Here is a 144,179-nt window from a genome sequence, read left to right as displayed (position 1 = left end):
ATATTTTGGTGGACACATATTCCACGCCCGTGCTGTTGCTAGTTACCAAGAAGACAATTTTGAGACACTTTTGAGGTGTAACATCATGCTGCAAAAAAACTGGCTCTTCAGCCTGCTTCTGAAAATCACCATGAATATTCTGCCTCTTGGGGCAGCTGGTAATAAAGCCAGAAACACAAATGACTCTATTTCAGGGAAACTCTTCTTATCAACACTTATCCCTAAAGCGTCATCTTAAAACATTTGGATTTCTTCTCTCCTCACAACCCAGACGGTCTGGGAATCTGATCTTAAATCAGACCAATTAAAATTTTTTAGACTGTCATAAGCATATTAAGTACTGCCAAATTCACATCAGTTAAAATATAATTTATTTAAGAACTGAATTTTTATTATTCCCTATATCTCTCTCGCACACACTCATGCAAATGCTTTTCACTGTATTTTAACTAGATGAGAGGTCACTTGTAAACATTTCAACACAGTTTATATGAAACATTTGTCTATACCCTTAAAAGAGTATTTAAATATTCAACAAGTCTCTGGCTGATACAGCATTTTAAATCATTGACACATTTTCCTACTTCCAAAGTTTGCACAGTGTTGTTTCACCCTGTATCTCTAGAGACTCAAACAGTAATGAATTTTTAAATGTTTTAAAGCAGTTTTTAGAGTCTGGAAGGAAACATGAAGAGAAGGTTAATTAGCATTAAAAACTGTAAGTCATACAACACTTTATTTGTTTAGGTAGGCAAGCAGAGTTACGTGATAGGGTGGAGGCAGGATATCCTAATCATCATAAATTTTTCCTCTATAATTATGAACCCAAATCAACATTGTGTGCACTTTCTTTTTCCTTTGTGCAAACAACCACCTAAGCTGTTGGCACTCTTTATGTAGTCTAAAATCCTCTAGTTTGCCTTTATTGTAAAGGCCTAGCTAGACTGAAGAGGAGCACCTGAATTCATGTACATAGATTTAGGAATTTGAATCATGATGAAATGGAAAAGGCTTTCTATGTTGTTTTTTTTTTTCCAACTCTTGTTCTAATTGGTCCTAACTTCACACAGAAATCCAGAAGCCTTGGCTATCTGCTCACAAACATGTATTATAGCTGTGCTACTCTTTTAGTGATCTCAACTCAAATATATTTCCAGCATACCTGGTGGCTGCTGGTGACATTAAATCCTTATTTATGGGATAGAGGGTTTAGAATCCCTCCTTGATTTCTGTGGTCATGAAGGAGAAAGCTGGCTGAAATTACCTGGAGCCTTCTCTCAGTTGCGAAGCACAGTCCAGAGAATGGCAAAAAGTGCTCAGAAATCACTATGGGGTTTAAGATCTCACCACTCCCCAGACCAGCATAGTAGAGACATTCAGAGTCTGTGTCCTGTTGCCTGGACACTGTGTAGTTGGCAGTGCCTCAGCCACAAAGCAGACTTGTTCCAATAGAGAGCAATGCCTGCCTGCATGAATAATTATTTGTTACTCTAGGTATCCTTTTCAGAGAGGTTAGAAATTGTATTGTATTGCCATTGTCTTCTGTTGCCCAGCTGCAGGCAGTATCTGCATTTGGACAGGGCAGTATAAATTGTGAATGGAGCAGAGCAGAGAATTGCTCACAAACAGAGATGGAGATGAATGATCCTGAATGCAGGAGTCCAAAACCAATACATGTGGGGTTGAAGTTTCCAAACTGGAAAAATATAGTTCTGTGCTAATAGCAGAATGAATTAGCAGTAATTTAACAATCTTTCTTATCCTAGTGGCCTTTCAAAACAAGATAAATTAGCTGAGCTAGTAAGCTAATTAAGTTAGCTAAACTTAAGAAAGGTCTTGAGTATCCCAAAAAGAGGCATGGAGGTAATTGTTAATATACTGCATTCTCAGAACAGAGAGAGAATTTTTCTTTCCAAAAGCAGTGAAGCAGTGACTGAATAGAGGTCAGACATAGCTCTTAAAGCAAACTTGTGAAGACAGTTCTAAATTTTTATGCTAGTTTTTCATATGTACCTGACAAATACTTGTCACCTACAAGAGCAATCAAACACTGCTTCCTTGGTAGCTTAGGTATCTATTTAGATATCGAGCTTTTATTTTATTTGGACTCGATGCTGAGATCCTTAGCAGTGCTTAAGAATAATATTATGAAACTGAACATAACTGAACTTGTCAAAGGACTTGGACTGAGTTATTTTTTGGAGATGTTTTGTCTCAATCCATTAGCACTGGTGTTTCCTCTCATTCTCTTTTGAAGACTGCAGTCTTTTTCTTCATGCAATGTGTTGAGGGGTTTTAGCTCTGTTTTTTTTTTTTCCATATTGCCCCTTACCCAAGCTCATCTTTAGCATTGTTGCTAAAGTTCTGAGTAAACTGGAAATTACTAAAGATTTACTTTGTAAAATTACATTCAGCAACTGTCATGCCATCAACAGCAAGGTACTAGCGGCAGCATCTGAAAGGGAGACCAGGCCGAGTTCATCTGCCTGTTCTAGGAAGTTTCCAGCAGCAGTTTGAATAATTTTGTGGCTTATATTTGTAGTAGAGAAACCTCATTTTATTTGAGAGCACTGCTGGCACTTCTCAGTTGGCAGAGTAGATTACTGTGGGTTTATCTTGTGGCTCTCTATAGAAGGGAGACTTTCTTATTCAGTCACTTCTTTTAGTAAAGAAGCAGCAAAAGCATAGAGTTGGCAGAAGTAAAAATTATGTTTTAATGTTCAGATGTATCTTTCCAGATGTTTTCATATATTAATGATTTTTTAACTTTTATTATTTTTCACTTAATTTCTATAGAAATTAAGATTTTTAAAAAATAATCTTTGTGACAGACTATTAATTTTCATAGAAATTTAAGATTTGTATTAAAAAATACCCTCACGCAAAACCCCATCCCTAGTGCTTTTTATAAGACATATATATTTTGTCTTGATTTTTCTGTTTTGCAACCAGCTGTGAGTTGGCATTTATCAAGGCTGAATTTATTACATAAAATATGAAAACAATAAGTTTCTATAAAGTTTCAGTATGAATCAGGTTTATTTTTAAGGAATCATTTAATCAAAACCCTCTGTGTCTTCTAATGTCTTATCAGGCAGACTAATAGATGAAAGCTAAAACCTGAATATAATCAAATATGAATGCACAGAAAAATCAAACATTTTAGAAGAGAGCATGCATGCTTGCAATATGTCAGATTACAGTAAAACTCAGTCTTCAGCATTTTTTCTAGAGAAAATAAATATTTCATCAGTTAACAGCTCTAAAATGCCATGTAATTTGTTGTTTTTCTAGGTCAACAAAGAACAGTAGTTAATTGTTGTCTTGGTTTAGTTTTTTGTTTCCTGGCCAACGCACCAAAAATGTTATGGTTTGAGTTTGCCAATTGTAATATGTTTACCTTTTGTTGCGAAATAGAATTAGGAGTAAAAGTAAAGGAGGCCTAAGACTTTAAAAGGGAATAAAGAAAAACTTTATTAACAACATAAAGAAAAATAATAATAAATTCAGATCTTCAGACCACTCCCTCTTTCCCCTTTGTCACAGCTTAACAACATACAGACACTTCAGTCAATTCCTTACTTAAATAATCTTTTTCAGTTCACTTTAGGGAGAGGAGTTTCTTCTTGTTCAGCTATAAGGATCTTTTTCAAGAGAGGGAATAACCAGTTCTCTCCTGACTCCACTTTCTCCATGAATAACAACTGCCTGGGATCTGCAATCATGAAACTCCTCCCACCCTCACAGCCTTCCCAGAGCTGTGCCTGTGGGCCATGTCAAAGTCATGGGCTGTTACTTTTGAGGGTGAGCTACTCAAAGGCACAAAGTTCTCTTCAGCTCACTTCTCTCTGTTCATACTTCATTCCCAGGAACAGAGATCTCCCTTTCCCTCGGGTCAAAGGATCTTCCAAACACTTTACACCTCACCCCATCCCCCCGTGTTTTTTCTCTATGGTTTAAAGGATTTTTTTGTGTAGTACAGTCCACCCCTATAACTTACAAAAAGATATTTCAGCCAACCTTCATGGCATCTCCTCATTCTCCTTCCATTTAGAAACTTAGCTTTTGCTTCATTGACTTTGGTGTATCCTTTCCGTTCTTCTCCCTCTCACCCAAGGAAGGATGGAAAGTCTGTAAGTCTTATCTGAGCATTGGAAAAGTTACAATCTCCCACAGAAGTTGCAGGGGCTGTGCCAGGCCATGCCGGAGCTGTGTCAGGATCTCAGGGTGCCCGGGCCACGCTGGAGGGGCAGGACGAGAACTGCAAAGCGCACGCAGAGGAGAAATGGGTGCCAAGGCCGTGTGTCCATGGCTTTCCCCCGGCGCTGCCCGCCCCCAGCTCCAGCCGCAGCCCGGGGGTTCTCCCTCTGCCCTGCCCAGCACACAAAGCCCTGGGGGCTCTCCCGAACCGGGCCCGGCTGCCTCCCCCCAGCCCGTGAGGGCGGCCGGGCGGGCTCGGCCACCCCAGGGCTGCTCCGAGCCGGGGCAGGGCAGGGCAGGGCCCCCCGAGCCACGGACACACCGGGAAAAGGGCCAGGATCCCAGCAATGGGCTCGGCTTCTTTTGGTTATCGGGGCTCCTGGTTGGAAACGGGGCCCGGCAGCTCCCGAGCCCAGCCCTGCCCGCATGAGAGGGGCCCGGGCCGGGTCGGTGTTACCTTGGGAGAGGATGGAAATGCAAGAGGAGCTTTCCCGGCGTTTACTTGCTTCAAAACTGTGATTCAGGGAGCGAACCGACTTTTCCAATTGGTTTCTCAGGCTGTCAGCAACTAAAGCAGCCTCCAATTGATCCCATCAATTCACAAAGAAAGTTCTCATGGAGAAAAACTTCCTAGTGTGTGCCTTCCCCTCAGGTGCCCTTGAAGTACGACCAGCACAATTGTATATAAATGAAAATAAAAGAAAAGCATACCAAAAAAAAATATGACAGAGAACAAGGAAAAGCAAAAGAAAAATCTGGAAATTGCGCAGAACAGAAATACCTATATGTAATGTTGCCCAAGTGCTGATTTAGACTTCACTTGTTTGTTCAACAGAAATGAAGTTTGAGTTCAGATTGGTGCATTATAGTCTTCCTAACTTAATTTTGCTCTAGAAAAGTTGGGCTTTTTATTAATTAGTGGACCCTTATCGACACTTGCTCTCTACTGTGTTTGTGCACCCTTTCTGAAATTGTTCTGTTATACACAGACTATATAAAAAAATTTTGTATGTTCAACGCATATTGTGTACTTTGGCTCATATGTATATTTATATGGTGTTAAAGCTGACAATTTTCTACTTTTTCTGCTAATATTTTCTTACCTTGTAGGTTTTCACGAAGAATGCAGTAGCCAGTGAAGTGATGTTAAGTACATTAACTAATTTCTAATTTCAGTTCAGATTCACCTTGGTCTCCTTTATTTCATTAGGGTTTTTCACTGTAACACCTTCAATATACAAAAGTAATTGATAATGTTTGACATCTCTAGTTACTTTGGTATTGCACATGTAAAGGCAAAACAAATGTTATTAAAATAATGAAATTTCATTGAAGTGAATGTACTTATGTAAGTATGTGCATATAATAAATGTGTGTATAATGCATATTACTATATGTACTTTAACATATGTGTAAATATTTCTTTACGTGTATTCTGTGTATTCTACAATATTTTTTAACTCATCTCAAATATACTTGAACTCTGCTGTTCTAGTATCTGTGATTCATTTGATAGACAAATTCTTAGTCATGTTTTGAACTGTTTTGGGGTGTTTTGGTATTTTTTTTTAAATCTTCTTGTATTATTATCATCATCCAAAAAAACCCCATACCCAAAATACTATCGCTGCAGAACATGTTGGTATAATTGGAAATCATTGACTACACTTGACTGGCTTATGATCTTTTCTTGAAGTGCATAGAAGTCTAACTCACATGCCAAGTGTTCTTTCATTAGTATGTGTGCAGTTAACTAAATGCCCTTCACTGTGGGTTTTTACAATAATTTATTGAACAGTTTATATTTTTCCTGATAATTTTTTGTTGCCTTTTCCCCACTGAGCAATATTGGAGCAGCAAAAGTCACTCGTTGCTGAAGTTAGATAAACTAATCTGGGAATATGATAGCTCCTGAAGCAGTGAGAAAGTAAGAGTTTTGTGGGATGTGGGGTCGGTTGGTTTTGGATGGGTTGTTTGGTTTTTGTTTTTGTTTGGTTGGGTGTTTTGTGTGTTGTTGGGGGGGGGGGTGCAGAGGAGGGTTCTGAGAGGGTTTTTTCAAGGCTGTGTTTCTAAATGAGACAGTTCCATAGAATACTGCACTAATTAACTGATGCTATTAAGAATGATTCTAAGGAAAACTAAGATTTTGTACTTAAATTGGCTGAGGTCTCCTTTCATTTCCTTTGTATACCTCAGACCTCTACCCTCAGGAACTGCGCTGTGGATTTTACTTTTAAGAGTGGAGGAAATGGAATGTCATATTCTCTTGTCCTCAGTGGCTGAAGGGAGTTCACCTGCAAATTGTTTGGTCTTAAAATTTCAAGTCCTGTTGCAAGAGATTCTGAAGCAGAGAAAGGACACCGTATAGCGAGTGTCTTCCTTCCATTGCTTCCTGAGCGCCTTCATTAGCAGCCCTGTAAAATCCTGTGTTTTATCAGATTTCATTTATCTGCATTAAGGATGACCCCATCATGTTTGCCCATTGTCTGCTTGCTCATACATTAACCCACGGCTGTCAAACAAGTCATAGGTGGAGGTCCTGTGGGCTGGTACTTCCTGCTCACTTCCAGATGTACTGATAAAAGACTCTGTTCGTGGATGTCTCTCAGGGTTTGAGGGGCTCTCAGGGTAAAGCTGAAGGGCCGGTTTTCCTCCTCACGTGTCTCAAACACATGTACACGCATATCTCCATATCAACAGCTTCAAAGCAAAACTTCCAAATGTGAAACTTCTTTCAATGCACGTTTTCAGTCAGCATTTCTTCTTTCTTCAGTCGGAACAAAAAGTAGTACTTATGTCCTCTTATTTTTTTTATGAAACCTCTATTCAGAGACAAGAAAAGCAGTTCTGACTGACAAAAGCATTCCTTGCTATTCTTATGCATATCCTCATGGCTGAGCAAGAAAAGTAAATTGAGCACCACCTATTCTATTCAACTGAAGTTTTTTCTTTGATAATAACATAATAATGAAAAAGCATTACAATGCTGAAATATTTTGTGTAGTTTCAGAAACTTTTTCAACAGAAATGATTTAAAAATTATTTAATAGACAAAACCTGTTATTAATTACAGAAGTTATAGAATATTCTGTTACAAGGGACCCAGAAGAATCACTGAATCCAGCTCTTAACTGAATGGCCCTTATGGGGATCAAACCCTCAGAAAGGCATCTGGATAATAGGAAAAAAATATGCTTTTGCATATATTGACTTGATTCAAAGCTTCAGATTTAAAAGCTTCAGATTCAGGAGCTATATAAATTTTTACATTGAAATTTGACATACTTAATATATCCATCTAATTATACTAGAATAGAAAATAATTTTGGAATAATCTTGGCTCTGGAATACTGTATTGGAACTTGGCAGCTCTCTCTGGCTATTGTGACATTTGAATTGTGCTACTGAATCCCCATTAGGGTGTTAACCAACTTTATCCATAAATAAATTGAGAAATTATAGGTAATGATAAATGCACACTGCTGGCTCTATATATCTGTAAGACATCTATGGAGTTTGAAAGTCTATTGTCAAATTCTTTTTTCAGGGAATTAGAGGGTGGGGTGTTTAGTGTTTCAAAAATAAATAAATAAGAAAGGAAATGGGTGTGCTGTTCCTCTGTCAAATGCAAGCTCAGGTTGGTAAACTGAGACTTTTTTCACTTGGATGTTTGCAGTAGATTGACTAGATGAATACAGTTATGGGGAAATGCTAAATACTTCATGCCTGACTGGAAATTTTCCCTTAAGATCTTGATCTTGCAGGGTCTAATGTGCCTTCTACTTAAATAGATGTATATCAGTGGCAATAACAGTTGGGACAGTCTCTCATTTATTTCTGCATTTAAGGGTAGAAAGAAGTGAACTTGTGTTAACCTTTCCCCAGCACACCCATGAGCAGATATTTACACTTTGAGAAAAAGTGCACGGATCAAGAAGCCGAAGGGCTGCCAGTGCAAAGTGATGCTTTCCACTACTGATGCTTTCCACTACTGATGCTTATTACAGCACTGAAGACATTTTACCCAGCTCCAGCCTGAAATGTCAATGTTGTTGATATCTCCATGTGGAATGGAGAGATTCTGTTTGGCTTGTTTGGGAGTCTGGTGCTGAAGCTCTTTTGAAGAGATAAAGCAAATGATGGCTTAGTAGATAAATAGGCAAGCTGACAGGGAAAAGCTGTGTGCTTAGGCATAGATCAGAAGTAGGGGGGGTTTATAGTCTAAGCTTAAAACTGAGAAAAATTGTAATAAAAAAGGTTTTATAGATCATAAAGCTATATATAAATTATAAAATCTTTTAAGCAAAAGCTTTTTCAAAGACTGGGGTTTTTTTTCATCGTGTTACTTCCAAGTTGCAGAAGGTGTTTTAGAAACCTTTTTTTTTGTTACAGCTGAAATATCAGATGCACTTAGGAAGGCAAATCTGAGCTTGCATAATAGTAGTATTCAGCAAGATATTTAACTTTGTGAAAATTATCTATTGACATTGTGGGATTCAAATTGATGAAAAGTGATCTGCAAGACTTTCAAAAGCATTCTTCCTACATTTTCAGCAGTAGGACTATGGATCAAAGATGTATTTCCACTTGTTTTAAATATTTTTTTTCTGATAATTCTTTAAAATGACAGTATGTCTGAGTCTGCTTGACAGATAAGTACACAGGTATCATCCAAAATGAATCCTATGGTGGTTATCAGGGTAGAAAGAAACAGCAAAAATAATTCCTTGATTGTTCAGTGTTCTAGATCCTCTTTGTAAAAATGGGTGTTACCAAATATTAACTAGCTTTCATCCCTTTATGGCTTATGAAAAATGAGGAAATGTAGCTGGGGCCATTCTTTCCATCAGGTATAGATATTTTCTTGAGGGGAAAATTAAACAGCAAATGTTCTTAAATAAGTCCAGGCAGTTGCTGATAAATATCAGATGTTGCTTAGTAACTAGACTTTATTTAAAGGCACAAATAATTAAATATGTAGAATAGAACTAAATCTATTTAAATTTGCAATGGGATTTAATTTTTAGTGGTAATTTTCCTGTCTCCTTATGGCACCTGACAGAAGAACTAGATTCTCTAGCATGTAGAACTGTCTAAAAAGGTGATGTGACTGTTTTAAAGAAGGGGAGTAAAACACAAAATGCAAATATTTATTTTCATTTATTATTGGAATAAAACAGTAGGTTTTTTTCATTTTGAAATGTCCATTTCCAATTTAGGAGTCAGCTAACACTAAAACTAAAGGAAGAAAAGGGAAAAAATTATAACAAAAACTGCATTGAAATGTTGCATCTTGAATTAAGCTTAGATTGGAATGTATTTCTTCTCCTAGTTCCTCTCCTGTCAGTCAGCGTTTTAGAGCTGGAAGGTGTTTTCTTGATTTTGTCAATCTTACTAGCCAGAAACAGCTTTCACTGAGCTTTTCACAGTTTTGGTACAGAAGGAAAGACTACAACATATTTCCATTCATTCTTCTTTGAGACATTGCAGAAGATGGTTTACAGGCAGTTACTTTTTGCCTTTCAAAAGCTTTAACTTCTGAAATACCCAGAACATGAGACATAATTTGTTCCATTGGGGTTTTTAGTTTACTTTTTATCTGCTTTTTGAAAATATTTTCAATTACTACAGCAGATCTATGGGTGGATGTGGGCTGGTACTACTGTATTAGCATAATGTAAATCATTAGCATTTCTAAAGCTTGTTTTGTTTGATTTCTTCTTCAGCTGGAACTGTTGCCTTCCTTTGCATTTGGCTGATTACAAGCCATGGACTAAGGCCATCTGACTTAGTTGCAACGCAGAGAAGCTTGGCAAAGCAGAATCTTTTGATCAAATGGCAGAATCTGTAGCTTCTCCATCAACTGAGTGTCTTCCTGCAAGCTGGTCAAATTATCTTAGAGTAGTTTAACATTTGTCAGTGTCATATTTTCTTCTTACTCAAGATTCACATTTTCTTTTTTAAGCCCTGTGGTGTTTTTTGACTCCTAACTAATAAGTGGCTGAAAGAGAGATGCCTTAGGTCAATTCTCTGAAAACTTTGTGGGCAATCAACAACTAGGAAAGGACTGAACGTCTTGATATATTTATTCTAAAGAATAAATCATTTGGTAAATAGCATCCCTTAGGAAATTCACCCAAGATCTTGGGAATAAAGCTGTATTCCTCATATTTATGAGGTTAGTGTTTCATTAGAATCCACTCCCTTTTGATTCATTATTGTACTGCTGTTCTAATATTTTGGTCTGGGGTTTTTTTTGCTGCTTCTAGATTTCATTTTTAGTAAGCTTGATTTGAGTGTTATTATTGTAATACTTGATTGCAATAGCACTTTGGAATTTTTAAAATTCTCTCATTTTCTATGAAACTGTCATATGCCCTATGGAAACTTTTCACAGCCATTCACAGATCCAGAAGGTCAAATACACCTCCCACTGATACATTTTCAGGCTTTATTCATAAATCAATCCTTAGCTTCTTTGACACAATAGTGAGCACAATGTCAAGTAAAAGCATGTTTCAGCAGGTACTTAGCACATCTTCACAGATGATCCATCTTTCAGCAATGCAGCTACACAGTTTAAAAAAAAAAAAAAAAAGAGGGTTTCAGGTTGAAAATAGGTTGTATTGTAAAGATAATTACATCTTCAGTTTCCAGCATATGGTTATACTGGGTGGGCTATTGGCAATGAACTCTTTTATTAAGTGTGTTTTTCCTGTAAGTTCCCTGTAGCATGTTCCATTTTAGTTGACACTGTACCTCAGCAGTCTCTAAGGCAACCAGGCTGGCTTTTTGTCTTCTGAGAGAGGAAGTCATAAGACACACATATGGACACACTAGAGAAAGACACATCTGTAAGGAATTTAAATACTACCCACAGACTTTTCATTCCTATGCCACTGCCTGATTCTTCTTATTTATTAGTAGGGTCCGTTCTTGTAGATCTGACCTGGATGAAGAGATTACTCATAAGAGTGAAGACTTTATAAAATGATTCAATAGAAAGGTATGCAAGGGACGGAAGGCAAAATGGAGCAGGCATTTTAAATACTCTATTCTGGGTAAATTAAAGCTCTCAGAATTTGACTGAGATCACTATGACGTCGAATCAAGATAGAGCAAGTACTAACTAGAGAAAATGTGGTGTTAAATCAGAAAAATCAGAAAGCTCAAAGGCATCAGCAAAAACTTGGAGCTAAGATGGAAAAGGTGTTAGGTGAACAAGTGGTGTATTGTAATTATAAGGTCTCTTTTAGCAGTGGTAAATTCATAATGAGTAAATAATTGTCTGATATGATTTCATTTTGAATTTAACTTTTTCCTCATAGTTTTACTTTGCTGACTTTCCTTTATCACATACTTTCAAAGTAAGGTCATTAATACTAGCCATTTACATCAGGGAGTTTCTCTGGCATTTTCTGCTAGAAGAGAAAATGAGGAGGAAGAGCTTCAAGTTTTTACCTATGCTAATGTTTGGCATTTTTATTTTATTCATGTTGTCTTCTCAGAAGTATTCTGAGTTGTTGGGTGCTGGTACATTGGAGGATGGTAAATTTACAGACTAGATGAAGTTGTCTTCATACAAGTTTCCTGCAGAATTCCGTGCCATCAGGAAAATGTATTATGAAACTTCTCTATTAAACAACTCTAAGAATTTAATATACTGAATTTCCTATGGGAACTGAGAAAGCTGTGTTAATATTTATAGCAATTTTTAGGAAATTCATGGAATAATGGCTGGACAAACAAAACAGTTTTTGGCAATGAATGCTGCTGCAATGTACTAATTGTATTTCAGTGCAACTCAGTCTATCCTCTTTCTGTTCAAGAAGGTTGCATTCCTGATTCTCATATCTGTGAAGAACTGAAGAATAGTTTAAGAGAAGTTAGATTTTTAATTCAAATATTTTTAATAGTATACAAGGAAAGATGGTCTTTCTTGAAACTTTATTTGTTCCCCCAGAAAAGTTTAGATGAAATACAAAGACTAGGCACATCTTCTGGTGGAAAAAAGCTCACAGAAAGGGGTTTTAAAATCACATTTCATGGTTAATTTGTCTTTAATGAATAAAATGGAAAAAAATTGGGGCCTTAGCTCTTCTTAAAATATGCTACTATATTACACTACTGTTGAATATTGCCAAGTTTCTGAACTGTCAAGTGGTCTTTGTACTCATGACTCCATGGAAAAAAATTGATTTCATGCCATATGATGACATACAAATAGGAAGGCCTGTTTCCTTGGAGAATATAATTTGCTTTTAACTTGAGAGAATATTTTATCGTCACAAATAATTCTAAATGTTATCTTGCACTTCATGTCTGCTTCTTTGTTTTTGTTTTCTGTCTTTTTTGATAAATATGTTCTCCAGTGGGTATTGTCTGCATGCATCTCATTTATGCATGATAAAAATTGTGTCTGGGTTTAATTTTGATTGTACAACTGTTTTCAGTCTTTACTTCAATTTCCTTTTTTTTTTTTTTTATTTGGTGCTTTGCCATGAGTCAAATATTAGTGTAACACAAAAAAAGAAAAAAAAAAGGTCTAGTAAATGATTAGGCTATGGTCTTGTTCCACACTTTTATATCATTGTATATGACATTAACATGTCATCCAGACATGTTAATTTATATAACTCTTTCCAAATGGAAAAAAACCTGTATTTTCCTATTACTCATGAATTGTTGCCTATCAACTTCTGAACAACTGGCCATCTTCACCTGCTTAGTACTTCAGCCAATTCCTTTTCTACAAATCCTAAACAGAAGTAAAATTTGGATATCAATACAGATAACAGAAATTATATCTTAATTATATCTTAAATATTTTAAGATAACTTCTATCTTCTAAGCCATTTTTCCTGAGCATTGCTATATTTGAAATATTGCTGTTCTGAACCCTTGTATTTGTTAGACTTTAAACTTTCATTTTTGCATTCCATTTCCCAAAATATGTTGGCTTTGTGCTGTTGGGATGTGGTTTTTCCCATTTTCTTCCCCCCCCCCCCCCACCCCCCCAGTATTCCCTCATGTTCTAACACATTAGTTTTAAAAATATTTGGAGACTCAAAGATTCAGTACTGACAGACTCTTGAAGTAAATTGATCTATTAACCTTTATACATATATTTTTACACAAACCTAGGCCATTTAGTTATCTCTTAATGAGAGCAAGATACTGCTGTTTAATTTGTCCTGTGATCCTTTAAATGAAACATGATAGCACAAAAAAGTATGCCAATAATATTTTCAGCACAGCATGCTGCATAGAGTTTCCAGTCATCCATACCCAGAAAAAAAAAATCTGTAGAAATAATACTGTTATTGATAGTTGCCACTACAAATTCAAGCTGGTATTTCTAATAATTTATAAGGGAAAAGTTATGGTTAAGATATTTTGCTCCCAAGTCACAGATGTGGTCAGGCATAATGTTCAAGATACAAAAGTTAGTATTTCTGCTGTAAAAATGACACTCTTAGTAAAAACAGTTGGTTTGAGATACAACTAACCACATATTGACAACCATAATTGACAACCAAAATATCATAATCTGAATTAGTCATCTGGGTTCATTTCTAGGCAGAATAGAGAAATAGGCATTGTATAGGCATAATCTCATTCTAAAGTGGGTAAGACAAAACATATACTTTGTGTTCTCCACTGTCTGTGAAGGGACACAGGGGTAGCTCAGGTAAAGCCAAGCTGTCATGTCACTGTCTACAGAGTTGGGAGACATCTCCAGTCAGCTCCCACATGTACTGTGTGTAATTGAAGCCAGATGTGAGTATACACTACTCTTCATATCTAATACATGCTTCCATTTTGTTGCTAAGAATAAAATTTAATTAGGCTTTGGTTTTGTATTTTATTGTATCTCTTTGACCTGCTGGACTTCTTGCCCAATAAAAAAAAACCTCAAGAGCAACTCTCTATGAACTTTTTAGAATCCTTTCTTAAATTTGAATTACAAGTACTATTATAATTCTCATTCTGTGTTCCTGTTAGGTTATGGGAGTTCAGGATCATTCTGGCATGACAATATAAAGTTTGGAAATGTATAAAACGTTTTGCATTAAAGCATCTAACTGTATGGTGGAATAGTGTTGCTCCAGAAATTTATGATCAGTGATGAAAAATAAGTAATTTAGGTAAAGCTGATTATGATGAATGCAATTACTGTCAGGTTTGCAATTTCCCCCTTATGTATTTGGGCTGTCTTTGTTCTTTATTTATTTAAGATTTAATAAATGACATATGTTTATTCTTGAGAAAGTTGAAGATCTGCAGCTTTGTGATGAAGTAAATTCCATTAAACAGAGGTGACTGCATTTCTTATTCCTTCGTAAGCCATTCTTGGGAGCGATTTACTCAGAGGCATTGAAAGTGAGTGCATGAGGGACACTGTGAACAAAAACAAGACCTCAGAGCTTCCCACGGGAAACGTCTTTCTTGTTAGGTCACACAATCAGGCTGTCACTTGTGCATTAAATATTTGAATCTTTTCAGCACAAATATGCATTTAGCACAGAGGGGAAGGAGATTGGTCCCTTTATAGCCCACTCACAGCTTATCAGTTATGGGGATATGTTGTTTCCTGGAAAGGTGCTCTTATCAGAAGATGATTGCACAAAGATAGCTAGTTCCTACCATTTACAACTGGTTTTGTCCTTCTTCAAGGCAAACCCTCTGATCCAGAAACCTGACTACCTTTGTCTTCGGCTTTGTGTTTGAACAATGTACAGCAGCAGCAAAGCTCTACATGACTCTTTCTTCTTACAGCCTTTTTTTGAGCAGCAGTCAGTGTGTTCAGCCATAAATTCACTGTATTAGAGTACTGCAGTGTCTCATGCAGGCATATGCCTACTCCATTAGGCATAGATTAGTCTAGACTACTTCAAATTTGCATGGCATATTAGATTTTATGGGTCTTCTCAACTTCCAAATTTTTAAATATACTTAAATTGTACATAAGCAAATATGTTCTGGAATGCTTGAAAAGGCTGAGGTTTTCCAGTTCTTCTAATCATTCTTATGAAAACAGACAAGAACCCCTCACCAATTTAATTTGAAATTTGAAAGTAATCAGATGGTAAAAGTGAGCAGTGACCTCAAAATATGTGAAAATTCAGAGGCTTGCTCAATCTCTGGGTCTGTTCTTCTGATTTAATTCTAGCACTGTTTTTCCATGTCAATAAGGATGTAAATAAATAGCCTGCCTTCCCTATCCAGACCTTTCACTGTTCCCCCTGGTACGTGCACAGCAAACAGAGAAAAAGACTATGGAAAGTAATTTCTTATTATCAAGTATGATTATCAAATTTTGTCCAGGGTTAACTAGGAATATTCTGTTCTGCAGGGTAGGAAAAAACCCCAACAAGTAATTTTGGTGCAGTGCTTACTCCATAGTGTCTCACAATGCTCAGGACCACGAGGGAGAAGAGGGTGTCCTTGCACTTCTTGAGAAGTCTGAAAACCTGAAGAGCTCAAGTTTGGGTGTTTATGAGGTACTCAGTCCTACTGCTGGACCATCTTAATCTCTGCAGACAGGCTTGCCCTTCCATGCCTGAAGAACTATGTTCGTTTCCTTAAAGTGAAGGTTAGAGGAAAAGAAGGTCTCATAGATCCTTTCATTAGGAAATGAAATAAGTACTTTCTTGGCATATGGAGTGGGAATTAGTTTAATGTAACACTTCCTCTGGTGGTGTTTTGATAGAGTAAAAATCCATTAATTGAATGAAATTGAGACTGCAATTTTTTTAAAACAAATTGCAAGAATTATGAAAAACAAAATGGTAATGACTTGATTTCAATTCCAAAGGCAAACATAAAATCAAAATTAAAAAGTCACCCCTTAGGAGCATTTCCAGATCACGCTAGGTGGTGCTGTAATTCCAACAGCAGTTGCTTCATGTGCTTTATTCCTTCTGCTTTCCTGTAAAGTCATAACTTGTTCTAGTGAGCTTTTCACAGAGTTCTAATAATTTTGAAATTATAGATGTTTGCAGTGTACTTTTAAGATGCTCTAACTGATCTTTTATTTGGTAGGAACAACACTGAAACCTCTGTTTTTCATGTTTTGATTTTTTGGTATGGTGAAATAAGTCCAAAGATTTTGGATCCTTATTGTACTTAGGACTGAGGTTTCAGTCATGGATTTTCATTCTATTGGATATTTTTGGGAAAATCCTGGATGTCATGTTCAAAAATTTTACTGGAGGCTGTTATAATCTGTGCCTGCATCGATACCACCACTTTACCAACATCTGCAGAAGTAAGTGACACTGCACACAGTGTGGAATAGGTCTGTCAGAAGTGCAGGAGGACACGTTGGATTTGGATTCCCACTGCAATCCATACTGTAGTTATGTAGCCTTGTGGCCACCGGTCTTTGTGTTAAGCTGACAGCAGAGCTTCAGGTTTATCTGGCTCTGCCTGGACCTTGTCTTGATCTTCCTGGAAGTTTGTTTTAGCTTGTTCAGCTGCTACAGCAATTGCCTAATGAGAAGATGACCACGAATGGCTCATTCTATCTTTTGCTTAGCTTTGTGAAATTTTGTGGTATAGTGCTTCTTGTTATGTAAAGTGCCTAATAATAGGCAATAATACAATAAAGCTATTCTATATAGAATGAACTATGTTTGACCCTGGAATAAAATGTAGGGTAGAGGGGACAGGGAATGACAGTAAAGCCTTTTAAATTATACTAGAGGCCCCGTTGCTATAAACCACTCCATGTGGTCAGTCACTGGTCACCACAGAAATGCAGCCTTGGGACTGGTCAAAACCAGTGCTAGGAGAACAGGGGAGAAATATCCAATATGTTAAAATATGCTGTGTGTAGGGAATCTGGTTATACTGTGGAATTGTAAACCAGTGGCACAAGCAATGTGTAGAGCATGTTAGAAAGTGCATCAAAACAGTGCTATAGAAACCTTAGAGGGGAGGAAGAGAACCAAGCCTCTCCTTGAGAAGACAAGAAAGCAGTCATGAACTTACACTCTTAACCAAAGGAAGGGTGTGATAGCATAAAAAATAAGGTATACATGCTACTAACTGGGTGGACTCAATTTTAGCTACTACTTTGGAAGACTTTTCTAGAATAATTTTTTTTTTTCTTTGATTATTCTCTTTTTTTTCTCCTCCCTTTAATAAGAAGTCCTGGGCTAATAATAATAATTCCTTGTGTAGCCTGTTATGATATGAGATTTACAAAAATTAGGTTTTTATCCATTAGGTGTTTTGTTATCCCATGAAAACTGTACAAGTTGTAGCTCAACAACCTGATGGGCAGCCTAGATTGTGATCTGGAAACACCTCCAGTATTCTGGCAGCACTGTGTTTTACTTCCCCCTCTTGAAGATCATTGCATGAGCCAGGGAAAAAAGATGAATAAAATAATTTTAAGTGGCAGGATGAGTGATTGAGACTTCATACCTGCTATGTATTATTACAGCACTTCCACAGCACTTTCTCTTCTCTTCTGTACTCCAAAAGTGTGTATTTAAACAAATATTAGTAGGGTGCCATTGATATATATAATGTGACTAATTTCATTGTTTGTAAGAAGAACAGAAATTGAGTACAACTTTCAAAGCAAAAAAAAAAAAATAAAGTCACTGCAGGGCTGGATGAAATTATCTTGGAAATATTACCCACGCTTCTTTTTATATGTATGGCTTTAAAAAAATGATATGCATTCATAGTCGTCCTATTAACATATCAGTAACAGCTGGAAATACTCTCCAGCCTTGATGTGAATTAGGAAGATGTAAGAGCATTCCAGTTCAAGATTTAGATTAACAATTTTAGACAGTTTGAACCCGTACACTAGGAACAAATCAAAAGACATCTATAATTTTTAGTTCTACACAAGTCATACATTACTTTACTGTATTAGAGTTTGTTCAGGTTATTTAAATAGAGCCCTTCCCTTGTCAAGTGTCCTGTATTAAACTATACTTACATGCTGACACTCATTAAGAGGGAAAGATTTCATCAGATGTTTCCTATCATGCTAGAAGGACTTTGCTTTGGGTAGGCAAATATTGCAGAAATTATCTCAGCTTAATTAAATCTAAAACTAGTGAAGATTTAGGAGAGTATTTTTAAAAATACTTTGCATGCTGTCAGCATAAATTATTTTTGAGTTTTCTAAATTGTTTAAAACACAAAAAATGCCAACTTCTATGTTAGAGAACTCTTTGCTCCTACTTTTGCCTTTCAGTTTCCTGTCCGAAAACTTGTTCTATCCAGTGTTTTATCTATTAACCTTATATGTTAAGGGGCATTTCAATTCACCTTTCTGATGGTACTTTCAGCTTGTAAATTCTTTAATTTCTGGAGAAAAATTAGGGTTTTAATGTTTGAAATTCAAAATTATATGCAGTTATTTTTAAAAAAGTCTACTTTCAAAACTGAACTAAAAATGGAGCCATGTATCCCATTTTATTATTGTTTTCCATTCTAATCAGAAAGTAATCATGCAGCAGCATCTTTTCTGTTATTTAAAACTTCACATTAAAAAAAGTAAAATTTCCAGTCAAGCATGCTGTCTTTTTCTGAAAAAATTTGCATCAGTTGGCTTACTTCAACTAATTTTGAAAGACTATTAGCCCCAAGGCTATTAAGTTAATACAGCTTCATGAAAATTAACCTGAAACTTGGGTATGGGTGATGCCTCCTGAGTAAAATGCTGTGGTATAAGGTTAGAGAGACCTATGAGTAGATTCATCTGTGGGAAAAGCCTCAACTCAGTAGACACCTGAACATCTAACCATAACATCCCAGCCATAAGAGTCTATGTTGAGTTCCACTAATTTTTAAAGAGTTTCAGCAGTGTGTAAAGGCCTAGTATTTTTTCCTTCTACAGAGTAAAGGGGATGATATATATATATATATATATATATATATATATATATATATAAAATTCTCTGTTAATGAATCAAGAGAAAGCAGATGTTTTTCCCAGCACGCTCTTTCCTACCTGCAAAGCTGCTACTGCTTGAAACTAAAATCTTTACATCAGTATCTCTGAAGTAAAATGTTTAGTTTCAATGTACCACTGAAACCTAACATCATTCTTTTTGCATCAGCCTAAAATCAGTTTCCTTAAAGTATTGTGTTGCTCCATGAGAGTTGAGACCATGTATCTCTTGCTTTCACTCTCAGTCCACCATGTTTGTCCTCTAGGCTATGTGAGCTCTGTGGCACACTAAGTAGTATCCAGCAACTATGAAAGTTTATTTCTTTAATCACATTTGCAGGCTAATTTCAGTAGATGAAGAAAAATATATAACTTGCAATAAGTGGAACAAGATGGATGGTTGCATCATGAAATATAGCATGCCAAGGTAAGGAAATGCCATTTCCCCATAGGAAGTTAAAACAATGAACACCTATTTTGAGATGAGAAAGATGCTATCAGCTTATATAGACAAAAGCTCATCATATCTCACAATTTTATGATTACACAATAAATAACGTTAAAGATAAAGCAGTCTCTTGTAGATAGTGCTTCTTATTGGTACTGGTACTCTTCTAACAGCTTAATGAAGCAACATTTAAAAACCTCTGTAAGCACTTTGGAAAAGTTCATATTGCATCCTTCCTTGTTCCATAGCTGTTCCTGCAAATTTTTGCCAAAAGCTTTTCAGCTTTAGTTTCACATCCTCTGTGTTGTTTCCACTCAGCTGACAAAAGGTGAAAGTTCTTTCTCTTGGCTTAAGAAGTAAAACAAAATTCTGCTAGAAAAAAAATCAATGCCAGTATACTAAGGTTTGGGAATACCTAATGTTTGCAGGACTTTGACCGAATTTATGGAATTCTTTGTGTGAAAGATGATGATATTCAGTCATTTTCAATCTTCAGTAAAAACTTCCCTGTGTGCTTTTATTTCCTTAGCATACATCAAGGAAAACCAGAGAGATTAAGCACAGCCTGTTTTTCACCTCCTCTGTCTGCCTCTGCCCCTTTCTCAAGGATTATATAAAATAAAAACAAAGATGACTTTTGTGACTCTAAGACACAAAAGGTTTTGAAAATGCTCAGGTAAGGAGAAGTTTAGATTAGTTATGTTCTTTTAATGCTGCCTTTTAAAGCAAATAAAAAGCCATTAGATTATTATTATTTATGACTCATAACTTAGCACAAACTAAACAAAAAACTTAACCCAAACAAATCAGGTCTGGCAATCATTGGCTGTATGAAGCTTAAAAAGACAAGTGCTGAATTCTGCACCTGGAATGGGGCAACCCTGGATGTACCTACAGACTGGGAAATGAGGTGCCAGAGAGCAGTGATTTGTGAAGGGATCTGGGGGTCCTGGTCGATGGCAAGTGGAACCTGAGTCAGCAGTGCCCTGGCAGCCAGGAGGATCTCCTGTGTCCCAGGGTGCATCAGGCACAGCATGGCCAGCCAGGCAAGGGAGGGGATTGTCCTGCTCTGCTCTGCACTGGGGTAGCCTCACTTTGAGTGCTGCGTGCAGTTTTGGGTGCCACAACATAAAAAACACATCAAGCTATTAGAGAGCATTCAAAGATGGTCTGCAAAGACAGTAGAGGGCCTGAGAGGGGAAGCCACAAGAGCAGCTGAGGTCACTTGGTCTGTTCAGCCTGGAGGAGACTGAGGGGAGACTTCAGTGCAGTCTCAAACTTCCTTATGAGGGGAAGAGGAGGGGCAGGCACTGATCCCTGCTCTGTGCTGACCAGTAATAGCACCTGAGGGAATGGCCTGAAGCTGTGTCAGGGGAGATTTTGGTTGGCTATTAGGAAAAGGTTCTTCAGCCACCAGAAGGTGGCTGGGCACTGGAACAGCTCCCCAGGGAGTGGGGTTGTTCCCCTTGCTCCACAGCACCAAGTCTGACAGAGTTCAAGAAGGGTTTGGACAAGGTTCTTGTGCACACAGTGTGACTCTTGGGAATGTCCTGTTCAGAGCCAGGAGCTGGGCTCCAGTGACCTCTGTGGGTCCCTTCCAACTCCACATATTCTGTGATTCTGGGATTCTATTACAAATCAATTGTTAACTTGACTAGTAGTAATCCAGATATGCAAATAATATTATTTCCATTTGAGAAAAGTTTTTAACGACCTAATCTGTTCAGGGACTTTTGTCAAGTTGCCTGGTGACATTACCTCTTTTTAATTTAGACCTATTATAAGATAATCATAAGGTGTTTTTAAAAAGCAGACAACTCAGAGAACAAATCTGCAGCTTTATGAAAATCTGTCAAATTTAGGGCTGGGAAGCTGTGTTCAGAATCCATGCCATAACAAAATTCCTAACATATTTTGCAAGCTAATCAGAGATATCAAGGTGCCCTAAATATATTAGTCAGGCTTATTCTCTATCTTACATGTATTTGAAAGTATTAGTTTCTTCATTTTAGGGCTGTACTTTATTGAAAGTACTTAGAAGCTGGTATTAGTAATGCAGGACTGGGGTAATTTTTTATATAGATATTTAAATTTTTTTCAATTTCTTTATCAGTTTTGAAGAACTCGAGTTCTCAAGTTTTGAAGAACTAGAATCACTTTGAATTCTTAAAAAAAAAAGGGTGATTATTTAAACTCAGCATTGGGCTAGATTATATACACTATCAAAAATAGTCATAATTGCTGCAAAATAACAGTGGATAATCAGGCTATGTAATATTTATTGCTCTTATATCTGTAGAGACTAAAAAATGAACATTCCAAAGCTCTTAGTGCAGAAGTCCTACAATATCACTTTTCATTTATATCACTGAGAGGGAGAACAGGTCGTAGACAATTTATTTCTGCAGAAAACATATGATGTACAGAAAATATGCAAATATATGCATTCTGTTAATAATTTTCATTTGCCTTCCAACCTAGAAGAACTTGGGAGTTTTTAAAATTCCACACAGTAATTTGTAGGAGAAACTTAGATCTGCGTTGTGGTCAATTTGTCAGATCTTTGTTGTTGTGGCACTTTGAGTGTTTTACAGTAATTTTAGTTTATTTTAAGGTGCCACAGAAGAGACAGGATGAAAAGACTTAAGCTGCTAAACTAAGTTTTATTTCTGTGGGAATGATGGTTATGCATTCCCTTTATAAAGAAAACTAGGAAGGATCACTAAAACGAATAAGAGAATTTATTTGACTAAAGCATGTAATATTGCTTTGAATAAATAAAAGTTTTAAATATTTCAAGCTCTGACAGTCAGGAAATAACTCATACAATCATTTTAATTGTTTCTCAAAATATGTTAATGGGGGTAAGCATAAAAGTAGAAAGAAGCAAACAAGGATGCAGTAAATACTTGTATATATCTGCTGCACTGGGTTGAAACTTGTAAACTCAAGGTGAACTAAAACTTTTCTGCTTATTCATGAAGATTAAGAATGCATAAATTGGCCTGCCATGTTTTAGGAGATCTATTGATTTTCCTTTTATTTCCTAACAGCGTTGCCAAAGCAGAAAAGGCTGTGGCCCACTTTTTGAAGAGTTTTCTGGTTTGTGCAATCAAACTGCAATGATAATAGCTGTGACTATTAGCTGGCTTGAAATGTAACCCTGTTAAACATCAACCAAAGCCTTCCACAGGAGGCTGCTGTCCTTCTGCTGGTGCGTGACTGAGCTGTTTACAGAAAACTGACTGGATGTTTCTGGCTGTTTACAAAGTGGCTCTGAAGGTTTACTTAGCAGTGGTCTGCTTTCAACAGAGTTGTGTGCACGATTTCCAACTGCATTAGCTTCTTTTTTTTCTTTTTTTTTTAATTTTTTATTTTTTTTTGGACTTCCATGAAAATGGGGAACAGTGTAACTTTGCTTAGGAGTCTGTTTCTCTTGGTTTCAGAGCTTAGATTGGAAGAAAGCAAGTGCCTTTCTAGAGAAATCATCTTCCAGGCATTTACAAAGATTTTAGATTTATTGTCACCTACTTCAGTTTTGGATCCCAAAGATGACCTGAATGGGGCTGTTCCAGTTGTTTTGTTTTTTATATATTTTACCACTTGGATTTAGTGGGATCTAGTATTATTAAAAGGTCCTCAGTAAACAAGAAGGTGACAGCAGCACACATTTTTGACCACGTTCACCCCAAAATGGATAAGAATCAATTGTAGTAGTTTATCTTTTTCTTAGATAGTTCTGAAATGTAATCCTACATGTCTAATGATGTTTTACTCCTTAAAAATAGTTCTTCACTTGACTGTATCTTTTTTCCTCTGAAGTTTATTCATCAGTTCACAAGTTTGTGACATGATACTAGAGCTGACCACTCCTGATATGTCATCTCATACATTCCTGCAGCAAAATTGTCCCCCCCCCAGTGATAAATTTAGGATAGAACAGTCCTCTCCATTCACACATTTGACCATTAAAAAAAAGTCTGTACATTCTCTTGCAGGATCAAGGAGAAGGGACTTGGATTGTGAGGGAAAAAAACCTCCTTTTGTAAACAAATCTGTACAATGACTTCATTGCATTGTAGGAAATACCTAACTCTTATATCCTTGATAATATGATTTTTCCCTCTTGGTTTCACTGAACTGAAGGTTATTCTTTATATTAATTAAGGAAATGATAAAGTGAAAATCACAGCACACATGCATTACTTGTTTGTTATTCCATCTCTGATGGAATCTGCTGAGGAAACTAGGCTCTTTGAGGGGGAGAGAACAGGCGGGAGGCCATAAGAATTTCATTTAAAGGAACCTACCTGTCCTATTAGGTCACAACTGTAAAATAAAGGTAGGCAATTTTATAAGTTGTGAGAAAAGTATTTTACATGATTCCAGTATTTTAACGTTCTGTACTAAAATTTTAAATTTTTTGAATGTGTGAAGAAATTTGGAGCATGTTTATTCTTGGATAACCACTTTGAGATGCATTTAATTGTGTGACAAAATGCGATAAATGCATAATCTCATTTAAAATTTTTGCTTTTTATTATCCTTATTCCTCATTCCTGAAAAATGAAAACAAATTACTTTTACAAGATACAATATAATTATTATAGATTGTCTTGAGTTGAAATTACTCATAAGGATTGTAGTTAATCTTTCAGTGTGTTTGCTGTTTCAGGCTGTGTATATGTGGTGATTCTTCAAACTTCCATAGCCATTTCCTCCTACAGGGTACAGAATAGAAATTTAAATCTTAAAATATAAAGAAGGAAAAAAATAATGAATAATTAGACATGCAGACATGCAATTTTAGCATTTAAGAACTGGGGTAGATTGTCTCAAATTTACCATTTGTATCACTTGGAATCATGAGTATCATATCAAAAATATCTAGTAGGGAGGGGAAAAAATGTAAATAACCAAATCAATGTTTTTATTTCCCAGCATTATGAGATGAAATAGATTACTACTGCAATGTTGATTTATTAAATAGTATTCCTCAATCATCTAACTTAAAACTAGTACTACTTGATACTAATTAATGCCTTGTAAAACCACATAAAAATAATATGTAGCATATTTTCAGATAACAATGACCTAGAAGGAAGCCATAAAAAATAGAGGATGAGAGATTATAATATTTTTTTAAAAACACATGAAAGTATTTGAGAAATGTGATAGAAAGAAAAGGTTAGTAAAAGCACTGAAGCTGAAATACATTTAATTAGAAACCCTGCTAAAATAATCCAAATTTGCAAAGATACTAGTCTGGCTCAGTACAAATATTGACGAGATGAAGTATTTTTTGTGAAAAATACCTGTACATGGAGCTTGGAAAAATGATCTGAACTTACGAAAATGCTGCACTAGGGTGCTGACCCTTGGAAAACAGGTGTTTTTCAGCACTGGCTTATGATTTGTAGCCATGTAGCACTCCATAAAATCCATACAAGTGTTGAACTCCCAGTTCTAAAAATTATGTATTTGAATAGTTTGGAAGTTAAATGTCATTGAAAATGGAAAATAACACTGAAATTTGGGCACATATAAAAATCATGCTGTCAGCCCAGTCCATGAAGAACAATGGACAGTTGATATAGCTTTCATAAGACAATGGAAGGAAATGCCTTTAAGAGAACTGTTAAAGAAAAGCTTTTTAAAATAACCTTTAAGTCTTTTTTGACTCTGCCTTCAGTTCTGCCATAAGTTGACAGTATCTCAGGGCATGACTGTAATGGTAGTGTTGAGGAGCTTTGTGTGTGAATGTTGAATAAGGCTATGGTGTAACTTTAGATTGCTAAGGAGCATGAACTATTTCTTCATGAAGTCATAGACACGAAGAGGGAATTTCTAGTCCTTTTTCCTATGGGACACAATAGGTGAAATAAAATAAAATACTTACTTTGAGACTTGGTTTCAAAGGAAGTCATCTATGGGGTAAGGAATTTGCCTAGACAGATGCCATGTGGTAGGCATCTACTGCTGTTAACCCCACACAGCTGTTGGCATGAGTCTGTGCCACCTGCAGATAACTTCACACTGCTGCCTAGTGACACTGTCTTGATGCCGTCACGATGCATCAATATGTAACTGAAAATATAACTTAGTTCATAGGCAGACATAATGATAATTGATGTAATTTTTGAAAAGTATATGATAATTTATGTAATTTTTGACAAATATATTCAATTAAATTAAAAAAAAAAGCTTTTATCAGAACTTAACAGCATTTCTCATCAGACTGTGTCCAATCAGTATTTCCACCTATAACCTTTTGATCATAATTTTTATAACTTATTCCTCCTCTCCACTTGGAAGCTTTAAATAATAATTGCACTTACTGTCTTTACTCAGTAGAATTTGTAAAGACTTGGGAGATTTATTTAATTTCTCCCCAAGTAGATTTCTGAGAGTCTTTCTTTGCTTCTCAAAGAACACATTGCTACAAGCCAAAGAAAGGAACTTGATGTATTTCTTGCCGTTTAGAAATCATATGAAATTTCACGTACTGCAAATAAATGTGTGGTTGGTTGGCCCTGACTAGATGCCAAGTGTCCACCAAAGCCACCTTATCACTCCCTTTCTCAACTGGACAGGAGACAGAAAATATAACAAAAAGCTTGTGGGCTGAGATAAGGGCAGGCAGAGATCATTCAGCAGCAAAACAGATTTGGCTTGGGAAAATTAGTTGAAATTGTTACCAATCAAATCAGAATAGGATGAGAAATAAAACATGTAGGACTGGTCATAAGTAGGATTGTTAATTTCTGTGAAACCAGCTTGTTCACATGTGAATATCAGGATTTTGAAAAGCTCCATGGGGTGGAAATGAGAGTCTAAGTAAAGATCTCTGACAGCATATGCAATGTCTTCAGATTCTGGTCTTTAAAACTCACTTCTAGACTTGCTTTTGGATTATAACTGGAAATAATCCCTTACATGCAAGAAATTAATGCAGTGTAGAGCTTATGATCGTAGTTCAGATGCTTAACTTCATTAGCCACATTTTAAACCACTTTCTCTACTTGCTGCTTTATCTGAAAAGATGGTGGATCCTCTGGAAGAATGAATATCTTCAGTTCCTCCTTTGAAGTCCAGGTCACAAATCTCCTTGGCTAAATGTACTGCTCCTTTTCTTCCAGTGGCAGTATCCTTTGAGGTAATTCTTCCTGCTCTTCCCATTTTATTCACTTTCAAAATAAAAGGTCTAGTACAGTGTTTTATTTATATTCTTTTGGGGGCTTTTCCAACATCTCTCACATAGTATGTATGTGATAAGCTAAGACAATACACATTCTGGAGAAGCAGCAGAATAAAATATGGTTCCCATTTCCATTAAAAAAATACATTTATATTCACTTTAATTATAAATTAAATTTTAAGAGTAAGAGACTTCCTCAAAAGAGATTTGTTTAAATTCTTACATTGGTAATTTGATTCTGTAATTCTCTTCAAATTTGTTTAATTAAACAAATGCTTATTGCTTATCCTTAGTTTAGGAACTATCAGAATATGTACTTTTAAAGGTCAGGGCTTAGGTAGTTTCCTTCTTAATGTTGTGGGGAGGGAAAAGGAGGAACAAAGATCACTGCTTGGGTACCTTGCCTTGCTTTGAATGGAAAGAAAAACCCAAACAAACCATAAAGTCTTAACAATCATTTTGCTTTCATCATGTTTTAAAAGACTTGTGCAAAGCCCTTCTTTGCAAAGCCAAGCAGGATTTGTCCCTTTATGATGATTGTCTGAGAAAATTTGAAATGCAGGGAAACGAGTTTTGCAGCTGTCAAAATTAGTTCAGCTCCTGGGACTAATAAAAACTGAAATGTTGACACATCAAATAACATCCTTGGGATGTGGGACAACACCTAATGTGCGTTTTGTCTGACCTACAAGATGTGTGAGTGGCAGCTGTTGTGCACAGTCATTAACTTGAAGAGGGACATTATGTCTGGGTCTCAAATTGTATATCCTACTTAAAGGAGAACCAACATTATATTGTAAGTGTGGGGGACCAAAGCAAACCCTGAATTTGCAGACAGCTGCATTGCAATAGTGATGTGTGCTTAAATGCCCCCTATAACATGTGTTTGCACGTGTTATTTTTTCAGTGCGTGGATGTGAATATGTCTAATAATGCTCGCCTTTATAAATTACTTATTTGGCTTACTTATCTATTCAATGTATAGTGAGAAACTATAAGAATTAATAGCAAGTTTAAAAAAAATATTTCCAGATGCTAAAACAGATAAAAATGTAAGTATGAAAAAAGCAAAATTAAATATTAAGAGAAACTTGTTTCCAATATGCTGGTTTAAGTACCTTGAATTAAATAGGTGAAGGACTTGAATGCAGAAAACAACTGCAATTCAAAATGTAAGATGCCTCAAACCCATCACTGTTCAAAGAAAGGTTTCCAGGCTTATCTGGATGAATCCTGACCTGAGAAAGAACCTCTTCCCTCCTGCCCTAAAGACAGCATGAAAGAGAGCTTTATCTTTTAGGTCAGAGAAAGTAGGAAGAGGTTAGAATTGCCAGAAGTCAAGCTGAAGCGACCTTTGCAAGGAAATTAAAACAAATAAACAAAAAGATTCTTTAGATAAAGAAGAGAACAAGATCTGTTTGCACGAGGTAACCTGTATTGGCCCCAAATAAGAGTAGTATTTCGAATCACTTTTAAATAATAACGCTAAAAATCTACACAAGGCAGACAGCTAATGATTATGGACAAGTGGCAATGGAAACCATCTCCCCAGTGATGGTACAATAAACTCAGTATGTAACATATGCTAAATGGATTATGGGTGGGAATTGGATAGGTGCTCTCAAGAGTTTTGCCATTTCAATCTGGTAGCAGCTATTTAGGAAAATGGGATGAGAAGTAAAGTGGAGAAAAAAGTAGAGTTAAGTATAATTTATGTTTTTCAATTATGTGTCTTCCTAAAGTAATATAAGCTTAGATAAGATACCCAATCACATTACCAGAAATAGAAGTTGTTTTTTTTAATGTCCCTAATGCAGTTCAAGCATAAGGCACATGCCCTTTGTGCCAGCTGTGGACATTACTTTTTGTGTTAAACATTCCAAACATGCTGTGGAGCAGTGGAGTGTTTTATGGCTTGCTTTGTGCTGAGAGTTGAAACTTTTGTTCCGTGGACTCACATACTTCTTTTTGCTGGGTCAGTTTGATTCTGGGAATGAAATCTGATGCTTGTATAGGGTGCTACATAAACTCCTCTATTTTCCTCTGACCAAAAGACATGTTCTATGTGAGTTCAAGGTCTTTTCTCTGGGGTGCATCTTTTGTCCCAGATAACAAGCAACAGGACAAGAGGAAATGGCCTCATATTGTGCCAAGGGACGTTTAGGTATTGAATAATAGGAAAAATTTCTTTACTGAAAAGGTGGTCAAGCATTTGAACAGGATGCTCAGGGAAGTGGGAGAATCCCTCTCCTTAGAACTGTTCACAAACTTGTGCACTTGGTGCTGGGGATGTGTTTTAGTAGTGGACATGAAAGTGCTGTGTTAATGGATGGACTTAATGATCTCAGAAGTGTGTTCCAACCTAAACAATTTGATGTACAATTATATTAACAGCTAACCTTGCCTTTGCTGCTGTGGTCCAAGGTTTCCTGAATGTCCTTCTTGGACAACTCATGGATACAAAATAATAATAAACTGCTTCTTGCTTTCAAGAACTAAGCAATGACGTCTGGGAGGGATTCAAAGGCTTTATTATGAACCCATTATACAAAATGGTTATTAATAGCAGTTACTGCACTGACTTTAGTGAGAAACTACTGTTCTCCAAAGGACTTGGAGAAAATCTGCTTTCCAAAGGCAGAGTTTAAGACACTGTGGAAAGAGTCAACAGCTCTGAACTACTACTGCCTTCTCACAAGCAACTGGAGACAAATTTTATTTGACTTTTTTCCCAAGAGGTATTAGCTCCTGTTGACTGACCGTATTCAGAGAAAGGAGAAGATAGACAAGCTGACAACAAAAGCTTTCATAACATTTTCACCAAGGGCTGGGGTGCTTGCAAATTTTTATTTATTTTATTTTTGACAACTATTACCTGCTTCTCAGTGTGGAAGTGCCACACAAGGGAGAGAAAGAGATCACCTCCTGTATGTGATCAGCAGCCAACTTGTTCCCTAACATCACCCAAACTTATAATTCTTGCCACCTAGACTTATGGCCACCTTATAATGGCCACCTCCTAGAATAACTTTACAGTTTATATGTTTTGGTGGGATTGACCCTCCTCCTTGCTGGTGACCGATGTATGTCCTAACCCTTAGAACTACTATGTGTTCCACTGTACACCCTGCTACAGCATTTTAGCACTAAAAAAAATTTTCCTGCTTTATCTAAATCTCTGTGCTCTGCTGCTTAAGACATCCCATTTTTCCCAGATTCTGCAAGTTCCATTTCAGAAGGCTGCTTTGTGAGTGGCAGTGGATGCAGGAGGAGTGTGCCTGGTATGCCAATTGCAAGTGTGACTCTCCAAAGCTCACTACCTCCAGTGGAGAGAAAAAAATTACTCTCATGACTTGATTAGGGCTACTTGTGGCATGTCCTTTTTATAGAGGAAGCTGAGCCCAGAATGGAAGTAGTTCAGCACAGCTCTGTCTAGACAAACAATGAACACTGATGCATGGAGCAGGTGAAGCAGTGCAAGAGCTGTTGGGAGTCTTCAAGGAGGGTCTGCAAAGATTTGAAAATTTTTAATTCTACCCATTTTGTAAACATGTACAGTAGTTGCATATTGGGTGAAAAGAGGATTATCTTTTCTCTCTGAAGTGTAACATTCCAGAATTTTCCCTAATTTTATTAAATCCAGCCACAACATTCACTATATAACCTAAAGCTTGGCATACTCAGAGTCAGTGCTAGTAGAGTGCTGCAGGTGGTCTGTGGAGGGATGTGTGCTGTAAGAATAATGAACCTTTGCCTTTAAAAATATTTTACCATAGCTTTTGTCCCTTTTATTCATCCACTGATTTATCTGGATAATACAATTTGCAGATTTTTAACTGTGGTGTTTAATTGCTGAGGTATCTACATTTTTCAGCTTCTGAGGACCTATGTTCCAGACTGTCTTCTATTTAGCAGAAGCTAGGACTTAAATGCAAGTTTGACTTGGAGGAAAAGCCTGTTGGAGTGGTGGTTTTGGTCTCTATTGTGTTCATACATGGAATAATTATTTTTGTGGTCTTCATGTAAGTAAATTTTTTTTTTTTTTTTTTTTTAACCTGGAGAATATCTGTTTGCCATTGACAGATTCTTGTAAGGTGTTTACAGGCTATTTTTGCTTTAAGAATGCTTTAATTTTGGTTATATCTCCAGAGACAAACTAAAAAATAACAAAAAATTGCACTGGATTAAGTATTTTAATTCCAAATACCATTTTCATTTAAGAAGAGAAAATTGTCTGAAACTTTTGCAAAAGAAAATAATCACTGATACATGGAACATTTTCTGCATAAATATGCTCCTTGCATGTTTAAGGAAATGAAATTTCATTAATGTTTGGCATATTATATGCATAATCCCATGGAGTTCAAAGTCTTGTTTTACACTTCAGCACTGGGAATCAGGATTTCCCAACACAATGCAGTCAGAAAAAATGAATTAGCACTGACGCAGAGCTCATGACCTCCTTGGCGCCAAGGGGCTACATTTAGCCAATTTCCTGCAAGGATATAGTTCAAGGAAAGTTTCTCACTGATGCCTAATGTAACCTAATGTAATTTATATGATCACATTTACCTTTTTGTTTTAACTTTTCCAGGAGTGACTTTAAAGGAAAAAAATCAATTTTTTAATAGTTTCTTGAATACCATTCCCTTGTTGAAAATAAGATATAATTTCATTGCCTTTGAATATTCCCTGTTTGACGGTTAAGTCCAGTGTTTTGTTATTTCAACAGACTTCAAACATGTCATAAATAAATTTCCACTGGGTTGGCACTTCCTTTTTGCTTCCTGATGTAGGGATTGATTGTTCTTTGCAAGTCTCTCAGGATTTTATGAGCTTTCTCAGAATGACTGACTTGACCACAAATTCAACCATCGTAATTTTCAGAAACTGTTCACACAGAAAGGCCAATAGAAGCAATTTTTAGCACAATTGCCAGTGCTACATATTGCATGAGATCAAATGCCTTCTCAGGTGTAACAAGAGACACAGACAATGATGGAAGCTATTCAAAATGTTATTAGTGGGATTAGAATCAGTAGCAGAGAAGGTTGTTAATATGAAAGTTGTATGAGATAATATTCCTAGAATAAGCGTTTCTCACAAGGGATGTCTTTGTATATGCATGAAAACTCAGACATGGTTAAATAGACTACTTGGCATTTGGGAAGTTTATTAATTCATCTTTGTGGAGATGAAACAATAGGAAAACTATGTACTGAATCCACTTAGAATAAGAACGTAGTAAAATTTTAATAATATCTAAAGTCATATAACTGAATAATTAAATATCTCAGACAGAAACAAGAAAAGAAATTAATGTAATAAAAATAATTGAGAAAGTAAAAGTTCAATATTCAGTCCAAATGCTTTTAGAGAGAGAGAGAGAGATATCCAGTGGCATCTTAAATATCCAAGTGAATCCTGAGTGAATTCTCTTGGCTTTGCATTTATACCTGACATCCTTGAAGTGTCAGCTGTGGTTGGTGTCTGAAATAAGACTTGCTATGTTTAGTCTCAGAAATCACCTTTTGATATTCTACTAACCAACAGTATTAGTGTATTCTGGTCAGTAGTTTTAAAAAAACAGCATGCATAAGATCACTTCTTCTGGATAGTTCAACAGAATTGCTAAACATCTCCAATTTAATACCATCCATTATTTTTAAGGACTTTTGGTGATAGCTGGGTATAATTTCTCTTTTGTGCCAAACTCTTCTCTGTGAAATATTTGGGATGATGTCTTCATCTAAAGAATCAAGGAATCACAGAATCTGTGAGCTCGCTAGGTTGGAAAGAACCTCTAAAATCATCAAGTCCAAACTAAAACTAGTGCTGCCAAGTTCATGATTAAACCATGCCCTCAAGTGCCACATCTACAGGATATCTCCAGCAATGGTGACTTAATTGCTTCCCTGTGTCATCCTGTTCCAGTGCTTGAAAACCCTTTTGGTGAAGAAATTTTTTATAATATCCAATCTAAACCTCTGGTGCAATTTGAGGCCATTTCCTCTCAGCCTATTGTAACTTGGGAACTCTAGTCCCATCTCACTAAAACCCCCTTTCAGGCAGTTGTAGAGAGCCAGATCATCTCCCCTGGGCAGCTTCCATTTGTCCATGTTAAACATCCCTCGCTCCTTCAGCTGCTCTCTTCACCAGCTTTGTTGCCCTTCTCTGGACTTGCTCCAGCACCTCTAAGTCTCACATGCAGTGAGAAGCTCTGAACAGTTTTTGTGATGGCAACAGATGCACCATGACTTCCAATTCCTGTTGGTGGTTGTCCACATGGTATGTGTTGGTGCAGATGTACTTCAGTCAGGCTATTGATCCCATCATCTTTTATGAGTTTTTGGATGTCTGATTTGGATTTCCTATTGACTTTTGGAATGCTTTAACCTATTAGAAGGTTTCTGTGGGGCCAATTTGGCCCATATCTGGGTTGGACTGCTATTGCCCTGTAAGATCTTAAAGGCAGCTTTTTTAGTAAATTAATTTTTGCCCGTATTTTGAAGCTGAAAGTGAGATTGTTCATTTATTTCCTGTTACAAATATTGGGGAAAACTGGATTAAATATTGAAAGTATTATATATGTATATTATATATTATATGTAGAATTTATATATAAAATATATAATCTATATATAATATTTTATATATTATATATGTAAAGTAATTGCTGAAAAATGCTGAATGATGCATAATTCGCACTCCTAGATTTACTATCTAAAATATTTCTGGAAAGCACTCTAAGTGACGCAGAACTCATGTCAAATATGCATTTAATTTATGCCCAAAAAATGCTGCTGGCACAGTCATCCACTTAGGAACAAGCAGTTACTTGACTACTGAGCAAACGTGATACTAATGAATGGAGTATAACATCACATAATTTTCCTATGTTCCTACCACAGAAAAAAACGTGGAGGGCTTTGATCCAAAGTAATCATTTTTCCTGTTTTCATCCACAAGTTTGTACAGTTTCGTACAGTTTCACCATGCTGTGTGGAAAGGCAGCTGGAATTATATGCCCAGTGTAAGCAACTACTATACAAGTTTGTACTTGGGAAGTAAATTAGCTCAGAAATATTTGTGCATTTGCTTAAAAGAACCAAAACTACTTACTAATTTGTCAGTGTGTCTATGCTCATTTTAATCATGAGAATCGTGCCATTTTAACCAGAATTTTATGCCCAGTGGCATAACGTTCAGTCTTCAGTTGTATCTAGTGTGCAGCTAGCACATAAAATTAAATTGGAAAAGCAATGCTTTCCACGTTCAGCAGAGCACTTTTTCCTACCCACCTGCAAAAATTGAGAAATTTGCTACAGACCCCAGAATGGAGAGTTCGATCTCCATTGGTCAATAACTAATTCAAAGTGGGATGAATGTATACAGAATTTATAGAGAATGTATGCTGTATAAAGCTCTGTGCAGAATAGTGGGAAGACTGATATCTTCATTACCACATCTTATCGAAGTGGTGGTGAGTCTCAAAAGAGGAGATGCTAAACGTCCTGCATTGTAAATATCTGAAGTTTAAAATCACTGTGCTGAATTATGGGTCTGAGCTGCTTTATTAGGAGAGAAACTATGTGATGCCACATTCAGGCCTTTCTCACTACAGCTTGCTATCATTGTAGGCAGAAAAAATGTCCACGAGGCTGAATGCTCCAACACTGCCTGTGGCATGATCCAGGGACAAACAGCAGTTTGAGTTTTGGAAGTGTGGAGATGAACAGGGAATCAACTAACAACTACAGAAACAATGCTGGGAGAGAAATCCCTACAGAGTGATTGCACAAGACATTAAGTGGTGAAGCTAAAAGGTGACAGAAACTCAGAGAGACTTGATGTACCATTTTACATGAAAATTAACTTCAGGTAATACTACTTAAAATATAATTTCTTACAAAAAGCTAAACATATGTTCTCTTACCCATTGTAGAATAATAGGCAAAAAAATCCCCATTTCCTTAAGTCATTCATGATATGTACTGAGAAGATCATGTATTGTGAGACACACTTGAAAAGGTTTTCAAATTGCTGCAGTATCTGAGCTTATCTGTTCTAAGACTTAGCAGAGGAATCATTTCTTTGCTCTGGTTTAAAATTCTCATTCTTACTTGTAAGCAAATTTTTGTATTTGGAAAGAGATTTTTTTTTTGACTCCTGGCAATCTTATTTTTTAATGTATATGTAATGATATTATATATATATGCATATTCATTTATGCATGTATTTATTTCTGTAGAGATATATTATATAAGCTTTATTGGCTATCTAAATATATCCGTAGGCATTTAGCAACTGTTGTTCAATATTTAGACAAAACAGCTATATTCTATACTTTGAGGTGACCATACCTTTATTATTTATTTATTTTTAATAATAAATAAGAACATAGCTACTCTCCTGATTGTTCTTTTAAAAAAGGACATAATTGTGACAGGTCACCAAGAACTATGCTATAGTTTAGGCATCTTTTGGTTGACTTGGATGTGAGTATTTAAGTTCTGCCTGGGAAGCACTTCCCAATTAAAGCATGTTAGAATTCAAGACCTATTTCTCCATACAAACTGACTGAAATAATTAATTTCAATAGAAAGGAATGGGAAGAAAAGGAATAACCTTACTGAGCTACAATTCTGGCACCCTTGGGGGAATGGTAACAGATGGTTTTACTACAAATCCAGGCCTGTTATGCATTATTTTTTCTTACTATATCTCATCCTGTCTTTCAAAGACAACAACTCCCCTTTTCTGGACCACAATACAGATATTTTTTTAATGCTTCTTAGCAGTACGTGTATGGATGTGGGGTTCTGAGATCCCATACAGAAGGATATGTGTACCCAGCTGAGCCAGAAGGGACATTGCTGCTCTGCTCCTGTGAAGATGCTGGTGTTTCTCACAGAAACAGGAACTGGAGGAAAAGGATAGAAATGGATCAGAAAAGTTGGCCAATGGCTATATTGAAAACATTATAGGGAATCAGACTATATATAAACTGCATATTATATATGAATTAGATATAATATAGTGAGACAGCCTGTCTCACTACTGCTGGATACCAGATTTTAGTACCTGGTTGTACAGAACTTCAAGCATTTTTAATCCTCATCAAAGTTTGCAGTGAAATAGAGGATGTGTCTTGTTTGCATCTTGTCATGGGAATTAGTCTGCTGTTTATGGACTGTTTAGAAAACAGACTAATTCTGGTCTGAAATGGCTTATGCAAGAGAAAAATTATTTCTATTGTGGTTTTTTTTTCAATTAAACGTATTTTTTCGTCTTTCAAAAACGTACAAAATGTATGAATAGTACTGGAGTGATTGTTTCACAGAGTTACATGAAAACCTTGCAGGGCTCTCTGTCTTATTTGTAGCTTAGTGTCTCTAGAGAGTATGTTTAACATTTTTTTCTGTATTTTGGCATGAGAGGGAGATTAGATCTGTTAGAAATGCATATGGTCTGGTGTAATCTGGAAGTAAGACAGAATGTATAGAATCCTAACTAAAGAAAGACATTAACCTTCATAACATTATTTTTAAGTGCATTAAGGGCATATTTGATGCTTTTCTCATACACAGTGTGTCTCAGCAGATGGAATGATCCAGCTAAGCAACCTTCTCTGCTTATAGTTTTCTACTCAGCAGATGACAGTTTAAGTCAATGATTGTTTTATTTGGTGTAAAGACAAAAGAAAATGTAGGCAATCCAAATAATATGGATAAATTAACATTATGAAAGGGGAAAATCAAACTTTCAAGGCTTTAGAGTTAGAAGAGGTCAGCTCTCATCAATTCCTGAATGTTGTTTTTGTCTTTGAAAGGCAATTACTTTTGTTTTTTCATTTCTGATAAGATAAATTTGGACATGTGAGTGTTAAGTATCAATTTACACATTTGGGTCTTGAAGACAGGCAAGCAGAACATTATCTAATTGTTTCAATGACAGATTTTACTGCAAGAAAATGTCAAAGCAAAAGTTTTCTCATTTAGTAGACAGCTCCATCAGAAACAATGCCAGTAAGATGTAAAATAATTTCATGGCCTATGTGCAGAGCTCTATCTCACAAAAATTCAGAATAAGTATCTTTGAAGCCCACTAAGAGAATTGCTAGATTTGTGAATCCAGTCCTTTGCTTAGAGTCCTGTATTTTCTTTAGTATTCAAAGTGTATGATGGGAAATAAAAAGAATGATTTCCCACCTTTTTTCTCACATCTGTAAAACAAACATTCATTACCTGAAATCATCCCACCAGAATGTCATGAATCAATGACTTGGTACTGCTGCTAAGCACTGTGAATATACAAGTGCATTTCATTCTTTCCTACCAAGCACTACACTAAAATGTGCTCTTGGCTTGCATGAGCATCCATAAATCCATACAGAAGTTATTTGAAGAAAGCATCAACATGTAACATGAGTGGAAGATAGAGAGCTCACAGATTCACAGGGCGTGAATTGGCCAAAGCGCCCCGAACACGGCAGCCGCAGCCCTGAGCTCTGCAGGACTCCTGGGGAGGCTATCACAGTCAGCCAAAGGGGAATGTGTGTGTTACTCTACTCATGTCAAATTGGAACTTGCCCTGGCTTTAGCCCCAGGTCCTTGCCATGAAATTACTGGGGATGAATGCTTGACAGATTTTTCATGTATATAAGTAATGCAGTATTTTGCCTTTCAGATCTCTGATTTTCCTGGATGGTTCAAAGGGAAAAAAGCCCCCAGAGTTTTATTACTGACATAAGTGGAATTACTACTGTCTTAATTAACTCCTTAAGAGATTTTAAACCATTGACATTTATGTAAAGAGGCTTTTTTATTCAGAATGGTTTTCCTTTTCGAATTCTTTTAGTGGTTATACCTTACTACACATGAAGATGATAGCTTAGAAAATGGAAATGTATTGCTTTCATCAGGGTATATACAAAGTACTAAATAATCATTAAATAAGCATTGTAAACCAATAAATACTCCAAAATAATCAAGTGTACACCTGGAAAGGCAGCTGAAAATTTAAGCATAAACAGATTTTAACCGTGTCAATTTAATGTAAAAATTAATGAAGTCACAGCAATACAAAAAGTTGTGGAGATTCTTTGTACACTGAAGAACCACTGCATCTCACTAACTCAAAAAAGAGAAAAGCATGTCATATCCTACAGAAGAGAAGTATGAAAAAAATAAGAAATCGGAAATAGTCACATGAACTAGATTAAAAGGATTTATTCCCATACTTGTAAAATTTCCAGACCTACTGACTTATAGCAGGTGGTAACATCCAGGACATTTCAGTCCCTTCTCTAACATCTGGTGTTCTGTTACAAGAACATGATGGTCAAATAAATAGTACTGGACTCATGGACAAGTCAGCCACACTACTTTTAGAATATTGTGTTCTCGATTTCTGACTCAAATCTTACTTACTTATTGCATCTGAAGTGCAATAATTTAAACAGAACAAAGAGAACCTCTCACTTGAATATTGGGCATAAAGCAGTTAGAACTTTATGAATATCTACTGAATTTTACTTCACAGATTGAATAGAGAAATCATCAGTTTACACGCCTTGATAGAGTTTAGGTATATCTCCTGCATTCTAGGCATTTGCCAAAGTCCATCTTCAGGTAATTTCAGGGAAAATTACTTCAGAAATTGCCTCCTATGAATTGGGAGCAGATTAAAGAGGAATCCTTTTTGGTCTATGTTTAGGATTTAGGTATCACTCACAGTGATTATATAATCAGTTGTGAATCTAATTAATTGTGTCTTTTTCCTTTATGTATCCTTTCATCCTCCTCTTTACAGATTCTTCAATGAGAAGGAAATTTTAAGCACTGACTGGTGAGTATGCTTAATGCTTAGCTATGTTTTGGTGTGGTATTTCACTGTGTTGCAAACTCTCATGGCAGGAACAATACTGTGGAGACCACAATTTGGTTTAACCTGTCTTTTTCGTAACTTCCCAAACCTCATATAAATGGTTTTGCTGTTAGTGGAAGTTGTTTCAAATGCTCTTAATCATAACTAACACTTCATAAATGGTGAGATGTTCAGTTTTCTCTTATGTTTTTTGGTCCTTTTTCCATGAGGCATGCTTTGACCTTCACAGTGTTTCTGGCTCTCTCTGGGAGAGCTAACAGGAAATCCCAGTAGATATCTGCTGCTTCATTTTGCATGAAAACAAGAACAAAACTTATGGATGATATCTTCTCAAGCTAAGGAGTTGTAACAGCTAAAGTTACCAATCTTCAAAACTTGGAGTTTTCAGGTAAAATACTCCAGAGTAAATGTAGTTCTTCCCTTCTTTGGTAATCAATGATGTTAGAACAACCTGTAAAGAACAAGGGTGCTTGATGACATTTACCAGGCCTTGAAGACTGATCACAGTCTTAGTGTGGTGCCATTGAAAGGAATAATACCATTCAGATCAGAAGAAAGAATCAGTGATGTCAGCAACAAGCCTTTTCCTGCAGATGTATGGTATTGACTTGCCTTTAGCAAACCTTTTTTAAATGTTCTTCTCAGAGGCCGAGATTATGATTTATTTATTTAGCTTTTCTTTTCTTTTTTTTTTTTTTTTTTGAGTCAGTTGTTCTTCCTGGGAGTTTGAGAATCCCCCTAACATAGATGATCTTCATCCCAAGCTGGCCCTAGAAGCTGTCTGATGGGTAAGGCACAGAAGAGGCCAGAATCTGTTTGCACTGGTGGCTGCAGCTGCGTTCCCAATTCAAAACCACACAGAGAGAGGATGCTGTTTTAGGAATCTGTGTACACAGCTCTGCAGGACTCTGACTGGAGATAGAGTGAATAACTGAACTGTGACTGTAGGCTAGGAAAGGAAAATTTTATTCACCCTCTGGTTGTTTAACATTGTTAGACTTACTAAAATAAAAATAGTTATTTTAGAACTACTTTTCAAATTAAGCTACACTTAAAAGAATATAATATGCATTTCTTACGTTTCAAAGAACAATGACATAATAAAAGGAAATGTTAACTCATATATCTTTGAAACATAAAGACTTACTATTATGAAAGCGGAATGTTTTTAAACTTAACGCAGTAATGTACTGAATGAACAGATAAACTTCTACTGCTTGGATTCTCTAAAGAGTAACCTACTATTGTTTATCGTTCAAAAGAATACTGATCTCTTATATATAATAATTGCAGCAATATCAAGACATCTCATTGGAGCACAGCTTGTTCTTTCAAATAAATATACGAGTGTGCTGTCACACAGCCTTCTAGTTTCCTGACAGATGACACCAATATGTGTTTGAAAACTCACTCCCTTATTTTTGGAAATTACATTTGATAAAAGATTAATATTTAGATAAAGTATATATTTGCATTTTGTTCATAGTTTGGAAGTGAATTTAGATATTAGCACTAGCTTTTCCTCTAGTGGATGTAACTGACTTCATTTAACATCAGAAATATGTTTCAGTGTTTGTTTTTTTAACACTTACCTGAATTTTGCTTGAGTCAGTGTGTCTGCTCGTATGATGTGTTTCTTTTTTTATTTTATTTTTTCTGAAAGCCATACAAATCCAAGGTATTTTTGTGCTTCAGTTAGATGTTATTTGCTGTACTTTAAAATAAGTATCTCTTAAATGGTTTACAAAAACTGATTGTATAAGTTGCAACCAATAGTGTCTACCCTGATGGTAAACCATGACACTGACCCGAAAATGTTCTGCATCCAAATTACTGGACAGTGTGCAGGCTAGTGAAAAATACCTCCATAAGACGTAAGATTTACAAATAGTATCTGTTCTTAAAAATGGCATTATTCTTCTGGGAAAGATTACATAATCCCATTTCATCTGTCTTCACTGTGCTGTAAAGCAGGTGGTGCTGTAAAGCATCTGTCTTAAGGAGGAGCATAGACATCAGGGTTTTTGTGGTATATATGAGAAGTCTCCTTACCTGCCCTTGAAGCCAAGATTTTATTCCACTCACAGGGTGAATGAGATGTGAATATAAACTCAAAAGAAAAGGCTGAATTTAGTGCCAAATGCTGTGCTGGACATCGAGGACTGGCTGAGTGCACTATTAAACTGTAGGGGTAGTATGGAGAATCCAGCAGAATTAAAGCTTGAATTTTTTTACTGGGAGAATGATATTATAAATTGTTTTTATCTTTATAAATTATCCTTTCCATTTCTAGTGGTATCTGCTAGGGTGTTCAGTGTATCTGTTATCTTTTTTTGCAAGTTGGCTTTGGGGAGCTCTCAACTGTTGTTGTTGTTGTTATTATTATTAGTAGTAGTAGTAGAAGTAGTAGTAGTAGTAGTAGTAGTTTGGACCGATTGGATTTGCAAACTTAGAATGTGAACTTTTAGACCTTTTTTTTTAACACTTGCTTGCATGTATGTGTAGTGAAGAGTAACTCTAGGTATCTAAAGTGAGATTAATCCCAATGTTGGCATGACTATTTAAGAGAAGAAAGCAGTTCATGATAATGGAGAAGAAAGCAATGCTATTTTTAGTGAGAGATTGGATATAAAAGGGAAATAGAAGGGTTAGAGTTAACAGTGATATGTGAAAAAGGCTGATAGGGAAATACAGATATTCTTATGGGGAGACTGAGATATGGTCCAGAAATCTAAGAGAAGCAATTTGACAAAGAGAGGAAAGGGGAAGAGTTCAGTGACCACGTATGGCTGATTATAAATGTAGAAAAGGGATGAAGAGTCTGCTGAAACACAGTTGAAAGGTCAGTGACTGTCATGAATGGATACAACAACCTTACCTAGGAACAAGAAAAATAACTGAATCTACAGGATGCTATTTCTGTGACAGGGTTTTGCTGAGATGAAAAGGGAATAAATTGTAATATTAAATTATTAGAGGTTTCTGTAGTTGTTTGCCAGAAGTAGAAATGCTTATACAAAAGAGTAAAGCACTGTGCTTTAGGATTGTTATTATTTTTTCTGGAATGTGCTACTTGGAATTCATTACATTCTCAAGCTGAAATAAGGTCCCCTGATTCCCAGATCCAGACTGCAGATAAAAAATAATTTTTAATGATAAATTACTGAAATTTTAGAACTTGTAATTGTAAAATTAGTGACCTCCTAATGCCTTCTGCTGTTTGCATTCCATTACAACATTTGGATAAAAAAAGTATCGATAAAATGAGTCCAGATGTGTTCTAGATGAAGGTTTTCATCTCTCCAGAGCTTTTGAGATCTCTAGTGTGTTGTGGAATCTTAAACCGTTATTCAAGGGGCCTAAATTCATTAGTTCTTATTAGCCATTAATATTAATTATTAAAAAAAATGAAATACCTGGTCCATTTGATCTTATTTTTTCATCACTCAATTAGAAGGTTGTCCTGTGTTCTTTCCCATTAGTTTCATCTGCAATTCAAAAGGAAAAGATAACAACAACAAAAAAAGCTATTAAATAAATTATCAACTATTATTTTCATTTTTCCAAGGAAGCCAAAAACCTATTATATAAAGAACTCATATAATATTTTCTAAACTAAAAAGTTCTGAAAATTCTGAATTGACCACTTTTAAACTTTTCTACCTGACAGCAACCATTTGTACCTCAAAATGATGCAAAATTAAATATATTTATATCACAATCTTTTAAGAATATATCCTTAAATTTAATATAAAATAAATAATATTTAAAAGAACATGGTCCTTAGACTTTAAACCCTCAGGCTAATCTGTTGATGAGCTTACTGACTGCATAAATGATTCCATTCCTGTCTTTTGGCATAGATGTGATAGGAGGTTATGCTTCAAAAAATGGGAGATATGCAAAAATTCAAGGGCAGCTGGAGTTGTTACTGAGATCTAAAGACTGAAAATGAGAATACTGAAAGCAATCCTGACACTAAGCCTTTCAAGATGATACAGTACATATACAAGATTTCATGCTGGTATTTCAAACAGAGCTGAGAGACCTGATTTACTATCAACTTGTTCAGTGTGAATTAAACAAACATGTCAGCTGACTGACAACACTCACACTGTAAATAGCATGTCCCTCTGGAAGTGCAGGTAAAGTGGGCTTACCCTGCATAATTTATGGTCTCCCTAGAGTACAGTATTGAAAGAGCACAGAAACTGCTGTAAATTCCTGCTGAAATGCAACCATAAGTCTGTTTACTATTAAATGTGATTTACTGCAGTTACATGCTCTCTCCCTCTCCCAACCACCCTGCAATTTTTGCACATTGTACAGGGATTTTAGACAAATAACAATAAAAGCTTTTTATTTGGAGTTGGTGCAGAATAACTTGCATATAGAGCTATCATCTATCTTTTTGAATTTCCTTTTAAGCTGTATAGCCTAATTTTCTATATTTTAAAGATTAGCAAAGTTTGAAGGGAAGATGAAAATTTCAGAGAGATCACAATCAAGTATCATGTCAAAACTGAAAATGGTGTAGACCTATATGCTACTTTCTGTAATAAATGCAAGGGGGACCTGTCCTACAGATTATTTCATGCCAGTATGGAGATAAATGGAATCACTTTTACCACATACAATCTGTAGAGTCTATCCAGTAGTAATGGTAATAATTCTGATGTTTGTGTTATATAAAATGCATTTTTATGAAACTATGCTCATGAAAAGTAGAACTTGAGATCCTGATTATCATAAAATGTTGCCAACTGCTTGTATGTATTATTCTATGCATCTACATGATTTTGAGAATGGATAATTAGTCACTTTGCTCAGACATAAACCTGATTTTGTGGTAATTTTTACAAGTCAAGAATTTGCTTCTTATAAATCTTATTTTACTTAGATTGGAATAATTTATACCCAAAAGTCTCAGTACTCATAAAGTTAAGAATCAGAATAAAAACATGTATCCAAAGAAAGTAATTCTTACTGAATACTGGTGTTTGTGAAAAAGTTGAAGCTTCTTGTTCATTGGTCTGATTTTTGAACTCCCTGTCTTCCCTTCCCCACTCAGATGGGTTTTACCATTTTGAGGTGCAGTATGCTCACTCAGTAGAAATGCAAGTACCTGCTCAAGCCACAATGGTTTTATTAGCTGCTTTCATGAACCCTTTAAAAAAATTTAGACATTCGATCATTGCTCAGTTTAGTAGGGTTTGGTTTTTTATTTGTATAGTATTTTAACATGTACTCTTTGTAATCTACGTGGAATTACTTGATGGAATGTGGATTTTGTTCTGCCTTCACTTGTGCCCTTCTCCTTTATAATCACAAGTCCATTTTTGATCTGTTCATTAGATACCTGCTTACACAGGCTCTGTTCTGGTACCAGATTTGGTTTGTCTTTCTCTTCACTGCCTTGCTTCTGTATTGGGCTGGGATAGAAATTTAAAATCTTCACCTACAGTGTGTTGTTTCTTTTTCTCAAGTCTTTATGAAAATGCAGTGGTTTTGGCTCACCAATTTGAGTCATGACAGTAATTAATTTGTTAATTAATTGTTTCTTAAGGTATTTTAGGCTTCCTTCAAGCAGTGAACCTATAGACATGGATGCTTGGATTTTTTTTGAATACTGAATTAAGTTTGATTATCAACCTCTAGCTATTATGTTGACATTACCAATTTAGACACTGATAATTTGTGTGACTACTAATCCTACTAATGGGAAATGTGAGTTGTTATAGCAGCTAAAGTTGTACATCAATGTTAAACTGTCATCCACATTGCTACCTGCATTTGATTGCTGAAGCAATGTAGTACCAAAGATATTGTTCAGTATTTGCATGCCTAAACTTCACCCTATTATGCTATTTGGATAATAAATAGCTGGCTCTTAGGAAGAACACTGAGCATAGCAGGCAGATAGTGGAAAGTGTGAAACCTCTAAGTTTCTCTCATCCTGTTAGATTGTCTCAACCCATGACTGAGTAATTAGCAGGAACTTTCACTCAGTTTTAGGAACTATGAAATGCAAGGACTAGAAAAGCAACCCCTCCAGGCCAAAGTTCTAGGATGTAATGCTCTTTCATTAACAACTCTTTTAAGAACAGCTGCTTAAATCCAGAACAATTATTTTTACAGATCTGACATTTCTGTCACAAAAATCTTGCTTTGCAGCTTTGCTTGTTCCACTCTGCACCCAACAAAGTTCCTGTAAGTGAAGAACTTCCATCCAGCTTCTGATACATTTTAATTTTGAATAGACTGTGCTTTCCATGCACGTAAAAAATCTCACCTTGTTTTAAAATTGTAGATGTTTGAATTCACATTTTCTGAAAGAGACCTTTTTAATGTAGAGATTGTGTCAATCCACAGCAGACTGGTATATCTCCTTTCCTTCATGTCCCCATTGGAATATTTTTTCCCCTTCAAAATATATTTGCATCTGTACACATAGATCAAGAGATTTGATTGACTACATAACAGTAAAGCTCATCAAAGCATTTTGAAAGATTTAGCTGTAGCCTGTAACACTAAATAAAAAGCAGTATTGATAGTTCCACTTTCATGCCAATAACGTTGAACAGAATAATTTTATACTTTTCCTTGGAAATGGCACCAAGAAATAAAACAGGAGATGAATATATTGGAATGTGAGTAATTGATGCTGGGCTTGAAACAAAGTCCTTATAATTGGGCACTGTACAGAATATCCAATGTTCTCCTTGTTATTAACTGTACCGTCTTTACTACTTTCATTCTAGAGACACAAATACCATTGGCTCACAAAACCTCTATAGCTCTTTGCTCAAATGGCAAACATCACAGATGCAAGTAATGTCTGCAGCCTTCCTTATAAAAGTGCTCTTTCCTTATTGCTTCCTTCCCTGTTAAGAATCCAGAAAATAGAGCTGAATCTGAGTTCCTCTTTTAGGCAGATGATTAAACATTCTCACCATTATAATAATACGATTTCCATTTTATTTTAAACATACTTTGCATGATATAAAAATATTGATCACAGTGAGCTTTAACAATTGTTACTGCTATAAACAGAAATGCTGCACAATGGTTTTAGTGGAAATAAATTATATAGTCATTATCTCTTAAAAAAATCACAAAAAAGAAAACCTAGGCTGTTTGGTCATTGACAGAAATAAGTCCTTATTGAGTTCTTTACAGCACGTGAACCCCAGTTGTTTTCTACATTTGCTTTTCACATCTTGAGAAAAGCACAAGTCTGTCTCTGAAAGCCCTACAGTGTCTCTGGTGAACATTTAATTCCAAATATTAGCAAAGTTCCTGTTGTTCTTTTGTTCTAATGGAAAAATGTGCACCAACATGGCAAGTAGTGCTCTCTTGGCTAATTCATAAGTGGTCTTTTCCAATATGTAGGTACACAGCGGCACACTTCTTCACTGAAGTAAAATCCAGCATCGCAGCGTTTCGTCCGCACTGTACACGGAGGTCTGTAACAACTAAACAAAGGGGGGGAAAAAGCAGGCATTAATATAACACAATCATTTATATTTAACTGGAGCAGAGATCTCTGTGCCTTCACAAGGACAATTCTCAACGGAATATTTAGTTCCTACAAATACATATATATTAACTTTTTTTTGTTGTTCTTGCAACAATTTTAGTTGAACGACTCTTCACAAAAGACAGCGAAACAATAACAAATGATATTGAAGAGAAATTATTCTATTGCAATAGATACACGTGGGTCTTTTTTATCACACTGCTGGTTGTAGTTGTATTCCAGTCTTGAGAAGTATTTTTAAAAGTTTTAGTTTGAAAACAGGATATATTTCTGTACTCAAATTGATTTGTTATAACCTACTGCATGCCACAAATTGGAGGTGGTAATCCAGCATCAGGTGACAACCAAATCTATCATCCTCCTACCCAGGACTGTTTCTCTTCTTATTGACTGCTTCAATAAACCTGTGAGAGGTTTGTCTACACATGTTACACTGTGGCTCTGATCTTGAAAATCAGAACATACTTCAAGTTGCAAATTCCTACAGCCAGTCTCCAACCCAGTGGGAATATATCTACATTCATGTTACATCTGTCTGCATTCTGAAGAAAAATCAGAGCCTGTTTATCATGTTTCTGATAAATCTTAATGGAAAAAGAACAGAATTAGTGTCTACCTGATTAAAATAAGTTTAACAGAATTACAGCATTGAACCACAAATCACATCTCCCTGTATAGCAGCAGAAGTTTTCCTCACCAATTCCTTGACTGAAAAATAGAACTTATACAAAGATAATATCTCTGGTTGTCCCTGAACCCTTCCTTTTCCTATTTAATTTTTCTATTAAAACAAGAACTTGACCCAAAATAACCTTACAATAACAATGCTAAATACTTTCTGGTTTATAATGGAGACAAAGTACAAGTCTGTGGTTTTTTTCAGACACTGGCAATGGGTCAAAAGATAAAAGTATATGTCTTGAATGTCGGCACAGTTGTACTTGAAACTTGTACTTAAATAATGTGTGCCTGTTTGTGAAACACTGATATTATGATCTTTTACAATAACTCTTACTTACATATATACTGCACACTAATTGTCCTCTTCCCTAGGTAATTCTTATTTCAGGCTTGTGGGTACTCTCATTGCTGTTGCAAATAAGTTAGTATGTCCTGTGCTTGTTTTGGATACTAAGTTATTACTTTGCAGTAATTTGTTTATGATATGAGGTATGAACTACAGTTACATTAATTCACACCATGTAGTTCAACCAATGAATCTGGCTATGAGGAAAGTGATAAGGAATGAGGAAGACTGCAAATGGGACATTTATTAACTAGTCACATCATGTTCAGTGTTTTCAATGTAATTTATCATAGATTAGTTCACCACTGTGGTCTCTGTAATTAAGGGAGTTACATTATTTTGTGCCTCTTAATAGATACTAGAAATCAGTGTAAGCAGCTCATGGGAATCTCTCAAAGCCCTACTTATCTATTCCCCCAAAACTGGGAAATAGTGGTAAAAGGCAACAAAAAGGTCTGTGAAAGGATCTAATATTGTGAGCAAATAGGCAACCAACAGCAGGTCTGCTCTGGGAAAAAGGTACCCCACAGAGATGCAGTGGATGAAACACTGAACTCACCTTTCTGCTGTCTCTGTCATAAAAGTTCAGACCATTTCATGTACTGAATGACAGTAAAATGAAATAAGACAAGAAGAAAGAGAGGCAAAGCCATACTCCTCCAGACACCTATGACTGGACACAATGTAAAGCAGTCATGCAAGCATTAATCATGAGGAGTTCACTTTGTTCAGGATTCATGCCTCCTTGTGAACTTCAGCTTGCAGCTGGGAGTCCTATACAGCATCTCTCCCAATGTGAGTTTGTGTCTAGCAGCAGTCAAGGTCAGGTTACTTCAGTCTTATCCTCATTTGGGACATTTTAACAGAGCAAGAATGTCCCTCTCCTCCTCTAAAGTGCTTAGCAGATGAAGTTCCTAGTTATCTGGCCCAGCCAAAACGGACCAAAATAAATTTTGGAGGTGGTAGCACAGGGTCAATAGCAACAGAGTCATTGTAACTACATAAATGTGGTTTCCTTAGGAAACTGCTGAACAATAGAGCAGGTCTTTCAAGAGAGTTGGTCTGAATGCTGTTTATGGAGTGGTTTCACGTTACAGAGGTCTGTTTCAATGAGGAGAATCTGAGCACACTGGAGCTAAGACAGAGAGATGCTCAGTCACTATTCGCAGTGCTGGGCAAAGCAGCAGCAACCTTCTCTTTAAGGTCAATAATTGTGAATTTTTCTGCGCAGAATGCCCAGATTGTCGCTGTGGGCATTCTAACAACTCCACAGACAAAACAAATGGAAATGCTACTTCTTGGGCTGATAAATAGCATAATCACCTTAAAAAGCAGTATGCTGAGAGCATTTTTCCCTTCCCTTTCATCTGAAGCAGGATGTAACACTAGATGCAGAGGCATTTCATTTGTCACTAAAAATATTAGTGCCTAAAACTCAGAGCTACAAGCACCACTTGTAGGACAAGGAGCTGTCTAGGACACGACTACAGGATTATGCTCATGTTTAGGGCTCACAAGCCTTGCACAGAGCTAAACAGGGTGATATTTCTATTTTTAATAAATTTGTATAATTAATATATTTTATATTTTTATTATATAAATTAAATTGTATAATTGATGCTGTTTTAAATGAGCAAGAGATCTCACAGAGATAAAAAGGATGTGGCATGATTTTTATTCCTTTCAGAGACAGCTTGTGCTGGACAGAGCTAAAATGTGAGAAACCTACGGTAAGTTTTTCTTAAGGAGGAGAGACTGTCCCCTCTATTTTTCTTGATGGTGCTACTATCTACAGGACTATTGGTTCTACAGGTGTAAAGTAACAAGATATATAAACCTTCCTTTCCGCACCCAAAGACAAAAGAAAAAGAGCTTAGAAAAATGGCAAAAGCATCCTATTTCACACTGTCCTTGGAAGTGAGAAAGTGGTTCAAACTCTTTATCGTATTCAACCACAACACAACAGACAGAGGCTGAACTTAATTTCCTCCCTTAAATACTAAGCTTTTAAATCAGCAGAGATATTGAAATTAACATCAGATATTTATCACAGCATTTCTTAGCTTCTTAAGTGCCTGACTTCTTCAGTTGTGAATGTTCTTTTAAAATGTAGGTCGTTTACATTTGTAGCACTGCTGGAAGTGAAACCTGTAGTACAAAGGTTTTGCTAATATGTAAAGCTTATGTAATCAGGCTGGTTTCTTTTCCTCTGCAAAAGTAAAACTGAAATTATGTGAGTTGAATTATAGAGAAGAAATAATTTCTGATATTTCTAACAACCTAAAAGGCCAAATATTGGTAAACAAGTAATGCCAGTTAATAATATTTTCCCTCATTTTAGAGACTTCAACGCAAGTATCATTACTTATATTTGACATTTTTTCATTAAGATGAACAAATGTGTATATATATAGCAATATATTAATTCCAAATAATTACATCTTAAATATTACGTAAGGTTTATTTTTGATAAGTGTCATACACAGTCATTTAAATGTCCCAACTTCCTATTTTCCATTTGCAATGCCTAAATTGTTATTTCTCATTCATATAATAAAAATACTTCCCCTATATTAGAAATAAGTGATCTTTCTCTTCCAAATGGTATTGTTTAGGAAATATAAAAATATTTAATTTAATTAAGAAATTTGGAGAACTTCACGGAAAAACTTTCCTTATATAATATACAAAGCAAAAATAATACTGTTTGTTTCTCAGAACCCAAAGTTATTCACATTTTTATATATAGACTCCTAATGCTATGGGTGTAGCAGTCATGGAAGGAAAAGGTTCTGGGGTACATAAAGAATTTGCAGAATTTTCTTCCTGACTAAATTTTATTTTAAGTGGTGAATGTGGGCAGTCTGATTTATAGTTATATATGTCTGCTTTTCACAGAAATCACCCAAAGGTAGGTGAGTCCAAAATTTAGGAGGTGGAAATGAAAGATCTTATCTCAAATATTCCTAATTAGATTTCAGTGCTTAGTTCTGGAGCTACCTGAATATTTGAGTTACTTGAATTGCAATATTCAGTTCCTGGAGAAAAACAGAGTGGGATTTTAAATATGGTAAGATACACGGGGTTTGAACTTAAGAGTTCATTTTCACCGGGGAAAAAAAAAAAAAGGAAAAGGAAGAAGAGTTCCAGGAAGCATTTGTAAGAGTACTAGAAACTAAACATGCTTTACAATACTTATTATGCCTAGTAGCTTCCTCTTAGAGATTACAGAAGTCATAGAAGACAAAACTGAACTGACAACAGGCTTACTGTTTACTTAAGACTACAAAGCAATTCAAGACAGCTAATGTCACAACTCAAAATTTTAGACTTTGAACACAATAAAAGAAATAAAAACGGAGGTTTTACCTGCATGTCTGGTGATGGAACCTTTTTCCTTTCAAGAAGCACTTATTGGGAGATTCTATACATTCACAGACGCATTTTGCAGGATTTAGCGGCTGATGTCTAGGACAGGTCTTTTTACATACGCACTGACACTTTTCTTCATCAAATTCCTTGTTGGGCCCGCAGGAAGCAGGGATAAGTTTGTTTTTGCACATGCACTGGCACGATGATCTGTCTAACTCTTTGTGAGGTCCACAGCTCGAGGGCCGCACGCCTCCTTTGCAGACGCATTGACAGGTTTCTTCATCCAGCTCCTTGTTCGGTCCACAAATATGGAATCCTTCAGATGTGTCTAGAAAAGCAGCAGAGAAATTGTACTAGTACCAGAATTTTGTGCCTATTTTTATGTGAAGAAATGAGCAAATTCATACCTTCTATGGTGTTTCAAAAACAAGCATGTATCAAAAGATAGGCAACAACCAGTAGTAGCATCAATACAGAAAAAGATAGAAATAACTACTAGAACTTCTTGTCTTTAGAACAACATTTTATGCTTTAAGGCAAAGTGCTTACCAGAATCTCCAAGGTGAGAAGAGAAGCCAAAATCATGCTGTGACAAACATCTGCAAATTTGATTATTCCAAATATGATTTTTCGGACAGGTCTTGTTTGCCACATGACACCTGCAAAATTAAAAACGCTTGATAGTAAATGTTAATTTACTACCACAAGTACTAAAGGAAGAAAAAAACCTCCTATTTTAGATGTGGATTGCTGTAGTTTCTCTCCACTGCAAATATCTAAGAGTGTCAGCTCAGTCACAATTTTATTTTTTATTCTTGTCAAATCTGTTACTGAAGGTTCTCCTGACTACAGAGATTTTCAACCATTTGTTGAAGACACCTTCTCATATTTCAAGTTTTAGCTCCAATTTCTAGAAGCTGATATTTGTACTTTGTTGATGTTGTTTGGAACCAGACCTAACCCTAGAATATGAGCCTCATATAGAAGAATATAAAAATTATTTTGCATGCCAAATACCGCATGGCAACAGGCATAATTTTCCATGTTGTTTCTTGAAGTACAAAATTTTTTTCAAATTTAAGATGTCAGAAGACAGCAGATGATAGTTTCTGAATGAATCCTGTAGGCAAAACATTAAAAAGTAAAATCAGTTTATCAGACTCCATTTGCATTTCCATTTATTCCATAAAGAATAAGTGAAGTGAGCTCTCTGGTGAATCACTGATAGAATATTTATGTGTATTATCTCATCTTCCTTGCTTGCCATTTCTTTATCACTACAGCTGACATTACATCTTTGAACAAGTCAAGCCTAACCTGATGTATCTGGGCTGTGTAATTTATTCATTGTTTCTGTAGAATTTCTAAAATCCCACTAATCTTTTAAGACAACACCTATATTACACATTTGATGCACTTTTCATTCCCCTGAGCACCATTACTCACACACTGAAAAATGCAGGTGCTGGGATATTCTTCCGTGATCACCATTCAAGTAGACCACTCCCTTTCAATACACTAAATCACTCCGCTTGTAAAGATTGCTGTGCTTTAGCGTCACCCTGCTTCACCTCACATTTTATCAAACTGGTGTTTCCTGATTTCATCCCACTAATGATCTCACTCTTGCTGCCTCACTTGGCATACATTTCCTTTAGCTTGCCTTCTGATTCCGCTTGAGAAATAGTATGGATAATTTACAGACTCTTATTGTATTCTGTTAAAAAAACCCAAGCCAAATCAAACCAAATAACAGCAATAAACCAAACCTGTTTGCCTGTTTCATTGCTCAAAGCCATGGATTCTAAACTTAAAGACAGTAAGTAATGGTAGAGAAGACCTTTATATATTCTGAGCTAGTACTGTGTTGTCTTACCTTTGCTGAAGCATGATTCCTTAGTCACAGGACAAACAACTACCTGTGAGTGCTGGTCCAAATCTGGTATCTGTACTCTCACCTCTCTCAACTACAGAAAGCTGTTTCCTGGCTAGAATAAACTCTTGCACTGGTCATTACAACTGCTCTTAACTTACACTGAGAAGCTGGAGAGAGTCAACATAATTTGACTTTCTTCTTGACTCTTTGGTTTATTTTTTTCTTTATAATCTGTCCATTATGTAATTAAACTAATTATTAATATATTTAATTCTAAGTCACTGTTTATGATCCATGTTTTGATGAACAAGTTAAATAAATTAAACTCAAAAAGAATATAATCTATGTTTATGAACATGTCAGAAAACATCCAGACTTAAACTGAATTAAACCACTGAGGAAAATGCTTAACACCTCTGAGAAATTTGTTCTACTGACTCCCCTTATTAAAAATGTCAACTCATTCCAGTTAGTTATTGATTCTTCCTCAGAGCAGCTGTTAGTCTATTATGTATTTTTGACCTACTAAATATTGATACATCATAAAATCATCACTCAGACCTCTGCATTAAGGAAAGAGAACTTCAAGTGTTGTAATAATTGAAAATCAGATTTCTGGTGCCAGATTGTTCTATGGTATGTTTCATTCAAAATCACACACACAAAGAAATCAATATGCTACTTCTGTGGAATGCCAAATAACCCTTTATTTCCCCCCTTCAATTCTATTTTATGTGTACCTCTGGCAGATGAAGATGTCAAAGAAGATTTGTAAGTTAAAGATTCCCTAAAAACCAAGTCTTTTTTAAAAAAGCATTTAAAATATGAAAATAGAGATTGAGAGAGAAATGTTGTCTCCTAATTCTTTAAAAATATATTTTTAGCTTTTCTTTCAAAAAGAAATTTATTTTGCTGACGTTTTCTTTAAGTCTCATTTGGATTGTAGCTCTTTCATCAAGCAAATCCCAGACATGTTACTCTTTAGTTTTATATTATCTTGCTGCAGTTTATCTACTGGATAAAAAGGTGATGTTAATTTAGTAAAATTCTCTCTGTGTAAAATAATGGCAGGTCCCTTGCAGAATGCATTCTGCTACTGCTATGCATAGTTTGCCTAACCTGTGAAAACTTCCCAGCAGTATTTTAAATCCGAGTTATCTAGGCTTGCTCATAATGTGAAAGGAAAGACAAGCCTCATACTTACTGAGTTTGCGCTGCTGGCAAGGAACGTCTTATGATGGAGTGGACTTGTCTGTAAACATCCAGCTTGGACATGCACCGGCAGGACGTGTGATTGGCAAAACTGACAGTGACAGGCTTGGGGCCGTGGGACAAAGGCACCGTGATCTCAAACAGCTACAGAAGGCAAAGCAAAGCAAAAAACTTCTTATGCAGATCCAACTAAAACTAACGCAAGGGCATATGAAAAACCTATCACAAATTTAGGCTGAGATTTTTGCGTTGTCTTCCAGCATTCAATTATACTGCTAAATAATTATAATATACAAAATTAATACAATAGTTATGGTGTGACAATTAACATTTTCAGTGTTAAACCCTGTTACATGCCAGTTTGCTGACTACAACATTTAATATACAAGAGGAAAATGTTCAGAGAACTCATTTTTCTAGAGGAGATGACTTCAAATTGACAGCATTTTAAAAAAAATCCAAAGTGAACCATTTGGAAGGTGCTTTGAAAAGCTGCAGAATAATATAAAAAAGACAGTAAGTTACCACCTAATACATCAGTTGCACAGTTACAAAAACTTATGCAGAACAGCAGTATTGTGGACTTTGATTGAACCAGTTCTGGATAAATAACATTTGAACTACAGCATACTGCATTTTGAAATTTTTAGTATTTTTATCTGTGCAGGTTATGTGCCTATCCTGATGGAATATATCTTGAACTATTCTTTTTTTTAAAAAAAAAAAAGAAATATCCACTACTGATAAATAATCTGTATGTGAACTAACAAAGCATAGCAGACACCAGACCACTGGAGATGGCAGCATAGGACAACTTCGACAGTTCCAAAACACCTAAAAGAGATAGGTCCCTGCCCAACTGTCTATTCAGCTTCAGGAGATCACTGATAGAGATTTCAAAAAAACAGCTGAGATATATCAATCATGGAAATGGAAATGATGGTGAACATGAATTAATCTTATTTATCCTTGCATTAAAGCTGTGAAAGGTATCAGTTTGGAGATGAATATTGCTAACTACTATTCCCACCAGCACTTCAGTGGTGCATTGAGAAAAAGGGCTAGTAAAACAATATAAAGGTAGTTCATATAAAGGCTTCCTTGACCTCCTCAAATTACCTTCAGTTTGTCCAAATAAATTCTCTTAATAGTAATGTATTTTACATCATCCAAGAGTAGCTCCTGTTTATTCAGTGAAACAATTTAATTGAATAAACTCTCAACATGCATAAATTATGTTTGAATCTTCAACTATGTGAAACATTTCAGATTATGTAAAACCTGACCATAAGCAATGCTCTGGTTTTGATAAAATCTACAATTTATTTTTTCCTCACCTTCCTCATCCAACAGAACAATAAGCTCAACATCTGCTGTTGCTCTAGGCCATGTCTGGCAACATTTAGCAGCCAAATGTCAATATCCAGAAAGGATATTTCTATGAAAAATGCCTCATAACATCTATGTATGAGGCTGGTTCTCAATTCTTTTTCTGGCACCATTGTTGGCAGTGACTACTATTGCTGGTACCCACATTGCCCAAATGGGTATTTCTTCTTGGAAACCAAATGGCTTCTATTTCTGTTTGATCCCTCATTCTCTAAAAGATTGGATTTACTGCATTCTTAGAAGCCCAAATCTTCTCTTCCTTTCCACTTTAAATTATAATAAAAAACAGACTAACACACTCTAAAGGGAAAAGACATTTCCTTCAGGTACCTATTCTAAAGACAGATATTCAGTACCAAAGACTACAATAAATGAGCTTCAGTCCCCAGAAGGTTATAAGATCTGATAGCAGTAGGGGTTAGAGAAGTATTTGAAAAGTGGAGAGCTTTTTTTGCTCTAAAAAATGTTAGTAGTTAGAATAAATGAAACAGCAATTCAGGATTATTGCTCCAGTCAGAGGCAAATAAAAGAGAAAATAGACCCGACTTGCCCATGCAGTCCTGTACCTCTTTGCCACCTACACTGCATTGTCAGCAAACCAGTGGAAAACAACAGAAGCAATAAGCAATTGTATAACTAAAGAGTAATATATATATATAAAACAAACAAAAAAACCCCTCCTAAACCTCCCACATAATCACTCTGTCCTCCTCCAGAGAAGCTGCTAATTGTAAACATAAATCAGTAACACATTGTTAATCTCAGAGTACAGCACATACTAACAGAAGCTCTGTGTAATGAAGAACAATTGAAAGCCATAAATAATTAATTAATGCATTTAATAAGAATATAACACCTGCCATTCAGCCAGTCTAAGGCTGTTTTATCACAGAAAGCCAGTTGGCAGGTCTTCCAATCTTTTGCAAGGTTTCTAGGGTTTCTCTTCCAAGTACTGTCCACAACCTAGAACTTAATATGATTTTAAATTCAGAAAAAAAGAAAAAAAATCTAACAGAAGATGGGAATCTCTGAATGTGTTGACAAAAAGCACTATCAGAACTCCTGAAAAAGCAATTTTCCCTATATCCCTTCTCACTGATCCTTAGAATCACAGAACGGTTTGGTGTGGAAAGGACCCTAGAAATCATCTAATCAGAGCCCCTCTGCCATGGTCAGGGACACCTTTCCCTGGACCAGGTTACTCAAAGCCTTTTCCCCAAAAGGCATATAATTTTGATGCATGGACTTGATGGCTTCTTCTTTACACTAGAAGAACTTCATAGCATACTCACCAGGAAAAACTCAGGCTCTTTATGCAAGGCATTTCTTTGCTTAAGTGGATAAATTTATTCAGCACTATCATATGTGCCAATATCCATTGTACATGAACACACAAAATTATTATTATGCTCACTGACTTCTGAAATATATCAAACCTGTTATTATGTGGGAAGGCCATCATTTTAGATACTTTTCAAATACAAGATTTATGTATGTTTTTTTCCCCAAGATTTACATTAACAACCCCATGTTCTTCTGATGGCCTGTGGTTTATTTTGGCACGTTTCCCTTAAATTTATTGAGTCTAAGTTTCCATCACTTGTGATCTTTGCACTTTCTAAAGTGTTAGTAAGGCCAGCCAAACATAACCCGTGTAACACAGTACAATGTGTCTAGAGAGATTTTTAAACTAAGGACATAAGACTGATTTCATAACTAAACATCTCTATATTGAAAAGAATGAAAATAAATTATTTGAGAAATGGCACATCATCATTATTTTACTGTTGAGCTTTCTTGAAAAACTATTTCAAGGCTTATGTGGGATATAACAACAGGTATTTGATATAATAAATTCATATTTATTTAATATGCTTAGGTCCCTTTTTATATCTTTTTCTATTTCAATCCCTTTATCTTCCTAGAAATGTTAACAAAAAACATGTGGAACTTGTATATCTCCCACTATTAAAAGTACCTACTATATCACTACAATAATTAGTCTAACAGAAAAATGAATGGGAAAAGGTAGAAATGGCAATGTTGAAAACAACTGAATATTCTTGTGGCAGATCTCTGAATTCTGAAAAAGAAAACCATGCACATCCCAAACCGGGCAAATGATTTCAAGCTGTTAACTTGTTTCCTGTGAGAAAATCTCCTCTAAATCTAATTTTGATCTGCTTGGATAGTTTTCCCTTGAGGGACTATAATGTTAACCATGAAACAAGATGATTTAGGACCTTTACAACAACTGATCTGAAAGAAGCCAAAAATATGTCCTTCCTGACAGCCAAGAGGGAGAATGGGATGAAACTGCTCTTTGACATCTGCTCTCTGCTTCCCTTCAACCTATAAGCAGGTGCCTATAGGTGGGACATAAAAAAAAATGCTGTCGAAGGACAGACTATAGCTCCACCAGGTAGTTCCACAATCTTTGCAACCACTGTTGAATTATTTGTGCCATGGAAACAGAGAACAGCTGTTTGATAACAAATCAGAGAAAAAAAACCCCAAATATCCACACCACAAAATGAAAACCCATCCAGTCACATTTCCCACAGATCCTTACTAGACAAGCCACCCCTTACAAACTGGGCTACTGCAGTCAGGAGAGGATCTACTGCAGTTTGTGAATTAGCCTAGGGAGTCTTCAAATATTGTCATAGATCTTGTACTGTATCTTAATTAAGAAGTTGTCTCATACCTCAATCCTGGCTGTATAAATATCCCTTAGCAGCTACAAAAACAGGTTTGGGGGGAAAAATGGTATTAAAAACAAAGCAGAATACTTTTTTACTTTTCTCTCAATAAAGTTAAATAGCTAGAAAGGAGGAACACGACCTGAACTGGAAAACTATTGACCTTGCTCTGGACCACCACTGTGTTCCACAAGGCAATCTGGGAACATCTGACCTGGTCCATTCCCCTGGAAAACAATTATTTGCCCCCTGTAAAAATAATTTCTATGCTTAGTTCTTTTCAATTAATTTTGATGAAAGCTGATATAATCTTTCTTTATATTTTAATGTCTGGAACCAATGCTAGAGCTTGCCCTCACAGTAAGAACTCCAGCTGAAAAATTAATTTCCCATTAAGCACTTTTTCTGCAGGGTGAACAGTATAAAGTTATCTTACGCAGTTTATGCACAAAAAATAAAGCTAAAAACTGGTGAATTATGAGAAAACTATTTGTTCTCATTTCTTTCAGGAAATAAGAGAACTGTGGTGAAAATAGGTGTGTAGGACACCTGAATTCCACAGGAGGTCTTGAATCCATCCAATACTTTTTTCCCTCCTAATTCTCATCTAGTATGGGGTAAACCATGGTCCCATAATTTTAAAAAAAATTGAGATGTTGACAGATGAAGAGATATAGCTATAGGTCTGTTCCTTTATTAAGGGTTTTTTTAAAACAGCATTTTGTCAAGGACCGGATAAAACTGGAAATCAGAAGCAAGACAGAAAACTCGTAGATACAATTGCTTGCTTTTACATAATAAGAAAGGAAACAAAACAGTGTCATTGCCTCTCCACCCTATTAAGACCTTTTATATTTTTCTCTTCAGTCTCTGAAATCTTGAACTACTCCTATGTCATATCATCACTAATGACACCAAGAATTTCCAAAGGAAACTCAGGGCTAAACATTTTCTACTGGGTAAAAGATAAGTTCACTCAACAGATGTGAACAGTAAGATGAGAAAGAGATGATTTAGCCCAAACTGATTTAGTGCTCAAAACCTAGGAAATCTGTGTTATATGGAACAGCTCTCTCTGTATTGAGATAATAATTTCTTTTGGTAAGCTAAACTTTACCAATATGTGTTTGGGGGGGGGAGGGGGGGGTGTAAATGTCTCATTTCTTGGGTTTTAAAATGAAAATAGTGAAAATTATATTTGCATCTCTCAAGCAAGTGGAATTGAGACAGTGGTTTCCCCTAATAATGAGAAAAACAGTAAGGCTTGAACAAAGTGTTGTAGTTGTACTCATTTAAGCTTTTGAGCTACGTTATTCCTGTTCTGCATGGTTGTCTACCTGTAGCCTAAATTTAGGATTGAAATTTCTTGGAAGGATTTATCATTTCAGACAGACAGATTTGGTGAAAAATGAGGGCAGAAAATGCACTCTACAAAATTAGTGGGGTTTGCTGTTTTCTTTACATTCCCTTTTCCTAATTCCCCCAGAAAAAGGCTCAGAGCACTACAAAGCTTTATGATAAAGGAGTGACATTTCTAAGGGCTTCAATTTTATAAAAGGTTATGCAGTTTTTTGTCTTCATTATAAATATATACTGCATCTTCAGATAGAAGAATCCTCTTAAAAAAGGAAGCAAGATTTACACTAAAAAGTGAAAAAGCCAACAAAATCCTATCAAATAAATAACAGGAAAATACCCTAGGAAATGCTTTTAAGTATGATGATTTTGACATTACTCTTGAGGGAAGTGTTGAAAGAGAATTGTGATAATTCCTGTATCTACTGAAAATAATGTAGCGTATGCTGCTTTAAAGGCAGCTCACAGGCTCAGTGCATGATCTTGCACATTCCTACCTGATCACTAACCATGAACCTGAAGAACAAAACCTGGATATACATCTGGAAGAAGATCCAGTACAGCAAAACAAATAGGTACATAATGCTAATATGTCTTAATACAGTAAAAGACCCTTCCTAAAAGGCTTTATTTGAAACATGTATCCTGTCTGCACATGTCCTACCGCAGTCTACATTAATAAAATTACAGGCTAGTTTTCCATGGAGTGCTTGCCCCATACAGGCATAAAGTAGATGAAAAAAAGAAGAAGAAAAAAAAAAGATAAATAAGTTTCATGGATAGTCTCAAAATTGAGAATGGGACAACGTAATTTATTTTTTTCCCCTGAAAAACAAAAATATTTTGGGAAAAAGACTGCTAAGCCCATTTTTTCCAGGAAGTAGTGTCTTCAGCTGTTTTTCCTATGTATTTTGGAGTCAACTATTTCCTCTGTCGTAGCAATAAGAAGGTTTAAAATAAGCATGAACATAAATGTATTTGCAAGAACTGTAATAAACGAGTGAGAACTTACTGTCTTGCTGATGTAATTTGTGCTGATATTCATACACTGAAGTCCTTCACTATTGCAGCAACCTCCACATCTGTAGATGGATACACATGGGGGTTTAAAGAAGGTGTTTGTAGTTGCTCCAAACTCTTTTCCCACATCCACACACACTTCACGTGGCATGCACTGAGTTTTTCTCCATTCAGTATCAATACCTGCCAAGTTACAGGGAATTTCATGTGTTATAAAGTAACTGCTTAAAATCAAAACTGTCCCGCAGTAAATCAGGATTCCTTTTTAAACTTCAAAACCAGAATATGTATTTCAAGCCACACTGTTAGTCAGTGGAACACACATCTCTCTATGTTACCTTCTAGCTGATTTTTCTTCTTCTTAGGGACATGACATATCATGATGGAGCAGACGAAAAGTCACAGTGGAGAGAAAAGGGAACCAAACAGGCAGGGGAGACCTTAAAGCACAGAATCACAGCCTGGCTTGTGCTGGGAAGGTGACCTGCCATCTAGTCCAACCTCCCTGTAATGAGCAAGGACATCTTCAAGCAGATTAGGTTGCTCAGAGCCCCATCCAAACTTGAATGACTTGAGTGTTTCCAGGGATGGGGCATTTACCATCTCACCTGGCAACCCGCTCCAGTAATTCACCATCCTCATTGTAAAAAAAAGTCTTCCTTTTATCTATTGTGAATCTACTTTCTTTAGTTCAAAATTATTACCCATGTTCTATCGCAACAGGACCTACTAAAACATCTCTCCTCATCTTTCTTACAGACCCCCTTTAGTTTCTGGAAGGCTGATAGAAGAACTCCTGGGAGTCTTCTCCAGGCTGAGCAGCCCCAGCTCACTCAGCCTGTTTTCCAGTGCTCCAGTCCTCTGAGCATCCCCAGAGCCCTCTTCTGGACCTGCTCCAACAGATCCACATCCTTCTGGTGTTGGGGGCACCTGAGCTGGACACTGTGGACACAGTACTGCTGATGAGGTCTCACTAGAGCACAGGGAAAGGCAGAATCACCTCCCTCAAACTGCTGGCCAGCAGCTAAAGCTGCACATGTCCTTTCTTCACCTGGGGCAAGTCTCATCTTGAGTAAAGTCTGCACTTTAGTACTGCTCCCTTCTGCAAAGTAATTTTAACCAGCCCCACACAGTACTTCACTTGGATATAATATATCAGAATTGTTAAATTTTTTACACTTAATGTGAAATTATTTTAAATACATGTTTAGTTTATTAACTAGAAGGGTATAATTTAAAGCAAAAGGTTACCATTTAGCAATTATGTACAGCATGTAATTTAACCTGACAGATGATTTTTGTGCCCAGATGATGCACATAAATTTGGGCAAAGACTTTGTATCATGTTATACAGCATTTTACTAAATATAATCTTACACTAAACAGCCTCAAGACTTGAAGCTGTACAGGTCCCTTTATTCCTTTTTGGCATTAGATTTTGGTAAGCTATTCAACAAAAATGGAAATTTTGTCTTATGCGTGCTTCAAACTCTCCATTAAGGTACATGATTTCCAATATAATGTCAAGAATGCTATAAATCCTGAATTTCTCTGCCTACAAGCACTTGCTTAAACTGTAAGTTAATATATTTCATCCAACCTATCTGAAACACTGAAGGGTATTCAAACACATTGGTTTGAGAACTCTTTTGCCTATTTTAGCACAACATCATTACAACTATCCTCTTGTAGCATAAAAATTTACAAGTGGATTATTTGGTGTTCCTAAGTCATAATGCATAAGAGAAGAAGGCATTACCAGCCATGATGCAATTGCAGAAAATGAGAAGAAATAGTTCAATGAGTCCAACTATTAGCATCCTTTTTGCCTTCTGCAAAATTATTTCAGCCTCTGCAAAGTAGGATTCCTTACGCTTGAGGACAAGCATACCTAAAGTATGTCTGCAGAGTGATGTTTCATTATTAAAGGCTGACTAGCAAAGATTTTATACTACAGACAACACATCCCATCAAACTACTGACAATGCTTAGCTTTTAAAATATTTTTGACACAATTCTAAAGCCTTCAGATCTTCGTGCGTTGGAACGTGGATTGTGTCCTGTACTTACTTTTCAGGATCTCTGCATTATAGTGTGCTGCAGCAAATTTCACGGAATCATCTGATCGTGTGTCAAAGCTGGAGTGCTCCCTGCTGTGTTGCCAACCTCCTCTCCTCAACTGACATTTGAACATTTTCCAGTATTCTGGGTAAAGCACTGTCATGAGTTCATCCACACTGGACACAGATCGCAACTGCTCTTCCAAGTCTTTGCTTCCATGAGCCTGTCAAAGTAACATGCAAGATTAATTACTTTCTCTAGTACATAAGGTTTGCTGGAAACTAGCCTGAAAAGCAAATCATGCATTGGAAAATAAAGGGGTCCTCATTATAAAAACTGCTTCTGTCAGTCAATGCCAACATTATTATATTGACAAATAATGAAATGTTTTGCTTCTTCCACCACTTCTTTATCACTTTTGTTGTTCAAAATATCTGTGTGAGAAGAAGCTATAGAATTAAACCTATACAAACACAGTTTGCAGATTATATTAGAAAAAAATTGCATTTTTATCCGGGAAAGATACATTTTTATGACAAAATTTTGAATGCTTAAACCCCAAAATATTTAAATTATGTTCATGTTATTTAATATCATGTACTTCTAAAGTAACACCAAATTTTTCCCATTTTCCCTTACTTCCAGAAAATCAAAACACCCAGACGCACAAAAACAGTTAAAAAAACCCAAACAAACAAAACACCAAACCAAGAAACTAATTCATGTTATTTAGTACCTTTCTAGGGAAAATCTTAATAAGCAAATTCTATTATAAACACTAATCCTTAAATGAGTATGACACGAGGACTTTGGTACCTTGAAGAATCTAAACCTCATACTCCCTTGCTATTTCAGGAGTAGCCTCAAATCCTGTAATCTTGCTTTCTTATTCCCTGGCCTTTACACAAACTCATTGGAACTGCAGTTTTCTGAATGACTGAGATTTACATTCCAGTTTATCGCTTGTCAGGAAGATTCCTCTGCTTCTCTTAGATGAAACATACTGCATCAAAACACAAGGGCGTGTATCCCCTGCCCTTTCTCATCCATGACTTGCTGACCTCCCAAAGGGAAGGGCAGGATGGAGAAAGAAGAGTATTGAAGAACCTCCAGCCACCTTCTCAGCCTACACGGCCCTTAGATGGCAGTATGAGACACAAAATAAAGAGGAACACTTTGTGCAAAATGCATCAACTGGCTGGAGACTCTCTACAGTTTACTACAAAACTGTTGCTCTACTCAAAAAAAATCACCAGGCTGTAAGAGTGTAAAGCATGTCTAAAGTAATAACTACAAAACTATATGAACTGAACTTTACAATTTCTTAGCCGAAATCTCCTACTAATCTATCTACTACTAAAAAAAAAACTCTTTCAGTTCAATGATTTTGAACATTACGTGAGTAAAAGAGGCAGCTCAGAACTTGCCCACCCAAATCAAAACTGCTCCTTGTCTCACAAACAGCTATGAGGGTATAAAATGGCAGGTATGGTTGTATCTGCTCCCTCATCTTATGTCAAATACAGCAGAACCACCTCAGGATAAGGCAAATTCACAGGACTCACTACAACTGTAAATACAGTTGTAAACAAAACTGAATGGGACGAGGCACTGGAACAGGTCACCCAGAGAAACTGTGCATGTCTGATCACTGGAATTGTTCAAGGGCAGGCTGGAGGTAGCTCTGAGCAACATGCTATAGTGAAAGATGTACCTGTCCATGGCAGGGGACCTGGAGCGAGATGATCTTTAAGGTCCCTTCCAACTCAGGCCATTCTGTGATTCTATTGCTCTAATAACAATTTTAAATTCATTTTATTTCATCAAGTGTTATGAAATTAAAAAAAATGTTTTCACTGAAGCCTCGCTAACCACAGTGTCCTCGTAGATGACTTTGTCCGCAGACGTTTCTACAACCGAGCTGTTGTCTCAGAAATGTGCCCATGCAGGTCTTCACCTTTTTTCCTTGCCACCACAGGAAGGGCCATCCCTGACCCAAGCCATGCCTCAAGTAGATTCCGAGAGCTTTGCCTTCAAATTTAATGGTAACACAAATAATTTCACTCCCCGTCTCCCCGCTCTCTTTGCAGAATGCCACAATGAATGTTTCAATCAGTGGGTCACAGACAAAAATCCAAGCTTAACAAACGACTAATTTGGCTATTGGTTGCTTGCACCACCTAAGAGGTGAGAAGTGCAGCATTTGAGCAGCCTCACTCCTGCCAAAGTGTTTCCTGAGGGTGCTGAAGCACACAGCCCTTGAGTAATGGGAAGCAAGTTGCTGCACCAGCACAATGCCAGCACTGCAGATGTGTGTGTTCTGCCACGTGATGGGAATATGCATGGCACAGTGTGTATATCCTGTCACAAGGCTGGAAGCCAGTCTATTATATAAAAAGGCACAGGAATAAAACCTGTGGTTAGTGATCCAGTAGCTGCTCCATGGGGGTAACATGGACAAAGAATTCAACCAAAGCTTTGCCACCTTTGATGACCCATACAGACCACAATAGACAAAACATTGGCTATTGCTGTTGCAAATGTTCAAAGTACAGGCCTAGAGCATCAGGAAAATAAGTCATGAAACTCGGTATTACTTCATTGATAAGAAGTCAGGCATGGAACAGGAAAGTGAAATTGTTAGAAATAATTCATGTTGATTAATTCCTCTTTGGTCAGTCAATCAAGTCATGTCTTTTCAGCTGGACACAATTTTTTATGCATTTTCTATTCATACAAATATGCATGAATAGAACTCAAAAGATGAAGAAATTAATGACTTTAATTAAACATTGTATCAAATGTAATTATCCTGGATATTCCGTGTGCTTACAACCTGAGACAAGGCAGTCCTGGTTGTGTGTATAGTTTAAGGAAGTAGAGGCTGGAGAGCAGTGCCGTGGAAAGGGACCTGGGGGTCCTGGTTGATGGCAAGGGGAACCTGAGTCAGCAGTGCCCTGACATCCAGGAGGGCCAACCCTGTCCTGGGGACATCAGGGACAGCATCACAGCTGGGCGAGCGAGGGGATTGTCCTGCACTGGACAGCATCGCTTTGAATATTGTGTGCAGTTTTGGGTGCCACAACATAAAAAAAGAATCAAGCTCTTAGACAGTGCTCAAAGGAGGGCCTCAAGGTTGGTGAAGAGTCAGAAGTGACTGAGAGAACTTGGTTTGTTCAGTCTAAAGGAGACTGAGGGGAGACATCATGGTGGTTTTCAACAACCTCACGAGGGGAAGCAGAGGGGCAGACATTGATCTCACCACAAGACCAGTGACAGGATTTGAGGAGATGGCATGAAGCTGATTAGGAAGAGGTTTAGTTTGGATCTCAGGAAAAGGTTCTTCCCCCACAGAGTGGTTGGGCACTGGAACAGGCTCCCAGGGAAGTGGTCACAGCACCAAGCCTGACAGAGTTCGAGTGTTTGAACAACACTTCAGGCACACGGTGTGGCTCCTGGGGCTGCTGTGTGCAGAGCCAGGAGTTGGACTTCAATGAGCCTGATGGGTCCCTTCCAATTCAGCTTAGTCTATGATTCTCTGAATACTCAATATAAACAATAAGAAAACAATTTCTGGAGCAGATATATAAAATTACTTTAAAAAATCATCATTATTGCATCTGAAGTATTTTCTGCTTAGCTTAATAAGCCATTTGCCTGTAAAGATGGCTTCAATTCAAATTTACACTGTGGACAAACAACTTGATCACTGGAAGACTTTTTGTTCTCTGCCCTCTTCCAATTTAGAAAGAAAAGGAGAAAGAAATTGATATACCTGACTAAATGCACTAAACCTAGTGCCCAGAGTTTGGGAACCAAAAAAAAAAAAAAAAAAGATGTTGATTTTTCAACATGCTTACACATCAATGATCTCTTCCTGTATATCTATGCATCTTTTAACTGCAGCAAATTATTCTCATCTGTGAAAAACTGTTTAGAGGAACATTTGTTTAAGGAACTTGTGATTTAATTTTGTAGAACAGCCAAACATCTTATTGACATGAACATCAAATGACATCTTAAATTCTGAATTATTACAAGAATGTGTTCTGCATACAGGATAAGCATTAGATCTTTAAGGATCATTAGAAAGAGTTTCCTAATTTTTAAGAGAAGAATGAATCTGCTTCTTTAAGTATAACAGTAGGGTGGCAACATTTTTGATTTTGTGCAAATTTTGGTAATTTCACAAAGATATACTCTCTTGGTCCATATCTTTTATTCTTTGCTCTTTCTTATATGCATTGGCTTGTAGTGTAGGACACTGGATTTCAATTGTAAAACGATTTTGAGACTTAAACACATATTTAGAATATATGATGACACAAAGAAAGTAACAGCAACAAAAATATACCAGAGATCAGAGGAGCTCTCATTTTTCATTCTCTTTATGCAAGTGCAGATTGGTGAAATTCAGAATGAAATATGGCTTGTAGCTGAAATTACTCTCACCAAGCTAGCTATTCCCAAATGTTAAGTTCAAAGGGAGGAAAAAAAAAGTAATAAAACATTAGCACAGGTAGTAAGTAATAAGAGAGATTCTATGACTTTTAGGACAGAGGAAAGCTTTGTGATAAATTTAAACAGACAAATTGAATTTCATATTTACAAAGCACTCCTGATGAAATCGTGGACCAATTGCTTAATGTTTTACTGATAATGCATTCTGGGATCGACATTCTACATCAAAAAGGAAGCAGGAAATTGTGCCAAGAGTGATTGCACAGGAAGGAGTTTTCTCTATCCCTTGCTTTCTATATTCCTGGCATTTTCAAGTCAGTTAAGGGATTAGGGTTTGAACTTTTTAACTGCCACCACTCCCTTCATAAGTGTTTATCTCCATCCTCTGGTCCACCATTCTACTCTTTTTTTTGTCATTTTTACCTATTATCAGTGTTGTCCTGCATGAACACCTAAAAATGCTAGAAGGTACATTCTAGAGAAAGACACTGATTAAACCTTTGACTAGTCAAATTCTACAAAATGATAGATGATATTAAGCAAAATAACAATCTAAAAATACAACTATGAATGGAGAATACAATAAAGATACACTTCTCCATTTCATTAATTTCACGTTCCTCATGAAGAACAGGGGAAATGACAAATAGATATAAATAAAGGTGCAAAGCTCGATGACAAGTGCTCTCATGCTTTTATTTACTTAACTTCAGAACATTTTGTTCTATCAAAGTATGTTTCACACAATGTGGCTTTCCATTACATGGTATGTCCAGTTATTCATAAAATTATGGCTTACAAGTGAAAGGGCAGGATACCAAATAGGTTCTATATCCATTAACAAAGTCAAACATATAATAGATTTTCCATGCATTATGCTACTTATCTTTAATACGTCCCCAGTGTTTGCCTCTATTTTTAATAACAGAGGTCAGAACACTTAATATTTGGCAGCATGCTCGACACATAATTGATGGTGCAATAAGCTATAACGGTACCTTATGTATCTGTTCTGACTACAGTTGTCAGATTATTTCATTTTCAAGGATTTTGTGGACACTTTTTAATGGGAAAATGCTGTCTATAAACCCCTCCATTTTAAGATGGCTATATTCTGTATTTATTATTTTGAGTGAAATGGATTAAAATCAAGTATTTAAATCTGAATGTTGAAATTACTTGCAACCAAATGGAAATATTGCAAGAAAAAAGTATTTATAAACACTTCACTTGCATAGTAATTTATTGCAATTTCCATGTTTTCCAGTGAAGCTTTTTCAGAAGTTGATGCCAATAAAAAAAAAAGAAAGAAAAAGACAAGAAAATGTTCTAACTAAAAATTGTAGCTATAGTTAAGAATTAAATTCAACTTTTACGCCCACTTCTATGGCCTTACTAGAAAAGCCCTGATTTTGATCTCCCATATACCCATTTGTCACCAGCAAGCTTGGAGGACTGTAGTTGCAAACTTTTAAGTTACCATTCAATACAGTAACAAAACAGTGCCTTACAGAAGCCAAACAGTAACAGAAAACATAAATTTCATTCCACATCACTTCAAATAAGTAGAAAGACCACTGCAGTTAATACGAACTAAATCAAAACATCATGACAACTGCAGAGAGATTAGAATCAGTCTCTACTCCAAAGAGCTTACAAAGCACATCAGACAAACACAAAAAGTAGGAATCAAAGTACAAAATAAATAAATAAAGCATAATATAGTTCAGACTGTTCTAAGTGACTTCTATGCACTATGGCATTTTAAATACTAAGAATAACATCAGGGAAAGAAAACATAAATGGGAGGGGTGAGGGGAGAGAATGTACAAAGTAGATAGGCAAGGAAAAATAAATGAGTTTGGAAAGAAATTCAAAAGAGAATTTGCTAAGAAGGAAGAAAAAGACATTTGCTATAAGGATCAAATTAAAACTACTGAAGTTTTACTTCTATATTATATATCATGTGTGTTTTCTCTTATTCTGACCGTTTTTTGAGAGGAAGATGCATAAACTGCTGGAAATCACCCTAGGCTTCTACTATTTAATATTGTTCCTCCTATTTATAAATGCAGGAAATTAAGCTGAGGTAGTAGGTAATGTAAAATTTCAATGCTAAAGGAAATACAATTTTATGCAAGTCAGCACTTTTAGGGCAACATTTTATTTAGATATTCTTAGACAATGCTGGAATATATATCTAAGTTAATAGTTTTGCACCCAGGTACTTACATTAAGTCCTTTAGTCAAACATTTAGCTGCTGTCGAGGTCCTGAAACATGCCTCTTGGCTGGCACTTATTCTTCAAGTACCTGCATTCCTCAGTAGTTCTCAACCTTCACTAAAAAAAAATGCCAGTACTTTCATATATTCAATGGGAATTACTTATGAAAACACCCTTTTAAAAATCTGAGTTTGAGTTCCCTGGGAAGCAGAGAGAATAGGAAAAAGAAATTCTAGTTGCTTCCTAGAGCAACTCTGTAGGCTGCTGCCTGATTGCTGTAGAAACTCACTTTGGACAGCCAGTTCTCACAGGTTTCTACACACTTGGGCAATTAATACTATTCCTGACTATAACAGAGCAGTTTTCAGAACAAGGATTTGTGGCACCTTTGCTAGACTCTTTTTTTGAAGCAATTTCACAACTAGATTATAGTAACAGGAAAGGTTTTGTTCTTACACACTTCAGTATGATCTTTAAAATTGGCATTGTTCCAAAGCAGCAATCTTCAGTGTTCCTAAATCCCTATCCTGCAGACTAGCAGGAGTATAGCAAATTGCAATTGAAAAATAAAATATAAAAATCAACCCTATTATTGATAGACTTAATTCACTATTCAGGAGCTTTTACTGGATAAGCCCATGAAAAGGTCAAAGGCTGCAAATACATAGGATAACCATTTGCTGTCTAAGTGCAGCTGCATCTGGATTGTTTAATTGATTCAAAGACTGGTACTGAAGCTTCCAGCTAGCATTACAGATAGATTTGGAATCAATAAGGATTTGGATTATTGCTGCTGAAAGGCTTACATCCGATTAAATCTTGGATACATCAGGCAGTGCAATCTGTACCAGATGAGATTTGTGTGTTATTTTCTTGGTTATCAGCAGCTCCAGTGACTGGCGGTGACAAATGGTGTGGATCACCATGCAGGACCAGATGCATGACTAGAAGAAAGGGGAAGCCCTTTGTAAATAAAAAAAAACCATTTATAAAGTGAAAATAAAGGACAGCACTGTGATGATTGCTGGGATATCAAGGTGATTAACAGACACAGAAGCCTGCCAAGAACAAGACAGCTAACAGAATGAGAATGCCAGCGTCCTCTGCAACACAGCCACTGCAGCCAGCAAGGCTCTGGGGCTGATTGCGTGTGCTCTGCCTGCAAGACATCTGGGTTGCTGTCACATGGCAGTTCTGTAGAATCTGACACGTTATAAAAACGGTATGTTCATTCTGAATGCTTTAAAGCAACTTTTAGCTAACATTGAGAAAAGCAAAGCACAAAATTCTGGAAAGAAAAACTTGCACACCTACTGAAAATCCTCCTTATTGCATGACATTACTCTCCCAGAAAGAGATAAAATGCCATTTAAGCTTGTTTTTTAATATGATATGAACATTGCCTTTTTTTTTTAAGTACTCTGCAACCTCTTGTTTTCCTTTCAGCAGTCACATGTATCCCATCAAAATCAGTACAAAAGAATAAACTATCAGGCCTTTCAAAGAAGGTTGCTTATTCTCAGTCTTTGCTTAGCTTTCACTGGCATTGCTTTTATTAACAACTACCATCCGCTTTGTCAAAAAAGATCAAAGAGTCTTTTTTGAAGGAAATTATTAACATGGTAGCACTGCAATGAGCTGCCATGGCTTGAGCAAGTGTAACACTGGCAGTGAGAATCGAAAACCTTCTCAGTATCAAAGTGAGAGTTACTAAGTGGAGAGGTAAGGGGCAGCCCCTTCATTTTAATTTGAATGCCAGCACATTCTGAGACACTGCTTGAGCACAGCACCTGTGCCACATGAATACATCCCGGACCCTACTTAGTGAGTAGGAGTTCCAGCTAGGTGTCATGGGACTGGGCTCAAGAAGGCAATAGGTAGTTTTTACGTCATGTTTTCTGTTCTACAGGTTGACTCTTCTTAAAGAAGGTTTCACTAAGGGCAGGAATAATAAATTGCACATTCGTAAGAACATTTCTGAGTTATGCTGAACACATAGGTTCTCACCATGATGAGACTATTTAGTTTTCAATTCAACACCTTTGTTCCTTCTTGAATTTTTGAAAATGTAGTCATTTAGAGGAGGAAAAGATTACATGAACACATCATGTCTTATCATTGCTGGATAATTTCGCTCACTATTAGGTAGCTTTCCTTTTCACCAAGTTTTTAAAATCACTGTTTGAAATACTGAGCAAATGTAGTTAATCCACGGTCTAAATATTTAGCAACAGCTCATAGAAATTTCTTGAATTAGTTATACTTTTAACATGGTTCATAAAACAAATAATTTCACAGGCCATGAAACTAGACCATTGAATTTCAAAGAAAAACTTGAACTTTATTCCTAAACAAATGTCTTAATCTAAAAGGACATGATTTCTCTTTTGTTAAACAAATCTTGCACAGTTTATAGATCTGTACAGAAATATTAGTTACAAGACCAACTACTTTGTCACGTTTTAAAAAAAATATTCCAACCATAATCACCATACACTACTTAAAATTCAACAACAATAACAAAAAAAAAAACTAAAGAAAAATAAGCAAGTTATAACAGTAATTCTATTTACAAAACCCTAGTTTTAAATTATTACAAACGAGTTTTGTATATGTGAAAGAGGAAGCACATAAAGGGACTCAGAAATCTGTGCATTTTATTATTTTAAGGTTTAGATTTTAGGGCTTCTAAGTATATGCCATTAAAATTACATTATTATTGCTTTATGCATCATGTGTTTTCAGATCATTTGACACAAGTCTATTTAATAAGACAAAGTAACACACCAGACTAACATATCAGACGGGTTTTGGAAACAAAGGTATTAAACTGTGAGAGTTCATTAACAAAAAAGTACCAGAAGAAGCTTTTATTTTTTTTAATCCAGCTATTACTAAAATATTTTATGTAAAGGATCTTTGCTAATCCAGGCAAAAGAAAGCAATCATCTGAATTTTTTTTAGCCTGAGTAGGTATACAATTCAGAGGACTTGCTGCCCGAAACCCACGTGTGCCTAACCTTTTAATTTGTATTGGAAATTTGATCTACTCTGAATTCTTGTGAAATATCCTTTGGACCACAATTTGACACCTGTTACAGGTAAGTTATGCAGATAGCATTTGTTTAGACATGGAGCCTATAATACTTTTTTCCACCTTTTTGCTTTCTCTGATTGGTTAACTTCATTGCAAACTACAGTATAAAAATCAGTAGTTCTGTGGAGCTGTCACATCTGTTCTGAACGTGGGAGGAAAAAATAATAAAGAATCCCAAGGATCTTTGATCACAAAAAGAGAAATCATGCTTGCATATCACTAAAGGAGAAAGCTCACTGTACCATGTAAAACCTGACGGGTATTAAGAGATTTGCCAGCAAGGCATGAGAGATAGGGAAAGGCAAATGAAACCTTGAGAATAGTAAATCCAAGAACTGAGACTTGGTCACAATTCCCTTTCATGCAACTAAATTGGGAGAAATATATGTTACCCATTATTTTTGGCTTAAATTATTCTGAATAGCATATTGTACAGCAATGTTACTTGAAAAGGATCAGGGAACATCAGTAGTATTAAAACAGATCCTAATTTACACTGACAGGACATAGAGTAATCCAATGCTGAACACAGTATGCTATCAGAAGAGTTTTTGAATGAGGTTTGACTACAGAATGAAGTTACTGCAAGAAGTATGCTCTGAGGTATCAACCTCCCTTGAATGGTAAGAGACATATAACCCCTGATGGAAGAAACAACACTGCATCTTGAAATCCATGATAATTGCCACTAGTTGAAACTTGTCCTCTACTACCTTGCTGCCTCCATTATCCAGGGCCAGAAACTAATGAAAAATAAAACAGATTTATATGGATTATACATATATTAAAACGAGGCATACAGAGAGCAGGAGAAAGGGAGAAAGAGGTTCTAGTTATTCCAAGTCTGGACAGATGTAAGGAATATGTTTAAAATTAAGCTAAGCATAGACATAAACCTTACTGCTTATATATATACTGTTTGTATATATATAAATACTGAAATATTTACTCATGTTAAACTATCTGCTCTTAGAAGTACATTTAATAAAAAAAAAAAGGGTTTATATCATTATATTTTATATCATTATATATTGCAGTCACTTGGCCACAGAGTCTTGAACAGAAGAACTTTAGGTAAAAAATCCAATCAGGTTTGTGGCATGAAAACAGAAACAGGAGAAGAGATAAGGTAGTAAAAGCAGGTTAGTACTATGATTATGCAACATCCAGTCTAACATCCAGTCTCCAACCTGGAACATCCTGAGATTTTTGTTCTTCAGCAGTAAAGGTACACATCTTGAGATGATAAATTCTGATACAAAAAGTAGAGAAAAAAAAAACACAACAAAAAGCTCTCGACTTTCTGAAAAAAAAAATAGATCCTATCACATTCATTATCTTCAAAATCAAAGGTTCTAGAGATTTTCTTAGATTTTAGCAGGAGAAAGTGTCAATGCAGGAGAACTTATGCAAAGAGAAATTTCAAATTCTCCAGCACTACTGGCAACCTTTCAAGAAGTGCTTTTCTTAGCATATGAAACTCCTTCCTAAAGACTATTTGGAGAGATTACTAGCAATGGTTTTCATACAAAACCAGGATGGAATTATGTGCACACAAAAATAATAGAGTAGAAGGATTCCTTTGACTTTTTTCCCCCATTAGCTTATTGCATGTACCTCAAATGTGTGTATATACACACATGTATATACAGGATTGCAGTCCTGGACACTGGAATTTCAGACACACACTTAGTAATACCAAGAGTCCATTGTAGTCACTGAGGTCACCATTTACAGGACCAGACCATGAAACAACTTCTGTTTGTTCTTGCATATTTCTAACATTTCTTTTACTGAGAACCGCAATTTCCTCAATGCTTTAACAGCAGTTCTTTTCAAACAAAGTTGATTCAGACACAAGGAACACATGTCTCATTAGAGTAACTGGCAGTAAGAATGACATTTCTGGTATGCTGAATTAAATTTTGCTTCAAAAGAAAGTGTTTTGTTTATTTTCAAATTTACTTGAACTAGGATTGCAAAAGAAGGAAAAACGGAAATGGATGAATTTTAAGGACATTTTGTTTCATTCTGAAATAGTTCTAAAACAATTTGAAGAGCAATTATTAATTTAACTTTATAAACATGTATGGTAGATGCTATTAGATGTTTTTATGAATTTAACTAGAGGCTATTTCTGACACCTCACACAATAATCTCCCATGCTCTCTTACATTTAAGAAAAGTCAAATAGCTGCCACTCTCAATTATAAGTGGCAAAACCTGAGCAGTATCTATTAAGTTCCTGTTTTTCCTGAGAAGGAACAAAGAAAACAGAACTTGCTGTTTCAAAAGACTAAGATTATAGAAATGTTGCCCTGATATGTCTCTTTGCAGTTATTTGCACTTGTCGTCTGGATCCATTAGAACTTAAACTATGGCATAATTGTATTTCTTTTTTGAGCTGTCATTAAAATTGACTGTGCCTTTAAACAAATGTGCCCAGATGCTCTGGGTACAGCTAATCACAGGCACAAAGGCCCAGTCAAGGTCAGGCTGCAACTTTGTCTCTAATTGCCTGGTTATACATTCCTTGTTCACGCAAATCTTCTACGGACTTCAATGGGATTTTTGTTTAGTGAGGATTACAGGATTCAGCCTCCAAGCTTAACTACTGCATCTATACATCACTGTGTGTAATATGCTTCAGTCCCTACAGTTATAGTATCTGTAGTTTTACTAGCCCTAAATATCATGTTGAGCTTTTTAAGACTTTTACCATTCCAAAGCCCTAAAATGCAGTTTCTGGTTTTTATTCTTTTCTTTTTTTGGCCCCTCCATGGTCAACACTATGGGACTTTATAAAATAGTTACCTGGAAACCCATCTTTGTCTTACTGCTGCTATAATTTTCATTTCAAACATTCTAATTTGCTTTCTAAACCTACTGATCTTACTACTATATCAGCCATTCTGCTAAAACACAAAGACAGTATGTTTTCTACTCCAAAGTTTTTCTCTTAAATTCTTGGTTACATTTTAGGTCCTTATTAAAGCAATCTGGCAATTTTTACATGACCTTACCAATGCCCATAATAGCTTTTGTTGACTTCTCTAAACATTTTTTCTTGCCACAGCATGTTTGTATGATTAATTCTCAACTCCATTGTTTTTTACGTGTTTACATCAGGTTGCCTGCAGTCTTCCTAGTTTACCCCACAACATATGTTCATGAAACATTTTTTCATCATTATGCAAACACAACAATCCAGACAAAGTGCATGCTGCCATTTTTTATCAGACCAGCTGTACAATTGAAAGACAAGGGTGTTTTTCTTTGTTGCCAGTTCAGGCCTGTTGGTCTCTTCCTCTTCCAAACTGAACACATGAGGAAACCCAGACACAGCTGACAAGACAGTTCACTCAAGCGCCTGATTCTAACAGCACAAAACAAAACACCATGAGCTGGTCCCCAGCACATCCCAGCTGCTCTAGCAGCAAAAAACCCCCATTTGTCACCTCCTGGGGCAAGCAACCTGCAGTAACACACGACACAAAAACCTTTCCAAGGGGCTGAAGCACATACTTTGACAATTTAAAATCCAAAATATACTCAAAAACCCCAACAAAACCAGGTCTCTCTGAACTGATGGGCCCTCCAAAGAAACAAGCCAGTAATTCTGCCTCAGAGACACTAAACAGGAGCTGAGAGTACTGACAAAATACTCCGAGACGAGTGAGTGTTCTCATCCTGCTCTGGGCAGCATTGACATTGGATGGAACCACAGCCAAGGGGCCTGAGAGCTCGAGTTTGCTCTCTATTACAATCCACAAAGCCCGCCTAGACGGAGCCTTTCCTTCCTTAAGAAATGCCATGAACACGAGATACATTTGGTGCCAACCTTGTCAAAATCTTGATTAACTCCTGCCACCTCCCAAAGTAAAGCCTGGCACATGGACTCCCTGGAAAGTGAAAACAGATCAGTGAAACTACAGGCCAGCACATTTAATTTACAACTCAGTAACTTCCCCAGGCAAGTCCTATCACAAGGAAGCCGAGCAGCGTCAGGGAGCTGCAGTTTAGTCCAGTCAACTTTATTGATACATGTTAAATCCCTGTTGCATTTGTGTATTAACCAGATAAATTTTTAAGAAATAGGCTTTTCTCCATACTCCCTCCCCATGCACCATACAAAGTCTTTGTGCAAATGTAGCTACCTCGAGCTCTCTGACCCCTGTATTCTAAACTGTCTGCTGGACTGAAGAAAAAAGCATTCATGCTGGAAGCCTTCATACATCACAAACTTAGCCTCTGTCATTGCAAACATTTCAAGCAAAATACCAGAAATAACCCAAGCAAAACTATCCAGGTAGAAAGCCAAGCACTTACTGGTCTTACCATAGGAAACCATTACTTGATTGTCTCACACCCTCTGAACTCCCTCACACTCATAATCCTATCTCGGGTCACGCTATCTATACTCGTGCTCCCAAAGATATAATCTCCATTTTTGTAGCACAACACTTTTGATAGTGATGTAGAGAAACAAAATCTTACGTTAGAGAAATAAATGCCTCCTTAATGTGTTGGAATGTCAAGGAAACACAATGTGATGTCAAGGAAAATTTAACTCTTTTTTTTTTTCCCCGGTTGATTAGAAAGATGTCCTGGTGAGCATTTAATATTTTTATTATATTACACATTTAGAATTTTAAATATATATACTTTGTTTCTACCCAGGCCCATGGTCTTTAGCTCACATGAGTCTTTGGGTCGCCTCAATTCTAAATATTAATTTCTGACTTATGAGCAATATGTCAACTGTAAGCCACAGACTGAGAAACAATGTGTTCACCAATTTTTGTCTTAGGAGAGGCCAGTATGCCAAGATGCTTTTAATGGTATTTTACTGTAATTGGAACAAAATTTCTTGAGCAGAAGTCAAAAGATGAAGAATTGCTTACATGAGGATCTGAAGCATAAATTAAAGCGACACACTAGGTAAAGCACATTAATTTAGTTTAAAAAGTCTCTAGTGTGTTGCAAGCAGCAGCAAACATATAACTGCTGCTCAAGGTTTGCAGTTTCTGTGACATCACTATGTGAGTGATAAGAATACTATTTAATGGGGTCCACTTTCAAGGTTACCTTATGTTCCAACAGAGTTCGAAACAGCCACTGCCAAATGACATACAAACTGGTATTTTTCATGCTTGAAAGGCACATGCTAGTCAGAAGATTTTATCAGCTATTTACTTTAAATGCAAAGGAGCACTTAACTCCCACTGACAAAAAAGGGGTGCAAACTCGGTAAGTTTAGGACACTGCTACAGTCAGCAGGTGCTAGACTCAAAAACAGTAGTTATATGCAGAAACAGTAGTTAACTTCTGGGGCCCAGGCACCAGCCTGACCATCATACTCTTTTCACCCTGGCATATACAGTCACATTAAAGAGTACAGCTAATTGCTAGATGAGATACAGTCCAGCACAGATCAGCCTGTGGGCTTTGCATAAGGACTTCTTAGTCTTCTTCAGTATCATGGTACTCCATCCTATGAAATAAGGGAGGGTGGATAACCCAGCAGAGTGATACAGTTCAAAGTCCAGACTGCTGTAATTTAAATGAAAGACGTGTTATCTCACTATCCTCCCTGCAAGCAACATGAAGCACACACATGGAGAATATGAATTAAAACTGGAATTCCAAATTGGAATGTAGCAAAGTGCATTTTACCTAGCCAATAAGTGCATGTTTTAAAACTGAACTCAAAACTATGTCTTTTCTGTGAATTGAAATTCTTGTGTGTCTTATTTTGACCTTCTTTCAGTAAAGCCTGCACTAAGTCATGGTACTTTGCAGCCTGAACTTAGAACAGAAAATAATTCTGTGAAGTGTCCAGATACATATTTTCCGTTCTCAGCCTTTTTCAGATTTCCAACAAACACTCAGTATTTAAGGATGGATCCCTGTTCTCTGTAACCACATGTAGCTCAATGTCAGCATTTCCTTAGAGCATTCCTTACATGACTTGCCTAAAACTTCTCACCACTATCTTTAAGACCAAATGACACATACATTAAAGTCTCCCAGCTCTGACTGTCAAAGCTACTTGTGCTTACTGGTTCTGCCCACAGATAGACTCCAGCGCTGCCAGACTCAGCACCCTTCTTAGGGTAGGGCTAAGTGCTCCTTTTTAGGGTTAAACACACTTGAAAGTAGTTTTGAAGAGCACATGGATGCTCCTTATATGAACAGTAATATTTCATGATACTCTCCCTGTACAAAATTAGTACAAAAATCATACAGTAATCAGATTATTATCAAAATCACACAGAAATTGCAGGAAATACATGGAAAAGGGAGCAATAACTCTTCTGTTCCTAGAGGTATGCCCAATGCCAGTACACACTAAAGCCCCATATGAATTCATTGAGATAGCCATGACAGGCAAACATCACTAGCAGGCAGAATTATACCTATTTAGCAGTACCTCCAAATTTGAAGCCACAGCACTCTAGAGAAAAATAAACAAAGTGGTCTTTAACTGACTATACCAATACTCCTGACAAAAGGACTTATATCTGCTAATAAAAGGCAGAAGTTACACTTGGTATCATATCCTGAATCAGAAGGTCTAGTATATCAAAAAGTTGTTGCTTTGCATTATATTTGAAGTGACTGTCTCAGGATTTATACTTAATCTGGTTTTCAGAAAGCATGAGCTATTCTAGGTAGAAACAGATGTCAGAAAATGCATTGTCAGACAGAAAATATGGCACATTATTCTAAAAAAGGCTTGCTTATGATTCTTTTTCAAAGAAAAAAAATAAAAAGACAATGCAGTATAGTCAAATCCAGCAAAGGTATAAATGGCATAAATGAATATATAGTTATATATGTTATTCTTTCATGACTTCAGATTTATCACAGGTATATTAGTAACTCCCATTTTCATTATTTCATTATATTACTGGTCACATGGTAGCATTTTTGGTAAGTAAGGGAAGAGTTAAAAACTTTGAAATACAGTTTTCATTTAAAAATCTCCCAAATGCAGATATATGAGCCTGGTTGGGAGGGTGGGAATGCATGTGTTTGGCTTTTTTGTTTTGTTTTTTTTTGGGGGGGGCTCTTTTTTTTTTTTCTTTCTTATTTTCTTTGCTTGCTTATGGCACACTAGTACTAGTTACTTTCTAATCCTCCAAGAATAACAGATTGGTAAGGTCCCCAACAGCCATGTAGTCCCACATCCCAACCAAACATCCAAATACAAAAAAATTCACAGTATCTCTACAAAACCAGTTCTATTGCTTAATCATCCCCATAGAAAACATATTTCCTCCCCCTTTGAAAGCCTCTTCTTTTTACACATATGATCACTGTCTCTTGTTCTAAGCCTGTGCACCTCGGTGAAAAGCCTGGTTCCATATCTGAAGTAAGTCTAAGAGGAAGACCACTATTTGGTGAAGTCCTCTCAGACCCTTCTTACAGAGGAGATGTTTCAGCTCATCTTGGTGGCCCACTGCTAGACTCAGTCAAGTTTGTTAGCATCTTTCTTCTTGTTTTTTTTTTTTTTTTCTTTTCTTTTTCCTGAAAACCAAGCACAGTATTCCACATGTGGTTTAACAGTCAAGTAGAGGACAACTGGCCACACTCCTCTTGAGGGAGCCCAGGATGCTCAGTCTGCTGGCAGGGCATAATACTGTCTGATGTTCAGCTTAACCATCTCCCAGGAACCCTAAGTCCTTTCCCACAGAGCTGCTTCCCAACCACTGAGCCTCAGCCTCTACCACTGCAAGGAGCTCTTCCATCCCAGTTTAAAGATTTGCATTTCTCTCGTCAGATTCCAGCCAGTCCATTTTTCCAGTATACCTGAGTCCCTCGGAATGGCAAACCTTCAAGGAAGTCTATCAGCTTCCCTGCCTCCACATCTCCAGTTTGTTGCTATACAAAAACCATATTGAGGGTGTGCTCTGTCTCATCACCATCTACATTCTTGTCCTGTAACACTCAAAGATATGAAAAGGTCCTTAGAGCAAAGTAATACTGAGGCTGTGGGTCTGATCTCTGTATGGATCATTCACATAGAGTTGGACTCAACAATCCTTGTGGGTCCCTTCCAACCCAGAATAACATGTGAATCTGTGACTGCAGTAAAACAGGACAAATCCCAGGAGAGAGTTCTCATCCACAAACCTAGTAATTTCATCAGAGACTGTGATCAGATTAGTCAAGCATGATTTACTCTTGGCATTCAGAGTCTGACTCCAAAAACATCCCATTTACCTGTTGTCTAATTAAACCCAAAGTTGGCTCTTTTCAAGGGCAGGATGATACTCTGCTACTTGAATTCCTCACATGAGCTCCACTAATTCATGGTTGCTATAAGCCAAGGCTGTCTTTGATCATTGCCTTCCTGGCCAGCTCTTTATTTGTGAGGACTCTCTCACTCAGATATATTGCACCCTCATTAGCATCCTTTTGACAGTCTCCAGAAACATCCTGGGCTGCTTTTATGCATTGCCCTTCCAGCAGGCAAGAGGTTAAAGTCTATCCCAAGAACAAGGGTCTCAGAGTTGTCCTATTCTCATACTAATCAAGTGATCTCTAAAATACACTCACCATTATGCCCCCATACCTGCCCCTCCTCTGATCCTAAGCAACACTCAAGCTGCTTCTAGTTGCAACAGAAATCCCATTCCTCTCTTCCCTGCCAGTCTTCCTACATCCATCCATCATAGTTGTTGCAACAATGCCTTATTGATGGGTCTGCATGCAGAGGTCTGTCTCCTTCTGATTGATTCCTAGGTTGTGTGCATCTCTCTGCAGGCAATTCTTTCCTGACAGTCTATAAACTGGAAGATTTATGTTTTGCTTTGGAGTTGTTCTTCCTCAGATTTGACCATCTGCTGATAGTACTTTTCTGTCTGTCATCCAAATTTTTATTGTTGTCTTCCAACTAATTGCTTTCCTTCTCTTTAAAATCTGTGTCCATCCCTCTCAACTCCAGTAACAAAACGTTAATTAAAAAGTACGTACAGACAATCTCACAAAGTTTGTCTGTCAGCTAGAACACTTTCAAATTAGCACTGCTACTTTGGGAGAAGCTGTACTGCTGTAAATTAAAATTATGAAAAACCATAGAAGTCTATGCAATAACATGTTCAATCAGTATCACATATGTAGGCAATGGGAGGAAAGGTTTTATCCTAGCCAAACAAGGATAAAATCTCATCTAACACAGTGTGTTTAAAGACCAAAACTGAATACTGAAAAATACTGGAATATTTTACCTGGAATTGAGCAAACATCCACATAAGTACAGCTATCCTGCACTGGTACTCCAATTGGCTCCTTTATAAATTACCCTGGGAATATCTACATATTGCTGTACTGAGACTGCCTAACTCAATTTCATTTGGCACAGGATACACCCTGGATCAGAATGCAGGTACCCTAGCTGGGAGGTGCAGTTGACTCTCTTGATGGACAAGAGGCCTTGACAGAAAACATTTCCTAAGATAAAAAAATCAGCAGGGCTTCAGTTCTGCTGAGGATATTGACCAGCAAGACATTGAAACATTAATCAAAAGTGAGGATCACTGGCCTCGCATCTTGAACTACAATTCCACTTCCTTGGCTAAGCCACAAAAGGGCTTTAGAGAACAGTAATACAGGCTCATTGCAGGCTACCATTTATAAATATATGCAGCTTCTCTTCCAGCAGTCAACTGATTGATGGTAACTTATATTTGTTTAGCAAATGGAGGTCACTTAAAAAACCAAGATGTTATTGGCCCCTAGAGTTAGTTCAAAAAACTTCTGAGAGAAGGACTAGACACATAATTCAATGTGCTGGAAAAAAAAGTGTTAATGTTGACTACTGAATGAAAACTATCAAACAACTCCCACTGATCGGTTATTGCTATAATATTGTAAAAAAAAAATTAAAAAATGTAGACTTGCAGTCATCTGCAGTTCCTCCTAAACAAAATAGTCAGAATTCAAATTTCCAGTTGAGAATCATCTTTCATCCAGACTTAATACTGAGCACATCTTTTTTGAATTAAACCAAGGAGATAATCCCCAAGGTGAAAATAAAGTGATATAAACATCTGCAGGGCTGGAGTACAGATTAGCCTTCATTTTAAATTTAATTTGGAAAAATGCTTTCTATTACTAGGTGACTATTCCTGCATTTATATGGACTCTAAAGCAACACCATGTAACTGTTAAGTATAAATCCCTACATATTCCTTGGTTAGAGAAACTTTTTTTGGAAGCTAGATCATAGCACAGAAAATGGCATAGGAAAACCAAAGATGCAGGACCAAAAGAGGCTGTGTTCCTCACCATTCCATGAAGGCTTTTTTCAAAATGCAGACAAAAGAAGGTTGTGTACATTATAAAATCGCTAGATTAAAATCAAAATTGTTTCTATTGCTGAGTTCTGATCATTTTTAAACCTGGAATGAAAAGGCATCCCAACCCCTTCGGTAGAAGTGCCTGCAAATCAAAAATCATAATTGAAGGAGCCATTCTATCTTTCTGGCTGTTGTGACCAGAGCTACACCGATTTCAGTGGAGTTGTGACTATTAGCAGCCGAAGATCTGGTCTTCCAGTTTGAATTCTGTCTTGACTTTGAGTAATTCTGTTGAGGTCACTAGAACAGGGTTACTCGGGACATAAATTTGCCCCAAGGGCTTTTGTTGCCTGAGATATATTTATATTACATTAATGTATAAACAGAAAATGCCTAACAAGTTCCAGTAAAGCACTTAATGTAATTAGTTTGTAACTTGTTCTTAAGTCTCTCAAGGGTTACTGAGGGTCGAATTAGGGAAGCATATTTCTGAAAAGCACAGGTCCTAAAACAACAAAGCTTCAGCTTACATCTTGAAGTGGTAGCACCTCTGTATTTTGACTTCTAATAATCTTTTTAAAGAGTAAACAGATGAAAATGACAGAATAAAATGCATCTGAAATTATGGAATGTCATATTTAAAAGCAAATTTCAATTTTGTGTGCTTCCAGAAACAAGAATGCTTTAGTTAATTTCTATTTAAACTTCTGAAGATTACAAAGATAGAAGTAATCACCAAAGTAAGAATTTTTTCCATATATTCTAAAAAAATAAAGATTCAGGTGCAAACAAAAAGTAAGTATTGTCTACTTTTTACTATCTGCAACCTCTCCTGATCAGGAGTTTAAGGTTCAGTAAAATTTGCATTATATGAAGCACTAGTTAGTAGGATTGGGCCTAAACATTAAATGTCAGTGGACCACAGCAAGCTGTTAAAGGAAACTGATGCCACTTGTCATACACATGAACCGAGTAGCAGTATCTTTTACAAGCAGCAGCATGGTTTCATTTGAAAAAAAATTATGTAGCTTGAAGGTTGAGAAACACTGTAAGACGCTCATTATCTGTAAGAATGTCAGGGAGAATATTTTTTTTATTAACTAAACCTGTCTGAGAACCCTAAAGCACCACTAAAATAAAATTAAAATAAACTATCAAAGGTCTCCATGGACCATTTGTTCATTTGGATAACAACACAGGCAGATACCAGCTGCTGATAACTCTCATTTATTGAATTTATTAACAAGCTGCAGGATTGCACTTGTTGCATTACATGACTATGCATATTGAACAATTGTTTTATTCCATTTTACACAGTTCACAACCCTTTACACTATGCAAACACAACATTTTATTTTTAGATCCTGTTATGTCACACATGACATTTATCAACATGTCAATTAGTTACAGAAAACTGAAAGGAAAGAGTATGGAAATGCAGTCTCCTTAAGGGCTAAAGAGACCAGATAAATCATGAGTCTATGACAACTGCTTGCAACATGTAGTTCACTAAATTCATCTGACAGTACATCAAAACTCTGAATATTTTCACGCCAAATATGTTAATCTGTTATTTAACAGTTGCTAACAAAGCAGGAACTTGCAAAGTGGAGATAAAAAGGACTAGAACAGTCAAGTCTGTTTCAATTCCATTAACAAAAACACGATGCTTCCATATACAGCTAGAGTACCAAGTGATGTGAGCAGCCAAAACCACATCAGCTTTAATGGAGAAAGACAAATACATATTTCTGAAGCAGGGGCAGAAATGAAGAAATGCTTTTGATCTAGCTCATGAAGGATAATAAACCCTGACAATACACATTTGGGATGCTGCTCTCAGGTTCCATTATAATATTATAGTGCAGTGTTTCTAATTTGTTTGTGTAGATATATTTCTAATTTGCAACTGCAAATATGAAGTCCTTTGAATTAAAAATTAATTCAAGCAAGTCAGATAGTTCACACTAAAATAAAAGGAAATATTACTGTTTCTGATTTACAAAGGAGTAACAGCTGGCACTTATTATGTCTATGTACTTCATCAATCACCAAAAATACAAACTCCAATAAATCTACCTTATGTCCTTATAAATATAAAGCTGTTTTTCCTTTCCTAGACCAGATTGCTAGCTTATATAAAGTGGTACAGCTCTAAATCCAGCTCTGTATCTCCTAATCAGTTCAAATTATGTACCAGACATAAATTTATCTAGTTTAGCTTTTACAGATGGGGGTGGATTTCAGTCCTCTTGTTGTTGTTTTATGTTTTGGGTTTTTTTGTTGTTTTTTTTGTTGTTGTTGGTGGGTTTTCTTTGTTTTGTTTTTTAACCAAGTGATTGACTTCCACAGAGAACATGAGACATGGTAACAGTAAATCAGATTATCATCATCAGAGTATCATCAAGGACTGTTGGGATTTTTTTCAAAGCTCTATCTTCAATAGATGCCAATTTGTGCATCATTATCTCTACTACAGCATGTGTTGTTTATAAACAGAAAATCCACTGCAACTGGATAGTGACAAGAATAAAAAGAATAAAGGCAGTGGAAAGAGCGTTAACCACAGAAAGATGAGTAGGACTTGGCCTTTCCTGATCTGACCACCCAATGTATGGGACATTAGTACTGAGAAACAAACGTGCTTTAACTCTCCCATCTGATGAAGGAAGAATGAAGCAGAACAGATTGTCCAGCAAGCTTCTGTTAAGTGCTTATCACAACTTTCAGTACAGAGGATAAAGCAAGCTACTAGAGCGCAAATATTTCTAAAGTCTACTCAAACTACATGGAAGGACTTAATCCAGACTCTGAAGAAGGAAATAGTTTTCCATTAAATAAAGCATTAACCTTCAAAGGAAAGTTGATCTTCTACCTAATCAGGAGAGAAGCAACTCATAGACAGATGGTGATGGGAAGACATATTTATGTCTTTAGTCTTTACATTCAGTTTTAAAAAAGGTCAGTTGTAACCAGGCAGCTGACACAGCTAACAGGGTGACAAAGAACTTCGACTAAAATGGGGAAAGTATTCTCCTATGCATTAACCTGGATGCTTTAAAAATCAAATTACTTTGTCTAGTTTTCTCTAAGATACTTTCAATTTTGTCAGAAGGAACAACAGAGCTATTACTTGCCATCTTTGAGAACAACCAATCTGGAGGACTGGTGGTTTCAGGAGACTAGAAAAGAAAACCAGAGCTCCTGTCCCAGGCTTAACTCCAATTGCACAAACACTAGAGCAAACGATAAACAAACAAGTTATTTGCAAGTTCTTAGGGAGGAAAATGAAGAATCACCCTTATTCCTTACCCCCCAAGAGACTGTAAACATCTGTTACAGCTGTGTGTAACACACCAATCATGTCAAATTAGTATCATTATCTTTTCCTGTTATGGCAGGAAAGTGGTTTCCTCATAAGGAAGGAGCAAAAATGGATTAGACATGTTAGGACAACTCGTTGTCACACTGTCACATGGGGAAGAGCCATACTTCCACTCTGCTTGCCTGCAACCCAACCTCACTGCTCTCTTCTCCCAACCTTGTGTGCATATGTGGCCACAAGTCAGATCCAGGTCGCCTCTGCTGCAGGACAGATCACACATACCTTTAAACTCACCATTTCCACAGCATAAATAAAGTCAGAGACCAAAACCTGATACAGCTGCACATGATGTCCCTATAACAGCTTCCCTAACCCCTGCCCCCATGATCTTGCCCCATGAACAGTATTGAGAGGTTCTGTGGTCAAAGAGACCCACTAAAATATACTAATTAGCAAACTCGGCCCTTTCCCCAACGTGTTGCACTGGTTAAGGACAACGAGAAATATAAACAGTTGTCATGGAGCTACACTTCCTCTTACAATTATTCTTCAGAAAAAAATCCGTGCAATTTTTTCTGCCAGCTCAGTTTTCTTGGAAAGCTTGTGACCTCAGTGTGAATTACATGCCTCATCTTGTCCACTCTGTAATTTATTTTGACTTTAGTAAGGCTTTTTTCCTTGATATTCTAAGATGCAGGAAATATGGTCTAGAGGAAGTTACTACAAATAGGGAAGCAAAACTGCTGGAAAACTGTACCCTATGTTGTTTGTCAATGTTTTACTGTCAAAGTGAACACAGCTGTGTTCACTGTCAGAGTTACACTTTCTGCTGTGCAGTTGGACTTAGTCTGTATTTGGGTAGCTGAAGAGGGAGATGCTTACCAAAATATGCTTCTGACTGCTTAGTGGTAGGCTGCAAAACGTTTGGATGACAGGATCAGAATTCAAAAGAAACTTTGTCAATATAAGAAATACAGGGGGGAAAAAAAGGTTATGAGATTTTGTTAGGACAGTTCTATTCTTCAGAGTCTTTTAAGTTCAGTCCTTCAAGCAGGAATACTCAACTGGACAAACACAAATGAAGACGTTCTAACTTTGTAGCAGCTCTCCAGTAAAGCCCTCTATGAGTCACAAACTGAACATGAGTTAAAAACTAAAAGGAACACACTGAAGAGACCAGTGTTTAGTCTAAAGAAGAGGAGTTTGAGGGAAGTTTAGAACTAAATACAAGGAAAGAGGAAATAAGTAATGTTCCATACCCACATTATCTTAGACAAGGAGTAACACATTTATACTTTCAGCACACACTATTTATACTGGATATTGGGAAAAAGAATTCTCCTGAATCAACTTGTTTTCTAGAGATCTATATGGGAAGCTATATTAACCAAATTCCCCTTTTGTCTGTTAATAGTCTCCCTTTGCTGTGCTACACAAAGACCTTTTTTGAGGCTTTCTGTTTGCTTTGAATCTAGCCAGCATCTTGCTTTCTGCCAGTCTTGTCAGAAAAGAGGACTGCCACAGCTGAAGTCAGGAAAGCAACCAAGACAAACTTCTCCAATGGAACTAGATGGACATATCTCATTAGCAATTGTTGTGAACATTCCAAGCACATGCAACAAAACGCATTGATACAAAATTTCTTTTACTGTGAAGCTTCAGTTAGATCCAGTGCACCAAGCAACTCCTTCAAAATCCAGGTGGACAACTCTATATGTGAATCTGATTCCAAGAAAAAGCATCCTTTTATATAATTATAAATTTTAGATAAAAGTACAGTTGGTTAAAAATGCCCAAGAAATAATCCAATAGACTGAATTTTCCTTAAAGGTGTTGGATATTACCAGCCAACAAAATCGACTTGTGAAAATACATAAAGTACTTTTAAACTATTACTTTGTGCTGCACTTACAAAACCGCCTAACAAATATTGTTTGGAAACCTGTTCCAAAAATCAGGATTCTCTCTACCATATTGCCACCCAGTAGTTTAAGAGGGTGGGGGAAAGGAAGGGAGTAAAAGGGAAACAGATCTTTTTTTGACTAATGGATCAATTCCAAACACTTTGAAATGCAGGAGTTCTTTCTTTTTTCTTTTGTTTTCTTGGTAGTTGTACAAAATTTAAAATTACTTTCAGAAAAAATACACTTCAATCTTCTAAGACCACATATATAAGTGTATATAAAAGCAAACATGAAAAAAAAATCTAATTAGGTTTTCAGAAGACAAAACACAAGGGGAGCCACAACAGTGAAATGTAATGTTTCAGTGAGTAGAACACACATTGCTGACTATCTTTCCCATTCAGGAATTGAGATCTAAGCCATCCATCCCTGCAATAGGTCTATATAAAAATGGATCTATAGTTTAGCTACAAAATGACCCTCCTTTGTAGGTTGCAGACATTCACCAGAAGTAAATTCTTTGTGTAAGAGACACGTGATTTACTTGACATGATTTTAAACCATAATTTTCTAATCATAAAAACTGTTTTAAAGTTCTAAAAATTAAGAGTATTAAGAGTATGAATTAATCCCATCAGAACCTACCATATAATGGCTTTAATCTAAAGGAAGGCTAAGGAAATGTGTGACAATTTACAGTAAGAATCTTTTATAATCACAAAGTCAAAAAGCTGCAACATTTGACTTTTTTGGGCAAAAGAATTTCCCTGTATAATAAAGGTATTAGCACTGCAGCTCTGATTGAGGTTACATAAACGTAACTGAGCTCAAATGTGTTTCTGTTTTAAGCTACTTTGTTTTGGGGAGAATAAAAAAGAAAATTACTATTTATCTCACTTTAAATGCTATTAAATTTTAATTTAAAGCAATTGCTAAATATTTTTTAACTAACCCAAACTCTTAGACATAATTTTAAATTATCTCTGAAACAGCTCCTTATTGAATCTTGACTCCAGCTAATTTCTAAATAAATCAAAATATGAAGTCCCAAAGACTAATCTCATTTTCTGCATGTGAAAAATTCCACTGCAAAAAGTATGAAACGCTTATTCTTTCAAGGCGTATATGCCAACAGCTGAGCAATAGCTATTTTCCTTTATATTAATTCCACTCATAAAAACCTACTAGGTTTTGACTAAGCAGAAAAGAAAGCTTTGTTAGAAAGAAAAGAAAATCAAGTCAATTAAAATGTGTGATGTATATCAGTTGTTTGTGGACATTTACTTGGCATACATACTAATTTTTAAACTAATTCCTGATATTATTGTTTTGGCTTTGGAGAAGCTGAAATTTGTTACATAACTCACTAAAGAGTATGACTGAGATTGCAGGAGCAATGAGATCTCAGAACATTTAAGCTTATAAAGACTTCTTCCAAAAAAAAAGTAAAGGCATGAGAATTTCAAAGAATATAAAATGCCGTTGGATAAGCTATTTACAAAAAAAAAAAAAAAATCTCGAAATAGTGATCAAAATCTCAGAAATAAATATATGGACAAAAATCTGATAAAGTACATTAACTAAAGCTGGTTTCATGAAATACTGAAGTTAAATGAATGGTTATATTAGGTATAGCATGATAAATCCATATTGGAGCCTGGTTTACCCACTTCTCAGGATGCCATCCCAGAACAGAAAAGAATGAAGGAACACAGTTTCATAGCAGAATTTTTGACTACCACAGCTCCACCTGAAGAAGGAGGATGGAGTTTCCATCTCAGCAGCCACCTGGAAGCAGAGTAATTTTGGCTGCCCTCTAAAGCTTATTTAGTGGAGAAGAACTGAAGTAGAAAATAACATGGTGAGAGCTCTCCAATAGTGCCTCAACTTATCTTTTTGGGGTTTTTTTTGGAACTCAAAGTTCTTATAAACCTCTGTAAAGCCTCAAGCTGTTCACTGATTCATCTACCTCAGCTGAAGTGAAGAAATGCCTTCTGAAAGCAGAAGTTTAAGCTACTGGATGCCCAGGGTGTCTGAAAGTCCTGCTTTAAGAGATAAGAGGTAAACCAAAGCAATATAAAGTGATTCTTCAACCCACCTTGATTAACAGAAACCAGATTCTGTTAATCAACACGCTGATTAACAGAAACCTATGCAGACTCATCCTAGTGAGATCCGGGTACAGCAAACCCATGAGCAGGGGATTCTTAAAAAAATTTAAAACCCTCCAAACCTCTGCAAATCCAAACAAATAAAGATTGGATCCAAGACATGACCCAAAAAGATCAATATTTTTAAATCTGCATCAATAGAAGAAATGTAGGAAATAAACTTGACCTATATTATCAACAAAGAGAACATTTTATAACAAGCTTTTAAAAAAAAAAAAAAAAAAGAAAAATATCCAACATATATGTACAGTCCACTTCAGGCACTAGGATATCTCAAGTTTCCCAATGCCTTAGTCCATGCAAAGAAAACTCCCAGGGGCTAATTTAGAATTTGCATGGGTTTATATTTTGAAGTTGTTCCCTCTCCCTGATCTCTCACAACAGCTTTGGGTGACCAAGTTTCTAATACAGCACATGGCTAAATGCCCATAGAAACTGGACTGTGTTCAAAATGCAATTTGGTTAGCAAGCACACTAAAGTCCTCCAATGGTAATAACTACTCCTTTGCTCTCAAACTTGCAAATCCCTCATTTTTCAAAGATTACTGAGATTTTTTAGACTGTGGAAAAAAAGTTGACACCACTCACTTGAAATTATTCTATACTGCCTTTTAAAGAAAGGATACTAAAAAGAAAACAAGTAGCTTAACATACTTTCACATATCCCTATGATCTTGAAGTACAAACTTTATTCCCACTAAAATATCTATTTATGTGCACTAGGACTAAATCACAGCCTACTGAATCCATTGCCTTTTACCAACTTTAGAAACTGAATCAAATCCTGAACCCCACAACTATCAGAGAGCTCTTAATCTTCATGTACAGGGACAAAAATATTGAACAGAGAAATGTAGCTAGTAAACTGAAAAGGGGGATACAGATATCAAAATTACAACTGTTAGCAGAAAAACACCTGACATTGCCAATTTGCAGCTTGCATAGCCAACCCTACATACACACCCAACCATACAGAGATAAGAATTACACTTCCACATTTATGCCTTTTTATTTTTTGAACTATAATTCCAAGTATATACCACAGGTGTTATTCAACGCCTGAATATCCAAAATAGGTCTTCAAATCAGTAGTGACACACCTGAATTAAGACACCCTGTCACTGTCTTCATGATATCTACCATACATTCAATCACAGCACTTGTCTCAAGTCCAAACATAAAATGAAGGTAGTTTGATGCACAAATGATGCACAAAGTAACAGCAAATTATTTACTTAGTGAAGGCACTAACAAGTGAAGCACTAACAGTGAAGTGACTGCTGCAACACAGAACTAAGCATGGATAAAATCCTTCCAAGAAACTTCATGCAGGCTCTGCCAGAAATGCACCCTGCCCCAGCTACATGCCTAGAAATACCCCATTAGTTATCTTAAACAGGGATTCAAAAACAGGTGTGCTCTGATAAATTCAAGATACTGCTTTCTGAACTTCCCACTGTAATCCTTCACTAAAAGGTTGTTGGAAATTACAGAAGCAAAACAAAAAGTCTTTGGGTCTCCACTTTGTGCAGCAATTATTATGGCTTTATATGTACAGATTGAGCAATGCAGCAGTTTTAGGGTTTGTGGCTTTTTGTTTGTTTTCCATAAATATGAAGAGAATTACACCAACTCTCATTACCATGTCCATGACTTCTCCAAAACTAGCTTCTTGCATATTTCAAGTCTCTGGCTGGTGCCCATGCTTCCCAAAGAGGGAATTAGTCCGACCTGGTCTGCCCTCTGTACATGACAGTGCAGCTGCATTCACAGGCTGGGAAGGGGACTCAATGGCTCTAAGGAGCATTTTATTGAGCAGAAGTATTTTATATGAAGTGCTACAGGTTTTCTACATAGAGCCTCTTAGCGAGGGAATGAAAGACCAATGACCACAGAAGAATTTCCACAGCACAGTTACTGTGGCCTGAAATTTTGAAGTGGCTCCTGATTCGCTCAGCAGGCTGCTGCACAGCCTGGTAGGGTGAATTACAGGTAGAGGACCTTAAGGCTAGCCATTACCCTCCACCCACCTACACCATCATCTCTGTGCTTCTCAGAAGGTGGAAACTAAAAATCCCACCTAGCAATTTTCTTCTTCTCCTATGATAGAAAATTATGTACCCCAAAGATGCACCTAACACACTTCTATCCCACGCCACACAAACAGCATTTCATTTGGATACTTTTACAGGGACAACAAAATAAACTGAAGTTGTGGGTTCTGTCTAACCATGCTCAGCAGCCAAAGGTGTTTCACCACACTTACCCACGCCTGCTTACCAGTCTGAAACAATAGCATGTCCTAGCACCATTTGCACACATGAAGTTATTTGGGACTCACAAAGGAGGGTCACCAAGGAGACTCTCCCCAGGAAGCTGGTCAATGGCACACTCTGAAAATCTGAGTTTTGTGCAAAGTGCAACAGGTGCTTCCATCTAAACACCACACTTAGTAGAGGGGTCAGTGACCACTGTTCACTGTATCCTGAATGCTTTCCTTGGAAATGCAGCTCTGTTATCCCAATAAAGCTTCTATCAGAAGTTCAAAACCACCCTGTGAGTCTTAGCAGCTACCCAAACATCAGGATGTCTTGTTTCACACTGGGCAGCTACTGAGCATCTCGGTGCCAAGAGGCCAGCCATGGATACCCTGAGTGCAGTCATGCTGGATCATAGGATCTGACCCTTAGCAGCTTGTTGCCACTTTTCTGCACTTGGTTGCCACAAATATCAGACCCTTGATCTTTTACCCAAAAGTAAAACCAAGAGTAAAGACTTGAGGTTTGTACTAGGGATGCTGGCTCCATATTTTGTTTCTTTCTACGTGTGGATCTGACATAAATCTGCAGACTGGGACACAAACGTGGATTCCATTCTGTTTCCACATAAGTGCAAGCCCAGATTAACTACTGACCTAATACACTTATTTGGGATAGAAAACTGAGTAAATAAGAGTACATAAGCCAAAACAACTCTTAGGTTTACAGATTTAACTTCTTTAGTTTATGACTTTTATATTCCTTAACAGATCAGAGTAGCCACATATTTTTGATAACGCGAAGTGTATTTTGGGTTTAGCAAGCTCAGTAGAGGAAAAGTGCATTTCTATTTAATTATAAAATAAATTATCTTTGTTCCCTAAATACACTGCTTGAAAGCTTTCCTTTTCCTGTTAGCAATATTGCCAAATCTCATTTCCATCTTCAAACAGAACTTTTACTGTTTTATTTAAACTCTTAGAGGCACAATTCAAACTTTCACATATGTTTCTATACAAAACCCAGCAGTGACAAAAAACTCTAAAAAGCCAGAAGGGTCATTTGGACTGAGATGCCCAAAATTACTGACTGGATTTGGCTCAGTAGAATAATTCCTTCTGCACGTAGCTACAACTTCCTCCATTCAGTGCTCTTTTTCAGATACTTCAAGATGTAAATAAGGGCAAACTGGGGCTGCATGAATTACTCACACAGCTTGCTTCCTGTCATAACATTTATGGAAAGATCACAGCTCTTCTCTCTTCACTTAACTAGAAACAGGCAAGCCATGATGATACCTGCTCTGGTTTACTGATCTATGATGGATGAATGTGCACTCACTTAAAAGCAGCATGTGTGCTTGTAAGAGGACAATTAAGGACAAGAATGACATGTAAGAGGCAGCACACAGCCTTCAACCATATGATGAGACATATTACAATTACAGTGAAGAGAGACACACGTGTTACTCACTGATTAGCATAACAGGGATGAAATGATGTTTGGATGCACCACTTGAATATTACCAGCTGTTTCAACAAGAAATAACTACATTTTGGTCTTGTACAATCATATCTCATTAATTGCCCACTTTCTCTCCACAAATTACCCTAATTACACCACCCTACTTCAAAATGTGAAGAGGATCTGACAAGCGAACAGTAAAAGACAAGAAAAACAGGCTGCAACCCCACTGTTTTTGTATGAGAGCTGTAAAATAAAAATAATATCTTGAATAGCACAACAAAAATAATTATACACTATTTATTGCAAAACCAGAACTGTTTGAAATCTAGAAAAGCAATCAAATAACAGAGTAAAGGGGTTGGAGAGGAGACTTCCAAGACTCAATTACACAAAGCAACAAATACATTGCTGTGGAGGCAACAGCTACAAGCAACCGCAACAAAGGAATTAAACAAACTTGGGGGGTTGTATATATACAAATTTGGTGGGCTAGTTACCCTGGCTCAGGCCTTATCTGCTGCCTGATGGAAGCCTAAGGATAAAACTGGAAAAAAAATGCATCTGCACTTCAGATGCCATCTTTCAGTATTGTATTCACAAGCAGATGAAATATTAACCCAGACAGACTTCATCAGGATATTTCCAAGGCTTTTTTTGTACTTGTCATCATACCAGAGAGGATTTTTGCATGCTGTACTATACATGTTGGTACAAAGGCCTTCTGCTTGGAGAACTAGAGACATCGAAGGAAGTCTACTCCAACCTCTTGCAATGGCCATTTTCATCCATGTTACTTCAGTGCTGAATCAACCATCTTGAAACATAAAGGCACCTATCTTAGAGCATCTAAGCTTAACAACCAGAATAGATGTTAAAGTCACCATTTCTCTTAATAGTTTTTTCCAAAGATTATTCATTCTCACAGTTCAGAAACAAAACAGAGAACCCCACAAAAATGTCTTTGACTTTAGTTTTATGCCTTCTACCAGGTTACAGGTTTTCTTTCCCAAAGATTTCTACACAGTTTCCTCAGTCACCTTTGAATTTGAAATTCTTTAAGCTCTTACTGGAAGTTATTTCCCTCTCTACTATTATGCGTCTCTTTCCCCCATCCCAGTTTTTCAATGCAAGTTCATCTGTAGAAATTGAAATTGGAGACAGTAGCTCAGTTCCTGCCTTATTAGCGCCACATGCAGAAGAGGGAAGAGGGGTACAATTCACTGTTGTTCCCTTTTATATGCATGAGATTCTTATGATGCTGTCTCACTGACAACACTGGAATGTAGACATGACCTACTGTGGCTTTCAACTCAATCATCTAGTACTACTTCACATTTTGTCTTCTATGTAGCAAGTATATTCAATCTCAAATATTAGAAGCTAAATCACAGGTTTGCTTCAACTACCATGAGTTTAAAGTTTCATTATTTTGCTTTGCTGGAGTCATGGTTTTTCATATTTGGGAGTGCTGGCATTTTACTGCAGCAGGTAAAAAAAGCTTCTGTACGTGAAATAGCAAGTAACTACATCGGAAGCACTGCTGCAGTAATGTATGTTTATTGCTATCCCTTTCTTTATAGGTTGTTATTTTACAGACCATATAAAGCACTTGCAATTTATTAGTAAGGCCATTTAAACTAGCATGATAGGACAGTTGAACCATTCTTCAAATTACAGTTTCCAGGCATTCAAGAATATGTTTTCTCCAATGCTTCGTTTCTGTCAATGCACATTAGCAAATCATAACTATGGTAACTGACAGGGTCAGGATTACCAAGCTGAAAAAAATCAAGGTACTTTACTGGATCTGAAGTAATGATTGCAACTAATTCATTTTTGCTTTCCTTTCTAATGAAATAGTCTTTTGCCATAAAAACACGAATGGGAAATATCAGGAACTGCATTCAGCATTCTTCATTTGTCATATTTTCTACGAAACTATCATTTGGAGTGCTGAGGGAAGAACTGCACTTCACCTACAAGTCACCTGGGCTTTATTGTCATCACAGTCTACTGAAAGCAACTTTCTCCTGTTTAAAGCACAGAGATGCATTATATTACACTTCATAATTTGGAGCAAATATCACCAACAATTAGGTAACTATAAAACACTTCTGACTCAGATGAAATGAGTGTGAGAGAGGTGACTCAGGTCTCACTTCCCCACTCAGAATGAAACTATTAAAAAAGGATGAAGATGAAGCAAGAAGGTAGGAGAAGGAGTGCAAGAAACCCCCTCTCTTTGGCATCTGAGAGCACAGGCAACTGTTCCATTGGTGCTGCCACAAGGGCTTCTGAGCTTATCTAAAGGTACACTTGTGGACAATCACATTCAGATGTGAAACAAGTTCTAGTCATGCACGTACTTCACTCCACGCAGATCAGGGAAAAAAGACCTGGAAAATTACTTAAAAGAATCTCATTGATAAAAGGAAGATTAGTAAGTCAGTTGCTTCTCTCTTGTACATCTTGATTACCTTTTATATACTATGAAGTGATCCAGAGAACATTACAATACTTTAAGTGAAAGCAGCCAGCCTTCTACTCACCCACATCATATAGCATGCACACCATGATTTGACTGTATGATGAGTCAGGCAGCTACCAATTACAAAATCTTTTCTAAATGAAGACATGAGTTTGGCTTGAAAATATGTTTCCTTCTAAATATCATCAGTTCTCCTGATAATGCAGATTTGCTGCATTCTACTACCTTGAGATTCCAACAGTTAATGAGTATACAGACTTCAAATCATACGTCAATAAAGTATTAACAAGCATAAGAAGTACATATCCTGGAGTCTTAACACACACCTAGGTAAGATACACCAAGACTGCAACCAGTGTAAGCACGAGGTCCTGAAAAAGTGCTTATTGATCTGCAATTTGACTCTCTCATCACCATTTAACAGAGTCAGCATCCTACTTTCAGTTGGGACAGAGTTCATTTCTTCTTAGTAGCTGATACAGGGTTGTATTTTGGATTTGGTATGAGACTGACATGGAGAACAAAGTGTTGCTGGACAATGCTTAGCCTAAGCCAATAACTTCCTAGCTTCCCTTGCTCTGCGAGTGAACAGGTACACAAGAGGCTGGGAGGGAGCACAGCCACAATAGCTGACCCAAAGTGGTCAAAGGGATATTCCATTCCAGAAAACACAATAAACAGTACAGAAACTGGGAGGAGCCAATCCCTGCTCCAGCATGGGCTGGGCATCAGGTGGGACGAAACTATATTATGCACCACATGTCTCTGGTTTTAGTCCTCTCTTTCTTTCTCCTTTCCATTAGAATTATTGTTGTTATTGTAATTCAACAGTTCAATTATTAAATTCTTCTTATCTCAACCCATGAGTTTCACCTTTTCTTTTCCAGATTCTCCTCCCCATCCCGCTATGAGTTGGGGGCAGTGGCGAGCAAGTAGCTGTGTGGTACTTAGATGGCAGCTGGGGTTAAACCATGACAGCCAGCATGCAAGTTTTAGCCATTGGGTAAAAACAGGCAGTTAAAAAAACCCTAAAATTTGGAAGCAAGTACCTGTTTTTCAGACTAGTTTAATTTTAAATTTGTTTTTGGATTCTGTATTTTCTAAATTGCAGCTAACCTGTTGGAAACAAAATCATAATATTATAAGAGATTAACTCATGGGGGAAAAACAGAGTAATTTTATTTCAGCTATAGCAGAATTGTAAGCTTACAGCTTCAAATACACATTTAAATATGTATTCTTATTTTCAAGTTATTTAGAGGATCTATGTGTATATATAGATATAGACACACATTGTAAATGTGCATGTGTGTGTTTGTGTGTCTATACATAAAAGGGTGGGAACAGCATGATTATATTCTACAGCTAGATCTAAACTAAGCAACAGCATCCGGATACAGAACAATACCTTAGAATAAAACTATATGATCTCAGGAAATTCCATGCTATAATTATCTCTCCTTTAATTCCACTGCATTACCACTGAATGGGAATCAAGACAACAGCCGGTGCTAAGAATCAGATGCATTGACCTATACACAGTTTTATTTTTTAAAACAATTCAAACATGCTTTAGACTCTCTCAGCATAGAGTATGCTATATTAGTGTTCCTACTAACTATAGTGTCTAGATGCATGTTACTGGAGCAGTAGGAATAAATTGCATGGCAGTTCCCATCTCTTCACTGCTGCTTTCCTTTAATCCTTTCACCTTCTCCTTCAGCTACTTGCTATGTATAACTCAGCACCAACCAATGGGATTTAAACACTGAACAAAGGGGCAGTACTGCAGAAACCTGAGCTTGATCTGAGGACAGAAGTTTCATATACTTCAGAAAAATCCCTCAGCAATTTCACCAGACAGACTATGGAAAACATGAAATGCAACTGAAAGGAGTTGCTCTAGTTACATAGGATGAATACGCAAGTGCACACTGACTTAACTCTTCTACAATCAACCTGCCCATTTAAACTTCTGAAAATTGGAATTTGTGAATAAACCTTGAAACTGTGGTTACTGAGGCCACACCATGTATTCCTCATAGAGCCAGTCTCTGTCTTGTAGCTACAGCACAAGACCAGACAGTGTGACTCAGCAGCTTAAACTTTGAGCAGTTAAGGTACAATAATCACAGATTGTTTCCAAAAGAATTACTGACTCCTTCAAGGCATTTTCTGCTCTAAGGCCATTTTTTCATAGGACATTGCAAAGTGAAAAGAAAGCAGGCCCTTAAAGCTGGGTTAACAGCACCACTGTGATCTAAGTTATTGATCAACAAATGTCCTAGACTATCACAAACCAACCCCCACACCCACTCTTTCTATTCCCAACTGCTTATTCACAGCCTCCCACAAATTCTTGTCTTCTGGATAGACACAGGCACACATGAAGCCAAGAAGTAAACCAGACCAAAAAAAAGTCAGGTCAACCAAGTAGTCCTCAACCCTCACAGCTTCTCTCCAGGCAAGCTGTCACTGGGATCATGTTCCCAACTCAGTTTCCCACGTACTCCCACTGGCACTCAAGAAGGGACAGTGCAGGTGACAAACAAGCAAGGGGGCAATGGGAATAAAGGTGCTGGTAGCACCAAACTATGCAGGTTCTGGCAGTTAACTTCAGCTGGAACTTCTCCAGTCTGTCCACTAGCAAGACCTTGGTTCTAGCTGTTTATTTAAAGGTTTTGACAGACTTTAACCTAGAGCTTGGTTTTCCGCTGAGGAACTGTCCTAATGTCTGTTTCCTGTCCACATTAATATAGTGCAGCTTCTCCACTGAAGATTTGCAGCACCTTAAACTGACAGGGAAATATTATGTGGAGTGACGAGAAGAGAAAGAAAATATAGAGGGTGCCTCAGGGGCATACTTCTAACATCTCCAGCAAAATTTAGTCAGCAAATAAGCATCACAACTTATGAATTTCCAATACTTTGGCAGATTGCTCTGCTAAAACACAAAGTTTTAAGGAACAGTGTATGTTCCCTGCAGCTGCTGAACAAGACCTCCTGTGCAGGTACAGCTTTGGTCTGCAGCAGGTCATGAAGTAATAGCTGTGAGAAGAATAAACTTCAGTGTAAAGAAACACAAAGCAGAAAAAGGCTCATTTTGCCCTAAGAATAAAATGAGAAAAATAAAGGACGCAGAGAGGGAAGAAAGCTGGCATCTGCAGGTGAAACCTGGATCTCAGAGAAGACAGTGAGGAGGAAAAGAAAAGCTGTGAACTGAAGCTAGTGAGGGAGATGGAGGAGACACACACACTCAACAAGGGACATAAGCTGGCAATAATTTGCTATTTACTAGAGAAAAAGCGGAAAATGAATCACAGAGCCTTAACAGGCCTGGTGTAACCTCACTGCCATTTATTCACATGAGAAAGGGCCATTATGATTATAGATACAAAGATGGGAAAGGAGAGATCAGATTCTTTCAGTGTGTGATGACGAGGAGAAGCGAGGTGTAGAGAAAACACGGTGAGAAACTAGAGCTAGATTTAAAACACAGGAACTGATCAAGAACACAGGTGAATGAAGCCTAAAGGACACAAATCTGCTGCCCCCTCAGCTATTTTACTATTTACATAAAGCAGCCCTGAATGAGCAAGACACACGTAGGTATAATACTAAGGTCTTAAGACAAACAGGCTTCTATCTCTTCAGCTGGATCAGCTTATGTATCATTTCACAGTCCTCAAATTAGGTTCAGCATGTAATTCACAGGCAGCAGTGAGGGAGGTAAGTGGAAGCACTTAGGCTGGTGCTGCTTCCCAGTTCCCCATATCCAGCTGAATTTTGTAGAGGACTGTAAGCTGTCCTCTAGACTTGGACAACACAGCTGCAGGCATTTTTATCTTTTCAAAGTCCCTAAACATCAGGTAATTCCAAAGAGTATCAAAAGCATATCAGAAAAAAAGTAATTTTTTAACACTAGCATTGTCCAACTTCTGAACACTTTATTTTTACTGAAGTAGCAAGCTGTAGTGTATATATTCATATATTTCATAAATTTGTGATTGCAATGCTTGTCAGCACTATCTTGGCTCTAGTCTAACATATTATTTATGTGGAGTGACAGCAAGGCATTGATAATAAATCTTCATATCATAGCAAGAGAAAGATTCCCTGACACCAAACTTGTGTCACTGAAAGTCCAAGTACAAAGCAGAAGACAAATAATGTTTATATGTCCTTCTGTTAGTTTAGTTATTTCTATAGAAGAAATTTTGAACAACTACTTTCACACAACATAAATAACCCACTAAAGGACAGTCCTGTAAACTGTCAGTGCAAGTTTAGCTGCTCACGAACTACATGGAATTTGTTGCAAAAATTAACCTGTTGACAATTACATCATTAACCACACCACTTTCTCACTGTACAGAACATAACCACAGTACTATCTAATCACAATGAAATCTGAGTCGGTGCTTCATAGTTGATCCTGAGTCATGTTCTGCAGGAAGCACAGCTGACTAGTTAAATTAGCAATGGGGTCCAGTATTACCAGCCCTCCACTTCAATATTGCTAAATCTTTTATGTATGTAAGGAGAAAAAACAAAGCTAAACCAGCAAAATTAGTTTGGCTAACAAGAACCTTATAACCTACAAAGATTAAATTTAAAAGATAATTTTATTAGAACAATCTGTTCACAATGGTAGTCACAGTTCATGAGGATGTGCTTGTAAAACAATGCATCCAGGTACACAGCTACTCTTACTTAATTTTGCTACACAGTAAAGTAACAAGATCAGCCACTAGAAGTTATTTACCTGAAGTACTCATAAGTAAACTGTTGCACGGTAGCTGTAAAGCCAGCATAAATCCATGCTGCTACCAAAAGGAGTACTTCCCTCCCCACTTCAAGCTTTCCAACACATCTACAGGAAGGAGAAAGAACTAGTAGAACAGGGACAGGCTTGTGGCTGGAGCACCTCTTCTGTCAAATTAAGTACAGTCTCATTTACTATAACTCACATGCAACACAGTTACTCAGTGTTACTCATTCACAGCTACTCACAGATACTACCTTAACTACTAGGGCTGGACCAGACAGGTATGAACAATCACACCTTTGCTTTGGTTCTGCCTACAGAGTGTAATTATACTAGAAAATTAATGTATTTCAGACAACTCAAGTAAAAATGCTGCAGACTCAGTAAGAAAAAATAATTAAATAAGACAATTTATCCTTCCAAGGTGCAGCTCTGTCAGAGCTTGGCGTGAAATACAGTGACCCTTAAAGGGGGTGGTAGAAACTTCTCAAACTATTGTGTTCTTCACTGAGTAGAGTCAAAGAGGTTGTGGGGTTTTCTTCATTTTCTTTCAATCTCATAGAAGACTCTGAAGCCATTGTCGCAGACAGGTAAAGTACTTACATATCAGAGTATCAGGATGCTGGTTGCAAACTAACTCTGATTTTATGAAAGCAGATGGGAAAATTGGTAACCAGTGGATTAGAGTAGTTCTGCATGAAATTCAGTTACTTTAATGACTACCAAATAATTAATTAATTCAATTTTTCTTTCCTTTATTAATGCCATATTTCTTTTAAGATTGCTACTGAGGTATCAGTGCAAGTTTTGTAAGATAAGCAATTTCACATCTTATTCAGACTTTGAATTTACTTTAAATTCTTCAATACAGCACTAACTCAAAGTAAAAAAGAAATTCCCATTGTGATTAAAGTAATTAGCTAATGAACACAACCCACTCTGGCTCAGAATAAGCTTTTTTAATAGCTTCTTCATTTGGTAGTTTGAAGGCAAAAAAATATATGTATTGTGATGACAAAAAATTAAGTCTTTACAAGAATACATGTTAAATAGTTTAAGTTAGGGGCTTTATGATAATGCATCTACCTAGCTTTTTGAGGAAGGAAAGAACAAAATCAAAGCTAAATACAATTGCAATTGTTTTCACAATTGTAATAAAAACGTGCAGAACAATAGCAGAAATCAGTAGGTTGGCACAAATATCAAAAAATATTTACAATTTAAAAATGTTATCATTATCCACGAGAACTTCAATTTTATTACATATATACACAAAAAAGATTTAAACAAGTATGTCTCAATGGAACCTTTGGCAAGACACATAAATTCCTCAAATTCAGCAGAACATGGTAGTTTCCTAGTGAGGCAGAACAGAAAGTATCCCAATATCACCAAGCAGAAGGAACAACAAGTGCAAGGATTTAAAAAAAAAAAAAATCCTAACCCTAGATGACCTAGTCTTCTTCAGAAGACTACAGATGTTTCTAAGGGAGTAACACTCAATGTCTGCTAAAGCTCACATTGTATAATTTTTATCTAAAGGGCTTCTCTTAATTCCCTTATCTTCTCCCTCCTCCTAGAAGATGAAAATAGGGAATTAAGAGAAATTTGTGACCCAACTCCACCACCTTCCTCTAAATATCCTTGCAACTGTTCCTATACTTTTCAATGGAATAGGGCATCAAGAGAAAGGATCTGCTGGATTGTCCCTGTACTCAGCACTGCGCTATTGTTCATCAAATGGCATTTGGAAGACTTTTTTAGGAAGATATTTCCTATAAGTAAATCCATAATAAGGATTTCAGGCACCATAAATACCTCAAAAGAGGTACAGATTTTAATTCTGACCTAGAGGGACAATATTTCCCCAAACTGGCAAAGCCACGGGCATACAGCAATTAGAGAGACACCACACATGTAATGAAGGGCTAAAGATGGAAATAAAATCAGTCTCTTAGGCAAGAGGGTGAGAGAAATCTGACAATGCACCCAGTCACTCTGACTGGCCAAAATATAAAAACTAACTAAATTTGCTTTTGAATGAAATACAGAATGAAATAATTAAGTGACACATTATGTTTTGTTCTTTAGCTTGGTCTTCAAAAATTTAAGGACATATATCCCAGATCCTCAAATTAAATGCCCATTTTTCTCCCCAAGTGCTGAAAATAACTTTTGTGCCTGTGTAACACAACGTTCAAATTATAAATCTTAATAATGTTAGTCAATATTAACTGTAGAATAAGTCTTTGCATAAACTACAAGTCAAAAAAATGAAAGAAACTCCACTGCCCCCAAACTAGGACCATTCTGGTTTGAAGTAGCTCAGAATCTACCAGCTGGTCATAGCATCTTCAGTATGAAAACAGACCAAACCCATGGACAAGACATCCTTAAAGAAATACTGAAGAGGCAGAGGCACTCCTCTCATATTCTCAATCCAAAAACTGTGGATGTTAGGTGAGTAGGAGAGGAGGGAACTGCAGAAACTGATTAAGTCCAAATATTCTCCTTAAACAGAACAGCACATGCTGCTGACATGATAAAGGCCACTTGCAAACCATTAGTTTGTCCCAGTGGGGTATTTCCTATATTCTTATGCTTTAGGCTAGGCTTGACATGTATCTAAAAATTTGCAAGCATGGGCAGGTTTTAAAATTTTCTTGCTCATATGCACCTAATTAGTGCATATAACCAAGCCTTCACAAATCTTGCCTGACAGTAACATCTTATTGTTAGCAGGCATAAACCGTCTTTGCAAGACTGCTGACATGTTTCACAGACCACACTGAGACCACATCTCATTTTTAAAGAAAAATCATTAAGGACATTAAATATACAGCTCATGGTTTATAACTCAAAAGATAGCTAGTTCCATTAAATCTCTCACTGTGCACATGTGGCAGGCAGAAAAACACATTAAAAGCATAATGAACACCAAAGTTTAAATAATCATACATCATCTTGAAACAGTCCCCTAAGAACAGCTTTTATGTGAATTTTGAGGAAGTAGTAATAACTATGAAATACCTTCCCCCATCCTGTTCTTCAGTATAAATATGGGTAGTTCTTTAAAGGAGGCATTTTGATCATACTCATGTCTGACATGTTACAAAATACTGGCATATCAAGACACACATTTTAAAACAAATACACAAGTGGAATTATTAGGAAAAAGAACAAAACATCATTGTGTCCTGACACACATCTGTTGTGTCCCACATGTGGAATATTGTGCGCACTCCCAGCTCTTTCCTCTCCTTGTGCTGCAGTCTTAAAGAGAATTAAGAAGGTATGAATTCAGGTGATCAAAGGTAAAGAATGGCTTAATTTAAAAATAACAGGTTACAAGTGAAAGATCTTTAAAGAAAAAGAAACATTGAAGAGGGGAACTCAATAAAAACACAAGTGTCATGGACAGAATTGCTCCCTGCCTTGTCCAGAGGACAGACTCTGGAAGTCTCATATTTAATCAGCAGGTGTCAGAACCAATTCTTTTGCTTGTCTTGAGCCTTTGTTTAGTTGTTTTTAAATTTACTATTATCTATAGTAAACAGAACATCCACTTAAAGGCATACTTGTTGATACAGAAAAGCATTGATCTGAAATGCTTCTGTGGGCCCAATGAGTACCTGGAGAAAAGTCAGCTGAAAGCTATTCAAGAAAATGAAACAACACACACACACACACACACACACACACACACACACACACACACCCCACCACTTAAGTCAAGGAAGTCCACAAGCTGCTGCCTGTCAGCAGGTAGTGACACTTTCCATTTCTTTGCTTAGGAGGAGGTTGTCAAGTAGCTCCTGTAATTTGGCAGGGCCTTGGATGGTAAGGGCATAAATAAAAAGAAAAGAAGGCCAGCCAAAAAAAAACCTAAGAGGTAGTGGAAGACCAGAAGAGTGCCCATAGGAAGGTGCATGTTGCCATGGCTGCCCTTTCACAAACATGATGAGCCTGAGGATCCTGCAAATGCCTGCTGCTGGGTTTTCCAACTGAAGTCCTCAGCTAGCCAAGGAGTGAGCAGCAAGTACATGCTGATATACCGGATATTTCTCTTGAATGTGGTCTGTGGGATGCAAAGGTGAAGGAAAAAAGTGGAATAGAAATATCCCAAGACATTTCCATGAGGTGGTTTGAGGACAAATCAGCCGGATGTTGTGCAACAAGTTCCCTACAGTCGAATCAATCAGGACAGTTCATATGATTGAGCATAAAAGAAGAAACTTTTGGGGACAGGACTCATTGGGTACTGTCTTCTTGAAGGAATAGACTTGGCCATGGCTAAAGGGCAGCCTTCAGCTGGAAAGAACTGGGGAGAAGGCTGTGTCAGGAGGAAGATGTGGTGGGTCATTTCTCATCATGTACTATGTATGAGGTTGCCAACACCACTCTCCAATCAACCTCTGCCACATCAGTGGGGCACAGGGTACAAGTTCAGTGACTATGCAGCATGGGCTCTCCAATGAGATTGTTGAGAATGCCATATAGGGCTAATCAGTCATTTTGTCTGACCAGCTACAGATATTCTACTCTTACATTACTTCAATACTCCATATTTATTGCATAAGCCAACTAATCATGGAGTAAAGCAGCAACTTACAGGCTCAAAGTAAAAACAGAGATCATCCACCTGTCATATGAGATGAGGATTTGAAAATTTCATTAATTTTCTGAAACTGCTAGCTAAGATATTCAAAGAGTTTCATTACTACAAAGAATCTTTTTATGCTATTAATCCAGATTAGTAGTGACTGTTCAATTTAGAGTTTGCCTAAATCTTTAGTTATACCTGATGCAATAGAACAGCCTAATTCTTCCTTCCTTTGAAGCATAGCCCTGCCCTCTGAAAATTCTTCTCTGCTCCTTCCCCTACTTCCTGTTCCAAATTCATGGTTCATTGTGCTTTTACTGCTTTACAGCCCATCCACAGACATTACAAAAAGGAAAGTACTTCAGAGCTCCTCTACAGATTTTTACTCCTTTGTTTTTAGTGATTTGATCACCTGCTGGCCCAACCACATGGAGAAAAAAAAAATCATTTATCTTAAAGATCTTCATAATTTTCATAACCGATAATCAGAGAGAAATCAGCAGCTCTTCTTGGACAGAACAAATAAAAAGCATTTAATCACAAAACACTTTACAACTTTTAGTTTTACAGGCTGCCTTTCATCTGACTTGAGCACTACAGTCTTAGAGAGAACCACAACTGTAGGCAGCCCCTTATCAACCAGTTTGCCACTCTAAGGTGGTCTGAGCTCAGTCTGAGCCCAGCTGCTAATTTAAACTACCTCCCTCAGCACACCAACACTGAACCCCTCCCAAGAGGGGACATTCCCACGCGTCCACTACTATTAACATGGCATTCCTGGAAGCTGAAACAAATTGCACTGAGGTGGCCAGGAGCTGCCCACCTGCTGGGCTCTGCTGAGCCACAAAAGCAGCCCAGACCACTCCAAACCATGTGCTCAAAGAACTCCTCATACCTCAGAGTGTGCCTGGGAACACAAGGCCAAAGGCACAAACTCAGCATCACTGACACTTCAGCAAGAAAGGAAACCCTCCGAGGTTTTGATTTTGAGCCTCTTTGTTCTGTTGTCTGGCAGTTTAGATGAAACTAAACTTTACAAAGGAGACATGCCAATACCCACCATATTGGGCTTCACGTCAGTGGGACTTCTAGCAACTATTAGTGCCCTCCTGAAGGCTGTGGCCTGTGGGCTGCACAATAAGATTCTTGGTATTTTAAAATAAACCAACATTTTGCCCATCTCTAACCAGAAAAGCATCCAACTGGAAAGTCAAAGTAATTCTCCCTCCTGGAAAAAAAAAAAAAAAATAAAAATTCTCCATATCTACCGAATCTACTGTGCGAGCCTGCTTATTAACAAGATCATCTCATTTCCTCCAAATCACAGACTATTTCAGTATTAAAGGATTTAAGGAGGTTAAACTAAAAAATATCCCCGTGGCAAAGAGACATTGAATGCTTAACATGAATACTTTGACATTTATATGTCAAATGAAACAAAGTAAATTGTTGTATTTGTACTGCAGCAACACTCTGCCCATTATGCAAGATGTGCTGGAGAGCGGGTGGGGTGAAGAGGAAGTCCTAGGCTCTGTTTTATTTTGGAAACAACTGTCCCTAGGGAAGGGATGAACGTCAATAAGGCATCATCTCAAGTTTATTTTGTATTTTCCTTTCACAGTTAACTGCATTGCTGATCTAACCATAAGTAGCAACTCTATAAAAATTACACTATTATCTCCACCAAGACTCTTGATATTATTACTTTGACAGGCAAATTATGTTTCTGTCAGGTGTATCTGTGGGTAGTTACAAACAGGTAGAACTAGAATGATTGGAGTTCCTTATTTCTAAGAAGAAATAGAAGTGGTGTATTCTAAGTCATAGTGAGTGTGCAATTAGGCAGAGATTCTCTCCTCAGGAGCACACCAAATAAAGGATTATCCTTTTAGGGGTACAAATAAATCCTTTTAGGGGTACAAAATACAAACACTGTCTGTAACTTCCAGTGAAAGCTATTATTATGGTATCCCCATAGCCTCCAGCTCACAGCAGTCACAAAGCTGTCACATAGTGTGCAACTCCCAGTTGTTAGTCAAAAATGACAGGTCAAGACTGGTAAATTCAAAGGGCCCCAAAAACAACATTTAAAAAATATATTATTTAAAAAAAAAAAACAAATAAAACCAAACCAAAATAACAAAAAAAAAAAAAACAAACAAGCAAGCAGAAAATAAAAAAAAACAAAACAAAAACACAAAAAACAAATCATCAAAACCCTCTCAGAATCTCAGAATTACTTCTAACACTTAAGGCAAGAAATGCTCTCCCTTGTTTTTTTTTTTTTCCTTAGGGAACAAAGAAAACCAAAGAGACTTTTCCTTAAGCAGACTGGACAGTTTACCCACCAGCTGTAACTTTCTCTCTCCCCTCTGAAACAAATACACGCATGAAACAAACGAACTAGCCCTCCAAACATTTAATTGTCTACACAAACATGAGTAAGTCAAGAGCAGATAAGGTGTAAAGCTTTGCTTGGCCCATTTTCCTCTTGGCTCTAACTATTCTAACTGATGCCACAAGCACATTCTGGACAGCTGGAGCAGCTCACCACAAATACTTCAACTGCCAAATTCAGCTGGCCAAATGTAAGTTGAAGGACAACAACAGTAGTTTTGCTTCTTTTAAACAATCTCAAATAGAATGTAATATTTCACTTGGAAGACACCTACACCAATTGTCTAGTCCAGCTGCCTGACCACTTCAGGGCTGACCAAAAGCTAGAGGATATTGTTACAGGCATTGTCCAAATGCCTCCAAAACACTGGCAGGCTCAGGCCATTGACCACCTCTCTAAGAAGACTGTTCCAGTATTTGATCATCCTCTCTGTAAAGAAATGCTTCCTAACGTCCAATCTAAACTTCCACTGGCGCAGTTTTAACCACTCCCATGCATCCAACCACGGCACCTGAGGGAGAAGAGATCAGCACATCTCTCTCAACTTCCTCTCCCCCAAAAGCTGAGAGAGCAGTGAGGTCACCCCTCAGACTCCTCCTCTCCAAGCTAGATGGACAGAGTCCTCAGCTGCTCTTCAGAGGACATTCCTTTCAGCCCTGTCACCAGCTCTGTTGCCCTCCTCTGGCTGCATCCAAGGACATTCAATCTTGAATTCTGGGGCTCAGAACTGCACACAGAACTCAGGCTGAGGCCAGAGCAATGCAAAATACCCTGCTCTCCTGCTGTATCTACTGTTTCTAATAATCTTTAGAAATATTAGAAGTTTCCACACATGCTTGTGGAGTGTTGGGAGAGTTAATATGGGTCATCTTTGGGGAAAAATATTAGGAAATAGCCAATTGTTGCATCTGTTCTCGGATGCTATCCCTTCTGCTTAATTCCTCTCTCTTTCTCAACAGAGCACAATTATTGAGTAAGGAAAGTCAAAGAATTAAACCATATAATGGTGTAAAGGATTGTGTTCCTCATGATTCGTGGAATGGCTTATTTCCCAGGGCTGCCACAAGAAGGTAGGAGACATAAAACTGGTGACATCACACTTGACAGCAGACAGAAATACATGTGTCATTTGCTCCCCAGCAGCCTTCTGGTATCTTCTTCCAAGAGCTGTCCAACTCTTTGCCAGAATTTTCTTTCAGAATTATACTTGCCCAGTATAAAAAAAAGTTCTGCTTAGTTCAGTAAGGCAGATGTAAAATACCTTAAATAGTTTTTAAGCTGCATTCTCAAGGTCAAGCTATCAGAAAACTGTCAATGAGTAGGTAAAGTAATTATGTGAACAGTTCGGAGTAACACAGAGTTTAGGGTGACAGCAGTGTCAGGTAACTAATGTCATTAACTTCAATGAAAAATGATTGCTTGGGGAAGTTAACCATAATCAAGATCCCAAAAGTTAGCTGTAGATGATGCATGGTCTTAATAACTATAGGAAGAATGATTACATGCTCATTTATACTCAGTAAAGACTACAATACAGTCAAAATATACTAACTGCTATTATTTTTTTCCTTCTCATTATCAGAAGTTTTTTCCCCATGCCTTCTCATCCTCCCCCAAAGAATACCACTTCTCTTGATTACTTTGCTAAAAAGGAGCTCCTTACTAGAATATCTATTCCTTCCACTGGCAACTGCAGTCTCTAAATACTTGTAAGGGGTTATAGCTGTCTTAGACAAGTCAGGAAATGTCAAAAGAAAAAACCCAACAAACTACTACAGAGCTAAAGAGATTGATTTATGATGATTACAATGGAAGAGTAGAAAAATAAATTACTTACAATGCAGATATTTCCTCACTAAAGTCTGAAATGCAACAGAGAGGGAGAGCAACATAGATATTGTCACCAAAAGAACTTCTGGAGACAGATAAACACAAAACAAGACAAGTTCACAAATTCAACAAACAACCATCCATGCTTCCATAAGTTAACAATGTTTTAAATTAAAATTCTGTGCAATTTATGCAGCCATTAGTGTCTTTGAATTAGACACACACTTACATGGAGGCAAATTTGGTAATACATTATCACTCTGAAAAGAACCAAGGTGGAATTTAAAAAATAATAAACATCTATAATAGATAAGGAAAGCAATCATACCTATCCTACTCACTAGGCAAAATTCAGTACTTTATCAAACAAAACTCTTAAGAAGCAACTTAGTCTTTGAAAGAGCTTGCAACTTTCAAGGGACAAACTTGCTTGGAATTTCTTGTAACTCATTATACAAACAGCTGTATTTTTTTTTTTTACATTAAACAGGATATTACATTTGTTAGGAAACCAGTGTGACTTCAGTTGGATTCCCTTTTTTACCCAAGGATTTTCTTTTAATGAATCACTGACCACACTCAAAAAAGCAGGAGCTGAACACAAGGTTCTCAACTGATTTTCTATCCAGGATGCAGGGTAACAACGGGAGAATATTATTACCATCACCCTCAGCTATAACAGTCTGAAGTCTAAGTCCTGGTTTATTTTTACTCAAATAAGTGGATACACACCCTTGAAAAACAAGGCAAGACTTTGAACACACACAACCTAAGTGAGCATAAAAATAATAGTTTTGATGGGATGCTTCTGTATGCCTCTGCACAACACTGCAGTTAAAATGACCTCCGCAGTTTTTTAATAACTTTGATAAATGCATGGGATTGCTGCTGACAAACAGCTGAAGTCCCTCCCAGGCACACTAGTGTGCTTACACCAGACACCCAGGAATGCACTCCACAGAACTAGAAAGTGCTGTGAGCTCTTTGAGCTTAGTACTGTACTTTACTCACATAAAAGGCTAGACCAAATTTTAATATCTCTGTTTGCAGAAGCACTGCTTAGTCTCTAAATAATTACTACTACCAGTGTTCATCCTGCTGCATCTGCTACAAATAATGCCCCTAAGAAAAACGGCATCTTTTTGTGCTCATGTGTGGGGAAAGAAAGTGGTTACACACATAAACACACAAGAAAATTTGCAGCAGACTAAACAGCAGCAGCTGGAAAAGATAGCATTCTCCCTACACACTCAATTTAGCACTGCTTAAGTGAGGTGTGTGCTTGTTTTCAGAACAGACAAGGCTGCCTCATCTCTCACCTGTGCATGGAGCACAGAGTAAGGCACTTGACAGACTTATGGGTGATGATAAAGCTGATGGGTTTGAGATTATACCATGGAGATACAGTGGCAGCAGGAAACCTGGGAAACTGACATGCTGCTTTTCCTCACACTCCCACCAACTAACAGTATTTAAATTATGCTAGCCATCAATGAGCAGCACTGTATGACTAGGTCAGATATGAAATAATTGTATAGTAATAAAATTTAAAAGGTGCATCTCGGGTAGCATCCAAGACAAATTCAGCGCAAGTAAGCACGTGTACTTACACTGCAAAAAAACCCAAAATTACAGAATCACAGCATAAACTGCTCTATTGCTGTCTGTGTAAAGAGGCCTCAGAAGAAATTTCAGGGATGCGCTTTAGAACAGGCAAATACACTTCCATTTGCTATTCCCATTCTAATACAAAACTAAGAATCTTTGCATAAATATAGTTTTAAGCCTTTTCAAACTACATGGGACGACTGACCAATATTGCTTTTTGCACAGTCACGTAATTCTAAAGACTACACAACAAAATGATGGTGGAGCTATGACAAACCCTACCAGCTGTGTGGTTTCATTCCAGATACTGTTACCATAATAACCTATTCCTGCAACTATTACCTCACTGCCATTAATGAAGTCTAGGTACATGCTACTGCCACACCTTCATTTCAATAATGTAAGTTTAATTCCTGCATAGAATGCACATGTAGCTCCTTCAGTTCATTTTTAAACTTTCGGGAAACAAACAATATGGAATCATTTCTTTCTTTTAAATAATACTCTCCCAGGTAGACAGCGTATACTCACCCCACGTTCCCTATTCAAAATTGCCTAAAGAACAAAAAACAGAGACCAAACATATTATAAGAATTATTAAAACACTCAAAAGACAGTGCAAGCAGCTACAGTTTCAAGCCAGCGGTGCGGCAGAACAGCTCACCCTCCCCTTGCTGCAGCTGCTCCGAGCATCCCTGCGGGGCGGCGGGTCCCCGCCAAAGGGCGTGAAATGTGGGACAGCAGGGCTGATTCCCCCGGGCCCTCCTTGAGCACAGAGACAACTCAAGTACCAGGCTGCCCTCCGCAAGAAGCCACCCAGGCAGAGAGAGAGAGGCCAGGGCCGGCCGCCCTCCTGCCCCGCCGGGAGGGGCGGGCTGCGGCTGCCAGGGGCTCAGCTCCTCGGGACAACCCCCTGTGCTCCAGGAAATCCGCAAGAGGTGATTTACGGGCAGGGTTCATTCCCATCCCACCGAGCTGACAGTTCAGCTGAAAAGTATTAATCTGCGCCTTGAAAGCTTGTTAAATAACGAAATTTACCCTTAGGCTGGAAAAAAAAACAGTAGGGGTGGGTGGTAGGAGTGGAGAGGGACGAGGCAGTGTTGCAAAAGCTTATCAGTGCCCACTTGCTGTAGAACATGCCCTTGCAAGAGCTGTGTGTGAAGAACTACTACTATTTATATCTGTAATACTTCCAAGTTACTGCAAATCTCTAGACAAGTTTAATACGTGAAAATTACCTGCTTAAAACCACAAGGCCCCTATCTTTTGGCCAGCTTTTCCTCCTATGTTGGAGAAGCCTCAACTTCATTCACACTTTTTAAAGTGTTTTCTAAAGCTCTTGAAATAGGAGTGGAGAGAAATAAATATTATTGTATAAAGAGTGGACCCAAAGGCCTGTATGACCTGTACTTAGGCATCAGTTTAACATGCAGCAGCATGGCATCTTGATGGGAAGTAAAAACATAAAATCTATTAACTTCTTTGAAGCTAACAAAGTTCAAGCAGATAACTTTATACTGACAATACAATCATAGTTTCCTTGAAACGATTATTTTCAGTTTACTTATTTAATCCTTTCATAATTACTTAAGATATTAATCTCAACATTCACAGAAACAAATATGTGCAGTACTCACTCACTTAAACAGTTCCAGCAAAAGCAACAAACTCACAGCTAAAGACTTCCAACATGACTAAGTCTGCTTGGATCCAGAACCTTTCTCCACTCACTACTCAGCAGTAGTCAGGCACAAAAACGTTTTCCTATTAACTTAATTGCTTAACACATGCTATCCCACTCCCTGGTCTCTTGACCTTTCCTTCCTTTGGTTTGCTGACAGTTCCTCTTTTTTCCAGGGAGCACTTGCACTTATACACAATGCACTACAGTGGCAGCTCCAAAAGACTTCGAGGTTTCTTCAAGAAACAGAGTAACTTTCCACACCATATACATGGGAACACAAAGCATCACTGAGGAGAGTACCTTCACTATCAGCTGTTCTACCTCAGCAGTCTAAGTACACAAAATACGTGCTGTGCTCCAGTCTGTATTCTTTCTACCTTTCCAGCATAAGCTATTCTGAGGCTGTACAACTCAAATGCCAGTTTCACCCAGTAAATAACTGACTTACAGTCATGGGTTGGAAGGAGTTGAGGTATTTTTACCCTCCAGTAAGTTTTGAATTTCTTCTTTTTCCCTTTTTTTAAATTTATTTTTTTTATTTTATTTTTGTAAATAGTCTAAGTGGTAAGAGTGGCTAGATGAATTGATTTTGTGTTCCTATTTTTAAGTACTTAAGTGTGAAAAACACTTTACAGACTTTTTAGCAATATAATAACTGATAGCATGTTAGCACTCAGAATATTGCAGTGTAAGCATTCAGCTGTAGTTAAAATATTTAAGAGAGATGACAGTATAATCAGTAAACTTTTCCTATGCAGATTACTATTTGAAAAGCATGAAAGTATTATTTCTGTGCACAATGTATTGTCTACAACAGTTTGCATACCTGAAGTACAGCTAATGTATACTATCAACACTTGACTTCCCACGTAGTTACAGTAAAATCTCCCAAACGTTTAATCAGTAAAGCAAGCAGCATGGGGGGAAATCAGAATATTAGTTTCAATTTTAATCCACGCAACTCCCTCCCTGCCATGTACTGAAATGAATAATGAATGAGCTAGGTCACGATTGCTTTCAATAAACATGTCAGAAATCTTCAAAACAATGAGACGAGAGTAAGACAGACATCAAAGGTCTTCCTAACAATGCCACATGCTTATACAACCGCATACTATGCATCTTTTTCATGCATCAGCATACCAGGAACCGCAAAACCACAAGTACCAAAGGTACTTGAGCTTAACGTTACGAAACTTAATATGCAAACAAAAATTAACCGAGAATTTTAAGTATTTGGGTCTGGAATCCGAGATTTTAAACCCAACCTTCACCACGCGTCTGGGCAGAACTAAGGTTTTCAGACTGGAGTGTCACCTTACACCTCCCGTCAACTCCGTCACGCAGCAGCAGCTCGCCCAAAGCGTCAGTAACTCCAAGAGACTTTTCAACAAATGGAAAGTCTAGGGTTTTGTTGTCATCGTCCTCCCACGCCTCCCTGGCCACTTCGTTCTTGCGCCCAGCTGCTCCCCTGAGCGCTTCTCAGCCCTCCCTCCCTCCCTCCGCGCTCCCCAGCGCAGGACCCCGCTCGGAGGCGCCTGCGGGGCGCGCCCCAGCTGCCAGGGCCGGCATCAGCCGCAGCCGAGGGGCCGCTGACACGGCGGAGCAGGAGCAGGGGCCGGGGCCGGGGCCGGGGCCGGGGCCGGGGTCGCTCCGCGCTGGACAGTCCCCGCTCCCCGGCAGGAGCGCAGCCCGGGGGCAGCCTCCGCTCATCAGGTGTCTCGCCTCCCTCTGTGTAAACGCAGTTGTTCCCCGCGCAGCCCGCCCTCCAGCAACCCCGAAAACTCAGACGCTTCTAAAAAAATTCTTTCCCCCACTTTTAAGGAACCCCCCCCCACTTCAGAAGGCTTCTCCCACATCTTTTCCTTGGTGGAATTCCGAAGCCGTCCGTTCGAAGGGACTCGCAGCCACACGCCCAAAGGAGCGAGTTGGCATCCACAGCTGGGGCACGGGCTTACCTTTGCCTCCCCCGCGTCGGGCTCCTCCTCGTAGTAGCCCTGGCCGGACTCGTAGGCGGCGGCAGCGGCCGGCTGCCGGGGTCCCAGGAGCACGGCTCCGGCAGCCAGGCAGCAGCTCAGGGAGAGCACCTCCAGCAAGTGCATGGTGCAGGGATGGCAGAGCGGGCGCGGAGCGCGGCCGCGGGGCAGTCGGAGGAATGCAGCCGAAATTATGAGGCTCCTTCTTTTCCTCTCCCCCCGTCTTTCGCTGTCCTCTCCCCCCCTCCCTCCCCTCGCAAAATCCAAGGCGGTAAAATCCGTGGGATGGAGAAGATGCGGTAGCAGCAGCTCCTAGGCGCCTGGAGGGGAGCTCCCAACTTTCCCAGCCGCTTTGCAAATTCTCACCAAAGTTATCCAGAGTTTGCCAGGTAAAAAACCCACCAGGAAACCGGACATCCGAGGCTGCGCTCACTCAGGAGCAGAGGAGGTGGAAAGCGCAGAGAGGAGGAGGAGGAGGAGAGAAGGGAAGGAGGGAGAGAGAGAGCCAGGGAGCTGCAGAGCGGGACGGAGCGGCCGGTCGCACCCGGGGAGATCCCTTCGCGCGTGCCGTGCCGGGCCGTGCCGTGCCGTGCCGTGCCGTGCCGGGGGCTCGGTGCCGAGGGGCCCCGCTGCGCTGCGCTCCGCCCGCCGCGCTGTGCGGGCGGCTGTCAGCGGCGGCGCGGCCGGGGGGTGCGCGGCGCCTGGGACTGCGCGGCGGTGGCGGCGGCCGCGCATGGCGAAAGCGCCCTCTGCCTGCGCCTCTGCGCGCCGAGAGGGGCCGAGGCCGCCTTCCTCCTCCTCCTCCTCCTCCTCTGCCGCCGCCTCTGCCTCCCCCTCCAGCCGCTGCTGCTGCCGCGGCGGCGCCGCCGGCCGCCGGTGTCCCGGGGAGCGATCGCCCCGCACCGCGGGCAGGAGGCCGCTCGGGGCGCGCCGCGGCTCTGCCGGGAAGGGCAGGAGAGGGAGAGCAGAGGGAGAGCAGAGGGAGAGCAGAGGGAGAGGGAGAGGAGAGCGCGCCCGGTCCCGCGGAGCTGGGCTCGTCCTGCGCCGAGCTCCGGCTCCGCGAAGATGAAGCCCGCCCCAGCCCCAAGGAAAAAGCGAAGTGCCCGGCTCGTTTCGTTTGGCTCGGAAGCCAAGGGGTGAAGTTCGGTAAAACACACACAGAGAAATCATGCAAGAAAATTTTTGTGAATCCTAATCAGTTACTTGTTGAGCAGTGTTGGCAGCTTCACTTAAGAGGGTATACAGCTAATTTTTGGCTGCAGAAAAAAAGGATTTTGCCATGCTAGAAACAGTAATCCGAAGAGCACCATAATTATTTGTAGCCTTCCTATCCATGACGTTTTGGAGCCGTCTTCGAAGAGCACCCCGTTCAGAGCCCTAAATAAAATTTAGCCCAGATCCTGTGTTCCAGTTACACTGTGATTAAAAGTTTGAAAAGAATGCACATTACTGTCAAAGTAACTTTCTACAGCCTGCTCAAATCTCATCTATGCAAAAGGAAAATGTTATATTCCCTATACTCTTATTTTTTGCTTGATTATTGAACCTTGCGTAAATATTTTAAAAGGTTGTGTTTTCTGCATCACTTGTGTACATCTTTTGGTAATTAGATTGTATGGGAACCAACTGTGGGAGCAGATCCCTGACTGCCTTGACTGGATGCTGGCAGTCTGCTCATGTTACACTGCTCTTATTCTTAGGGAATCCCATTATGTTACTATTCTGGGAGCAACATTTCTGGGAGTTATACATAAAGGTGTCTCTAGCAGGCTCTAAGGTACCTTCTGGGGTTTTTTAAATTTATTTTTTATCATTTCCAAAATGGTGTTTCAGCATGCTGCCACACAAATATTTTGATGCTGGAAAATAATCACTTCAACTGCAATCAGAATGAAATCTAAAATTTAAATAGAACTTTATTTTAAGAGGTTGTATAATCATTAAAATGTTATTGAAGCACTAACATTCTTCTAAATACATTCAAGATGGAGTAAAGCAATGAAATAAAGACAGGGTAGAAATTAAACAGAACAGCTATGAAGATACAAAACAGCATACATAAATTAAAAAGATCATTGTTCTTCACTGGACCCTTACAGCGCTTCAGATCAAAGCATAGGATTAAAGCCTGAAGAGAGCATAGTCCAGGATGCAAAAGCCATCTAAACAGAAATACAGCATTACTGATTTCAGTTTAAACGTATTAAAAATCTTTCAAATGTACCACAGATTGGTATAGAGAGGAAGTTCTTTTGCAGCACTTTATTAAAAGCTGCCGGACAAATCATGCACATTTATATAAATAAGTGAGTGCTGTGCAAGGAGAAGCTGCGTAACTAAATCACAAAACAGGATGAAACATACCACTCCTGCTGTGCCATCATAATATCAGCTGGCTTCATTATTTATTTCCCCAGTTCTCCAGCACTTTCATTCTTCCCCCCACAATTCATAGAACATCCATCATGGGATCAAAGGCTTCTATGTAATAGAGCATTTCCACCAGCTGCCCTGTATAGCAAGTTTAAAGTATCATAATTGAAAGCTAGTAATCATAGTCATAGTAGCTCAAGTCTCAGTCTAATCAAAGTTTTAACAAGAAAGTGGTTGAAATCTATGTTAGATTCTGTGTACAAACATATAAGTATTCCATTGGCTCTGGGACACTAAGGTTTTTCTTAATTTAGACGCTGTTTCTCTCCATCCCATAAAAGATAGCTAATTTAAAGATTTACAGATTAAAAGACATCTTGTACTTTCTCCACCACCTAATGGTTAATATTTCTCCTCTTGTTTTCAAATTAAGTAGAAATCAGCCTAAAAGAAAATTAATTGAAAATTCTAAGTGACACTGCGTACACTAACAATGAACTGACCTTATAAACACAGATGACTAAAGAGATAACCTAATAGTGTAAAGACACAGGTCTGGTCTTACTGTCCTATATGCTTCAATGACAACAGTGGCTACTGTTGAAAAATAAAAAAACACAGCTTTTATGTTAGAAGTAAGATTATTTCAAATGAACTATTTTAATATTGTTTTAAGAATGAGTTTTAAAAATCCAGGCCCCAATCCCTTATTTGAATTGGTGTGATGTTCATCTGCCAAGAACACTCCTCTCCTCTGTCTAGAAATATCTGATGTGTTCCTTTCAGATATATTCTGTTTCTGAAACACACCTACATTTTAATGCCTGTTTCCTGTCCATTTGTTAGCAGTGTGAAAATTCACTGCAAGAAATGTGAGCTGAGAGTGGGAAATAGAAAAAGTTAAGAGCAGCAAGCTAAATCAGTAGCATGCTTTCATAATGAGGTTTACTTGCTTAATATAGGAATAAATGCTAACAAATGTTTTCTTTTCACATAATGTAATTTCCATTATCTTTATTTAAATTACAGTGTTTGGTTTAAAGCAATCTCCTTTTCATTCTCCTGTTAAACAGAGAGACAGAGGCATACCCAAGAGTTAAAATCAGATACCATGGTTTGTTTTTGTTTTAATACATGTCAGTCTTACTGGTAAATTTAAGTGGAATTTATGTTTAATGTAAATCTCAAAGGTATGAAATATTGCAGCAACTCAAAGGACTGTGGAAGTGCCATTCTGGATTCATCCCAAAAGATGAAGGTACTAAGTAAGCTTCCATAGTGCCTTCACTGATGGGACTCTACCATACTTTCTCTCACGCTTTAAAAACAAGAAAATTGGGCATTGATCAATGTCTAAAATATCAATGTCTGGTGTAGATACCGTAAATTAGCTGTAAATGTTTATGGAAAATAAAAAAGATAATTCAGATTCGGTGCCAAGCTGAACACAAACACTGCTCACTGAATTGAATCATTCAATCCAAAGTTTTATTACACATTTCTTTTCATAATGCTTATCTACTCAGAGTAACCAGCTTTACAGAACTTAACAGACTTAGCTACTGAATAAAGGGGGTACAGTGGATTTGAGGCTATAGTCCATTTCTCTACGTTTCTTATTTGTATAAAGCATAAGTTAATGGAAATATTTTGGAGTACTGCCAGTTTTATTGATTATGAGAGTAATGTTCTTCCTCACTCATCATAAGCACATTTAAAACCCTATCTTTTTCTTGGTACAGGTCCTGATTTTGTATTTCCTTACATAATCCTAGAAAAGGATCTAAGCATGGTGGCTTGGAGATCATCAATAGCTACTGAAATATTTTCCTTGGCTTTGATCAGACATCCTCACTTGTAAAACCCCATGGGAAACTGTTCTACACCGAACTTCCAGCTAGGACTCCTGAAATGTAGTTTTATCCATTCATTCGCATTATTGCCAGGACAAATAACTTCAGTTCTGTGAGAAAGATATCATTGCTGCAAGATCATTTTCTTCAATGCTTGACCTAGCAGCCTGCACTTTGTTATCTAGAAATTTCTCTTTTGTTTAGTATAAAAGTTGGTTCCTTTTGAAAATTAATTAACAAGACAAGAATCCTTAGAATTCAGCTTTTTAACACCAGTTGATATTCAAGGATTACAGGATTATTGGGATTTCTTTGTTCTCAGGGATTCCCTTTTTAAACTGTTAAAATTAAAACCATTGGCATCTAACATAAGAATTTCTCTGTGTTATAGACTAAATGACCGCAATAGTGTAAAACCCTTCCCACCCTTGCTATAAAAGGGGTTAGTATGATGCAAAAATGGACAGCACCAGGCTGCATCTCAAGAAAAGTGTTTGAATTAACCAAAGCAAATTGCATATCTCCAAAGCTTAGAATGGTGAAAGCCCTAGCACACATTTTATTTAGCTCACTTACATTATCATTTTGTCTTTACCGTAGTTTTTCTTCCCTCTTGTCATGTAAGGTGTCACACAACAGCAGGTATCCATAGAATATTCATTTAACATCCTGTAAACTGATGATGTTCATTGTTATAACCTCTGACTATAAACAATAAACGACTGATTGCAAATTTATGCTGCCTCTTAACTGAAAGCTGTGCACAATCTAAACTGTGTGTATAGCTGAAGCCATGTCACTAAATAAACAGCTTTAGATTCAACAAAAATATTAGAAGCTAACAGCGCATGACCACTAAGCATACAAACACTTACCATGATGCATACCTTCCTGCAGTAGTTTTCCAAGTGACAAGCTACGAGATAGAATACTCAAAATCTTTCTTCCCAGTTAGACTTACAAAATTTGGTAGTATATTGGGGCAAGACGGTCCCAAACCAGTTCAAAAGACATTTCTATATAGTTTCTAAAACAATGGCAGAAATTATTGTTTCTTTAAAGAGATGCAGTTTCCCCAGAGTTTGCTCTTGTATACCTCCTCTTCACTTATATATCTGCTGCATTCCTTCTCTTTTTCTTTTGTGCTTCAAACTTTCTGTTCAATATTTGGCCTGTTCTAGAAATTAGGAATATGCTAAACCCTAGAAATGTAAAATGCTGAAGTATTAAAGCCTTGAAAAATTGTCAAACAATGTTGAGACCAGTTCACTTCCAAACCAAGAATAGTGCAAATGCATTATTGTAATAATGCTATTTTTTTCTTAATAGGGTTTATTTTTAAAAGAAAACTATTTAAAATAGCCTTTTACGTATTTGAACACTTACTCTTCCTTACCTAATCTTCTAGTTTTAAGCTAAATAAGATCAGCATTTTCAAAGTGTTTATAAACGTTTGTTTTCCAAAGTTACACTTATAACTGTCATTTGACTAACATTTATCCAGGGGTTCATTGAAAGATTATGCTCAACACTGAAAAAAGGTACTTCAAAACTGACTGTGCTGGGCAGAACAAAACACCACAACTCATTCTTCTACATGTACCTTCCCATGTGGTATTTGCTTATTAGGCAGATTCATTTTAAGCTTGCAATAGCATGTAATTCTTGCATATCTTTTGAGGATTTTCTATCCAGCCAGACGTTCCCTTTCCTGTGGTTGTAGATCTGACTCTTCCAACATAAGTGGAACACTTGCATTTCCCAAGAGAAAGATATCCGTTACTTCCTATTTTTTTTCTAGACATTTTTTTCACTTTATTAAGATTACTTTAATTTTAAGTCTATCTGTCTTTGCTGTCCTTGCTCCCTAAGTCCCATCTTTACATATAACAAACTAGAGGTGTATTGCCCCTGTGCTGCCCTTGATTCCCTGTGGTCAGAAAAAGTGCTTTTACTGACCTATTGCAAAGATAAAGGTTTGAAAATTCCCTCCTGACTTTGTGATCCACACTGCAGGGTTTGCTTCAGCCCATCATACTGATTCAGAAAACATAAATACTAGAATGTGGGGACATTCAAGTCTGAGATTCTTTCTTAGCTCCAACTTCATTTTTCACGTAGTTGAAAATAGTTGGAGATTAATTTAAAAATGATGAAAAAGAGATTTGTGGTTTGGGTTGGATACTGGTTTGGGTTTGTTGGGTTTTTCTTTTGTTTTCCTTGATACACCAGGTAGTGAACCTCTGGAATTTGTTGTTGTGAGAGTTATAAACTGTGAGGTTTAAAAATGCATCAGTTCTGGACATCAGGACCATAAAATGATTTTTAAGTAAAAGGGAGCTGGAGGGGTAAAAGGTAGGAGTAGTCCTATGTTGGATACTTTATTCAATGAATACAGATGCTGGAAAAGCGTGAAGGAAATGGACTGCAGTAGCACACACTTACTGTGCTTTCCTTAAATAGCATATTCAATTGTAATTGTTGGAGACAAAAAAAATAGATAAACAGTCTAGACAGATGGTTTGTCTAAGCCAATAGGACATATCATATATTTTGAGGGAAACTGAATCAATTTCTCATTGATTCAGGTCCAAACCACAGAGTAAATTTATTCTGGTCTTTCAGTCTCATGTTCAGACCACTATACTCAGTCATAACAAAAATATTTATTTTTACACATCGTTATTACACCAAAAGTCAGTCCAACAGATGCAGTTGAAAGGAAGTACACAGGAAATCAAATCTCTAAAAGAGTCTTCATAATTTTCAATGAAATTAATAAAGAGTACTTTTGCCATCCTCATTGAAACTAGATTTAATCATTCAGTCAGAAAGAGAAAATACCAAAACCAAACTCAGTGTATCAGCTTCTTGGATATATTATATCTCACAGAAAAACAGTAAAACAGCAGTTTCAGATTTTTTTTTTTAATAACAACTAAGACAAAGCAAAATGAGAAACCTACATACAAACTTTCAGTCAGGAAGTTACCATTACCAAGTTTGAATTTGCATCATGCTTAACTTGGTTACTAAGAAGGTTTTGTTCTCTGCTAAACAATTGCATGATAAAAACCATTACACGTTCTCTTCAAAAAGTTCTAGGTTTTGTGCTGAATCAAGTGCGTTATTGTTGCTATCGGACCTCAGTATACATCCTGGGCACAGACCTAGAAGGATGAGGAACCAACATCTCTAGGAAATCAAAATTCAATCCCTAACCTTTTCACTTTTCAAAAGCTGCTAAGAAAAAACAAACAAGCAAAAGCAATGACAACAAATTAAAGAACAGAGGTGCACTGACATGGAGATTGCATCAGAGGCCCCCAAAAAAAAAAAAATTCCTCCCTTCACTGTCTGGCCAGAAAATTTCGTTTTCCAACACACTTAACACCGGGTGGCAGAGGTCCTAATTCCCTGTGGTATAGTGAAAGGCATGCTAATTTTCCCCCATTATCATTAATGAATTTATGCAATAAGAGACATGCTTAGACCAGTTCTTGGCTGCTTCCTGCTTTCAGCACAACTTGTTAATCTGTCTCTGACCAGAATCTTGATGTTCAACACTTCATGCTGAACTAGGCAACTAGTTGTAACTGATATGAGACCATCACTGGGCAGAGCAGGCTGCAGTAGAGCACATCCATCGTCCTTCTGGTTGCTTATCTCTTTCTAACTTGAATTCAAGCAGCTACTACTGATCTAAAAAGCAGGTAGCATGCTGAGCCTAATCTATTTTTTGAATTCCTATCCCATCATGAACGTACAGCTGTACTCCACAGGGACACTTCAACTAATCTGTCCCAGCATAAAATTCTTAAGTGCAAAGGGTAGATCAACAGACTACTTCCAGGAGCAGGTTCCAGCTGTGGAACTCAACCTAATCTTCTCTATTGGTAATGAACATAAGCCTGAGTGTATTCAAAACTAAAACCAACCCCAGCTTCTTAGTAAGACTCCCTGCAGTGATGGCATCTTCCCAGGGTAAGCAGCTGATCTGGAGAGAGGAGGAGGAGGAGGTAGAGAGACAAGCAATATTAAAAAAACCCTAGAAATTGCAAATATTTTATTTTAAAAAATAAAAATTATAGGTTCCAAACTGTGGATTATTATATTAAAATAATTTTCAGAGATGCACAGACATTACTTTTGCTTACTTTTTCTTCCTTATAATTCTGAGTGGTCAAAAGTTACCTTTTATATAACTGCATGGCCACTCACAGATACCTCGCTTAAGCAGGATAGAGCAAAGTCTGAGTCAACCTTCCATCATATTTTTCTGTTCCCTGGAGATGTGACCAGCCAGGAGCAGCCCCTGTGCTATGGAAGGACTCTGGGATGAGGGAACATGCCCGTGTGCTGCTGGGTTCTGAGGTGTCTCAGCTGAGGAGGTACAGAGGAGGTTGGACTGTCAGACCACCTGATGTTAACTTACTTTAATTTGTTTTATGGACTAGAATGCAGTCAAGAACAACTTCTCCAAGCCCATGAGCTCAGCTACGTGCAAAGAGAAGAAACAAGAGACGGGATTTTTTTCTGGGATGTGGCCATATTGGGTATGTAACCTGGTGAAGCTCAGGGAACCCTAACTTCATGGTACTGCTGCTGAGACTACAAAGACAGCTACAAGAGAGATGACACAAGTTATGCTATTGTTTTAAAAGCAATTTTCTGCTTCCAAGGCATTGCAGGTAGCAGGCAGCTTCACCACACACTTTTTACTCTTGAGATACTCCTAGTAAGTTTCCACCATTTTAGAATGAAAATAGGTGTTTATTAATGGATCTATGAAATTCTAGTATTCTAGTTGATAAAACTACATGAAAAGCAAAATAGCCAAAGAAATATGTGTTTCCACACAATTCTGAAACTGTTCACCTGACATGCTAATGTTTATAGCCCACAGTTTTGCACTGAAATCTTTAAGGCAATTGGAGAGAATTAGGGGCCATAATTAATTGCAATAATGTCCTTTCACATTGTAATAGCCTTCTTTCAAATCACATCTGATTTTCTAAGTCCCTATTCCTCTTCTTGCCCTTATCCACATACATTGATCACCTAAGCCAAAAGGGGTAAGACTAAAATGAGAAAGAGTTGTAATAGTGTAGAGATATTCAAAGCAAGGCTGTAAATATTCATAGATTTTGAAAAGTAATTTGATTTGATTTCTTTTTTTCTTAAACAGAACTTCAAAGTCTAGATGTGCAGTACATTCAAAGAATTTTCTGCACATTGTGTGACCTATTGTTTAGTTAAACTGTGTAACAGATCCCTTGTTAAATAATAATGCCGAGTGCCAGTAGGAATAAAACAACTTTTTGAGTTCAATCTACTCTCAGTCAAAGTCAAAAAGAGCTGGGATCAAACTCAGTGAGTTTTCAAAAGCTTACCCTAAATATACAATATCAAAGTTCATAATTAAGAAGACTCATTTCATCAGTCAACTTCATGTTTGCACAGCAGTGGGAGTAATTATAACACAACTCGTTTTTTCAGGTTGGCTTGAACACTTGACCTTATAAGCAAACTCCTTTTTTTGCCCTTCCTAAGATGCAAAGCCAAACCATTTGCTTTTAACAAAACAGAGCTGTCAGTTTGACATTTCAAAGCATGTTTAAATGCTTTCTTTCATTAAAAAGATAGTTTATCTTTAAAATAGACATTTACTGGCTATTTCTACTAATTTTTACCATGAAAAGATAAAAAAAAAATGTTTCTGCTTTCTCGACATTTCCTTAAGGTCATCAGTTGAACTGTAATTATTCTAGCCTTCAGAATACATAGAAATCTTCAAATCCCAGCAAATGCCAGGATCCCTCAAGAGCACTGTTGCCTTGATATTCCTCTTGCATCATGCCAACATTTACTGACCAAAGAATGTGAAATCCAAATGGAGAACTACAATTGTTTTCAACAGTAGTCATGTGTGAGCAGATATTCATCAAAACTAGCTGTACACAGAATAACAAATAGGAGTGGATTTCATCTCCCTTCTGTCATCCCAGAATTAAGGCTCCAGTCTAAAGCCAAGTGTCTGATGGTTCATTACAGTCAATGAAAAGCAAAATAGGTTCCTTCCAAAGAGGAAGTAGTTTCCCATTTCTTTGGCATTTTAGGACATGTACCCAAATAATGTTTTCTTTCTGTTAGTGACAGGAGCAGACTATGTGCTAACTTTGAGATCCCTAAAGTAACAGAAAAGAAGTTTCATGTTGAGAATCTGCATTAGAATATCTGTCCCTGGGGAGATCCAGTGCCATAAGGGAATGCCATAAGGGAACTTAGTCTCCAGCATGGCCATTTGATTATCAAAATGGAGTAAATATTACAGAGGCATAATATATAAAATAAGGGGAATATTTGATTGTTGACTGATAAGGCATTCATATTAGAAACGGTGTATTGCTTGTCTTTTTAGCTCTCTATTGTACAAAAAGTGAAGGTAGTGACAAAATTAGGACATGTCAGTAGGTTTTACTGGAGAATTATCAAATTAGTGAATGAAAAAAATTAACATTGCAATTGATTAAGTCAGACTAAAAAGTTGTTAGGTCCTTAATATTCTCATCTTGTTCATGAAGTGATTTCTATTAAAGTACTTTGATTTCTATCTGAGATGTTTGGACTGTTATAGAAATAGGATATTGCTAGATGATCTGATATTCTAATTGAATTTTGGGATGCAGTCATCTGTTGGGAAATATGCCATTAAAAAAGCTACGTGATCTACAGAGTGTGAAAGTAGACTACAGATTAAATAAAGGAAATTCCATTTGAGACACAGCAGGTCTGGCAAAAGCTTAAATAGTTGAGGTAAACCAAAAAACAGATTAAGATTCCAGGTCAAAAAAGAAAAAAAATCCTACATTTCATCTGATGATTATGAAGTCTTTTTAAAGTAACCCTAATAAGTGTAATAACTTCACTGAGTCAAAATCTTCTCCCCTAGGCCCAGAAAAACCAAAACCTGACATCTCCCCCCACCACACACACTTTTTTTCCCTGTCAATCTTTTGAACTCCAGAAACTAAAAACCATTTTGTCTCTTTCTAGTTAGAGAACCTCTCATAGAAGTCTATGTTGTGAGACAAACTTGCTAACGATGTTGGTGATCTGATTAATCTTTTATACATAGGTGGAACTGACTCATGGCTCCTTTGCTATTTCAGCAGTAATGCATTCAGAGTGTTCTGGTTACCAAAGTGAACTTAAATTGCTCAACCAGTAAAAGTTATAATTTTATCAAGGAGGAACAACATTTACAGGTTCATTGGTTTTTGTCATTAGAGAGAGCATGCAATTTTCTATCCTTTACTCTTTGCACTGCAACTACAAGTTTTTAAAATATGTATTTTTATAATCATAACTTTATGAGGTTTTTAATGTAACGCAGTAAAGTCCCTTGCTGGACTCTGTTTTTAAAAATTTTTTATTTTTTCTTTTTTTGTTGTGAACTAAAAGAGATTTCTATTGAACTGTTATGTTTCTATAAAGTACATTTATTCCTGGAATTGCTATGTGTATCACATTATACATACAAAACATACTAACTCTGCCATGTAAAAAAGTGGGCAGCTGGGTATTTTAAAGGTCCAATTTTATTGTAGATTTAAAAAAAGCCATTTAACAAAATGTCCCACAAAGTCTCTTAGATTTTATCATGGATTACCAACATACCTAATATTAAGCATTAAAATCTAACATCACCTTATTTCCTCACTTCCAGACTAGATTTAGAATTATGCTCCCAACAGAAATGAGAAAGTTTAAAAAAAAACTCAGAACTGGAAAAAAGGTCACATTCCTGCTTGAGGAGGAGAGAGACATGAAGCATTTTACCTAAAATTATGAAGTCTTCTGAATTAGAGATATAGGTACCTGAAACCAAGTGCACACCTATGTCTGTCTCATTGCAACAAACCTCCTCTGATTCAAACCATAGCTTTGATCGTGCAAGATCCTCTTCCAGTTATGTAGGACTGATTCTATGTCCTGATCAGGTTTTTGAGGACTGTCATGGAATGGTGACTTCAGTAATAGTCTCAGGTTTTCACAAATTAGTGGAGAAGCATGCAGAAATCCCTTACCCACATATCACTGGGGTAGGGCTTACACTCTAAATGTATTATGAGATGGCTTTTTTAGCAAACCAGATGTGAAAACTCCCCACAAGTTGATCCACTCCTTCTGTTGGAACTATGTTTATGGTTAAAATTTAAACAGCACTATTTTTCTTTGTGCACATCACAAGAATTAACCGGAAATGAGACAACTGTGTTCCAGGTATTCAGGTATTTGATTTATAGCTAAATATCAATCCACATAAGTAGTGTGATTTTCAGAAGTATCATGTTTTATGGACTACTAAATTTAGTTTATCTGAATGAAACCCTTGATTTCTCTAATATTTGAGACTCAGGAAATCGTGCTTAATTTCTCTATAAGCATTCTCATTGTGAATGGTAGATGCCTACCTGGGAATGAGGAAATTCCATACTTATTCACAGTAAGCTCCTTGTGCAGTAAATCCAAACTGCTCAACTGAATTAACTGCAGGCTACAAAGAGAGCACCAACCAAGGTATGATTTCCAAATAAGAGATCTGTTCTTCAGAAGCACTGTACTTTTTATCTCGTATATAGAGTGTGGATTATCTTTTACAAAATTATGAACAGATAAAAACTCTACTGCATTTTTTTCTCCTGAATCTTGTTGTTCTGCCACATAGTATTTTTTTAATGGTACCACTTATGTAGCCTTCAGCATTGCATAATTAGGAAAATAAAGTAGCACTTAACTTTCTCTTTTATTAACTACAAAGGTTTCTACTTGACTTTTATTAAAACAAGGAAGAGATAGTTGTCTTTACCTTTTTTGCCACTTATTTGAGGTAACATTCTAGGAATGAGGTAAATTCTAGGAAGTTGAAAAAATTATAATTTCATTATGACATTCATTATGTATTCTTAATTCAAAGAATGAAAAAATTGCGTGAAGTAACATATCCTATTAATCACAGAGATTTGAATCCATCTAATCTTTTTTTTATAATTTTGGCTAGACATCTATTATAATGTCAAATACTATTAGCGAAGCTTTAGCTACTCAATACGTGCAGCACAAGTTCTTGCATGAGAATTGACACAACAGAGCTATGAGACAATAAAAGGGCAGCAGGGCCTGTGGCCTCTGCTCTACAATTCTGTAATGTGAAGAAAAAGCGAATTCACTAGGAGCTGTCAACTCTAAAACATCTCAGTTCAACATGATTTCACCAAAGATCAAATGGAAAAGGCTAATCTTGTTTTCTAGACACTTAAATCCCATTTTCCCAGGCAGATTTACCCCAGGTTCATCCAAATGTGTCTTAAGCAGAATATCTTATTCTGAAGTGTCTTTTTTTTTTAATACAACAGGCACAATAGCATTGAATACATCAGTGTCACAGTTATTGTTTTCAAAGATCAGGCAGAAGGCCACAAGACATCTATGGAAAGTAGAAAGAATGCCACTTACATTCTTACAGTACATTTATATTTTATTAAAATCTTTATTTATACTTGCATATCAGAAATTTTCAGCTTTATATCTTCCCACACTTGAAATCATCCTGTATTGTTAGAAAGCAACACAAACCTTTAATAGCTTTTCCTAGAGCCTTTATTTTTGCTTTTGTTTAAATAATAGATTGACAGGGATACGATTTACTAATACTTGGTGTTTTGTACATGAAAGATATCCTGCTGCTCAGTCAAATGCATGCTACCATAATAGTTAAAATGTGATGACTAAAACATGTACCCAAAATGCTGCTTAAAATTGGTTACCTACAGAAAAACTGTAAAGATCCTGCAAATATGGGGTTTTAAAAGGTATTTTCCCCTTTTGGCATTCAATATTTAACTATAAAGAATTGCTTTGTCCTACTCTAAAGATTTGCTGTCTCCATTTCCATGATTGTTCCCATTTCCCTTCAGTAAGTTTTTATTTTCAATCAAAAACCGAAGTGTTAAAATGAATTAACACATATGTTGTATTTAATTAGCAGAAAAACTTACCAAGAATTTACCTGCAAATCTGACTCAAGTCACAGTGTTTATAAGTTACACTTTGGATATTATTTAGAGCCTTGTGATCATTATTCGCCTTGGGAACAGGGGTGAAGGGGAAGGCCATATTCTGATAGCAACAAAACCCAAAACTTAAAATCAGTAATAACATTTTCTACTATCCTCAGTGAGAAAGTTTCATGCCTAGTGTTTTTCTTTTTAGGCAGAACAGTACATGATGAAGAAATCTAGACACATTTTGGTTTTACAAATTCATTGGTCTTGGCAAAACGGGAAGCAACATAGCACCAGTGTTTTGTGTTGCAAAACCAATTGCTAATTCTCCATCAAGTTTGGTCCTGCATTGAAAGCAAGAGAAGTGCTCCTTTTTCCAACTCAGCATACTCAGCAACATATCTTTCTATTTCTTAATTCTATAGGAATGAAAATGTAATTTAAGGACAAGATGGGGCTTACACTAAACTGATTCTGTCATTACAAAGGTGGTTTATTTTCCTTTTAAAGATTAATACTTATTTTTGAATAGAAGAAAACAAGCCAAGAATCTTGACAGTTTGTGCTCTTTTAAAAAACTGCTCCCACGAGAATACTTCTTTTTAAACTGTGGAAACTTACAGGTGTGTAAATTCAGAAGTGGAGAGCAAGGCTTAACTGTTTGTTTTCCTTCTGTTAAAAAAGGAAATTTTTTTCTATATTTTCCTCCTTCTAATCACAACAGATGGAGCAGGGAAAACCTCATATACCACTGGATGTCTCTGGAAATATTTATACCTAGTTCTGAAAGCAAAACAAGAAAACCACAAAAATATTCCTCCTCCCTTAAATAAAGCATGTAAATTACTGTTTTGCAACTCTGAAGAAGAGGAATAGTAGAAACAAATGCTATACAATATGGAAAATTTGCTAAAACCCCAGGATTTTTCTCTTCAGATACCGAACAGCAGATTTTTTTTTCTGTTAAAAGAAAAGTAATAGTTCCTTCTTAAACTTTGTATGAATAAAAATTTGTAAAGATGATTTAGCAGGGTTCGCAAATCTATAAAAGTCCGTCAGAAGCAGGGAGTTCTTGCCAGCCTCGGTAAAACTCCAACAATACTGTTAAAGATGACTACTGGGAACCCACAGCAAACCACCATAGAGCATGAGCCAAAAACCAAAACCACATATTACCAAGCTTCTTTTCCTTGGTATCACATAAAATGTAATAAGTACAAACTGAGAAAGAAGGAAGTCTATTATTTCCACTATATGTAGTGCACTACCTCAGCCCATTAAACTGAAGGTACAGGAGTTTATAAGACTGAACATTGAGTTTTAAGGTTGCATATTAAGTAATTTTAGTGACACTTCTTTGTCCAGGCAGAGAAAAATTGTGAAATGTATATTTTAGTGTTGCAAAGAAAATGCAATCCTAGCCAATGACTCTTTTGCATGACTCTGAAATTACATTTGAGACAAAAATCCCAAACTTTCTGTCTACAAAAAATAGTGCCAGAAACAAACAAGCAACAAACAAACAAATGAAAGCATTTCTTAGAGTAAAAAGACCTAGAATAAACTAGTAAATAAATAATGTGATCTCATTTAAGAAAAAAAAAATAGAAAGTAAAACCTAAGAATTTAACAGATGAAAATATCTTTACTTTCTCCAATAAAAATAAATAAAGCTGCTATTTTACCTCTCTTATTACTACAGCATTTAAACTTAAACTATAGAATAAGAAGTAAGTAATCAAGAGAAGAGAAAAGAATAATAACAGTACAAGATTAGGCAGCACGTATCAAACTAGATGAGTTATTTTGCTCATATGTGACAGACAGTACTATAATTTTGGGGTTTATTTTCTACTTTTAAAAAGTGAATATGGATATATTGTTGTACAATCAGAATAACTATGAAAATCATGTAAAATATCAATAAAGGAAATCAGTAAGGACGTGAAAGAATCTGAACATATTTTTAAGAAGATGCAATATATTAGTCATTTTAAAGTGATTATATGAACACATAATTGTCTTCTTAGATGATATTGCTTATGTAGGCTAAGTGAGAAATAGCTTATTTAAACCAAAATGACCGAGAAGCAACAAACATGAAAATCATAAAGCCTTTTTCAGGCAGCTGTATCCTCTCAAAAATGTTTCTTTTTTGGGGAAGTAAGACATTTTTTCCTAGAGGTAAACTCTGACATACTGTACAAAATGCTTTCCTACTTTCTGTTTTCTTGTTAGGCACCATCAAATATTCCTGGAATAGATGCAGCTGGTATGTTGAATGGAAATACTGGGGGAAAAGGGTCTCTCTAGCCTGCTATCTTGACCCTACAGTGACCAACAGCAGGAACCTGAGGACGATCAAGCACATAACTATACTTTCTCAGAATATTATCTTAACCTCAGCAAGATGCAGGTTAAAAACTTCTTGAGCAGAAACATTATCTATTTTTCTATGTACCAGTTCTTATTTTTCTTCCAGGAATCTGAACCGTCATAGTTTGAGGTTGTGTAGACTTTCAGTATCCATAACACCACGTGGCAGCTCGATAAGTTGTGTGAAGAATCATCTTTGGTTTGATCTGAATACTACTAGTTTTATTTTATGCATCTCATTCTTATGACAGAAGTGAAATAAATCCCTATCCACCTTCTCCTCCACACTTCATTTTGTAAACTTTCTTCCATATATTCTTATGTTTTCTTTTTTTGTGAAGGGTCTTAGCCAGTATGCTTTTTCCTTATGCAGATGATTGTTTTATGCATTTGATTATCTTTGTCATCCTTCTCTAAACCTTTTTTCATTCATAACTTAAATGAATAAAAAAAGAATCGTGTACAGTTCTTGTATGTTTTTTACAGATGAAAATAATCACAGTGGTGTTTTATGTTCGATTTCTTTATTAAATTCTTAATAATTTTTAACATTAATTTCTTCCTTTATTGCTAATCATTTAGTCAAAAAATATTCCCTATATAGTTACAAAATTTTGCTCCTGGAGGGAAATCTAAAGAAACAAAAGTTTGCTTTCACATTCCAAGTCATACAGCACTTTGTGCCAAGCCTGTGACTCAATTTTAAAGTTACAGATGCTTTACTAAAGATTTAAAGTAGAAATCAAGCAATGTTAAAAAAAAAAAGTGCTAAGTCTGCTAATATCACAAAACCTGATATTAGAAGTAATAAGAAGTAGTGTTAGTGTTTCCAGGACAGCATACTAATTCTGCAATAACTTGCTCTTCCTAAAGTCTTACCTGACTCATACACACCATCCAGAATCTCCTTAAGTAATAAAGACACACAAATATCTTAGGCCCTCATTCTGTGGACAAGAAGTGGCTCAACAATGCACTGTAGCACCTGAAAGGGACCACCAGTGCTATGGCTGCTAGATTAAGATCAGGCACTCTGTTATCGTCACTCCACATGAACCCCATAGCGTTTTTCTGTTCAATGGAGAGTAGGTTCTATTAACATCCTGTATGAACCAAGGCTTGCAGCAGCAGAGTGATCTTCTGCAAGAGCTGCTGATGCTGTATCAGTCAGTTGTAGCATTGTCAGTGATGTATCACTCAAAATTTTCAGAGGCCGTTTTGCCCAATGAGCAACTGACGGTGACATCTGTCACAGGCATTCAACTGACGGTCATGTCTGGAAAGTTACATTCATAGGAAAAGATGTGTACAGAGGAGATAAAATATTCAGTTGGGCTGTGGTCAAGATGTTTCCTGCTGCCAGCTCTCAAAAGATTTACAGTTTTCAGTTTGAGTTTACTATTATATGATAAAAGATAATTTTATGTGCTCTTCACTTTGAATTCAGGGTTAGTTGAAGAGCAGAAAATCTTAACAGACCAAGTAAAATGGAGTCTTGTTGCAATCCCCATGTTGCCTTTACTTCAGACATTTGGCTCCAGAAGGCTTGAAACAAATGAAAAATCAATGGTAGAAATGAGAACATTTAATGTAGCAGAAATATAAGACAGCCAACGAAACTAAAGTTCTGATAAAAAGAAGAGATTGATTTGTAATCAGTGTGAGCAGCACTCCTCAAAAGAAACCATAACTACAAGTTAGACCTAGATATTTTAAAAGACATGTTCTAGGTTACTAAAGTCAAGCTAACAAATTCTTACATATGGTGTTATTCTGGGCTGATCAGCTTTAAATCTGGGAAAACAAAAAATGTATTTTATTCCTTTCTCTCTTTCAGCTCCCAGTAATGTTTCCTAGTAAAACAGAGTATTTACATATCAGCGCTATGTGCATTTTTTAATCAGATGACCTTGTCCCCCTAGCCCACAAAATACAAAATGTATGGCAAGGATCTGAAAGGCTTATTAGCCGTTCTTCAGAAGGTATAAGTATGAGCATGTCATATCTTCTACTACTTTTTGGCATCAAAATTACTTGGAAAGACAGGCTATAAACCCAAAAATATCTGTTACTGCTCAAGCTCACAGCACCAAAATTTGTAAATAATACGGTCTCTGAAATATCAGTACAGTGTTCGTCTTACAAGTCCTGTGCATTTCATGTAAAAGTTCTTGTGCTATGAATTATGAATTGCCAAACTGCAAGTTGTTGCTCCCTGTACTTCCACTTCTCTGCTTCATCTTTTCAGTTGCCCAGCATGGAACATCCATACAAGTGCAGCTTGAATGACAAATGCATCCATATGCACTGGTGAGCTCACAGGTTTATTTGTCTAAGTGAATTGTAACCAAAAATCAGGTAATAAGCCTCATTTTTTCAGTTTTTTACTTTTGGGTTAGTATTTGAAGTGCCTCTGAGGTACCTAACAAGAAGAATTCTGAAATAAATTCTAAAACTGTGAACTTTATAGAAGTGAAATAGAATTAAAAAGAGTCGAGAGGTTCTATTAGCTTTTTGGAATACTCTGACATAAGTTGCTAATACATGTAAACATATGCTGAAATATATATTATGCCACATTTACCACTATGTAAAATGTTTTATGATAGCAATTATATCTGTGGTCATGGCTGAAATCCATTAAGTTTTTTTCCACTCATTTATTCTAATGTAACTATTTAAGAGGAATTAACAGCTGCTATAGAATGAAAATGCTCAAGTAGTGTGGTCTTCAAAAAAATTCATGTCACAACCAATTCCCAGATTACTGCATACTGTATTCTGCTTGCACATTGTAAGCATAGTTCCAGAGTGCTGTTCCATGTTGTGTTGTAAGTATGTTTTAAGTGCTGCTCCAGAGGAATGCCTGTGTTACAGAGACGTGATTGCTGGTGCAACATAGTGCTCAAGAGGTGGCTGGGGTGCAGAGAAACAGGAGGTATTCATTCCTGCAAAAAATAAGGAAACATTACAAAATAATATTCAGTATATCACCTAGAAAGAGGTCTATCTCTGCTAGAGCAGGACAGGAAATTACAGTGGTCTTTGTAATGGATGAAGCACAGGTCTGATACAAAAGACAATATAGCAATTGTAAGAGAGGAAAGCAGATATCATGGTTGATTCTGTGGTGAAAAGAATGCTTTTGTTTGATGAACATTACAAGAGCTGGATAGTGCATGGTCTGCAGTAAATAGAACAGAGGAGAGGACTGACTACAAGAGTAGACAAGAGTCTGATACTCTGAAGTTGACTCTACCACAACCCTGCAGGCAGTATTATGTGCTGCAACACATCACACACATCAGCTACAGGGACTGCACAGATGAAGAGAGACTAGTGAGAGGGAAGTCCTAAAATTCACCTTAAAATTCCTCTTTCTGCAAATGCTAAAAATCCCCAAACCAAACCAAACCAAAAAAAATGCCAATCAAATAGGAACTGGTTTCTCCCAAAAGCCTGACCATCTTTTCCAAGTTCTAATGGAAAAGAAACTGTAAGATGAAGGCTCCATTATGCTAAGATTGATAATTTGTCATTTAGATACAAAGCAGAATATCTAGGAACAAATCACAACCTTAGTGCAAGAGGTGGTAAGTGCAATACAAGTAATGTAATGACAAAATTACAATTGGTGAAGCAGAGACTCTCCCACGTCCCCTTCTCGTTTTCTGTTTTCTAATGCTAGGAGTCTCAGATAAGAACTTAAAATTGGAAGAAACATTTTTCAAATCATTATAGTGGCTTTACTTGCTCTATAGGAATAATTAACAAATATTTTTAAAAGTGATGGCAACAAAATTAAGGGGAAGGTGTTCAGGGAAAAGCAACAAAGTGCAACGCTGTTAGGCCATGAGTTAATGAACTTCAGTTTGCTGGCTGTAGCCTCCAAAAGACAAAGAAAAGATGCAGCAGTCAAACCTAAGGATTAGTATGATTTATTGCTTATGCATCTATGATATATAGGGTAAAGGAATTATCAGGGCATTCAAATTAGGTTATATATGCTAGAATCATGTACAGTAAATCATTAAAATTTCTACAAACCCTAGATAATTTTGTAATACAAACAAAACCAGGTCCAACACACAATCTTTCCAGGAGACTGCAGCTTAAACACTGAGCCAGAAACTGGTTACCTAGGGACCAGTAAGGATGGCCTGTTTATATTATGGATGAACAGAGGACATTTTCAAGCAACACCCACTCACTCATTCTCATATATCACATACACAGTACATTGAAAGGGCTAAATGTTCAGCAAACTCAGTATAATGAGCCAAAGTTAGTAGTGGAGTGGTAGTACTGCTCCCAAGAGACATGGAGTGTTTATTTGCTATGTGGGCCTGGGAACTTAGGTCATATTCCTAGTCTTAAAATGACAAATAGCATTACCATTATGGGTATCTTCCGAACTGAAAAGCAGCCCATGTGGTCTGCTGACTACTTGAGTTTCTTTAAAAATAAATGGTAATTTAAAGTCAGCACCGACCTGTAAGTCCCCATCCCTTCACGGAAAATTAATAGTTGGATCTAATCTAGGAGGGACTGAGATCCATGTACAAAAGTGGTAAAACATTGTCAGCTATAAAAATTTAAGTTAAGCTGTGACAATCAGTAAAGGCAGGAATGCTGCGCCTGTCTCAGAATTACAATAAACCTGCTTATCCTAAGTAAGTTACATTTTCCATGTAAGACTACACTAGTATCCACTGCCAAAATGTGATATGTATGAAAAAAATGTTAGAAAAGCATATTATATTCCTATTTTCAGCAGTTTTGTTAAAGATATCATGAAAACAAATGAAATACAGAACTGTATCCTAGTTTTTCTGTCCATCTGGCCTACTGTTGTCTTCCTACCTTTAACCAGCTCAGACATAAAAAAAGCTTTAAGGGGACAGAGACCTTTTAAAACATCATGAAAAAATACATTCAACCCTGTTTGAATTAGTTGCTTAACTTCATAAACATCTGTCCAGTCATAGGGCTTTACACAATAAGAAAACTAGAATAATGAAATTAATTTGAGTATTTTTTCTAATGCTTACTTGAGGTAACTGGAGTAAAAAAATAAAGAGCTAAACATTAATAACTAATTTATAACAAGATGCAGTCAAGAATTTAACATATGTGCTTTACATAGCCTACTGTTAATTGTTTACAATCAAATTTAATAGTGATGCCTTTTCTCTCTACTCTTGCCCCAGCCCTTGAGAAGAAAATTTAAAAGCTTAAATAGTCAAAGCATGCTTTTCTCTAGTCACTCTTTCCATAAGAAAAGGTTGTAAAAAAAGGGAAACTTGGGAAAATTTGAGAAAGCAGTAACTCAGAGATTAAACCTACATAAAAACTTAAGTCAAATTGAATAATTTAATTGGCTTATGCCTTAAATCAGCTAAATAAGCATGTAACTGGAGCAATATGGACACTTCATCCCAGCAAAATATCCATTAAACACCAAGTCTGGGTGACTTAATCTAGAATTGCTACAAGCTCTCAGGTGTAAACTCTTATCCTAATTGCACTCCACCATCACTTGCCTACTACATGTCCTGATGTGTCACCTGTACATGCCTAGAGAGACCAGCACAGCTGTTTAAGAGAAGCTCTTTGCTGGGGCAGTGTCAGGGAGAACTTTTCTACTGAGCATTTGAAACTAAATTTGTATCCTGAATGATTGCTGCCAAAAGAGCCTCGCTCTTCCCATAAGCCCACAGTTTGCCACTCTACAGATTAAACAGGTTTTTGTTCTTAAAACCCTATTTTGTTACCAGCCTTCATTCATTAGTGAAAAGGTCTACAAATTGGAGACCTATGGATATTTGACTGACCATCTTCAGAACTATTTTGCCCCAAAATGGATTTAGGCTATTTCTAACAGGCCTCTTAGTGGCATAACAGTACTCCACCAAAAAAGGTATATTTTTAAAACACTCAGCCCAAGGCAGGAGAGACATTCAACCCACTATAAAAATATCATTTCAAGTCAAGAACCTTGAGGGATCATCACACCATGGTTAGCCAATTTTAAATAAAAAGAGTTAAAATATTTCTGAGATCACACTCAAGACTAGGAAAGAGACTGCACTAAAATCCTAGTTTTGTCCAAATTTTTACCATATTTTTGGATTAACTTTCCTTGCTTACCTGATCCAGCAGCTGTAGGGGTAAATTTCATACCATTTGGGAAAATCCTTTCTTCATGTGAGAGGCACCTGAAATTGACCAAACTAAGTTCTTTTCTTAGGCAACATGTTATTTATACATAATGCATAACTGTAAACTGAGATTTTATGGAATATGAAAAAAACAACAAGGCTAATTACCATACCCAAAGCTGCACAGGTAATTAAAACCATGGAGATAAACACTGTCTTTGAAATCACAATTTAAGCTACTGTTTTCACAATAACCTAAGGCAACAAATGTTTAGGCAAGTATATCATTCACTGCCAAGAGCTTAAATGTGATTGCAAATGTATTTTTTATTCACCCTCTGGGAGGCCAAGCAATTCCTGCAAGGTACGATTTTTAAAGGAATTTTTGAAACAATTACTGTTAAGAGAGGAGTCACATAAAGCTGCATGGGCACGGCACAGCACAGGCACATTCAAAAGGTTTTGAAGTGGCCAAACTTTATGTACACAGAAAGGCTAAACATTTCTTGTTTCTGGGTCGTAGGCGATCAAGACCTCTGACCTTCAAGCTATAGATCTCTTATGCAGGCAAATTACTTACACTGCAATACTTCATAAACAACAGAAGCCCTGTGTGTCCCACCAGGCATTACAAATAAGGTGAGGTTACACTCGCTATAGGCTTGATTTGGATGGAAATGAGCCTCCCTGGGAAGTCTGCTTAAGCCTTTTAAATAATGCCTGATCAATGGCATGGCAATTTAGTTTTAGAATTGGAGATAATAATGCTGCTTTTAGGAACTTAGCTAGTATGAATCAGCATAAACATTCGATTCAGAATTTTTTTAAAATTAGAAATATTGCACAGTAGATTAAAAGGAAAATACATCCATTATCCAATTTGCTTCAGTGATTCTTGCTTTAGATGAATTCAGTATTGTACTGCTTTCTCTTATATGTGTATAAATACATACTTAAAATATGATGTGGAAACAGGAGAGAAATACAAATTAGATTGGCATTTTGTCTAGGTACGTGCAAGTCTTGTTGCCAGTGAGTTCCATAACTTCTCTTAATTTTATGTATTCAGAGACCAAAACAAAAAGAAAAAATATTATTTAAGGGGCAACTAGAAGCCCATACGTTCACCAGAAGAAAGGAACAGAAGCTCTAATTATTTCACTTTTCTCCACAAATAACATGCATATATAACCCTATTATGTTTCAATAGATGCTAGTGAGAAATGGGATAGTTCCTGTTGGAATGATGACTTTCACCCTTAAAGCTGAATAATCTATTTTTTGTTTCTCCTTCAGTTTCTTTAGGAAACACCTTAAAGCACCAAGAATTAAGGGATACATCAACATCCAGTACTCTATATTCTGAAGGATGCACAGAATGAAGTCACAGGACAACTGCCTATGATTCAGTAGCACTTTGCTCAAAACAGAAAGAGTGACCTTGGGTGAAAATTTTCATTTTATCTCCTGCTGTTTTAATGCTTGGTATGTTATTCAGGCTGTTAGAGCACTAGCAATAAACAAACATTTAGGTAGGCTCCAGCCATATTAAGCAGATCAATATTCATAGAGGTGTGGTCATTTAACTGAGATGCAAAAGTCACAAGATTTGTCCTTCCCCTCAGGAGACTACCAAGTAACCAAATTCAGACTATATTTTTAACTGTTTTTCTAGAGATGAAAGAGCTCCTGAAACAGTAATTAAAGGTTTATTGCATCAAAAACAGAGTACAGGACTTAAAAATACTTTCAAAATCTCTTGAATGGAAAACTAATTTAGGAGGTGGAAAACTGACAATTTCCTTATTTTCAAGGTTTAGGCAACAGAAGGTCTTTTCCCTTGGAAGTGTAATATAAAATTAAACTTTTTAGAGTTATCAATAATTCTTATTTCAAAAACACTTGGCTTTTTTTTTTCCTTAGAATATCAGAGTTGTTTAATGATATAATAATATTTCAAGACTGAGAAACAACTGCCCTCTTTATTGTATTTAACACCAAGTCCCTCTCTCCTTACTGCAAATACAAATACATTTGGACCTACTGTTTTGGTAACTTTTTCCTGGCTAACATTTCTGGCCAAAATTTTGCCCGTACATAAACATCCCAATCTGTTGGGCTGTACAGGATCCAATAAAAAAACAGCACAAAGCCTGACAAAGTAAGATATAACATTTTGCTTTGATCTCTTCCACTGAACTTTTCCAGGAATCAGGGATAGTCATTTATCAGAAATCTGATTGTACTGAAGAAAATTCAATATAAAACTGAACATCCAAATAGATTAAAGAAAAAATGTTTAACAATGCCTGGAGTGTTTGTTAATTAGATGCTAACCAGTCAGTTGTGCTGAAGGGGTGGGGAAGTAAATCAAAGTACTACTTTCTATGTATTCTTTCCCTATGTTTAAATTTTACTCATGAGAAAAGAGAGGAAAGTCAAATTACAGGCTACAAATAAGTATGTTTTACACATTTAAAGTTGTCTTTTTGAAGTGTGCTTTGTACTGATTGTCCAAATCCACTGAGTAGGGAACAGAACAGTAATTACTTAGATACTCAGGTCACAAATTTTTAGTAAGAGCAGAAAACGTGACAACAACCTAAAATGAATTATCAACACTACAATCTCAAACATGAAAAACACCTTTCTAATGATTATTTCTCCACTCTGAGAAGAAAAAAAGAACACTTTTCACAGGAAGATCTGATTTCATTTAATTTTTTCTCTTCACTTACTCCATTCGTTTTCCTTCAGTTACAGATTGTCTGAGTTACAGTTACAGTTACAGCTGAGGTATAGTTTCTTTCATTTACCCATCCAATTCCTCTCACTTTAAAAAAAGCAACCCACTAGCTAAAACTAATTAGGTCATTCAAATTGCATTAGAAAATATCTGCTACACCTATTGAAAATTCTTTAAAATAAAGTGTATCAAAGTAGTATGTTTGCCTGCATTTTGACCCAATCACCAAGTCCCAAAGGATTAACATAACTTTTCACAATTCCAGAAATTACCCTGGATCTTATTCTATCTACCTCCTAATTCCAGATATATATTCACCATTTAAAAAAACATCAAAAGGCAACTAAAAAATTGCTTTTACAGTCTCTGTATGGTGACTATTTAAAACTGGGTTCCACTTGTAAAATCCTATTTCTGTAGGAACAATGCACGTTAATAAATTATGTAGGGTTAGACATAAGAAAATAGGAAGACTCATTCACTGAAGTGGTTTCAGTAACAGCTGTCTGGCTAAGAAGATAGACAAGGTAATAAGCTTGAGTGATTTTAGTGGTTAAGGAGAGAAAACAATAACCAGACTGTAAAACAGCACTTGTCATAACAACAGTAGAGCTGTACTGATTTTGTTTAAAAATTGTGGTATATAAATAACAACATATTTACTCCTGTTGATCTATTTAATATTACTGAAACATTATTTCTTCAGAAATACTAGATTTACAAAATTAGATTTCTTTTTAAAATAAAAGTACTTCTTTTTTGTGATCTTAAAGCAATTTTTTCCTTGATTTTTTGTATTTCATGCTGTTCCCTTACTTCCCCATCTAAAGGTTCTGTGAAGTCAACAAGGAACATAAATGAGAAAACAAGTATTCAATACAGTATTATACATGATAAGGTTTACTCCTAGTCAAAAAAGAGCTTTACCAAAGAGAATCATAAAAATCAGGTGCTAAATGCACGTGTGTGTGAGGATGTGCTTCCTTTAGCAACCCATGGACTAATTCCTTGTAAGCTTTTCCAAACGCCTTTCCCACTCATTACAGCAGAAATTTTGTCATCAAAAGAAATATTATCCACATTAGTTTATAACATTAAGTAATATTACATTAATGATTACAATTCATCTGAGTTAGAACAGTGTAATATAGATTAAGTATAACTTGATATTCTTCCAGGGACCAAATCAAGTTCTTTTCAGAAACAAGAAAATACTGCCCAATTTTCTTTTTTTTTCTTTTTCTTACTTTTTTTTTTTTTTTTTTTTTTTTGTCCCAAGACTTTAGTCCACGTTTTCTGGCCATATTTAAAATTAGTACAAATGTCAGCCATTTCTGGAACCATAACTTCTCTCACAGACAGTGTTGATTGTTACCTTTAATCTCCCTCTTTTGCTAGAGTACCGAAACATTAAACTATTACAAAAAAAGAGATTCTTTCATTCCAATTCCTCTTTTATAGACAAATGAGAATGCCAGTACTGAAGCACATTTAAAGTGGAACAGCTATTAAAATTCTTTACCTCACTTCTTCTTATTTCCTACAGCTTCTATGCTCTATAGCACTGTAATAGTAAAGGAAGTGAATTTTAGCTAAACATAGCAACAAAAGGCCCTGCAAAATTAGGTTGGTTTTCAGGAAATATAAATTCACCTGTGTGACTGCTATGTTTGAAGTCAAAAAACAAGCTTTTATACAAACAAGCAATCCTTTAATCTAGCCTTTGGTGGATATTAATCTCTCCTTACATAGATATAGACTGTCAGAAACAAACAGAAACATGACACAAAATATGTTGCATTAATCAAGAAACTAACTAATGGATATGATGCCCTACTGAAAAACTCAGGCTTGGAGAAGCATGCTACTTGCACCTCATCTGGGCAGCTGTGCTTCATCAGCACACAGGAATCAGAAGCAAGTGTCAACACCTGAATCTTCCTTTCCCTGCTGCTCAGAACCTTGATTGACTAGAACAGCAGAGAAGATTAAAGACAGCTGGTTCTTAATTCCTTCCAGAATGGAAGGAAGGTAATGACTTTTCATTGAAACAAGGTTGAATAATACACAGCATCAAAGCTACTATATTCTTTTCATTAACCTAAAGTAGTATGAGGACTTCTTACATAGTTTGATGATGGTGGGGAATTTCCTAACAGACGAATTTGTGCCAAAATAATGATGGAAAAGAGGATTAAGACATTACCCTTTAAAATTGCTTTGATTGTTTTATACCTTTTTAGTAATTTTGTTACTATAGCAATGGTGATTAATTTATTTTGCTCATTTCAAACATGTGAAGGATTTTACAGCTTTAACATAGACCTACTAAACACCTGTGGGGAAAAAAGTAGAATATTTACATATGTATGAGGGTAGCCATTTTTACTAGTCACCTCTTCACAGACTGGTATAGTTATGGCAGAGATGAGCCCTCTTTGTTTACTGAGGCCACACAGACTCCTCGGGGATTAAATACTTCATATTATGCAATTTCCCTGTGTCCTCTATTTCTCACGTTATACAAATGGCTTTGCAAGGCAGACTACGACTACTTACAATGCTCTTCACAACCTCTATCTCCCCCAAAACTGGGCAAAGTACACTCTTCCCTTTGCTGAGGTGAGCTATTTCTTAATGTGATGATTTCATATTCAATAGTAGCTTCAAAGAATTCCACTTAGTTAAAAAGAAAGGTCCATTTTCCATTATGTGGTAAGGGTTCTTCTCATGCTGTGTTAGAACTTCTCTGTAATGCATTTCTTTTCATTATGAGAGTAACTGTATCCCCTGGGAAGCCAAAGCATTATTCCACTGGATTTTGCTTCAAAGGACATGTAAGCATATACATTACTTTATCAGTTAGTTAGTATCATTTATTTTGCTACATATATTCTGGGAAACTGCAGTCATACCTAGGAACTAGGCTGGACTGGAGTCCGACTTGCTGCTGAATGTGGTTGTCTAACAATGAAACTTAAATATTTCTAGCTCAAAACTATAAGCCTTCAGAAGCTTGATTGCCAGCTTTTCGAGGTTAAATAAAAATAATGTACTTTGCAATGATTCTTTATTACATTACCCTTTCTACTCAAACAGGAGTCTGTCACCTTAGCAAAAAGGAAAAAAAAAGAAAAAAAAAAGAGAGAAAAAAGCTTTTTAAAAGTGATTAGTACATATTCAAGAAAAAATGGACTTGTAGTTAGATGACTTACAAGAGGGAGACAGAACTGTGCTTCATCAGTTTTGCAATAAAGCCCAATAAATCTTACTTAAATTCTCAGGCTAAGTCTGAATTATCTACATGGTTCAAGTTAGAGATATGAGACCAAGTCATGAAAGGGCAGCCACTGTCCTTGCCCCAGTCATGTTAATTAGCTCCTCAGTTTTGGGTAGCTCAAGACTTTCTGTGCAGCATTCCCCCCTTCAAACTTAACAGGCAGAGTTGTGAAACACCACAACTATCAATAACTGTTGCAGTGATCTTCTGCAAATCTGCTATATGTATTTATGTGACACATCAGCAGAGTTTTTATGGCTCAGATATTTATGGTTTTCTTACTTAGATTTTTCCAACTGTTTTGTGAGGTTCTCTTCTTGGAACTATTGCCAATTATCTTATGGTGATTTTCTACATTCCATTATCTGGAAAAAAAGTATGCAGAGTGCAAAACCTTCCTTCTGCTATAGAAAGACCTTCAGCCTTGGTTTTATGCTCTTCACATACTTCACATGGACTTAAAAATTTTAAGCCCCCGAGCAACCTGAACACAAGATTTTGTGCAATCAATAAGGAAACTGTGAAGTTTTCAAAATGTCAA

General features: G+C 36.9%; 1 protein-coding gene across 1 annotated transcript; it reads right to left on the bottom strand.

Moving 5' to 3' along the window:
• Positions 1-45,659: 45,659 nt before the first annotated feature.
• Positions 45,660-115,377, bottom strand: VEGFC (vascular endothelial growth factor C). The gene is made up of 7 exons (XM_062493599.1): positions 114,765-115,377; positions 62,223-62,436; positions 60,145-60,335; positions 53,678-53,829; positions 51,147-51,256; positions 50,595-50,925; positions 45,660-46,133 (listed from the first exon to the last, which is right to left on the bottom strand). Exons 1-7 carry the CDS (start codon positions 114,906-114,908, stop codon positions 46,019-46,021), a joined length of 1,257 nt encoding a protein of 418 aa, XP_062349583.1. The 5' UTR covers positions 114,909-115,377; the 3' UTR covers positions 45,660-46,018.
• Between the last annotated feature and the right edge of the window lie 28,802 nt (positions 115,378-144,179).

The sequence above is a fragment of the Cinclus cinclus genome, chromosome 5 (assembly GCF_963662255.1).
Source record: "Cinclus cinclus chromosome 5, bCinCin1.1, whole genome shotgun sequence".
NCBI lineage: Eukaryota > Metazoa > Chordata > Aves > Passeriformes > Cinclidae > Cinclus > Cinclus cinclus.
This window is presented reverse-complemented; position numbering and strand designations above follow the sequence as displayed.

What these genes read in the sequence shown, in the direction of transcription:
- VEGFC (XM_062493599.1), bottom strand. Translation starts at nt 114,908, where the DNA reads ATGCACTTGCTGGAGGTGCTCTCCCTGAGCTGCTGCCTGGCTGCCGGA. An exon ending in CAAATTACATCAGCAAGACA is followed by an intron (nt 53,830 to 60,144) that starts GTAAGTTCTCAC and finishes TGCCTTCTGTAG; the next exon opens with CTGTTTGAGATCACGGTGCC. An exon ending in TTGCCAGCAGCGCAAACTCA is followed by an intron (nt 51,257 to 53,677) that starts GTAAGTATGAGG and finishes TTAATTTTGCAG; the next exon opens with GTGTCATGTGGCAAACAAGA.